Below are 135,502 nucleotides of genomic sequence, written 5' to 3' on the forward strand. Positions count from 1 at the left end.
GTGGCTGGAGGGTGTAGGACGGTCTAACCCCCACTGACACCCCCAAGCAGAGTTCCTGGGAGGTTCGCACCTCCGGGAGGGATGATTATCCTGTCAGGAGCATCTTCACAGCAACTTAACAGGATCATTTCAAACCCCTGAGTTGTTTTCACAGCCTTTATGGGAATGGTCATTCCAAATGGTCAGAGGGGAATGAAGCAATGCTACATGGGAAAGTGTATTTGAATAACAACAAGGTCTCTGAACTCTGACCTTTAGGTTCTATTCTGGCTCAAGCATCACTTCAGGATGAGTTAAGCTCAATCAAAAGCATTTGTAACATTTGTACTGATAATAAATGTTCCCTGAACAGCAAATCAGCATTAGAAAGATTTCTGAAGGATATACGACAAACAACTGGAGTAATGGCTGCTGAAATCTCAGGTTTGCCATCACAGGAATAAATTACACTTTAAAATATATGAAAACATTTTGAATTTTTCAATCTAAAACCATGCTAACAAATATTGTTGACTCTTGTGGTTATACTATTAAATAGTGCATCACTGTAACCCAAATTAAATATTTTAAGAAAAAGTGGAAAATATTCAAACTAATCTCCTTTGGTAATTAACAATGACAGATTTGCCATCATGTAAGGTTAACTTGTACTGAACCCATATATTCATTTTAAAAAAAGGGGGGAATTTGTGTTCTTAATCATTGCTGACAGTTGCTCTTAAAAGTGAAGGGAATGATTCACTGTGTAAATACAAAGCAGCATGAACACAAACAAATGGGTGGTTTCTCTTTCCTTTTCCCCAAACAGGTAAACTTGACTGACAACTCTTACACATGTCTATGCAACAGGCAGCGAGTTCCTATAAGGAACTTGCAGAATATTTAAATACAGAAGTGGCATGTAAAACACTTCCTCAGAATATGTAAAGGTTAGCAGAATCCTAAGTAAATATAAAACACATCAACAACAAAAGTTGTGTGTCGTTTGCAAGCGCTATAGTGTGATGGATGTTCACAACAGCTGTGCACCAGAAATACTGTGAAACTGATATTGCAGGAAAGCTTCACTTGCCTTCTGTTTTCTTACCTCTAGAAAGCATCTACTTGGTACAGACAACCACAGTATACATTTCCACTTCCCATTTATAAAATTTAAATGTAATTCAGAAATCAACAATAACAATTCAACTTCATTTTTAAAGAACATTCATCACTAAAGTAAATCAGAAGCTTTGTGATGCTGTGAATTCTGCAAGATGAGCTCAGTTAAACTTACAGTGAGTTCTGCTCGACAACCTGACAAAAGCGGGAACAATTAAACGCTGACCCACCAAATGTAAATGAGATGGATTTGCATAATCCCTCAAATGACCCACAACAATGGTGCCCAAAAAAAGAGAGAAAAAAAGACCTACTTTAAACTGAATGATGCACTGATTCTCCATACTTAAACTAATAATCTATGTATAGAGTAAATTAGTATTATAACAGTTGTTCATGTTTTCACTTTTATTTTTAAATAGGAAAAAAATTACTAACACTATGACTACTTAATGTCATACAATTAAAAGAGTATAACAGGAAACCATTAATATAAACTGATTTGGTTCCAGTTACCAAAAATTGGCACACATGTCCCTCTAGTGGCTAATAAAGGTCAGAATCAGAAGGAAAAACAATCAGCGCGCATATATATATATATATATTTCACTGCAATATTAATAAAAAAATATTTAAAACCTATACTACAAACTGTAAATAAAAATCAGGAGTGCACCTACTTTATATGAAAAATATTAAAAGCACTAACAAATATAAAATGTCTGATTATAATTTTTTTTCCCTTTTAAATAAAAAGTTAAGGACCCAGTAAGTTTGTGGATGGATGCAACATGTATCTAACAAACCACTACATGTAACAAAAAAAAGTAGCGATGGTGACAATACACTTATGGTTCATTCTTGGGATTTCCAAACTTTATCCTGTTTCAAAGAAAGACTCTGTAGAGTAAAATAAATAGAGCCATAAAATATTTATAGACACAGAAATATCAAATTACATAAAACATGTATGAAGCATAACATGAATCACTACCTCTTCGTTATCTGGACTGTGCAAGAATCTCTTGACAGCTCCTGTACACTTGAACCAAACAATTCAGCCGAGGCTTTGAACTCTGCCAGAAGAAATGTAACGTGTTAATATACAGACTGACATGACAAAGACTTCTATAATCTTGCTTTTGCAATACAACAACAGCTGCTTCATACCGGGAAAAGAGGGACAACACTGGTCACCGTCTCAGGATCTGCTGGGTCCTTTATCAGAATGCACAGATAGTATATAATGCTGTGCTGAGGTGGAAACATACAAGGGTGATTATTTTGGCTATTTCAAGATCACAATGTCAAACATGCACAAGTGACTGGAGAACACGGCATGTTTAACGTTACCATATAAACAGCCTCGTTGATCACAATGTCTTTCAGCTTGTTCATCTCAATGAATATCGTACTTTCTCGTCCAGATGCATAAGATGAAGAGAGCTGGACACCGAGGGAACCAATTACGAGAAGGGTCTCATTGTCCACCTTCACAAAGTGAATATGAATCATCATCCCAGCCAGAGTGAGGATGATGGCACTCGACAGGACAGTTGTGTTCTAGACATTTAAAAAAGGCATTAGCAGTCATTAATCTAATTTTAGTATTGGAACACGTTTACGAGTTCATATTCTTGCAGTATCAGATGTTCTTACCTCGGTGAAGAAAAATACAGCATAAGCAAATAACCAAACGAAGCAGGTGTAGATCATCACTTTGCGCAAGGACAGTTTCGGTGAGGTGACAGTAAACTCTCTGCAGAAAGCAGAGTGAGTTTGGCAGTCTAAAGAAATCGAGTTGCCATTTATGTCTGTGAACTCTTCCTCGCCCATGATGATCGCAGTCAGAACATTATATGAATAAGGATTTAGGATTAAGTAGCTTTGACAATCATTTGAAAACAAACAGTGGAATCTTCTTATGGGGTATGGCGTTGAAACTAATAGAAAAGTGTTTTCCCGCCACCTAGTGGACTGGGGTGTGAAAACTAAGAATTTGTTCTAGTGTACCTTTTCTTCAGGATAGAAAGGACTATTTAATTTTACGCGAATAAAAAGAGGGCCAGACAGTCAGTTCAGTGGGTTGTTGCTACTGTTGTGTACCTGGATATCGACCATTTATTTAAAATGCATGTTTAAAAAATAAATCAAAATGTGTTGTACAGGTTCTATATCATGTTGAATTTAAGACCGTATATTGTTTAGAATGGTCTAAACGTCTGTCCTTCAGATCTTTGCTGTCATTATTACATTAAATGTTGTCTGAATACAGTTCATACCATAATTTGTATTTACTAAGGATAAGTGACTTTAACAACATAATATTTGTGAAAATGAACACAAGGAACTTTAAACTTCAGGGTACTTTTTTTTAAAGAGTACTTGTTACAGAAATAATATTCTTTAAAATAATATAGCCTACTTTGACAAATAAGTGAACTAAGTTGTACAGGCTGCAATTTACAATGAAATGAAAGTCGAATAGCTTCAACTTTACATTTAATATTAAATGACAGTTAAAACTTTTAATCAAGTACTTCATGTTTATATATTAAATGTACTTTAAAGCACATCAAAACATTAAGTTAAATGTGCTTTCAAAATACTTTGACATTATAAAGTGCACTTTTTAAAAGTTTAAGTGTTAAAAAACATGAGCAATTTCATTATCTGCAGTTTAAAACAATTTTAAGATTAGATAAAGATAAAATTAAGCACATTTTTTCATACAGGAATGCCCAATGGGAAGTTATTCTTCTGCCCCCTCATATGTTCCCCTTGCACAATCTTGTTTTTGAAGTCATATAGCTGTTGACCTCTGCCCACCCCAACTTTCCTGCCACATCCTACCATAGAATGGACTCCGTTTCCCATCTGGCTTTGCGGCTGGTACCCTTCGACTTCCGCTCCAGTGAAAACAAGCCGATCAGCTGATCTGACCTGGCAACAACATTCACCCGAATCTACCGGGGAGGGGAATCATTTTACAAGCTGGTGGGGAAAAACAGTTATCTTGACAGCAACCGGCTTATTAATTTGTGTTTATCAAAGGGTCGTTGTCGTGTGCGATATTTCAGGGAAGACAGCAGCTTGTTTGATGTAAACTGCGGTGTGATTCTGGCTCGAAATCAGCTTGTTTTGTTCGGTCAAAGCTGGGTTGATCAATGTGTTGTTGGGTGAACATACTTTAAGGACAGTCTGTACGATACTAAACAATTATTAATTCTGCTGCATTAGTCATATTTCTAACCCCCTAGTATTTGTAGTCTTTGAATTTGGAGGTGTTTTTACAGACACGTATGCTAAGCTTGGCTAGCTTGAGTAACAAAGCCCAGGACGATAACACCACCCGAATGTAGCTGCTTTCTTAGTGTTTACATCTGCCAATAAATACATGTCGATTGTTGTTGCTTGTAGTTTGTAAGTTTAGACACTTTAGACTGCTTGATCATTTTAAAATCAACCAGAAAGCTAGACAAGTCTGACCTAGTGCCAGTGCTATACGGATGTCAACTATTTATAGTTCATATTGAATATTTGATTTTAAGCCAGTGTCATAATTTGACATCACATTTCGAATTCTAATTATATTCAAGGCAATCGAGTAAGATATTTTGTTTAATATCAGTATATTTGACGCATTGTATCTTATCGCTCTTGTTGATTGTACATTTAGGTTGGTCTCTGCTGTAGTTAGTGCAACTTTGAGGAATAGCTAAATCAAGATTTACTAAGGCATCTAATACTTTAAACTCGGTCGCTTCCGTTCGGTTCGCTACCTCGCCGTTATATTTAGACGTATAATGAGCAGTAAGGGCTCGTCGGTGGAGAAGGGGGTGAACGGCGTCCTGGTTTGTCAGGAGAGTTACGCCTGCGGTGGCTCCGACGAGGCCGCCTTTGAGTGTGACGAATGCGGCAGCCTGCAGTGCGTCCGCTGCGAGCTGGAGCTCCACCGTCAGGAGCGCATGAGGAACCACGACAGGATCCGAATCTCACCTGGACACGTACCCTACTGCGATTCATGTAAAGGGGATGGGGGCGTTCCGAACGGGGGTCGCCTGAGAGCAGTGGTCCGCTGTCAGGGTTGTAAAATCAACCTTTGTTTGGACTGTCAGAAACGGACTCACAGCGGGGTCAGTAAAAGAAAGCACCCTCTCACCGTCTACCCGCCCTCGAAACCTGCGGAGAAGAACTGCAGCACTGGAGATGAACAGCTGGATGCGTTGAAAGCTAAACTGGAGCAAGTCACCAGCTTTCTTCTAGTGGATGAAAAGGAAGATATGCAAGTAAGTCAGCTTGTGTAACTTTTGAACTTTACACCCGTTTTACATTTTATACAACAGGGGTGGAGAACGTTGATCCTGGAGGGCCACTGTCCTGCAGAATTTAGCTCCAACCCTGAAAAAACGTACCTGTATCCTGAAGACCTTGATTAGCTTGTTCAGGTGTGTTTGATTAGGGTTGGAGCTAAACTCTGCAGGGAAACCGGCCCTCCAGGATTAACCTTCCCCACTCCTGTTATACAAGTTAGTTCTGGTCCTCAAATTTGATTGGCTGAGTGACGATAAAAAGGTGCTCATAAGTTAATTGAATAAAGCTAGCTAGACCAGTGGTTTTGAATCCTGGTCCTGGGGACCCACTGCTCTGCACATTTTGTATGTCTCCCTTATCTGACACAATTCAGTTCATGGATCTCTTTCCTAACGAGCTGATGATCTGAATCGGGTGTGTTAAATAAGGGAGACATGCAAAATGTACAGAGCAGTGGGTCCCGAGGACCAGGATTGAAAACCACTGAGCTAGACCCTCCTTTTTTTCTTTTTCTTTTTTTTTTTGGATCTCGCAAATGGAAATGGATTTGTGCTTTTTGTCCCCCCTATATATCACATTTCCTATATTTTAATTTATGATCAAATATGAAATGCTAAAAATAAGTCGTTATAAATATATATTTAAAATATTGTATTTGAAAATAGATAATGACAGGATTGCTTTTTCAATTTTCCGAATTTGGAATTTTCTTAACTCTGTCAGGCGGAGTGGAATGTGAAAAACATAGAGTGGCTTTGGAGTGGAATGATCACAGAACGCCTTGAGCTGGAGGGGAACTTACTGTCGCTCCGCTTCACTCAATTATGTTGTTCCAGACCAGCTTTTAGCCTGTACATTGCATTGTGACAGGCAAAGCCGATATTTTTCTTACTTTAGAACTACTTACTGGAAGAAAATGGCAAATTATAATTTTTTTTCTCAAAATTAAGTTTTTGAGCTGAAAGTTTTGTGCAAATGTTTTATGCAAAATAAACAAACATAATAATAATAATAATAAAAACCTGTGATACAAGGAAAATGTCTGATATTGAGTGAGGTGAAATGTAACACATTATTAAGCAATATGTTCCATTTCCACAACCTGAACAGGTGAAGGATGAGGAGGAGTTTGTGAGGAAATTAGGCTGCAGGTCCGAGGAGCTCTTGAAGGTGGTGTCCATTTTCGGCAACACTGGAGAAGGCAAATCCCACACTCTCAATCACACTTTCTTTTTGGGTCGTGAAGTTTTCAAAACATCTCCAACCCAGGAATCCTGCACCGTTGGGGTGTGGGGAGCATTGGACCCTGTCCATAGGGTGGTGGTTGTTGACACAGAGGGACTCCTGGGGGCAGGAACTAACCAAGGACAGCGAACCCGCCTCCTCCTGAAGGTTCTTGCAGTCTCTGATCTGGTCATCTATCGGACACATGCTGACCGGCTACATGATGATCTTTTCAAGTTTCTTGGAGATGCATCAGATGCGTATCTAAAACATTTCACAAAGGAGCTGAAAGCCACAACTACACGCTGTGGTTTGGATGTGCCCCTTTCGACTTTGGGTCCTGCTGTTATAATCTTCCATGAGACAGTCCACACCAAATTATTGGGCTCAGGTCAGTTTTGGATGTTTTCTACTTTGCTGTCCTTCTTACCCAACAATAATAAGTTAGGAATGACACTGAAAGATAAGGCAAGCAAAATAATAAAAGCATAATACCTCTCTTTTGCACACACTGTAGACAAGCCATCAGAATCGGCCGAGCGGCTTCTTCAGGAACGTTTCAGAAAGCTTGGCCTCTTTCCGGAAGCATTCAGCTCTATTCAGTACCGGGGCACTCGAACCCACAACCCCCCGACTGACTTCAGCGGTCTGCTGCGCAGCGTGGAGCAGCAGTTAGACAACAACACTACACGATCTCCACGGTCTGCCGGTGTCATCTATAAAGCTTTGCAGGTAAAAAAAATTTTCGTTGATAATCTCAATAACACTTTTAGCTCATTAATAATGTGAAAGGGTGGAAGAGTTGGTTTGAAATGTTCTCTACAACTTTTCTCTAAAAACATTCCTTTTTTTTATCTACTGAAGTGGCCTGTTTTTGTCACATGACTATTTACAAATCTTAAGCTCTGGCCTTGACATATTCCAAAGGACATTTGTGCTATTTCTAGATATCAATTGTAATGTACAGTATTTTGTGTGGCTGATCAAGCTCTTGTTCTCCAGGCTTTGAGTGAGTGCTTCAGTGGAGAGATTCCTGATGAGAATCTGGCAAGCAACTCTTTTTTTCCAGATGAATACTTTACCTGCTCCAGCATCTGCCTCAGCTGTGGGTAAGTCTTCACATCTCAGGAATCTCTCCAGTACTGATTTCAAATCTGTTTCACATTTTTAAAGCAACACTCACTTAGAAGAACATACTCTCTGCTGTTCAAGAGTTCGGGGGCGGTTAATTATGAACTTAAAAAAAGTTTTTGTATGTAGCCTCTTAAATTCGCCAAAGCTGTTTTTATTTAATTAAAAATACAGTATAAACAGTAATATTGTGAAATATGATTACAATTTAAAATGACTGTTTTTTTATTATAGTTGTTACGGCCAGTAACCATTTTAAGGCTCGTTATTTCAACCAATTAAATAAAGGACACAGGCCGAACATATGAAAAGACTCCCAACACCTGATGTGAATTGCAAGACGCCTCTTATTTAATTCACTTAAAGATTCAACTCAAACCTCCAGAAAATAATACACAACAGTTCACAAAGAATATTTATAAACACGATCTAATGAATAATAACAAAGAAAAAAATAATCAGCCCACGGGTAGGAAAGCTAAGAAAACAGACTCCTAACTACACCTGTTCTCGAAACAAACTCTTACCTAACTCCCGAAAAAAAATAAGAATAGGTGAGTCTTCCGGACACCTGCTTCCCTCGCTCAGTTCTTACTAAATAAGCAAAACGTGAACTAATAATATAAATACTACCCGCAACTGATAAGTAAAAAGAATATCACATATCAAAACACAAATTTACAAGTTAAACCTAAGCATAACGAAAAGCAAAAATATAGCCTCAAAGAGGCGATGAAAGAGACGCTTGCGGGAACAATGGGAAGCAAAGCCACAGAAAGAGAGAGAGACCGCCATTTATCCGGAATCCTTGATGACGTCACACAACTCTTGCAGAAGGGAAATCCCGCACAACACCACCTATGGGCTTAGAATGTAAAAGTCACACAGATACACGTAACAGTATATTTTAAAATGCAATTTATTTCTGTGATGGCAAAGCTAAATCTTCATCAGCCATTACTCCAACTTATCCAAATTTAATGCATCCTTGCTGAATAAAAGTATTAATTTCTTTAAAAATATATCTTACTGACTCCGAACTTTAAATCGGTATGAACTATAGTAGTTTTGACTCTTGTAATGCAGGTGGAAAATTCCTTGCATTTACACCCTCCTAAAGCCTGTTCTGAATTACATTTTTAAACAATTGTAATTCTAATACTTTGTGGTGTTTTTTTTTTTTAGCTCAGGCTGTAAAAACAGCATGAATCACTTACGAGAGGGTGTGGCGCATGAGGCCAAACACCGCTGCCGCTATTCAGTCCACTATGATAATCGCATCTATACCTGCAAGGTAAGACATAAACAATGAAACACATGACATGACTGTGACAAATGCTCTGTGACTGCCCAGGTCTGATATTATGTGTGCAAATCTGCTATTCCAGGCTTGTTATGAGAGTGGCAAAGAGGTGATTGTGGTTCCAAAGACGACAGCATCCTCTGACTCACCATGGTTTGGCTTGGCCATATACGCCTGGTCTGGGTTAGTCATGTTATTGAATTATATTCGTAAAAGGTGCATTTAGTTCAGTTCATTTACAGTGCACAGCATAAATGAGTACACTCCCTCTGAATAAATATAAAATATGTATTTTCTTAATGATCACTAATATTCATGGAAAGATGGTAAAATTGAAATGTATTAAATATATACTTAATAAAAACAACAAAATAATATATGCCAATATTTTCTGTAAGATAAGTAAATTAGCCAATTTTGTTTAAATGAAAGATTGCAGAAATGAGTGCACCCTAGATTTAATTCAACAAATGTATAATATTCTAGTACTTAGTATGTCCTCCAGAACTTTAAGTATACTGCTCTGACCCTGGTAGTAAAGCTTTTATATACTGCTCTGAATGAGTGCTGAAGGTGTGACTCCCTCACACCTTCAGCACTCATTCATCCCTATATAAAAGCTTTACTACCACTAAACGTCACTGTGGGTACCAAGCACTTCTCACTGTACTCCTCCTCTAGCAACACCAGAACATTTTGGATGCTTTGGATCCAAAATGATTGACTTGGTCTCTTGAGACCAGAGTATGGATTCCCAGAAGTCTCTGTTTTGTAAATATGGGCCTTGGAAGAGGTTAAATGAGTTTATTTTGCTTTGGCTACAGTAGGTAATTCTAGTGGTGACAACAACCATGCATGTCACTTCTGCAGGCTGCGTCATACTCTGTGAGATAAAGTGTCACTTCTTTCATAACTTTTGCCGGCTCTGAGACAGTTGCATGTTATTTCTCCTGCTCTTTTTCTAGCAAAAATTCACTCATCACTAAATGAAAACTTAAAGTGAACACCTGATTATTTCAGGAGCCTTGTCACCAGTCCATTGTTCTTTGGTAATTGATCAAGCAGGCTTGTTGGAACATTATATCTCCAAAGAACCCTAACATGTCATCATGTAAAGAGTAATTGCTGAATTTAAGTTTTAGAGGGGGTGTATTCATTTTTGCTGTGCACTGTAGATGTAAAGGACTAAGTTGGGCTTTTTTCTTTGCAGATATGTGATCGAGTGTCCAAACTGTTCGGTGATCTATAGAAGCAGGCAATACTGGTATGGGAACCAGGACCCTGTTGATACAGTGGTTCGGACTGAGATCCAGCATGTCTGGCCAGGGGTGAGAGTAATCTGCTGTTTATCCCACATATCAATATTTAAATAGGAAAAAAGAACAAGCTTTGTTTACTTTCACGTTTATGTCCCAGTCCGACGGATTCCTGAAGGACAACAACAATGCTGCGCAGAGGCTGCTGGATGGTGTGAACTATATGGCTCAGTCTGTTTCAGAGCTAAGCGTCAAGCCTGCCAAAGCCGTCACTGCCTGGTTAACAGACCAGATTGCCCCTGCTTACTGGAAGCCCAATTCTCTCATCATGGTGAGTATTAATGCTAGGCCATTTTAATGTGGCTTTTTTAATGAAGAGAAGTCTTCACTAAAACACTTAAACCTTTTCTAGAGATGTAAAAACTGTGGAGTGGAATTCCAAGATAATGATACAAAGCACCACTGTCGGGCTTGTGGAGATGGTTTCTGTGATGGTTGCTCCTCTAAGACACGGCCAGTCCCTGAGAGAGGTTGGGGCCTGGCGCCTGTGCGAGTCTGTGACGCCTGCTTTCAAAACAGAGGAATCCCAGAAGGTATACCAGAATGTAGATATTCTGATATAGAGATATAGATAGATAGGTGGCCAAAATTGTGGCTAAAACTGACAGATCTGAAAATATTGACTTTTTTTGCCTCCAAAACATGATTTCATTTCATAATGTTCATGAAACATGCAGATGGTTGCTCTGAGCACAACAAATATCAGATGAAGTGAGTCGTACTGTTTTTATCCACGTAAATTTAATATTTGGTATGTCAACCTTTTGCAGCAATTATAGTAGCACATCTCTCTGGCATAGTGTCGATATATTTTCTGAGAACTTCAACACTAATGTTATCACATGCCTTCTGCAACTCAAGCCAAAGGCTTTCCTTTGAATGTACAATAGCTCTGTCCAGTTTATTTTCCAACTCGCCCCAAGTTTGTTGAGGGGCTAATCCATCATTTTCAGTGTTTCAGGAGATTCCCTCCTTCACAGGTAGTTCTGGCAAAAGTTCGTCTTATGGGTATTGTAACGGCCAATTCAACAAAAACAACTGAAGCCTCTTAAATATGTGAAGTGTTCTAAAACTTTTGGCCACCACTGTATATTTTTTATATATATATAAAAAGTTTGAAAGTACTACACACTTGGTGTCAGATACTGGTGCAACATGTTGTGACATAAACACACACTATTTCAATCCATAACATCATAATGCAATTGTTTTACTTAGAACTACTGGATGCAGCGCTGGAAGAGGAGCAAGGTGGCACTCTGATCGCCAGGAAGGTGGGAGAAGCTGTTCAGAACACATTAGGAGCGGTAGTCACTGCTATAGACATCCCTCTTGGTGAGTTCTTCACTCCTCTAAAAGCCTATAAAAAATTTAACATGACAGTATGTTACTACTAACAAATGCATCAATCTATTATAATGTTAACTAATAATAAACCTTTGGCTTGTTCAAGTAACCTCTTCTGTTATCTTTAGGATTAAGCATTTTAATTTCATAAGAGTTACATACTTGCGCAGGAATTTCTCAGCATATATAAATGATCAATTGCGTTTACCAGGTCTGGTAAAAGACGCTGCCCGTCCAGCATATTGGGTCCCTGACCAAGACATCCGTTGCTGCCACCAGTGCCAACGTGAGTTTAATGTCCGTCTCTCTATCCATCACTGCCGTGCATGTGGACAAGGAGTATGTAACGACTGCTCCCCTGATCGCCGGGCCGTGCCCTCCAGGGGTTGGGACCATCCTGTGCGGGTATGCATCACCTGCAACCAGAAATCTGGAGAGCTCTAGCAGAACCGAACATCACTCTGCATTATAAAACATCCCTGTATGTGGCTACAGCGCTTCAGGATGGGTTGGGAGGGAAAAAGCACTGCTCTCGAACCAACGAATGATTGTTTGAGAGGAACATCTCTGCTTTTTGTCCCAACACCTCATTCACGTCATGGTCTTCAGCTCTACATAAGCTGTTCACAGTTTAACATATGTAATGGCCTACATATTTTCTTCTTTTAAAGGTTAAATCCAGCAAGAAAATAAATCTGTCAAACCCTCGACAATCCTTTGTCTACCATGCAACACGTTACCTGTGGGCAGGCCCAGATGGAACGCTGGAATGAGCGTTTTTGGGAAAATCAGCAGAATGGGTTTAAGCATGGTAGAAAAAAAGAGTGTTAAACATGAAAAGTGCAAAATATTAATTAAGTGCGTTTCATTTCTGTGGCTGCAGATCCATATGGGCCTTCCTGTGGGTTAAGGCAGCTAACATATGGCCTCTACATGATACATAGACCGGTCCTGTTGTGTTGCTCGATTTTCATACCGTCCTGTTGTGTTGCTCAATGTTCAGTTTAAGGAAAGATTCAGTTGCTTTTACCTGTTTAAAACACAAGGTTGTCCATATTGTTTTGCATTCCTTTACCCTCCAAGAAACCCTGGTGTAGATTTTAGATTAATTCCTATTTGTCTCTATTATTTGCTGCCTGTTAAGAAACAGATCAGGCATGATCATGCAAAACTATCAGATGTTGTTCAGCATAATTTAAAGACTTCTTTATCGTTTATTTTAAATGTGTGTACTCGAGCAGGACGTTTTTGTTTGAGGTTTTTAAAAACGGACCTTGAATCACTAACACTGTTGCCGAATCAAACTGCATAGTGACTCTTAACACAAAGCCATGATGAAACCACACAAATGATGTGGCTCTGCATTATCTGTAAAAAGAGATGCCAATCCACATAAATCTCATGTTATCGTATGGCAGTTGCTCTTATTTAGCCCCAGGTCATTGAATGTTTTGTTGGCCAAACAAATAACTCATTACGTAGAATCAGGTTATCGTAGGCTCAGTGAGGCATGTGTGGATGACCGAATATGACTGACACAGACACAAGAAACATGAATATCATTTTATGTTATTTGCACCTTGTATGCCAATTAAATTAAACTTGAGTACCTCTAAGAGTGTGGCTTAAATATAAAATTGTGGAAATGCATATTTGTACTGAAAGGGACTGTTTTCTTATTTGTCCATAAAATGAAATTCCATGGGGTCCAGTGTTGTTTTTCATTTTATGGACTAAAACAGTTAAAACATTTGAACAAAGTTTGGATTTATTTTGAATTGAAGAATGGTTTTCCTTTGTTTTTTTACAAAAAGTTCCAGCACATTTCAAGTAAAATATTTCCAGAAAAACAACATAACATGAAATTGCACTTTTAGGAGGAATGTTTCAAGTGACCATAATTTAGACCTTATATTTAATAAGCTTTTCCAACAATTAATCTATTGATGACATAACGGACAAGAAGTATTCTGAATCCATCAGAGTCTAATCTAGAATATTATGGAAAAAGAAAAACTAAAGGCAAATGGTAAAATGTCAAGATTTTGGTCAGTAAGACACAGTAACAATGATGTATTTACCACACAGCAACCTGTGTTTTTAGATGGCAAATGTTAGCACTGACTCTCCAGTGTTAGACCGTCCTTATAGTCTTTGTTGTAAGAGTAGTAGTACAGATCATGTCGGACAGCCATAAGGAGTCCAGGAAGTCCTCTACTACCACCCAGCTGGGAGGAAAACACCACATTTGGGATCGAGTCTTTCCCTGCAGGGTGAGGTGAAGGGATGGTCCTGAGGAGATGGCTGTCATGGAGGCTCCAGAGGCGAGTGTAGCAGTCCTGACCCACTGCAAACGGCACACAATGAGATGCGTTACAAGCGTTGCGATTGAACTGAAACTATGGTTTCAATTAAAAAAATATATACCAGCAAGCAGCAATCCTTCTGGCTCATTGACATGAATGGGTAGGTAGGCATATTCATTGAAGTGTCCTTCATACTGTTTGACGGACCGCTTAACACGGATGTCCCACAGCTTTATCTGTTCAGCGACAATATAAAGGGAGAACAAAATTAATAATTCAATGCTCTAAATTGTTATTAATAGCATGATGGTCTGTGGTCATTTTAGTTGTTTATCAGACAGACCTTGCCCAGCATGTCAGCAGCGAGGAGGTAGTTCTCATCCTGTAGCAGTTGGACCGAGGTGATGGCTGACTCCTGGAAGAAGCGGCTGGTCTTCCAACCCTGACCGCGACCCCTGTCACGCTGACGCAGGTCAATGCTGAAGATCTCTCCTGAGCGACAACCGTTGAACAACACGGGAGCCTAATTTACGAGATGCATGGCACAAAGTGTCACACAGATATCTTTGCTCACATGCATAAAGTAAAAAAATGTGAGAAGATTGATAATATTTACAAAAGCTTATTATTAAGAGCGTCAGCAGCACCACATGCATACATTGTGCTACTCTTGTGAACAAGCTTTGAAGACTGTCATGGAAGAGAAGAAATTGTTGAATAAAGTCATTTTTATTTTATTTTCACACAAAAAGGTTTCGTAGCTTCATAAAATTAAAGGTCATTGCACACCGAGTCTGAAATTTTCGCATGCGTTTTTCCGTATTCCCCACCCTTTCCTATCAAAATGCACGCTACGGATGCAAAAACGCAGAAAATCGAACCTGATCCGAATTTTTTTTTTGACGGACGAAAGTTTCGGAGGCAGTGTGCAAACGTGATTGACAAACGTGAGGTCATATTTATTTTTTAATGTGTGAAAATTTCGGACTCAGTGTGCAGTGACCTTCAGGTTGAACCGCTGATTTCACATGGACTATTTTAACAATGTCCTTCCTACCTTTCTGGGCCTTGAACGTGGTAGTTGCGTTGCTGTCTATGCAGGGTCAGAGAGCTCTCGGATTTCATCAAAAATATCTTAATTTGTATATTCTTAGTAAAAAGTGCTGCTGGGGTGTAAAAAATCCATTAAGCAGTGCTCTTTGGATGCGGGATTCTTTCGTATCATCAAAAAAAAAAAAAAAAAACTCATAAATCCAAGGCACTCGAATAGTGTGAAAAAATTAAAAAGACTTTATTCACATGGCCTTTATTCAAATGACAACACATTTGTGCACCGACGCGTTGCGGCTAACTCACCTTCATCAGGGTGTCAATTTACAAACACACAGAGTTAATTTAAGCAATCAGTTCATCACATGACGTACTACATCATGTGATGAACTGATTGCTTAAATGAACTCTGTGTTTGTAAATTGACACCCTGATGAAGACAAGTTAGCCGCAACGCGTCGGTGCACAAATGTGTTGTTTTTAAATTCTAAAGCCATGTGAATAAAGGCTCTTAAATTTTTTCACACTACTTGAGTGCCTTGGATTTATGAGTTTTTTTGATATCTTAATTTGTGTTCCAAAGATGAACGAAGGTTTTACGGATTTGAAACGAAATGAGGGTGAGTAATTAATGACAGAATTTTCATTTTTGGGTGAACTATCCCTTTAATAAAGGATTTTTTTAAAATATAATTTTGCATGAACTTCGTATTTAAAATTGTTACGCATATCAAAGGTGCACTCTTTTTTTCGTGTGTTGTCGACTTGGATTTGTTCTCAAATTTAGTGGTATGGATGCAGCATTACACAATTACACAATCATTAATTAATTCTGTAAAATGCTTTAATGAGGTAAAAATGACTGAAAGCACTTTAAATTATAGTAATATTGAGAGGGACTGGAAAGGAGGCGGCGACAGAAAGAGACAGATATGATGCAGGTTAGACTCAAAACCACAAGCATGTGCACCACCATTGCGCCATGGCCACGACTTCATGGTTACTTGGGATGAAAAATCATTGTTTTTTTCTCACCCTCAGGGCAAACTGTTGAGCTAAAACATCACTGCCTGCGAGGTATGTCGCTCTGCGTCCAGTCACAGCATCCGTCACAATCACTTGTCGAGAAAGGCCTAGATATACAAAAGAAATCTAAATATATAAACAGTAAATTGTCATAATATTTTGCAATATTACTATTTTTACTGTATTATTAGCCACGGTGAGCATAATTTTCTTTCCAACAGCATATAGCAGAAACGCATACAAAAACTCACCAGTGCTGAAAGTTTTATCAGCCTGTGGGTTGAGGCACCATGCACATGACCAAGCTGTGGAGATCTTAAAACTGCACAGCATCCCTGGTTGATCTGATGAAAAAAGTCATTTCAGTTTAATAAAAGGAAAACAAATAACAAGTGTTTTTTCATTTAAAAATGTGGGAGACCCAAAAGGAAAAGATTTGTACCTGGATTGAAGTTGCTGAAAAGAGAAGCAGGTAATAAGCTTACACAGCCTGGGGTCTGAGAAATGCCCACCAAACACAACCTGAAAAGACTTGTCAAGAAACACTTCCTCATCGATTAGAGATGTTTGTGACTGCTTTATTTGATCAATTGTCATTAATAAAGTAAATATGCAGGTATGCTCCTATTGTAATGATATAGTTTACGCACTTTATTCAAACTAAGAGTTATTATTTGATCTACATTCATAAGTATTTTAGAATTAACAAAGTGAAATCTGAATGAAGAAAGACTAAGTTTTAAAACTAAGGATATTAACCAATGCCAATAATTGCATATCATAAGAATATAGTATGTAAAGTCCTTCTTGCACCTCCACATCTGTTTCGTGGTAATGTTAACAATTTGTTGACCATTTATTTTATTGGCCACTGATTGTGAACATTTCTAAAAACTGACTCCCCATTACAATTTCAAAATAAGCATAAAAATAATTGAAGATTTAGTTTTTAGTATCTAAAATGTTTGAAGGATACAGAACATGAGAGTCTGTATGTGTCACAGATGCCCAGCACACAGAGTTCACCTGAAACAAAATAAAAAGGAAATAGTTTTCAGTACTATCAAACTGTTATTTTTGGTGAAAGGAATTCATTTGAAATTCCCCTGGTTACCTTGCGGTTAGTGAAATAAAGGTTATCACACATCTCAACCGACAGAGAGCCTTTTCTGCAGCCGTGGAAATTCATAATGCCGTACTTGCAGCCTCCGTGTGACACATCATTTACTGTGAAGACTCGCTCACAAGCTGAATCTGCCTAATAAGATTCATCCAGAAAAAAAAAGGAAAACACAGTCAGTCTGCCAAAACTTAATCTTCCTTCTGCTAGTTTTTCAAAGAACAGACAACTGGAGGCCAAAACCTCCAGCAACACCTGCCAGCAATCCATTTCCATGAAAACAAAGAGTAACCCACAAATGGTTTGACTGTTCTCAAGTTGCCTGTCCTCAGCATAACAGGCTGTTTTTCCACTGAGAACACATTTAAATGGACAGAGTTGCCTCAGAAATCAAGTTTCAAGTTTTTCCATTAAATGAGAGGCTTACAACAATAAGATGGAAGTTATCTGTGTTCGGGCTGGTAGAGTTGGAGCTCTGCACCTCCAGCCTGTGACGTTGCATCCCGCTGACTTTCATTTCATGGATCAACCTGCAAAATGAGAACACCCTAGGAATCAAATTCATTTTGGGATCCATTTTTTTTCCTGGCCAAGTACTTTCTGAAAAACGTTGCATCCATAAGATATTTTATGTCATACCTAGAATAGGAGCTTGGGGGCAGCAGACCCAGATGTCTCTTCTGTAATAGCAATGCAGAATTCAGCCCAGTCCTGGGAGCTTTCTGAACATATAAGGGAAAAACGAGGAGAAAGTGATTCACTTGCACATCTCAATACAATGATTTATTACCAACAAAACCCATCCAGCTACTGCAGATATGCTTGTCCATAAAACACACATAGATTTTTCTCAAAGAACTTTACAGTTGGAATTCAGTTCAAAAATGTGATACAAGCATTGAGGAATGTCCATATAAACTACATATACATATAGCCAGAGGACATATTCAGTAATTCCCCAACTCACCTTCCTAGGACCATCATCCTCTGCCAGCAGCGCTGATCTCTTTTTCTCCTCTTCCTTTTTCTGAAGTCCTTCTTTTGTCAGAGGGTTACAGTTGTTGTGCCCAGGCAGCAAACGAAAGTAGCGGTTTTTCTCTGGGTCAAAGTAGAAACCTGGCAACTCTATAAATATTAATTGTTAATGGTTAAGTGAATCATTTTGGACTGACAGGAAAAAAGACGTAAAGGGAGATGAAGTAAGTAAAAGTTCACCTGGTGCAGATGAAGATGCTGAGGATGAACTTGCAGCACTGTCAGAACTAGAAAAAATTATAATGTTAATGGCTAATATAAAGTTAAATACAAGCCTAACTGAAAATAATCCAACTAAAATTTCACCGGAAGGAACTGACCTGCCAAAATCACTGACTCTAGGTCTCAATACTTCAGTATGATTGTTCACTAAAATAATGACTCACCTCACGTTGTTTCAAACCTGTATGAGTTTCTTTTGTGGAACATAAAAGCATGTTATGCAGAATGAAAGCATTCACTTTGACTGCATATTTTGTCCATCCAATAAAAGTGAATATTACTGAGGCATTCTTTCTGCTTGACATCACCTTTTGTGTTCCACAGAAGAACTTAAACAGGTTTGCAACAAAATGAGGGCAAGTAAATGACATCATTTTCATTTAAAGGTGTGTCTAGATGAAAAAATGATATACTGTCTGTGATATTTACCTGTATTCCTGCTCATCGTGGGCTGAACGGTGTCTGCCCCGCCACTGTGACTGATTATGGTGTTGGTGACGGTCCCTGCCACTCGATCGCCAGTTCCCCCGCTTCATTTCTACTTCTCAGGAGTCATGCCAGTAGCCTATATCTCAAAACAGATTAATACCTTATATATATATATATATATATATATATATATATATATATATATATATATATATATATATATATATAGGGAAAATTGTGTATTGCTTTTAGGTTTAGCACATATGAAGGAAAACCTAAACCTTTTGGAGTATTATTTAGAAACTGAGCAGTGATGAAAAACAGATTTGTTATGGAGCTGAACAAGGAGCTAACATGCTAAGACTACTATTATGAACACGCACGTAACTCGTGCGTTTATGTTAACGTTTAGTCTTGCAGAAGATAACTCACGTTCATATACTGATTAATCGCTGAAATAACTTGTAAACTTTATGCAAAAAGGAGAGTCACAATAAACTTACCTGATAAAGAAGCACTCGTGCTGACTTCCTGTTTGGAAATATGATTTCCTCATGACACCGAGAATTCCCGCCTCCTTACTGTTCATTGGTCGAACCCTGAGACTTTGCGATATTGAAGTAATGTGACTGGATAATGAGCTGTCAATCACGTTAGGAGCCGTCTCGGTGACATACAGAAACATACACGAAATTAAAGTAATTAATAAACATATAAATAGTTATAATCAGCACGATGTAACTGTGTTTTAATTATGATCGTTATATATGTATTTATATTTAAAAGAAAAACAGAAAAAACAATATAGGGAAACAAACATCTATACTGTTTATTTACGTTTACTTATATTATCATATATAATAGTGTTAATGAATTAAATTACATTTTTATATTTAAAATAGGCCCTATATAAATCTCCAAGCACAAACTGTGTAGTAATGTAGCAACTGCAATAATATAATTAAAATAAAAATCTAGTTAAAACTGACAGATGAATGTTATTTTTCTAAAAGCTACAGGAGGCTCTTATTCTGCTGCTGAATGTAAAACAACCCATGCAGTTTGCATACATAGCATTACTTTATCTCTCCAACTTCCAAACAAGTATTCTTAAGTAAAGATTTTGAAATATTTTTTTATAATTTTGACAGCTCTCGGAAGCCACGCCCAGATTCTGATTCCTAGCATTGTATTGGCCAGACTGCCGGACACTGAGGTCCGTATTGGCTGCTTTTCTTTCACAAGGTTCCCAAAGAACTCAGAGATTTGGAATATTGGGTTACAGTGTGGCAAAATGGCGACTGTCATTCAGAATCCGCTGAAAGCGTAAGTAATTATAAACATTATTTTCGCAAATGTGCTGGATTCCGCATGATTTAGAGTGTGGGTGCAAATCGAGTCTCGAATAGGACTGTATGGACCGTGCATTTTGTATTTCAAGGAATTCTGTCCCAAACGAATAACTGTTTAATCCATGTAGTTTGGCTTTGTGTGGGTGTGAAATGTATATATACATATGTAAATACACTAGAAGCGTTGTGTTCGGATATTCATTCTGCAAATATGCAATATATGTGTCTCAGCATTCAGCCTCTGATGGTCAGTGTTAGTGCAGCCTTATTTCGGATGCAATGCTTTGAGAGTGTAACGTTACAGACTCCGTTGACTTCTTTGCAGGACACCTAGATAAAGCCTCAGCCATATATGAAATCTGTCGGGATGAGCTGTCATATGACTACACGACCGCGCTGTATGCCACGCTAAACAACTTATAACGTAAAATAATCATTTAAAGATTTAGATGCAACGTGGTGAAGTAAATTGATTATATGTTTCGGTTGCATTATCGTTTTAAAAATGCCTATAAGAAGACATCGAATAATTACCCCGTTGTGGCCTATGGAGAACTGACAGACCCAGTCTAATTGGAAAGTGGCAAGTTGCAGAACGAGTAAAATATGAAATATGTGCATTTGCTTAAGAATTAATTAGATAAGTTTCTCTAACGCGCATACAGCTTTCAGCTGCATCAAGCTCTTTCGTTTTTGTGCACTCGCGCGATAGTAAACATTACATCGGATATTGTTTAATATACATTGATATTTGATGATATATTATAGTAATATAAACAACAGGCTAATAATCATGAAGTCAAGAGATAAGTGATGCATAACAATGGAAGTCCTGTCCTGTTCTCTGTTGTTTGTCTGTTGAAGTGCATGTGACAGAATTCCAGGTTCTATTACATTATATTTATTAGTGCGTTAAGAAGAGGTTGCCCTTATTACTGGGATTTGTCAATACCTTTTGGTGTAGACTGAGTAGTCCTGATGTGGAATATTGTTGGAATTGGTTTTAAATATTTGATTTCTAATAATCTGTCATCTTGACATTAATAAAGCAAATATATGTCACCCTTTCAATTTCACATATATATCTTACTCCTACATTGCATAGTGAGTGGAATATTTGTAGCTCTGCAGGCATTTAAAACAAAGAAAATACTCATGCTATATAATAAATGTTATTACATTTATGCAATATCTAGTCATGTTTTGTAACATATTCATTATACGTGTGTGTATTGCATGACTATAAGTATTTATTTTCTTTGGTCATGTCTTATCTTGCAAAGGAGTGAGCTAGGATTGCATCTGGTGCCTCCTCAAAAAAAGAAGAAGGTTGCATTACACCCTTGGATTCATACCCACCTAAATCATAGTTACTTTAGTGATTCATCTCCATTCAAACTCAAGCTGATTTGTCGATGTAAGTGTGTACACTGAGGGGGATGCACCATCTCTAAATGCTGTGGTGGAGCAGATTAGCAATATCCCAGGATCCCTCAGTACCCATCTGTTCTGATGACTAGCCGCAGAGATGTCAGTGGGCAAGAGACAGGAGCCCCATCTGCTCCAGATCAGGGACATAAAGCTCCCCTCCCATCCCACCAAAAAGACATCAGGGGGTCACCGGGAGCAGGAAAAGGAGCCATATACACCTGTCTGAGCACACTTTTATGTTTTTCTATTCTAATACTTTGCTATAAAAAAGTAAGCATTTTCCTTTATTGTGTTATGGAGGAATCTGTGAATGTTGAATTTGGTTAACAAAGACTGTTGCTGGTGTAATTTGACTGTTTTGGCTATGCTGTTTTTTCTTTCTCTGTAAATCTCATTATGTTGCCCAGGCAATTAATGTGTTTCTTGTCTGGTTGCTTGTTCGTTGTGAATGAGATTACTTCCCACCGCCGTTAAACACAAGTGTTGTTTTCTACCAAGGAGCAGTCATATATATACTGTGTTCAACAGCATTTAGTCTATTCATTTATTAGTGTCTGAGAGGGGTCAGGTGGTTTGCATTTGTTTCATCCCATATAAATTGAAGGGGCGTTGAGGGGGTGAATATGTGGGGTTTAGGTTAAGGCGCTTGCAGTAGCCTGCTCCCTTCCCCCCATCTTCGCTGTCTGGATGCATTTCGCTTTCGCATTACAACTGCACTACAAACACCGTTGAGCCCGAGGTCTTTGTGTGTCCAGGAACAGGGGTTTGTGCCGTGATAGACTCCACTACTCTAAACCCTTTTCCTGTTTAGCATTTGTTTCTTTTTGTATATGCCGTACATGTTTTTAGTCAGCTGAAATAATATGGCTTGAAAAAGAATGGAAAAAAATAAATAAACTGAAAGGAAAGCATATTTTACATGCCTCTCTTCATTCGATCCCATAATCCATTTGCAAACAGTCTAGACCTCTACATCACCTTTTTTCTTTTCTTTTTTGAAAATAAAGACTAAATATTTGCTAACAAGGCTGACAACTGCACACTTCAGGACTTCTTCAAGCTCTTCTGCCCTCTCTCTTGCTCAAGGCCCTTTCTTTATTCACCGCTGAGGGGTTTCTCTCAGAATGTGAGTGATATCATGAAAGCACAGCGGTCTGATGGGGCACCTATGTTTAGCTTCCTCACAGCCTAGATTTGCTTCAAACTCTTCCAGACTGACTAAAGAGGTTCACAGCAGAGCTGAATTAGGCATTGCATTTCCATTACAGTCATACATGATTTCACAAAAGATTCATAATAAATCGTAAAACTACAATTTCTGGGTACAACTTGCATGTGAATTGCCATCAGAAAAGGAATCTTCTAAATACTAGTAAAAGCTAAATAGAGTAAAAGCTTCAAGTTTGTTTAACTGTACATGATTTGCCTTTTGAATAGGGATAGGAGGACATTGAAAACTAATATAATACACTACCATAAGTTTGGGGTCAGTAAAATGAAGAAAAAGTAATAATAAATCAATTCAGTTGAGATGCATTGAACTGATCAAAAGTGGCAGTGATTTTTACACTGTTACAAAAAAAAATCGATGTCAAATAAATGCTGTTGTTTTTAACTTTTTATTCATCAAAGTATCATATTAAGCAGCACAACTGTTTTCAACATTGATTATAAGACAAGTTTCTTGAGTAAGAAATCAGTATGATTTCTGAAAGATCATGTGACACTGAAGACTGGAGTAATGACGGCTGAAAATTCAACTTTACAATCAATGGAATAAATTACAATTCAAATATATTAAAATAGAAAACCATTGCTATAAATTATAATAATATTTCACAACATTACTCTTCTGTATATTTTGAAGAGGCCTCATTCAAAAATATTACAAAATCTTACCGACCAAACTTTTGAACAGTATATATTTCCAATATTTAGTTAGTTCACCCAAAAATGAAAATTCTGTCATTAATTACTCACTCACATGTCGTTCCAAACTCGTAAGACCTGTGTCGGAGAAGAATTGTTGAATAAAGTTGTTATTTTTGTTTTTTTTGCACGCAAATTGTATTTTCGTAGCTACGGATGTCACATGGACTATTTTAACGATTTCCTTTTCTGGGCCTGCGAACATTTCAGTTATATTGCTGCCTATAGAGAGTGAGAAAGCTCTCAGATTTCACCAAAATACCTTAATTTGTGCTCCGAAGATGAACAAAGGTTTTATGGGTTTGGAACAACATGGTCCCGATATATCACGTAGTGCTAAAAATGACAGTAAAAATAGTCTAGGTATGGTTTATATGCCATTAAACAAAAATGAAACCTGCAATTAATGATTAAAATTAATTGAAGTTACATTGTTAAATGCCTAAATTCTATGCTTTTTGGTATGGTCACTTGGATTAACATGGTCATTTGGATTTGAATGTGGTGCACTTAGTGCCCTGGGTGTTCAGAGAGAGAGAGAGAGAGACTACAGCTTCTGTTTTCAGGCTCTTCATCTCCCCATAGACACACAGAAAGGAGCCTGACTGTGATGGATCACTCTCTTCTCACTATACACTGTGGAGGGCAAATCTCTATTCATATCAGCACCTTCCTATCCTCCGGTGCACTACAGACTCTTTTAAAATACCCATACAATCACTTAAAATGCTTATTCTGTTTGGAGAGAGAGTTTAATTTAAAGTGAGAGGTTTTAAGAGGTTTCGAGGTGATGTAGCAGATCAGATCATCACAGAAAGCCCCGCCCCCAAATTAGCACCATTGGTTGAGCCAAATGTTGCTGTGTTTAACATAAAAATTGTGCACTTCATCTGGAAATCTGGATTTATGATGAAGCATTTGTAGTGAGATTTCTGAATGAGTAGGTGATTTGAACAAGAAAGCCATATGAATAAAAAAAATTATGATACAGCATTTCAGTGAAAGCAGATCTTGTTTATTTGCACTGATGAAAAGCTTCCTTAAGAAGTGCTTCGAGACAAGACGTCTCTGTGCTCGTCTGTGCTAACTAATGAAAGCTTAATCACATTTGGAGAGACGGTTTACAAAGCACGTGTCTAATTGAAATGCAGTGCTGATTATCACGACGGTATGCATATGTATTTGAAAACGAACAACAATTCTCTGAGCAACGCCTACCTAAGCCAATGATTATTCATGGACACCTGTCCTTAGAGAGACCATTCGGATTAAATCAAACTAAAGGGGTCATTTGAATATGAAAGACATCTTCTACATCCTTAAGAAGTGTGGCTATGTTCTTTTGAGACACAAAGGAGACACCCCTGTTGTTCAAGTAATATGAATATAGACCCTGGCTGAGTAAAGGGGCCTTCAGCCTCTGAGTTACACACAAAACTGTGAATGAGCCGCAGCTCTGCTCTATTGAATAAAGAATAGGTATTAATTTCCTAAGAGCAGCCCAGGCACAAAGCACATGGCTCAGTGCAGAAGGTTCATTTACAGTTTTCATCGAGGCTGAAACAGGCTGATAGAAAAACGCTTGTTTACAAAGGCATTTGAATTGGATGTGTGAAGGCTGAATAAATGTTTAGTCTGCAGCTAATTTTCTTTGCTCTACCTCTCAATGAGAACATATTGTCTGCTGCTTTTCGGTCAGACTCAGCTGTGTATTTTCCCTATTTATTCCTATATATTCTTCAGAATTTTTTTAAGCCTTCTTGTAGCTCAAAGAATAAAGCTTCTGTAAAGGATAAAATCTTCTGCCAAATGCATGAATGTAAATATATTAATCTTCTAAATCAAATATTGGTTCTAACAATCAGTGCCACCATTTATTCTCAAGTAAGAAACATTATTATTAATAATTTATATCATATAATATATAGTAACAACAATCTTGATAAATCTCTAGTAATATGAAAATGTGAAAATAATAACATACATAACACAACCAGAAATACAATAATAGTTACCATTATTATTAATAAAAATAAGATAATGCTTTTATTGTTCAGTATAATTTTTTAAATGATTATTTTGTCAAAATGCAAAAACAAAGTAATAAAGTTCTTTTTAATAATAATAATAATGATCATTTATTTAATATTAAATATTTTATTGAGTATAAATATACAGAATTTAAATTATGCATAAATAAAAAGAACAAATGATTGAATCAAATTATAATTGTTATACTGGTAATTATAAAAATGAAGATAATCATATTTTCATTGTTGCTGTATGAGGATTATTCTTTGTTATTTTAGCAAAATGCAAAAATAAAAAGAGTTTCACATTTTGTGTATCGAACACTTAATATTTAGTAATATTTTAGAATGAATAATCAAGCAATTAAAGAAAATGAGTTTCGCTCTTTTCTTTCTTTCTTTCTTGAATTCAATAATATTTGTTTGGTGATTTCATTTATTTGAATGACTTCTTTAACAATTAACAACATAATCTGTGCAAAATTAAGGTCTGGGCTTTTTTTTTTTTCATTCATCATGCATTTAGATGTTTTGCACTGGTCTTTAAAACCTCTCAGCTTACAGAAGATTTGAAATCCATAATGCCTTGTTATGACACCTAGCTGAATGTTTACTCTTAAACATTCCAGTGTTGTACCAACCCACAATTTTGGTGAGCTCACAAAGACTGTGCGAAGCCCAGCTTTAACCTTTCACTTTCAAAGTCACATTTCTGTTTCCTGACCACACACTTGTAAAACATGCATCATCTGTAGTAGCTTCATGCTCTTAGGGTTGGGAAAATCAAATACTGTGACAGATTTAATAAACATCCCTTCTATTCTTCTCAGTCCATAACTAATCGACATTAAAAGAGTAAAGATCTCAACGACCTTCAAGAGGCTTTCTTCATCCATGCCTCCAGGGAGGTGGCAGAGAGAAAACGTGTCTTCCAACACACCCGTCTAACTGTTTACATAACTGCTCCACTCTGTTGACCAGAGTCCTTGCCTCGAGTGTAATACAGGAGGCCGTGAACACACGGTATGTTTATAGTAGAGGTTTTGTATGGGGGAGGCTGTATGAAGCGTGGTGTCTGTCCACACACAAGCTCTCTCCTTAAGATGGTGCTGATAGACACCGTCATCATCAGCCGCTCACTGGTAAGCACTTGTCATCTCTAGGGGCTGTTATGGTTTTGTTTAAGGTGCTGAAAAGTAGTTATACATCGGCTCTGAGAGGAAACTTGAGTTGAGAGCCATCAGGGCCGTTTAGTCCAGTGGAGCATGTTGATGATTATGGTGATAGCGGCTTTCCTACAGGTCGTGGGCGCTCTAATGCGGGCCTCTGTCACTGCAACTTACATAATGACTCCTGCAGTCTCCTGATGATAGCACAGGCATTTCGTTTCAGGGAAATAATGCTCACAGGAAGCCCAGGAAAAAGGGTGCAGTGGAATATAGTGAATGCTGGAGGAAGGAAGAAATGTAGATGTAATCTGGAGGTTTTCGAGATGAATGACGAAAAGAATCTAGAATTCAACAGCTGATTTGGGAGATGATACTGTTTTGGGTAGAGACTGGTAACATAAGAAATTTAATGATTCTGGTTTCAGTTTTGGTTGGTTGGCTTATTTTAGTCATTTGACATTCGCAATGAAATTCATATTTATTCCATGTAGCAATATCTCACCTAAACGCATACAGTACTATTCTGTCATCATTTACTCACCCGCATGTCATTTTAAACTTGTATGAATTACTATCTTTTGTGGAATACACACACGCACAAACATTTTGAAGAATGTTTGGACAAAAACAGCTGAAACAATGAAAGTCAATAGGGTCCAAAATAGGGGTGTTGCAATTTATCGGTATTGACTGTGATATTGTAAAAGTTAAATATCGATTTTGTGTTAATAATACTATGCATACAGTAATACTGTAAATAACTAACTTGGAAATTAGTATTTGAAATTTGGAAATGGGTTGACACGCCAACCAGTTTTCAAATTAGTTGGTGTTGGTTTTGTAACACACTGGTTACTAGGGCTGTGCGATATGGACATAAACCCCAATTTCTTTGATCAATTTTGCGATTTCGATTTTAATCACGATTTTTGATACACACAGACATGCTTTACAGTCATAAATGCATTCAGTGTGAATTTGAAATATATTTCCAAAAGAAAACCAATTAGAGTTTTATCAAAAAGCTGTAATGTCTCTAGAACAGACACATGGCAAAAAAAAAGGTCCAGGGATTTTATTAAATTTTTTGCCATGCATTGGTCAAATAAAAATACGCACCACATACACATACAATCGGCTTTCATGACGATTTCGATTAATCGCATGGTTCTGAATAAGAACTGGTTCTCAATTCTCTAAGCTACTTTTGGGAGAAGACTAAGCTATCAAATGTTAGTTGTCTCATTTGTCTTTCTCAGGCCTTTGCTTTTCATACCTGCCTGCTCTTTTTCTCTCCTGCTCCCTCCAAACACTGAGGCTCTTTGTGTCACTGTGCTGGGTTGGAATACTCCTCTTTGTCCAGCCCAGCATTCCTCACATATCTGTGTATCCTCTAGTCCAGAGAAGAGTGATCTAATCGAAACAGGAGGCAGTTATGGGGAGAGAAGCCATGCAGGCTGACTCAGGTCCAGTGTATCTCCTGTCTTTCTGTTTGGAAGTTAGTAGTCACATCTCTGTGCCTTTTGAGACCTAGAGAATGAAATGGAGAATACTGTGGGGAAGTGAATTGTGAAAAGAAAGCATGACCCAAAGGCTCAACAGCACAAAACACTTGAAGCTGTATTGATCCTTATCTTTTCCAAAGCAAGCTCTTTACAACTTAACATCTTCGTAATCTGGCTAATGTATTGAAGTTTAGCCTGCAATGAGATACTATTTGGGTACTATTAACTAATAGTTGAAGGTGGCACAGAATCACTTTTAAATGACCCACACTAGTATGGACTGGCATGGTTGATGCTAAAACCAGGTTTCCTCTCCAAATGTGTCTTCCACAGGCTTGGGGACCAGTTCTACAGGGAGGCCATTGAGCACTGTCGCAGCTACAATGCCCGCTTGTGTGCAGAGCGCAGCGTACGCATGCCCTTCCTGGACTCTCAGACGGGCGTAGCTCAGAACAACTGTTACATCTGGATGGAGAAGCGGCACCGGGGGCCAGGTAGGACGTTCTGCATTTACCTTTAAAATAACATTAACGTTGAGATTCAGAATGAAAAGTTGACCAAAAAAAGAAAATTCTTTTATTATTTACTTACCTCCATATTGTTATAAAACTGTATGCTGTTATTATTTTTATTATTATACATTTTATTTATTTATTTACTTATATTTTGTGGAAGAGAAAAATACATATTTGTTAATAGTCTTCACAAAAAAGGGATATTTTCCATACAGTGACTGTTCACAGTCTGTTAAAGGAGTCATATAACATTATTTTATTCTAATAACATTATTGTTACACGATGCTGATGTAGGAAGGCAGGAAGACGTGGGATTCTGAATAATCAGGTTCTTTAATGGAGTAAACGTATTCAACAACAGGATAAACAGCGTAAACATAACTTTAAGACACAACGGAGACGACTACTGAACTCAAGGCTTATAAAGAACACAAACTAATGAGGAAACAAGATGATTAATACAAGACAGTTGAATGGAATAAATGATGGTTAACTAATGACAGGAAACCGACCAAATAAGGACAAACAGGAACTAAACCGAAACCAAACCGTGACAGTTATTTGGTGTAATGCAATGTATTTACATGGTTTAAGGTTAAAAAAACACATTATTTTCCACATACCATACATTATTGTTGTTACTCTCTGCCTCGCCTTTCTGAAACGTCGTCGATTTTTACAAAGGTCATCGTTCTGAAAACCGAGGTGTGCTTTATATTATATTATATTATATTATATTAGAATTAATAGAATGTATAGCAAAACACACACAAGGCTTATGTACAAATTGAATAATATTATATAACAAAACACATACAAGGCTTATATACAAATATAATAATATTATAAGACATTTATTAAAAGCTAAATAAATAAGTGGTCCACCATACATACCACCATACTTTATGTGAGGAACTGACTGAAACTTGACAATTGTGTAAGTGAATGAATCTCTCTTTTCAACAAAGTGAATCTTTAACAAGACCGATTTGTTTATGAATTGAATGACTGATCTGGTCACAGTGTTTTTTTTTTAGTTAACAGCTCTGTGGACAGTAGGATTATCACTGAATAATGGGTTAAATTTCAGCCTGTTTTTGTTGAGAACTATTGAATGGTAAAATAGTATTTATTTATTTTTTTTGGTGTGATTTTTTTATGTTCTTGGTGCTTAACAACCAGTCAGTCATATGAGATTGGGATGACATGATAATGAGTAAAACATTTTTTGGGTGACCTCTCCTTTTAATGAAGAGGTGTGGTGTGCTAGCATATATCAGCAATATTTTACTTATATTGCATATGTGTTCATGTGCATTAAATGAACTATAAATGAAGGGGTTTGTAGGGTGCTGTCGTCTCGAGATGCAGTCATCTAACCAGATGTTTAAAATAACCTGCAGCATGTCCAGTCGTTGTACAGTTTTTCTTTTTTCTCACCACAGGCATTTGGAAAGTTGGACTTTGGCAGTGTACACTTCGATTTTAAAATCCACTTAAAATGCAGCTTGATTTAAGGATAAAGACTGATGAATTTCATTTTAAAGTACAGAGCGTGCAATTAAACTATGTGTTGGTGTGTGTTTATACAGCGTACTAGTGTTTAGGAAATTGTAAGTTTGTAACATGTTAAACAATGCATTGCACTATTCAATGAAACGGGAGCGAAGTATGTCTTTAGTCTTTCCACAGCATTCCTTCCCTTATTATCTAACCAAAACAGCCAATATCTAGACATACAGCTGCCAAAGGGAACAATATGCCTGCCGAGAACCGGACACAAATAGAGTCAGCGCCTCACAACTAAAAGCTCCATAGTCACACCCTACACTTTGTGGTAGACCAGTGTTTATTGGATGTTATTTTATTCTGGGTTTTTCTTGCTCTCGATTCCTCTATTTTACCATTAAGAGACTGGATAGATGAATAACTAAGACCATGTACCTCACAGATCTACATAACTGCACAGAATGTATGTTGGCCCTGTGAAAACCCCTGATGCCAGCGTTTTATTCACGTTCTTGTGTTTTCCAGAGTGTTGCCTGCAAGTGAAAGTTTACATTTACATACACTGTCCTTCAACAGTTTGGGATCAGTAAGATTTTTTTTTTTTAAGAAATCGATGATTTCATTCAGCAGAGGTGCATTAAATTGATCAGAAGTGACAGTGAAGACATTTATAATGTCACAAAACATTCCTATCTCAAATAAATGCTTTTCATTTGAACTTTCCATTCATCAAAGAATCTGAAAAAATATATTAAGCAGTTCAACTGTTTTTAACATTGATATAAATGTTTTTGTTATGTTATTTTTTTTTTTTTTGAAGGTTTTATTTAGTAATGACTACTAAAAATTAGGATTTGCCATCACCTAAATAAATCACATTTATAGAAAACAGTTATTATAAGTTGTAATATTATTTCACAATAATTCCTCTTTTACTATATTTGTATCAAAATTAAATGTTAATTTATGCAGTTTTTGATCATTTTCTTCAACCTAACAGCACTTGACATCTCATAACATCCACATCCACATAAAATTACACATATCCTCCTATATTAATTTCAGCCTAAACTTTGTCTACAAAAATAATCATCCAAATCAAAAATAACCATCCAAATGGTGCTTATTCAAACCGTGCTACTACTGTCTGATTACAGGGTTGGCAGCAGGTCAGATGTACACCTACCCGGCGCGTTGCTGGAGAAAGAAGAGGCGACTTCACCCGCCACTTGACCCCCAGCTTCGCCTTTGTGAACTCCGACTCGGTGAGATCATGATTGCGGCTAGTTGTGTGATTTCTCTCAAGCTTAGATTTTGGTTTTGAATTCTTTCTTGCTGCTCTTTTCTCTCTCCATCCTTGCTTCTTTGCTCTAAGGTCATTCAGAGGCTGTAGAACCGGCCCATCTGGGTCTCATTATCCTTCTCTGTATCTGTGTGTGCCCTGACCGGGCCCCTTTAATCATTTGGCCATGCAGCATTAGAATGCAAGTCTTGGGGACTGATGGGGGGCTACAGAAGGGCTAGAAGAACTCGATAAAGGCACATAAAGGCCTTTCTGTGTCAACAAGAAAGCCACTCTATTATTTTCTTAGCTGTCCCTGGATATACAATAGCAGTAAAGCAATATAAGAACCCCTGACTTTCACTTGGAGCTCAGCCAACATGAGTTCAGCAAAAAACAGTGAATAAAACTGATTCAGGCCTCAAGTAAAGTGTGATTGCTTTCCAATAATGCAGATATCAGAAGAAGGATTTGAATGACAAAACAACTCCTGCCAAGTGTCATGCAGTATCCACAACTAACCCCTCAAGTCACATGACTGCTCTCCTGAGCCATGCATTGTAGTTTACTCTTAGGGATAGTTCATGCACAAATGAAAGTTCTGTCATTATTTACTCACCCTCATTTCTATATGACTCTCTCTTCTGTGTCCTTCTGAAATTTAAATATTTGGGGTATGTCTTTGAAAGTCCCTTATGCTCACAGAGGCTGCATTTATTGGCTCAAATATATAGAAAAAATAGCCATATTGTGAAATATTTTTACATTTTACATTTTTTTTTTCTATTTTACTATAGTATAAAATGTAATTTATTTCTGTGATGGCAAAGCTAGATTTTCAGCAGTCATTACTCCAGTCTTCAGTATCACATGACCATTCAGAAATCATTCTAATGTGCTGATTTTTTTTATTATTTTCAATGTTGAAACCATGATATGTATTTTTCAGGATTTTTTCATGAGTAGAAAGTTAAAAAGAACAGCATTTATTTGAAATACAAAACCATTTGTAACATTAGAAATGTATTTACTGTTATATTTGATTATTTTAAAGCATCCTTTCTGAATAAAAGCATTGATTTCTTAAAAACAAAATCGGGACTGGAGCTTTCAAGCTTAAAAAAATATGTAAAAACAGCATAAAAGTAGTCTCTGCACTAAACTCCATGCTGCACAGAAGAAAGTCAGTCAAACTGCTTTGGAACAACATGAATATAAGTAAATAATCACATAATTTTCCTTTTTGAGTGAACTATCCCTTTAAGTTATGTGTTTTCCAGAGTCCTGGAATCGTAATATTTACACTATAGCGAGGCATAATTCTGCTCTGTTACAGCAGGACATCGTTCCTACGCTTCCTGTCTGAAATGTGTTTGTGTTGTACATTTCTGGGTGCTCAGCCACTGTAAACAGGTTTGGTGTCCAATATCCCATCCAAGGCTGGTTCATAACGACAAGCGAGCAAGTTCAATTCCAATGTAAATCTTCATATGCTGTCTTTTTCTCCACAGCAGATATGGCATGTAGAACAGCCTCTAATTCAATAAACTGATTCAGGCTATTTTGTCTGCTATATAATCACTCCACTATGACAACACCAAATAGCTGCATCTCAGTAAACTGATATATTCATTATGCTCTACATTTGCCATGTGAAACAGACTCCTCAGAGTGATCTTGCTAAATTCTTAATTAAAAGCAGTACATAGTCTTTCCAGTCAGCGCATGCCTTTTCGGTGCCAATGTCATGATTTAATGGCATGCATAAATACTGCAGTGCTGTATTATATTGCGATGATTAAGACCTTATGATTTTTGTCTGTAGACATCAACCTCTCTTAGCCTCTCGTTCATGATTGGCGGCTGGAAACGGGGGATGGGCGGCTGCAATCAGCCCCTGACTGGCAGTCTGCGCTATTTTCAGCTCCTCTCCCAGGGGAAGCTTGTGTCTCGGCTCAATCAGACACAAAGAGAATAAAGACAAGGACAGAGATTCATAAAAACATTCTCAATCATGTACACACATACTGAGTAGGAGCACCTTACAGCAAACACATGATATGGTCATCAGAAACCACAGCTTCTGGGAACACTTTAACTCCACTGAAGCAGATTATAGATCAGAAAACAATTCAAATGTTATGACAGACCTAAGGGTGTGTTTCAATCCACTCCTTAGTTTACCAATAAGTGCACTTCTCAGAGAGTCATCCATTTCTAAGGCTCTCCATTGTCAAAATGGTTCCACTGCACTGAAACGTTCACTCCCTACCCAGAATGCACGGTACCAACCAGTGAACATCAGATGTTCCTCATGTGCAGTAAAGGGGAAAAACCTAAGCCAGTAAAAGGTTTATACGCTAATTAGAGGTATTAAAAGAAGATAAAAATGTATAAAGAAATTAATATATTTATTAGGCCAGAAATATATACAGTTACAATGTTACAAAAAAAATATATTCCAAATAAGCATTGTTCTTTTGCACGCTCTGTTCATCAAAGAATCTTAAGAATATCACAGTTTCCTCAAACATATTAAGCAGAACAACTGTTTTCAATGATGATAATAAGAAGAAATTTTACTGAAGACTGATGTAATGGCTGCTAAAAATTCAACTTTGCCATCATAAGAATAAATTATTTTAAAATATATTGAAACAGAAAACTGTTATTTCAAATTGTAATAAAAATCCACATTATTACTGTATAATACTGTATAAATTGTATCATTAATAAAAAAAAAAAAAAAAAAAAGCTACCCTTTTAAATATTGTGAATTTGTTCAGAAAACAACTTACTGTCCCCAAAACAGTAGTATATGTATATTTTTTCCTAAGGTACTACTGATATTTATATTGTAAGTATTTTGTGTCTTGCTTTATTATATTTATGTATGAAAGTTAATATATGTACATAATCAGTTTTGCTTGATTAACAAAAATGCAAGACAAGCACATACTTCATAATGGCACTGTACATTTAAACAGCTAACAGCAAATGCATGATGCATATCCACTTTATTTCTCTTATTCATAAGAAAATAGCTTACTCCCATGTTGCAAAATAAGGTAGATATAGCAATGTTGAAAATATCAGATTCAGATATGTTTGGATGCATGATCTTGCTGGTAGGTCATATGTAAATGAGTCACAAATGTGCAAATGCTTAGTGGATCCAGGCCTTTGCTAGTGCTCGATAGTATTTTTATGATATACCAATTCACATCATAAAGATATAGGGAGGGAAATGAGACACAGCTTTCTCCCACCTTCCCCTCCAGACACACACATCCTCCATTTTATCTTCAGCACCTGGAGCTTTTCACCTTTAATGAGCCTTGAAAAGCTATCCACCCTATGAAAACATATTGATGACTGGTGTGTCCAAGAAACCTACCCAAACTGATGGTGAAACACACACACACACACACACACACACACACACACACTCTCTGTCTGCTGTGTGAAACCGATGCCTTCATGAAGTGACTTCAGAAAAGTGATTCAGTGCACTCAGTGTCTCTAGCTGGTTGTACCTTCTATTCAGTGTTGGGGAAAGTTACTTTTAAAAGTAATGCATTACAATATTGCGTTACTCCCTAAAAAAGTAACTAATTACATTACTTAGTTACTTTTTATGGAAAGTAATGCGTTGCGTTACTTTTGCGTTACTTTTTAAATATGAGCAGGGCTTGATTGTTTTTAATACAAGAAATTACATTAATACAAATATAAAAGCCCTGTATCTTGTGAAGGAAAAGTAAATTCACGTCTGTAAAGTAAAACTCAGGATAAGAAGGTTTAACACTCTTCGGCAATAAAAAAACAATGAAGTACAATTGTTAGTTTATCTAAAGTCATTTTTGCTTATTAGTATGGTTGAACTGGATCATCAAAGGTCAGCAGCAAAGACATTGGTTAATAAAATGGGATTAGATACATTTGTGTTGTTTAACATATTTAATTATTGCAGTTTGTGTCATATTCTGAGTTTGCATTTCACTGTTTTAATTCATTTTGATGAATACTAAATCTGTTTTTTGCGAGTGGGATGAATTCATGCACATTCACATTTAGATCTAAAGTAACAGCATGCTCACACAGCGCACTGTCAGTCAATAAATGGGGAAAAAGTAACGGAGTGTCTATTTACACTAAGTGCAAATAGCCCATCTTGTTGGCAAAGGCTATTTACAGTAAGTCCGCCCACTAACGTGTGATTGGGTTAGTCAACAATAAAAAAAGAAATTAGTTCAACATCAGTTTCAGTGGTGTAGAGGGTAAGGCGTATGCTTTTTGATGCTATCGACCTGAGTTCGAGCCCACCTTTTGCCAAACATTTTTTTCTCCCTTTTCAAATCTCATATCGCATCAGAAAGGCATTTATTTTCAATTTCAAAGTTGAAAATAAAGTATCGGGTAGGGTTAGGGTAGGTGTAGGGAGGGCTTTATTGTCCCAATAAGGTGGCATCCATTTAATAAATTTGAATTAAAATTATAATTTACACTCAGTACGTTATTATTGTGTATGTTTTATAATGTACTACAATACTGAGGTGCAGATAATTGCCACTATTTGCAATAAGTAGTATAAATAGCAGAAAATCTTGCTATTTTAACATAGTGTAAATAGAATCTATAGCTATTTGCACTTAGTGTAAATAGCATATCGTTAAAAAATATTGCTATTTTCACTTGGTGTAAATAGAATCCATCGCTATTTGCACTTAGTGTAAATAGCATCTGTCACTAAAAAAATATGCTATTTGCACTTGGTGTAAATAGCGTCTATAGTGCAAATAGCCGTTGCCAAAAAGTAACTGGCGTTACTTTTTTGAAAAAGTAACTCAGATATTTTCTTGTAAATTAAAAAGTAATGCGTTACTTTACTAGTTACTTGAAAAAAGTAATATTATTACGTAACTCGCGTTACTTGTAATGCGTTACCCCCAACACTGCTTCTATTTAGATATACAGTGGGGTCCAAAATCTGGGAAAAAACCTGGAATTTTAATCTGAGGTTTTATTTAAACCTGCAAATAATAAGAAACATATAAAACACAGAAATACTACATATAAAGTAATGTATTACAATTTTTAACACACCTTTTCACACAATATTATGCAAGTAATATAATTTGTCTCAGACATTTGGACCTCATTTTTATGGCCGAGAGGTTCAAAGAAGCTGCTTCTACTGGCTGTTTACCAGACATTCTCATTTTCTATTTTTAATTTTTTTATTTTTAGAGGCTGAGCTGATGACCAAGAGAGAAGCCCCAGCGACAGAAGCCACGGCCCTGGAGGCACTGTTACGTGGTGATGGGATCTTGGACAAGAGGAACAATAACTCCAAAGAGGAAGAGACACTACTGGAAATCCAGGTAACACATCCAGCTCCAGTTGGTCTGAAAGTGCACGATAATGTATAAAGACTTACAGAGTGGTTTTCAATTGCTGGGTCACAAACCAAAATTAGATTGTAGCTACAGCCAAATGTTTGTTGCTCAAACTTTCACCATGGCATTAGAACTGGTACACCTCTGTCACTTGCGAAATCAAAATGACGGCGCAGCGGGTGGAAACTTTACAGATTAAGGGGCGGTAATATTATGAGATCCCTTTGCCACGTCACCAAGGGAGCGAAATCAGACGCACTCGTTTTTTCAGAAGCTTGCAGAAAAAGGCTTACTAACACAGAGTTACTGGGTCAATCTTTTTCACATTTCCTTGGTTGGTAGATGCACTGGGGACCTGATTATAGCACTTAAAACCTGGAAAAGTCAGATCTTCATGATATGTACAGACAGCAAGGGGAAAAAACAATAATATACAAATAATAAAATGTAACTAACCATATAATCATGAATAATTAGGATATTTAAAGGTGCACTAAGCGATTTTTGCCAAACGATGTTGATATTTGAATGCACCAAAACAAACATGCCCATACCCCAACAGGACCTCGCCCCGTTTTGATATCTCCGCCCCACACGTACGTACACAACCCTGGCAACGACAATCACGGAAACAAGCAAAGATGACACACAAGCATATTCAAACAAAAGCTAACACAGATAAGTTGTGTGAAACAAAGCAAAATCAATGTTACTCACCTATCAGGAAGAAACAACCAATTGTTTTGTTCCTCCGATATTTTCCTCTTTTTTATCTTCCTTTTGTCTCTATCTATAATCGATCTGCTAATATCCGTCCTGTGCACTCAAACTGAGCTCTCTTCTCTCTGTCATAGCAAGGCAAGTGTGTTTTGGGAAACGGTCCGACACTGTGGTCAAAAGTGTTTTTCAAAAATTGCTTAGTGCATCTTTAAGGCAAAATAAATAGGCCTATCAACTTTTAAATGTGTAAATACCTCCTACTTCAGTGTTTTGGTGAAAATACATTTCATTCTTTTGGTTAAAATGGCTAATACTAATCAATAATTTGGCTCAATTTTTGTTTTTAATAGATTAAAATATGGTAAATAATAGTTCTGCTGTCATTCATACATTTACAATTTATCAATAATTTGTTAGTTTAAGTCATATATCTAATTTCCACTTTTAATTTTAAAGGGATAGTTCACCCAAAAAATTAAATTGTTATTAATTACATGTCGTTCTAAACCAGTAAGACTTTCGTTCATCTTCTGAACACAAATTAAGATATTTTTGATGAAATCCGAGAGCTTTCTAACCCTATATTTTGTGCACAAAGAAAACAAAAATAATGATTCAACGATTTCTTCTCTTCCGTGTCAGTCTTCCTGTCAGTCTCACGTTCATGAGAGCACCACGACGCATGCATGTAGTGTTGTCAAAACTATCGGCCGCGATACCATTCGGTACTGAAATTTTAAAAAGATTTTTAAGAAGATTTGAGCTCTGTTGAGCATATTCTTAATCATCGCTGATTGGTCATTGCGTTCATGTGCTCAACAGATATGTCTGTGATTGGCTTTGTTTGGAGTGCCACTTGACATCTAATGTAATATCATCAAAATTGCTTGGGGCAACCATTCCTCTCAAACTTCTAGCACCATAGAAAGCTTCTTTACTAGCTGCATTACTGTATGGTTCAAAAATACTACCAAACCCATGGATGCTTTGCAAAATTTTAAGGTGATGGCACAGAGCATTTTAAGATGCAGTGTACCATCAATCAGCGATATCCACCATTCACTGTCGCTGTAAAGCCCAATCCATCATCTGAGACCCCATCCACCCCAGCCGCAAGCTGTTTTGCTTCCTACCTTCTGGCAAACAATACCTCATTATTAGGGCAAGGACCACTAGAATCGACAAAACATAAACTGCAGCATGCTTTGTACACAATGCACTTCGCATTACTATATATTTTCACAATATCACACAAGCAAGAGAGACGGTGTAACCAAATATTATTCAAGAAAATGCACAACTGCAAGTATAATCTTGGTGTCATATAATAGTTAAATAGAAGTTAATGTTAAGTTAATTTACATTTTAAACTCAACTGTAGCGGTTACATTATCTGTTTATGCTTCCAAGCAAAGCCACAGGAGAAGCAACACACAGTAGGTGTTGTTTCATCTTTGAATGAATTGGTTGAATTAATAATTCAATGACCTGCTTATAAAAACAATTCACTTTTAGTGTTTCTTATGCTATGTTGCTATGAAATGCCAGCATTTTAAGGACCCCATTGACCACATATGGCAATACATTTTTCCACGTTCTCTATATGCAGACTATTGTCTTTTCTTGTGCAGTGCATTGATCTTAGTCATCTAATCGCTTACCCCAACTTTCTTCATTCTCTGCAGAGGGTGCTTGAGGCAGATGAAAATGGGGATGGTTTCCATGACGATGAAGATTTTGAAGTGGACACACCAAAGAGGAAGCATCGAAACAAAGGCAGGGTGAGTGATGAGCATGACTCATCAAAGTCTGTGGATGGTGTGAAGGAAAAAAGGCAAGTGAGAGCAAGAAAAAGAGACAGCCTGAGACAAGGCGGACTGACACTGGAGAGGGAAATAAAACATGAAAAAGGAAAACTTGTGTTGATCTCTCTGACGTATGGTGTGTGCAGAGACTAAGAAAAGATGACTGAGAAATGATCTAAACAAAAAGAAAGCGATTATATAATGTTATTTGTTGATCAGGGTCGAGGCTCTGGGCGCAGGCGAACAGAAGCAGTGGCCAATGACGATCAGGATAAACCCTACGTGTGTGACAGTAAGTGTCAATTTCATTGCTTTCATATGCAACATTTGTGCCTTAAAGTCTAAGCAACTTGAAATAGATATATCATTTTGTATACATTTGAACTGCAAGAGAAAAAATATTTGTAACCTAATTTGGCATTATGTATTTGAGTCCAAACGTCTGAGGCCACTTAAAAAATCCAGTATTTTCAAAATCTGATATTTTTTTAACTTGGGGGGAAAAAATAAAACTTTTTGAATTGACAGGAATTTTTAAAAAGAAAAAATGAATTAAAAATATTTACAATTAATCAAGTGAGCACTATCTTTTTTTCCACTCAAAGTAATTGTAATGCAGATCATGTCATTTGTATTTAATTATTTTTAATTGAATTATAAGAATGTGATCAAAGTAGACAGAGACATTAGAAGTCTCAGATTTTTGGACCCCACTGAATATTAGTATAAATTAGTAGATGTATAACAGTAGTATTTATTTTTCATTCCACACTGCTGTCAAATAAAATAAAGAATGTTTATTGTCTCTGATGTCTGTTTTAATCATGGGATGTGAACTATTTTGAATATACTGTTGTTGACTGTCCTACTTTGGGTCCTAAAAAACATCTTTCATTTTTTTCATATGGTACCTGCCTGTGTTTCTCATCTTGGCATGGTGGCCTGTTATAATATCAAAAGCATGTGACTACCCGAGGAGATACTAGAGCTACTTTGGGTTCCAGAGGCCTCTCTGAATGTAACTTACTTCCTGTTTTTTTTTTTTTTCTGTCTCCTCTTTTGCTTTGTGTCTCCTCTGTTTCAGACAGATACAAACAAAAGCATAACTCAAAAACCGCTGACTCAGGTATTCAGCCATCTTGCTCTTGCTCGGACATGTGGGCTATGCTAATGACAAGGCTAAACACTTAATGCTCATGTCGGGGAGGAATTATTAACATAAATCAGCTGGTTCAGTCTTTTCTCTGTAGCTGCTGCTAATATTTCACGCTGCTTGGCCAAAGCTATGACGCATGGCTAATAACACCGCTGCTAAAATAGCAAAGCTTGAACATGTAGCCTTTTCATTGCCGCATCTAGATTGCAGGTCCTGTTCTTGGTCAAATCTGCTGGAATGATTGACTCTGGATGTGTAGTTTGCTGAAATGAAATGCATGTAGTTGTTTCCCTTTTCCATACTATATGTTCTGCCTTAATAATTCCTGTGTCCATCTATATTATTCAGCAGTCTGTATAAAAATAACATCTGTTACATCAAATATATACTAGTAAAGCACAATACCATCATTTTAACTAATATGATTATAGTGATTTAGAATCACATTAGATGAAGACATATTACGGACCACTAAAATCTCACTACCCTTGTGAAAATGTAGTACATGCTAAAGTACATTTTTAGCATACTTTTTAAATAATATACTTTACTTGAGAAATGAATGTTAAGTGTAGGACATATGTAAATTGTATTTTAATTGCAATTAAATAAATGTGTATTATAGTTTCAGAATTTTATGTGCATTAGTATGTTCATCAAACTAAGTGTACTTTTTTAGAGCACGGCAAAAATGATAAAACGATTTAAAATGTACTTAATTAAATTTGAATTGAAAAATGCTCTTTTTAAGTGTGTTAAGAATCTGTCATGAAGGCGTGCTCTCGTTAAGTACACTTAAGTGGCCTTTTATTTTATTAATATTATATTATCTACAAGTACAGTTTTGACAAACTTTTAAGATTTGAAGTACACTTCAAGTAGACATTTAAAACAATTAAGCCCACTATGGTTGGAAACTTAGTGCTCCTTTAAGCATAAATGTAACAATGAAACTTAACGACGACACAAAAACAGCATTCAAAAGCATTTAGCTGTAGTATTATTTACTTTAGAGTAAAATAAAGGATTGGCAAGATCTTTACCTTATCTCACTGAAATTTGATTGGAAAGACTCACCCTTTTTCTTTAAAATGAAAATAAATTTGGTGCACATTATGGTAATGCATAAAATATTTTGAAAATTAATTAAAAACCATATGACATTAAATCAAATGCTCACATTTATGTAATACTGTACACATGCTTTCCTAGGTTTGTCCATCCTTTTTTATAGATTTGTAGTGAGAGAATTTATTACTGTGAAAATATTGTGCTTACCTTGCTGGTATTGCAGTCTGCAACCCACAGATGCTTGACATGTTTTACTGCATCTACCTGTAGAGAGAAACAAATCTTTTCTGTGCTGAGCTGAGCTTTACATAATATGACAATCTAAACCAACATGTTCAATAACAGCAATTCATTTGTATTCAGTATCCAACACTATGATATAGTTATGTGATATATCCCATGTCTGTAATCTAATAGGACAACTAGTATTAACATGTGTTTTCAGTGATCAGATCACAGTCGGATAGCATTTGACCACATTAAAAGCTACATAATTGCACCCAAGACATACAGTATCAGTGACGGATTCTGACTGCATTCAACAATATATATGTAATATTCATAGTTTTGCTCTGAGAAGTTCACGTTAACCATTACACTTTGTGAATTCCTACAATTTACAGGTGCAGTCAGTACAGAGCACTTGCTACGACGCCTAGCAGCACCTGTACGTGTTCCTGAAAACACACTGTGGGGTTGCAGTGCTAATACTGTGCCTTAAACACTGTTCTTACACCCCGCATGTCTCTCTCACTGGCTGAGAACATGCCACGTAGATTTTGTGATAGCGCTTTGACTCCACAGCTAGCTGCTTTGTGAATTCCTTAGATGTGTGTTAGCCTCCCAGCTTGATTATTAGAATAACTTATTTGAGACTAAATAAGAAGTTTTTGCCTGTAAAATGAATTTCATCATGACTAATGTTCTTTATCATAGTTTGCGGGAAGCGTTACAAAAACCGCCCTGGACTAAGCTACCATTACACCCATACTCATCTTGCTGAAGAGGAGGGTGAGGAAGAACGAGAAACTGAAATCCCCCAATCTCCTCCTGTCCACCACGAGAATCACAAGCGTGAGTTAATATGTTTTAATATCTAGGACTCAATATACCATGTAGATTTTAGACATTTTATGAATGACGTGTTTATTGTGGGTTACTTTTTGTGGTGTGCCTGTTTTCTAATTGCATATTAATAACATTATTGTGAACAATTCATCCATTCATATGTTTTATTTAAACAACTTTAGTATAGGAACCAATTCTCACTATTAAGAAGTTGCTTATTAGCATGCATATTATTAACATATTGGCTGTTTATTAGTACTCATAAAGCACATATTCTGCATGACCATAGTCTAACTTTTAACAAGCAGCAAATTAGAAGTTATTGAGGCAAAAGTCATAGTTAATGGTTTGTTAATCATGAGAATTGGACCTTAAAATAAAGCGTGACCAATATTGGTCATGCTTTATTTTAAGGTCCAATTCTCATGATTAACAAATGTATATATATAACATATATATACATATATATATATATATATATATATATATATATATATATATATATATATACACACACACACACACACACATATATATATATACCAGATATTGTTTAATCCGCTTAAACTCTGCCCCTTTTCAGATCTGCCTTCATTCAACAACTGATGGATTGAATTGTGTTCTTTTTTGATATAATAATAATTTTTTGGAAATAATCTGTCGCTATTTATGCCACATAGCAACTTTAGTTAGTTTGCTATAGTTAGTATCTATATCGTAACAATAGTTAGTAGCATTTGCTCTATTCCAAACATTATAAATATTCTAATTATATTCTAATTGATATGATTTAGTATTCAATAAGCAAATAAATACATAGCACACACAAATGTTTCTATTTATTCATACTACAGTGTGCATGTAACAATTTTAGGTTGTCTAAAATAATAAAAGTAATGCTTTTGTAGTTTGCTAGTGTTTGGAATAGGCCACTGTTCTTCTATGTTCTCTTCTCCTTTTTAATTTGTTCTATTTTTACAGCACAGAAAGGGCCTGATGGCACGATCATCCCTAATGACTACTGTGACTTCTGTCTGGGAGACTCAGGCTCTAACAGGAAGACAGGCCAGGCTGAGGAGCTGGTTTCCTGTTCAGACTGCGGCCGCTGTGGTGAGTCACTTCACACTGTGTTATCTAATACTCACAGTTACAGTATCTGCCCATGTTAGACCAAGAAGGGTAGTTTCACCTCCATCTTGTTTTAATTTCACTCTGAGGGAGATGTTTACTATTGCATAGCCAATAATAATCTGGTTGAAATTATAAAAAGAAAGATTTTTTAAAATGAATTGCCAGATGTAGTCTGTAAAATTATTCAGAGATTTCTTTCTCTCTCTCTCTCTCTCTCTCTCTCTCTCTCTCTCTCTCTCTCTCTTTCTCTCTCTCTCTCTCTCTCTGTAATCAATGTAAAAAACTGTGGTGCTCTAAAATGGGCCAGATTACAGTTTCTGTATTTCAAGTCAATAACAGATGTTAGTTTTATTAACGTAGTAGGTTAAAGACATGTTAGTTTTCTATTTAAAGAAGCAGAATTGAATGATTATACACACACATTATTCTTGCTTTTAAGAAAATTAAATGTGGAATAGTTTTCACACAACAGTAAAACACCACATATGATATACATTTACGTATCCTAGAAATGTTTTTTTTTTTATCTGAAAAAGCTTTAGTACATTTAATAAAGCCCATATTGGTATACATGTATTGGTATACATGTAGATTTAATGCTTTATCATGTCATGCATCAATAGCACATTTCATCAGCTTGTTCGTGCATTTCCCATCTTTTCGTGTTTTTTGCTAGAGCATGTTTGTTTGTTTATTTTATGGAGTTTCTTTAAGTTGTTGTGATTTGGGTTTGGCTTGGTATAATGGTGTCATATAGAAATGATTTCCCAGATACAGATGAATTCTACTAAAAAGGCGTTTTAATGGAGAGTTGCCATTAGCAGTGATTTAAACCCAGACTAGACTTAATCTGTGTCCTGGAAACCAGCACGGTAGTTTAGAGATGGGCAGATTACCACTGTTTCCATGCAGTTGTTTATCTGTTGCAGTCTTGGTGTTTAGTCATGAATTCTTGCAGTATTTACCAATATGCTGATTAAAAGCAACATGTGAGGAGAAATCACGCGGTCATTTTGAAAATGAATTCCAGTATAAATGACTTATTAATTACTGAAAATGTAATCAGTAATGTAACACAAATACCACAATATGAAAGTAACAGTCTGACTGCATTTGATAGCTTTTGGATTTACCCTGCACGTGCAATGAGAAATTAATAATTAATATATAGTTTTTTACTTAAATATCTTTTGTGCAACTATAATGCAAATAAAATTAATGAATAATATAAATATAAAAAATAGGAACTATATATTTTTTCTTTTTTGTTTAATTAATAATGGAAATGAAAATATATTTTTCATTAAAAACGTAATCTTTTTTGTTATTGTCTCTTTCTAATATAAAGAGTCGAGTTTTACTGCTAAGATTGTTTTGTTGCATACTAAAGACATAGGCCTAAGTAAAAATCATCTAGTTGATATTTATTTTCTGCTCTGACTGTTTTGACCAAGGCTAGATCACAGTTCATTCTAATTAGATTTGGAAGGGAAAGCAGGTGCAATTCTGTGAAAGTGCTATGGGAGTGTCATATTCGATCGAAACGGAAGAAACCGTTAAGTCATGCCGTTTTTCATGGCTGATGCAAGACTACAAGGTCCAGAAGCATCTTACATTTCATTTAGATTGCTTAGATTGATGCGAAATGTTTTCAAGGTGACAGACCTGAGAACATTTGCTCTTTGTAACTACCCAAGCAATCCACATTGGTCTTTAAAAAATATATTTTCTGATTAAAAAAAAAAGAAAAAAATCCCATGCTTGCATTTAGAATGTGTATTGTGTTTGTAAGTGTAGACATGTGAGCCAAATCCTGCAGCGTTGAGAATGAGCATTTATATGTGACATGGCCTTTTTGTTCATCTCTGAGTGCTTGTGTTTTGCGTATTTTTCTAGCAAATGATCCTGGAAGGGTCCCACATTTATTTTCTTAAAGTATTTTGAACTCCTAACATGCTCAAAATTCTTAACTGTTTAGGGCATTATCAGTTATCGCAGTTCATGTGCGCAAAATTTATTTTGCTCATATGCTTCCATTCTTTATGTTTTTCTTTCTTGGCTGTGTGATCCATTGCCTTCTCATAATCGAATAGTATAGCAAGAACAGGGAGAGACCAAATGATGTATTCTTCAGTAAAAAAAAAAAATTGTTTATAAGGATAGTTCACAACAAAAATGAAAATTCCTTCATTACTTATTCACCTCAAAACCTAAAAAGACTTTGTTTTCCATCAGTCAGTGAGTAAACAATGACATAATTTTAATTTAGGGTGATCTATCCCATTTCATGATTCACTTACAGCTATTAATGCGCTGCAACTTTAATCTACAACCAATGAGATAAGCACATGTTCAGGCAATCAGACATGCAAGCCGTAATCCCTTAATGTATGAGTAACAGCAAAGACTGCAAGTTGTCCAAAGCTCAGAGGAGTGTGAGTCCTAGCTGACTGCAGTGTTACTTGTGTGTGTTTCCACTGTGATGCTGATATGTCCGTCATGCATGTCAGCTGATCGCGTCGGTGGGACCAGGGCGAAGAGGAGGACGGGCGGACTTCTGGACATGTTCGGCGACACGTCAGAAAGCGAGGCGTCCACCTTTCACGGCTTTGAGGAGGACGACCTGGACGGGCTTCTGTCCGACGACAGCACAGGCTCACCTCAGTACAGATAGACAAAGGAGAAACCTCAAGAAAACCGCATCAGAGAAACTCTCGGCATGTGTCTGCTGCCTGTTTTTTTCTTTTTCCTTTTTTCCTGTTGTTTTGCAGCAGCATGCGTAACGGATTCACAACTCCAGACACAATGTTAACTTCAGGAAATGCTTTCAAAGGACAAGTTGCAGCCTTTTATAAATTAAGGAATGTTGTTTTTATTGCTTCACACTTCTGTATACTGAGAGGTGCTAGTTATTGGAGGAGCCATTACTTCTGGACTGTTTGTTTTCCGCCATGGAAAATTGCAGGGACGTTACCGATGTGTGGATTACACTTCGCCATGTAAGATAAAATGCTTACTGTGTGGAAATTTACTTTAGAAATAGAAATTAAAGAATTTCAAACCTCAAGGAGGAGAAAATACTCAACATGTGTCTGTAGGTCGGATAGCGAAGAGGGTTTTTTCTTTCTTCCTACATCTGGATAAATACAATATTTGCAAAGAAAGGGATCACGAGAAGGCAGAGAATGGGCTGAGGCCAGGCCCTGATTGGATCCAGAGGGAAGGGAGGACAGTTTGCAGAGAGGTAAGAGCCAGTTGGCATTTCAATGTCCATCTCTCCTCCTTTCTCAGGACAGCTACAAGAACAAGAACAAAAAAATGACAATGAAATTTGAAATACCATGTTTGCTGGAGGATACATGAAACTTGGCCTCTCCCTAGTTTTGTTGAGTAAGAAGAAGAAAAAGGACTCGTATTTTTGGAGTAACTTCCCTTACTATTCAGGAAACTCTCCTTAAATGACAGGTACAAGAAGGGGTACAATTGTAGCATATGTGCAATGATTCTCATGAAGGCTTTGTTTTGCAAATAAAATCTGGACCATTCACCTCTGTTAACAGATCCAGCTCTGAGGATTTGACTGTGTATGTGTAAATGCAAATAATAATAATAATAATAATAATACACTGGATTTCAAGCACATAAGCTTCCTACGTTCAATAGGAAAATGCAGTAAATGTGAACTAGAAAACAGAATACATGCAATAAAAGGCACAATACACATTAGCCACAGGGACGTCACCCAGTTAATATGGGGATATTTCATCCATTTTGTATGAACAAAATTAGCTATATTTGCTCTTTAAAGCTCTTCTATTTATTGTTATGGTGAACTCATGTGTCACTTTTGAATTGAAACTGTTGCGAAAAATGTTCCATATTAATGCTTTCGATCATGTCTCTATTTCAGGGCGTTAATTTTTTGAAAACGATAATATAATTTATTAAGATATTGTATAATGTATATAGGCCCACAAACTGTTGCAGGCTAAAGCCGTTGTTATATAACATCTCCTGATGATATTTCTCCCAGTGTTTTGATGTCTAAACTTTGAGAAAATGTTTCAATGTTTAACATTCAAACTTTAGTTCATTTAATACTAAGCCAAAGGGCAACATGGCTAGAGATGATGCTTGTAACTGCTTCTGTGTCATGAAGATCTGTGGCACAAACCACACAAACACACAGAACACACTTCGTGCAACCTGTCATCCATGCTGTGGCCGCTGCTGAGTCCTGTTACTCCAAATGTCAGCCTGCAAGTCTTTCACTGGATTTTGTTACTGAAAAACATTAAACATTTTACATTTTATGAATTACTCTTTGAGTTAATTTTGTTTCAAGGAAAGAAAACAGGGGACAAGTGACCTCGAATAGTATTTATACACTTAAGTCACACTTAAAAATGTCTGAATGACACCAAAATATCAAGCTAAGTCTGCAAATAAATGATGCTAACCATTATCTTAGAACAAACCACTTCTATGAGCTGTTTTTAACTGGTTCAAGGTCACTCTAGTGCATTTATGAAGTCTGCCCCCTCAAGTTCACATGAACATTGTTATAACTGTCTTAATTTTGAGTAATATGTTTTATAATTTGAAACTTAGAAAACGTATTATTGTGAAATGTATTGTGAAATAGAAAAAAGTGCCATATTTTCTTTACAATAAATAACACTTGGCTTTATATTTTCTTAATGCATTACATAAGACATTCATGCATGTTTAAGTATGGCTTGTGTCAAAATAGTTTTGGGGGCCATTGTCGTCTATAATTTCAATGCAACTAACAGAACTTTATCAAAATATTGCACGTAAAATATTATTTTAGATTTTTTCATATTTTATATGTATTGCATCAAGATCAAAATCTTAAAAGGGAAAGTTCACCCAAAAATGAAAATGACCTCATGATTTACTCACCCTCAAGCCGTCCTAGATTTGTCAATTGGAGTTACATTAAAAATGTCCTGGCTCTTCCAAGCTTTATAATGGCTGTGAATGGTGGTCAAGATTTTGAAGCAAAATAAAGTGCATCCATCTATTATAAAAAGTACTCCACACGGCTCCAGGGGGTTAATAAAGGCCTTCTGAAGCAAATCGATGTCCATATTTAAAACTTTATAAACCGTAATCCATATCTGATGACGTAGGCGTAGTGTAAGCTCCAGTGAGAAGTGACGAACGCTGAAGCGCAGAGGAGACAGCAAATCAAAACACTGGTCGCGAATTAGAAGTACAAAACGAGGATTTGTAAAGAAAATGTCTGAGGATTTCGATATAAGCCAAGAGGAGACTGGTTTTCCTTTGCTGTAAACAAAACTTGGTTCTTGTGAGACTAGCATATTCTCAGTGGAGCTTATGCTACACCTAGATCAAACATCATCCGCTTGAATGCCACTCTTATCGTGAACACGCATACGACAGTTAGCGGACGCTAGACATTATGGTTTATAAAGTTTTAAATATGGATATTTTTCTCACACAAATGCATCAATTCACTTCAGAAGGCCTTTATTAACCCCATGGAGCCACGTGGAGCACTTTTTATGATGAATGGACTCACTTTTATGGGCTTCAAAATCTCAACACCCATGCACTGCCATTAAAAAGCTTGAGAAAAGCCAGCACATTTTTTAATATAACTCCGATTGTATTCATCTGAAAGAAAAAAGCCTTAGACACTTAGCTTGAGGGTGAGTAAATTATGTGGTCATTTTAATTTTTGGTAAACTATACCTTTAAATCAGGCATGTTTACATACACTTGCAAGAAATAAAATCAAGACAAAAGATGTATGTCTAAATGTTGGCATAATGTGGCTTAATATATTCAACATAGTTCTGCATGTGAATACCAGGGACAGAGCCATGAAGAGGAATGAGGTAGCGACGCTTATGAACCTCCCTGTAGGGAAAGAGCTTCACATAACATCCGACTTCAAGCCAAGGCTCCACATGCTTTCCAAACTGGGAAGACTGCACATGCTTTACTGGGCATCCAAGCGAGAGGAGCCTGCTGTTCTCACAGTTTCATTGAGGAAATGAGCAGGCCGAGGATCTGACACCTCCCTAAGAGACAGAAAGACAGAGAGAGAGAGAAAGACAGACATGTGAGGTTACAGAACCATCTGGCATTTTCCAAACCTGTGCTTACCCTCTCTCTGTGTGTGGAGGGCAGAACAGAAGGTGGAGGTGTTTAGGGGAAACTTGTTTGCTCCTTCCACATAAATCGTGTGTAAAAAAAAAAATTTGTTCATGTTCCTGTCATTATTAATTTAAAGGGACAGTTCAACTGAAATTAAAAATCTGTCATCGTTTACTCACCCTCAAGCTTTTCCAAACCTCTATGAGATTCTTTCTTCTGCTGAGTACAAAAGAAGATATTTTGAAGAATGCTGGAAATCAGATGGTTGACGGTAACCATTGACTTCTGTAGAAATCAATTGCTACCCTCAACTGTTTGGTTTTCTTTTGTGCTCAGTAGAAGACACTTTTCATAAAAGTTTGGAACAACTTGAGGATGAGTAAATGATGACAAAATGTTCATTTATGGGTGAACTATTCCTTTAATGCTATCTATCTATCTATCTATCTATCTATCTATCTATCTATCTATCTATCTATCTATCTATCTATCTATCTATCTATCTATCTATCTGTCTATACCTCCATCCATCCACATATCGATCCACCTTAATGTACATAAATTACATTAAGAAACTTTCTAATGATTAGTCTTATGACATTTTATGTTGATTTATGTTTTTTTTAATTAAACTGATTATAGTAAAGTACATTGGAAAATAATCTAATACTCATGAGTTTAGCCTCTCTTCTTTCTGCCAGATTATTCTTTCATCTTTCTCTTTCACCAGGCCATCCTTCATGTCTGCAGTTCACAGACAACATGATGCAGGCTGTTCGGACGTACCAGTGGCAGTGCATCGAGTGTAAATCCTGCAGTCTGTGTGGCACCTCAGAGAACGATGTGAGTGTTAAATCCTAGGGGATGTATAAAAAGAGCATGTGAGAGTAGATAAATATCTGACATCTCAAACAAGATTTGTCAAAGCTCTCTTTTCTTGTTTGATATTATTGATGCAGCATGTTGCTAATATGCATGTTACAGCAAGCCTGCTCATATGGCTGAGTGTGTGTGAGTTAACAGCTCGGTGACGCCCTCTAATTTTGTAGGATCAGCTTCTGTTCTGTGATGACTGTGATCGGGGATACCACATGTACTGCCTGAAGCCTCCCATGACACAGCCACCCGAGGGTAAGATCACTTCACAGCAGTTAATAACATAATACATATTACAAATCATTACTAAATTGCATTGATTCAGTTCTTAAAACTGCCAGATTGGTGTGGATTGTTGCCTTTAATGCCTGGCCTATAATAACATGAATGCATTAATAATGATTAACATGCAATAATAAGGATATTATTTATACATATGAATAAACCATATTTTTACATTGCGGTACTTACACTGAAAATACAATAAAATTATAATTATTGATACTTTGAGTCATGCATTTTGATTTTACTAAATATATTTTAATGTGAAAGGAAAAATGTATCCTTTAGTTGAACCTTAATTTCTTAACTTTTAGGTTTGGTGGAACTTAAAGGAACACTCCACTTTTTTAAAAAACAGTTAAACAGTTGAGTTCTACCGTTTTTGAATCCATTCAACTGATCTCCGGGTCTGGCAGTAGCACTTTTAGCTTAGCTTAGTCGAACATTGACACAATAAACGTCAATGTTAAAACTGCGTAATTACACCGATTTCATACCATGTATCATGTCCTTCATTCTAATGTGTAACATGAGCCTATCTGAGCGACACGACTGTCAGCGCTGCCAGTGTTGCCAATCAGATTAATGAAGAGCACGCAGCTAATTCTTTTGCTAATTCTAATGCTCATTAATGTGATATGTTGTTTGTATAGTTTTCTCGCTGTTCTGTAATGAAATAAGGTGATCAGACTGTGAAGAACTGCATATACACATACAGTATGCCTCGCGCACTCCTGTTTAAGTCACGCAATACGCATCGGGATATCGTGGCAACAGTCTTTAATTTCATAATACTCAATTAATTAATTGTTTTAAACTAAGATTGGTGTCTTTAGACGACATAATATGTGTTGAATTCTAAATAAATAATCCACAACAATCCCATGCTATGGGCACAGCCATTGATAGAGGCTGCAGCGGAAGTTCTTTTACGTATCTATTTAAATCTTCTGCTTTTCGAACGCAGAAGTGTGATAAAGGCCTATAGGCTATTTTCTGTCCCGTTTTGACCCCTGCATCGGAACGCTCTGTTTGAATAGGCGTGACAGATTGTAGACACGGAAGTAAACACCCACTGCTATGATTTGCTAATAGTTGTGTATGTTTGACAGCCTACGTCCTACATTGATGAGCGCCGTGGAGTGACATCAGATCCAATATAGTCAGCACAGCTTCGTCTTTTAGTTTCAATCTTTCTGAAAATCCTGCATCGAATTGTGCCCTGTTTGTAAAAAAAAATCCATGGTAAAATGAAGTGAAAGGACCAAGTGCTTTCTGATGCAGTCTGGAAAAAATAAAGCTCATGAAATAAAGTTTATCGTTTGGTTTCTGCGTAGACCTGCGTTTGCCTCTCTTGACATTTACCTAGTACATGTGCAAATTGGTGGGCGGGGCTAAACAGGTAGTGATGTAGAAGCAGGTGTTGATCTTCTTTTCCAGAGTCGGTGTTTAGCCACACTATTATGTCATAAAGTAGCACATTCCACAAGCTGTCGTTTTGACAAATTTTAACTCCCCTAAAACAGATATTAACTGTTTTTAGACAAACGAGAAAGTTCTGAAACTTAGACTGTTTTTATAGCACAATGACCTCTTATATATCAAAAGATCAAGGAATTTTGATTTCTCAGTTCATGACCCCTTTAAAAAAAGTAATTGACTGACCCCATGAAATTCTAGACCCATTACTGAAGAACCCTGTACTACATAGTTCCAAAAAAAAAATATGACACTGATTTACAATACACCACATGGACAAGTAAACAGTCACACATTAAACAAATACACATGCTATACATGTGAGTCACGTTAGTATCGGTTTCATCCACAGGAAGTTGGAGTTGTCATCTGTGTCTTGATCTACTGAAGGATAAGGCATCTGGTTTCGGAGAGCCGTAAGCGTTGTGAGAAGGTTCTACACAGTTACACACACAGCAGACTCAGGATGAATGTTTGTCTTGGTTTTGCTCTGTAGTTCTCCTCCTGTTGTAGTGTGAAGTGGAGTCTTCCTCTACCTCTGTGTTACAAACATTTTTCTCAACCAAGTCTAGGCAATCGGTAGTCTACCTCACATCCTGCTCACTAACAAATCCAGTGGCAGGTTTGAGTCCAGATTGTCCAATTACCTAGAAACATGAGTCGTATTATATAAAAAGTACTTAGTTAAATAGCAACACCAGCACAATAACTATAATATTACAAATGAAGTGATAATCAACCTCTTATACACACATTCTAAGCTATTTTTAACAAATAGCAGATTTTTAAATCAAGTTGTGTCTTCTCTACGTGCAACATAAACATACTCAGATACACACACCGGTGGTATAAAGCAAAATCGTTTTCATTTAAGTCTGTTTCTATTCACTTTAATCATATTTTCAATGTGTCTATGATGTTTGTAAGCCCACATGATTTCTTGCAAAGACATTTTTAGCTCATAACAAGAAACCGTTTGATGTAAAAAGGATAAATGTGATTAGTAGCTCATCTTTCTTACTGGGATCATCATTCAGGTAGACATTTAGGGCATAGTATCTGAGAGTTATTGTGAAAGCAATCTTGAAACGAAATGGCAAAAAATTGTTTTTCTGTGTATATTGAAGCAGCACTTCGCTTTGACTTCAGGACCGGAAAAATAATGCTGTTGAGTGTTTTCATTTGTTCTTTTACATATATAATTTAGCAGACAATCGTGTGGTTGGTAAATTACATGATAGCCATCATATAAGGCTTTTCCTTGTGCTACGATAGTACTTGCATGCTATGTTTTGCCTTTTCAAGCCAGCTTTTTTTCTCTAGGTTACATTTTGTAATTATTAAATGTGAATGCATTAGACTGTTTAATCTTTCGTTACATTGTGTCGGACATATCTGGTTATGCTCCAGGAACATTCCAGTTTTGTGTGTCCTAGAACCTTCTATTGTTCCATCCGCCTGTTTGAAGCCCTTCATACCTCTCTGAGTGAAACATCTGTTCACTCCATTTTGTATTTCTTTGCTTGTGATATATTAGCATTTCTATTTCCATCTGGACATTCTCTCATGTCATTCCCACCTCCTTCACCTGTATAATACATTAGAGGCTCTATTTTCAGAGCCAATTCATCAACGCTCTCCAGATCTTGCGATCTGTTGAATATTTTAGCTATGCATTTTTATCTCTTTAAAGGTCATCTACATCACATTAACATTTGTTTTTCAGTTTAAAAAAATTATTAAAGGTTCCAAAATCAAACTAGTATGATGATGTTCATTCATTTAACCATAGTTAGGCCTTTGGAATAAGATTTTTGTTTAGAAAAAACAAAACGGACAGCTGATACATGACCTTTCATATGACCTTTGACACTTAAAATTTTTAACCCATTCTAAATATAAACCTTCAGGTATCTTTTTTCATGTTTTGTAATAGACTGTACATTTGTAAACCCTGGGTTAATGTTCTTTTATGGATATTTGCCTATATTGATTGGAGGAACACAGCATGTGCTTCATTTAAATATCACCTCATCTCGTTCCTCAGTGTACCATCAGAATAAATTGGTCTCTTCTGCAATGTTATGATTGCATTTTCCATTCATTTCTGTTTGATCTTTGTATTTTTCCCTCAAACGTTGACATGAAATACAATGCAAAAGTTTCTGTGACTGTACAAAGCTCATGAATATTTAATGAGCAGGTGCTATTCAGGGTGTTATTTGTTGCTAAACAACTACCAGTTATATAGAGTGCAGCAGTCAGAATAAAAATCCCAATCCATTTTCTCCATACGGGAACTGATTTTTAAAGTAGTTTTTTTTTTTTTATCTGAGATTGCTAATTGATGGTATAGTGTTATCCTAATATACCACCACATACCATATGTGACCCTGGGCCACAAAACCAGTCATAAGTGTCAATTTGTCAAAATTGAGATTTACACATCATCTGAATAAATAAGCTTTCCACTGATGTATGGTTTGTTAGGATATGACAATATTTGGCCGAGATACAGCTATTTGAAAATCTGGAATCCGAGGGTGCAAAAAAACTCTAAATATTGAAAATGAGAGAAAATTGTCTTTAAGTTGCCCAAATCAAGTTCTTAGCAATGCATACTACTAATAAAAAAAATAAGTTTTGATATATTTACAGTAGAAAATTTACAAAATATCCTCATGGAAAACAATCTTAATGTCCTAATGATTTTTGGCATGAAAGAAAAATCAATAATTTTGACCCATACAATGTATTTTTGGCTATTGCTACAAATATACCCCAGAGACTTAAGAAGGTTTTGTGGTCCAGGGTCACATATACCTTTGTCATTTATAAGTAGAATTTCTAGTGAAAAACTACACTATCCATGATTCTGCAATAACATTTCCTCCAGAGAATCACAAAAGCAAATTGCACCCTTATTTAGTTTTATATTTCTCCATTGTTTTGTAATTTGATTGACTCGTTCACAATGCTTCATGGGATTATAGTTTTTATCCTCATTAAAGCTGTCTGGTACCAGTCTTGTACCTTTGGCTTCAAATCAAAGTTTCTAATGTTCATATCTTATAATTCTTTAATGAGAACTACAAATCCTATGGTAAAATACTACCTGAATCAAGGGCACTTTAAAAAGTGGGCGGGCACTGTTGCACTCCTTGAAAGGGAATTTAACTCAAGCGTTTTTGCTTGCTTGATTTTTTTTTCTCCAGGCTTCATAACCCACTATTAAATACCCTTCTAAAGTAAAAGTGCAATACTTTTCATTAACCCGGGGTTAAGCTAGAAACAGCTCCATTATACCAACTTACACAATGAATTCATCTAGTCCAAAAGTAGAAAAATGCAGCCTGTTACAATGACATTTCTTGTATATAATCATCTGTATTCAAACACATTTTTAATCCTTTGCAATCATAAGAATAATTTTGTACTTAGTTTTTTTTTTTCTTGTCCTTTTCTTTTTATCCTTGTAATGTAAATTTTAATAAAAAATGCAAGTAAAACCAAGTCAATGCTGATTTCAAGATTCCTGCCATGCTTACCACTAGAGAGCAGCACATACAAATGAACAGATAAGCAGACACCTCCTTCCACTGTAATGTCATTCAGTGCTTATTTCAGATCAGTATGATTATGAAATCCTACCACACTGGCTTTATTGAAGTCAGATCTAGCTTATTGAAGCACAATTCTCTGATGTAGCTATATGTGTGCTAAGTTTAACTTTTAATAGATGTTTATTGGACTAACACAAACAGTTTGAGCTAAACATATGTGACATAAAATGCTGTCCATGCAGAGAAAAATGAAAAAGCAGAGCTTTTCAACTGAATGTTTATTGAATGTCTCAGGACTTCAGGTCCTACTTTCCATTATCTTGACCTACTGGATCCTCATCTTCGCCAATGAAAAAAAAAGCCTAAAAGCAATAAAACTCTTTAGAAATATCCCATGCATAGTTTTTGTGCTGAATATGGCACTTGTGCCTCTAAGTTATATTTCAAGTTCAGTATTCTACACAGCATCTCCCATATCCAGGATTGCTGCAAAGTCTATACATTCCATTTCAACCTAATGTACAGTTATGAGTCAACAAATCAACTACCTGAAAATGTGTAAAGGAAACGTGCTATATCAGCTGCACACATTTCTGTTCGGCCATTTGACTGTGTTTAAATATGCAGGCTAAAGACAACCGAGAGAATTCATGTGTTCCAGCAGCATAAGTCTATGTCTCTCTGGCAGTGATGCTGCTTCAGGAAACGATGCAAGCAAAAATACAGAAATGCGACTGGGTGTCCTGCAATGAAAAACACCTTTCTAATGGGTAGCAATCCCACAGTAACACTGTCTACTGTTGATATGTTGAAAGTGAAGGGCTGTGAGCCCCATATGTTTGTGTTCAGAGCAAATAATCATCATCATACTAATCACAACACCGACACAAAGCAACATTAAGCGCTTACATTCTACACTACAATACCATTCATTAAAGCAAGGACAAACATAGTTTATAAGGACCAATGCATTGGTTTCAAACATACAGTAATATCAGATGCTTATGGAACCCCATTTCTGCCACACGAGAAAAAAATAATTGCTTTGGTAAATCACAATTATGACACACTCAGTCATAAAAGTTGACAGTTTTGTAATAATTATGACTTAGTATCACATAATTTTGACCCAAGTCATAATTATAAACTAAACAGTCAAAATGAGATACTAAGTCATAACTATGAGATGAAATCAAAATGATTACATTTTTGTCATAATTATTATTTTTTGTCAATTGTATGATTTTTTTGTCAGTTTTCATAATTTTAACTTTTTGTTATAGATTTTGACATTTTTTAATCTAATAGTCTAATTGATGTTCGACTTTTTCCCTCAGAAATATGAAATCTCATAATTGAATCTCATAATTTCTATTTATGTCATAATTCGACCCTTCGCAAAGACCCACCCCCTTCATTACTGTTCTTCGACAAGCCATGGCGTTCTAACGCCACACATCATGTTCTCACGCAGTGAAAATACATCGCGGAGCAAAGAGGAAACTGACAACGCACTGACAGACAAGACAGAGCAGGTTAGGTTTGGTATGAAACAGTCTCAGCTTTAAAATGTTGTAATTTTTTAAGAAACTCAAAACAATAAATGCCGTTTTGTGGCCGTCGTGACAGATCGCTGTAGCTCATTAGTTCAAGCTGTATGTGAACAGACTAGTTATAGCATGAAATTAACAAATGAACATTAGAACTCAGAAAGTATCTTGTTTCAACTGCGGAAAGACGTCAATACACACCATTTTTCAAGTTCAAGTCCTCCGACGTTAATCTACTCTCCTGTCTGGTTTGTTTGTCGGACAAAAATGGCGGATTCGGCGTTATGATTAGTCAGATCGCCTGTCAATCAAACTCCTTGCGAAGGGTCAATTTAGATTTTTTATGTTACAAAATAGGCCTCCATATATGCTCCTAAATCATTTAATTTTGTTATTTGTTTGGACATTTGGCTGTAAAGCTGTTCAGGAAACACACTGACAAAGCAGAACTCGCATCTCCGGGATCCAGCGTTCCTCACTGGCGCCGTTTTTGTGCAAAAGCAATATTCTGTGCTCTGAATAATCCTGAAATACTACCACTTTTTATAATTTTTCCTCAATAAAACTGAGTCTAAAAGGTATCGCTCTTCATTACTTTCTCATCTCAGTTAGAAGTATCATGTGCTAATACAGTAGGTGAGTATAACACGGCCTGTAGACAGAATAAATAGTTCTAGTTTCTTCAAAATGGCAGGAGTAATAATGTGCTTTTCCAAACCCCTTCATTTCCACTTTCATTCTTCATATTCAGTGACTGTCCAACAAAAAATATATGATAAAAAGTTCTGTGCAAACCTTGACTGAGGGAAGTCACTGAAAGCCCTTGTCAAGTTCTTCACTCCTTTGGAATGCTCTGAAGATTTGAGACACATCCTCACTTCATCTAAATGCTTAGCGTTGACATTACAGCACACCTTGTTTTCGTATCTGACAATGAATGTTTTTTTAACAGTAATCCAGGGAGACAGTCCCGTCCTTGCTGCAGGTTGGTTGTAGATATCAAATAAACGTAAAATGGCTCTCTAGATGGTACTGATAAATCTGACATTCATGTATGCAGTCTTCGTAGTCACTGACTTAATAGACATAGCACTGTCTTCTTGTGGAGATTTTTTCTTTTTTTGGACTTATTGCATGCTGCCATCTAGAGTTGGTAGCTGTGCAGTGTTCGGGTGGGTTTTGGAGAGAGGGTGGTCCATACACGTCATGGCCACAATCCTTCCACCCCAACAAACTGCAAACTGCAGGACTGGTCAGGAGGACTGCATGAGGCCTGTCAGTCGTTTACTTGTCAGAGACTTGCCCTGAAACACAATTACAATGAATTAAATGTGGACTTAAAAATTGTGGTCTTGAATTTGACTAATAATATTCATCAGTAAATTCCAAATATAACAAATAGTATATTTATACATAAATATAGTTTTTATTCTGGTCTGACTGCCTTCCAGAAAGCCTGATTTTGAAATAAAGCTAGAAAAAGACTGGCGATGGTCGTTTTTTCTAGACAACAGGTGCCACTCACCACACTGCGAGTGAATTTCTCCAGGGATGTGCGTCGACCTTGCTCAGTCTCAGACTGTGGAGCCGAGGTTAATGAAGGGGAATGGGGAAGATTCAGTGCACAACACCACGTTAACGTGTTAGTAAATAAAAGTAAATGGATAACACAAAAAATATTCAAGAAAATTTATGTTAATCTGAAATAATCACAATGGGACCGAGACACAATCAAACTATAGAATGGCTCTGAAGTGAACTGAAGTGCTCATGATTAACCATTACAAGTTGGAAGTAGAGTAAGTAGGCCATTTGATGAGTAAATATTAAGTTGGCTTAGTATGTTTTAATAGGTTCAGAACACTGAACACTCGTTTGCAAGCAAAGAAAAGGAAATCATTCAATTCAGGACTGATGTTTTTAGTCAAAAGGAAACTAAGGCTTGAAATATCGTCTCTTACGAAAGAACTGACTTGGAAAAATGCGCTGAAAATGTACTCACCCTCAGGCCATTCAGGAAGTACAGTTTGTTTCTTCATTGGGATAGATTTAGCATTACTTGCTCACTAATGGATCTTCCACAGTGAATGGGTGCCGTCAATAATAAAAATGCTTCCTTCAGTGAAAAACTCTCATCAAAATTAATCTACAAATTTGTTTAGGGTTGTTTTCGACTGTTTCGTCAGTGTTTGATATGTGCCTATTTCTTTCCTGATTCTGACAAGACAAGTTCTTCACCGGAAAAAGCAATATTATGGATAGAGGACTTTAGCTGGAAGCAATGGTGTGAAGTAAAAAAAATAAAAAAATTACGTGTTAATGATTGATTAGTTTCTTACAATCACACCGATTTTCACTTTACAAGACATTAATTGTTGGACTGGAGTTGTATGGATTACTTGTGGTTTGTCGTCATGTTTTTATCTGCTGTTTGGACTCTGATGGCACCCATTCACTGCAAAGGATCCATTGGTGAGCAAGTGATGAACTGCTAAATTCCTCCAAATCTATTCCGATGAAGAAACAAACTCACCTACATCTTGGATGACATGAGGGTGAGTAAATGTTCATTTTCAATCTTAATTGTAGGATGAACTATTCCTTTAACGGAAAACGTCCTGTCAGAAAATTATCAGTATCTTTTCTGTTTTTCAAAAAAAAAATTCCCTTACAGTACTCTAGGAGCACACTGATTTTTGTTTTTATGGCTGAATGGTTTGTGAAAAAGAATTCTGAGCGATTCTGAAAACAAAAATGCAGAAAAATTATTCAGATTCATTACACACGGCAGAGAGAGATTGGAGATTGAGATGAACCTTCTTTCTGGCCAGCAGGAGGTCCTGGTAAGCATTGGAGCGCAGGAAACGAGGGTAGCTGTCACTCTTCATCAGCTTGTAGATGTGGTCCTGAAAGAGAAAAAACATTGGAGGCTGACAGTGAGTTTGCAGCCTGGACGAAAGGAAAGCGCCTCATTGCAAAGTAATGAGAAAGAGCCAAGAATCTTCACAAAAACTGCTTTCTGTCCACATGATCCGCTTCTATTTCATTTCAATCATGGCATCGCATATGCACACATGAATAAATATGTAGTAGGTTCTGCCAAGGGATAATATATATCTTGCAGCAGGATTAATTAGACTTCGCCGCTGCTTATGAAGGTGATGAAGGTGCATGTTCTTTTTCCTTACAGATTATTAAAAAAAAAAAGCATAATTCACTTGACAGCCTCCTAGCAAGTACCTTGACAGATTCTAAGCAGTGGATTCTGCAACACATTCTTCAGTTATTCTACATTGTCACTACAAGCTAACTGCTTTCAGAAAATTCAGTTTCTGGAATAAAATGGATTTCATATTTCCAGAGAGGCTTTTCACCCTGGTTCTGAACATTGCTATGCCTGTTATTCCATCTCTTTCATCAATCATGTAAATGTAGATAAATGAAGGAGACAGACACAAGGCAAACTCTTTTGAACAGAGCCACGAGGACAAGGAATAGATGATCCATCAGCATTATTGTACATCAATCTCCCCAAATAGCCCAAAGCCCTCAAGTTCCTATTTCATAATTTCAAAGAATGAAAAAGATTCTGCCTTGGGCACAACTTGTCCCTAAGTGCAGCTTTCACACTTCCTCAGTCTGTCAAAAAACCTAAAAGCCCTCAATCATCTGTGAAAATGTGTTTACAGAATGATTATTGGACATTAAAAAAAAATAACAACATACAATTGTTAGATATCTCCAGATTTCTTCCCATTTAGTTCATGATCTCCAAATGAAGGGGTGTGGAAATTGATAAAAGGAACAAAAGCCATCAGTGGTTGAGCTGTGCTTCCTGTGACAGTTACTCACCTGGGCATCTTCAAAGCTGTAGCGGCCCGGGTCTTTTAGATTCTGACTGGTGCGCTCGTAGCTGTGCGAGTCCAGATTGATGGCACTGGGAGCTCCCTCAGCAAGAAACTCTTGCCAGATCTCCTGAGCACGAGCTGCCACTTCCTGCAGGGGGCGGCACTTCAGATCCTGCACAGCCAACCAGAACCTAAAGTGAAGATAATAAATGTTAGCTGTACAGAGTATTGTCATGGGAGGATGGTGCAAATTAAATTAATTTTAACATATGTAGTTATTTAGTTAAAAAAAAAAAATCTAAATACACTACCATTCAAAATTTTAGTTTAGCTAGCTAGCTTAGTAGGATTTGTTTTTGTACTTTCATTCAACAACAATGCATTAAATCGACCAAACGTGACAACACAGACTGTCACTTTTAAAAAAATACTGTTCTTTTGAACTTTCCATTAATCAGAGAATCCTGAAACAATGATCATGGTTTCCACAAAAATATCAAGCAGCACAACTGATTTCAACATCGATAAAAATAAGAAATGTTTCTTGAGCAAATCAGCATATTAGAATGATTTCTGAAAGATCATGTGACACTGAAGACTGGAATAATTCAGCTGAATTTGTTTTCCATCATATAAATAAATAAATTATATAGTAATACATTTTTAAATATGTTAAAATAGAAAACAGTTTTGTGTAATAATATTCCACAATATTATTTTTTAAATCATATATTTGAATAAAAATGTAAACAGTTTGCCTAAACTTTTGAATGGTAGCGTATATATTTTTGTTCCTATGCCAACATTTGTAATGTTGGTCAATGGCATCATGATTTTGTTCTCATATTTTGTGTGTCCTATTTTCTCATATATGTGCCAATGCATAACGTAATGAAGAAAAAAAACCTTCAGGCATTTGTGTTAAATTTTATGGTAAACAAGTGAAGGCCAGACTATCTACAATCTGATTTCAGTCATGCATGTTGCTGTTCCACAGCCAAGTTCCCTCCCTTAAGCTAATTTTCACTCCCAATTAGCACTTGGCATGTGTTACTTTTGGCCCCCTCTTTACATCGCTGATGGCAATGGCATTCCCAAAATCCTCAGGAACAAATACCGGGTTAATTATGGAAGTCAGTACACGCACAGCACTCGCCACGACAGATAGAGGAAAGCAATCGGCCAGTAACTCCTTCTACTCTCATATCACACTTGCTCTGTAGCTCTATAGATCTCTGCAGTGTAGAAGTGGTTTAGACCCTAATGAGCCCAGGGGAGAGTCAGGCAGTCAAGAGGACACATCACTTTCACTCTCCTCACAGACTGGCAAACATAAGACAGCCCCCACAGAGGCTATTAGATGCCTAGCTGGGGGATACGCAGAGATACAAGAGGGATGAGAGATGCATGGAGACAAGCAGCATTTTATCTCTTCCCCAGTCACTTTACGGCTCCAGTGACCTGCGTTATCTCTGCAGCTCCCTTCGGGGCCTTGCTGTCCTGGTTGGGCGTCTCCTGGGGCCCGCTGCTGCCTAATTTGCCCCACGACGCCCGTGGTTTGCAGTAGCTTATCACAATGCATCAGTGATCAGGCTTTGGAGGTTTTAATGATCATGTACCATCAGATTTACTCACTGTTTTTCATCTGTGATATTAAAAGTCTGACCTTTTGCTTGTCCTGTTCTGCTACATTTTGTGCAAGTCATTAAAAGCAGAGTGGGAGGTTCAGAGAGAAATGTCACAGAAGTGCAAATGAAAGGAGGATGCAGGAATAAAGTGCTGGAAAACTTACTGCAGGTTCTCGGAGCTGAATTCGGACTCCAGGAATTTAAGAAACTGCTCACGGCCCACTGGGTCCTTTAAAGCCTCGTCCAATGAGAAGCCCCACTTCTTTACTCGCTGTTGATTCGGGTCCTTACTGAGAGAGAGAGACGGAAAGAGAAAGACAGTGTTTTATTTATTTAACTTGCATTGTTCTTTGCAATATCTACTGACAGCAGCTAGTGCTTTGACAACACAATGTACCATTGTTTGTCATATTAGCAAGACGAGGATGAAAACAAAGAAACAGAGAGACCGTGTGTGTACAAGAGATCACTTAATCACGTCTAATAATATCTTGTAAATTAGTGTTTGAATAAATTACAATAAGTAAACCACCACAAGAATGCTAATCATTTTGAAAGACCTAATTCCAACAACTGTTAATTAATTTGATAAGGTAAATTAGTCAACTTAATTTTTGCATAATTAAGTGACAAGAGTCACATTGTTGAACAATGTGAACAGACACAGAAAGAAACCCAGAAATGAAACATTGGGATGAGGGGGTGTGTGGGAGGTACTTCTTAAATCCTGTCAGGGCATCTTTGAGGAGCTGTGAGAACGGCTCAGGCAAGCGGAGATGAAGGAACCTGCAGTGTTTTATATAATTCAAAACAACATAAGGACTTCAGCAGACTTAAAAGTACTTATGATCGTCAGAACGAGGTGCGACATTAGTCACAATCTTAAAGAGAGCTCCACCAATCAGAGTAGTCACTGTTACTATGAAGACATGACTCTCGCTCTGCGATTAATGTCATTAAATCATTCCCCTCACACTCTCAAATTTGCCATCCTAGAGTTTCTCTTGGGTGACCATACGTCCTTTTTTTCGGGATTGCTCAATTGTCTAAAATGTCCATGTTTAGTTTTTTTCCCTACTGATGTGCTCTACAGTCCTCATACATTATATTTGCATTGCTTTGACAGTTCTCTGTAGATTCCTCATTATGCCTGCATGCTATTATATTACTACTTTTCAGTCATTGCCTTCAGCAAGCAAAATGCTGGATTCAAATTTCTCAAATTCAATCCTATTAACAGATTACAGCTTTCACAATGGGAGCATGGGCTGTGTGGTGTTGATCCCAGAATTTATTCATCATTCGATGAATTCGACCATTCATCAAAATGAAAACACCTCGCTAACGCAGTATGTATGAAACGTGCACAAAAATTTGGGATCACATTAGCCTTAAAAGAATGTTGGTAAGCTGAATTAACTAAATGAAACACTTTACAATAAGGCTATGCATTGGGAATCACAATGAACATTACAGGACATGTATTTTATAAATGAATAAATAATTGTCTGCAGACCTCCATGTTATTTTAAAATTGACCCCAATTTGAGAAGAAATCAAGAAACAAAAGCACAACATAATAGTGAGACAAGACATTCGAAATAAGACCAAAAAGAAGCATAACCACAAAACAGATAATAAAGTTTTGACAAATGTGACCCTAAAAATGTTCAACGTAATCCATTTCCTCAGCAGCAGTTAAGGATCTCAAAATTTAAGACAAAGACTCTCAATTAAGATAAGTGAAATTAAGAAATTCAGACATTCCGATCCCTCTCCCTTTCATCTAATGAAAACTAGAATAGAGAAGAGAGGAATCTATAAAGAGAGATAGTGTTTAGGTTTTTTCATACCTGGCCTCTAGCTCCCAGAAAGTGACATCATCACTGATCCAGGGGTTAGCTGGATCTGGTACTGTCACAAAGGGGTCATAGTCAAGATACTGCTCTGTGTAGCTCATCAATCTGCAAAAATGGGTTGAAATAATGTTACTATTTCATGTCATTGTATACAGGTACATCTAAAAAAAAAATAATAATAATATCATGCAAAAGGAATATCTATATTTTTTGTCACTCATTTCAGAAAGTGAAACCCATATATTATATAGATTCATTACACATAGAGTGAAATATTTCAAGCCTTTATTTCTTGAAATTTTGATGATTATGGCTTACAGATAAGAGATTCTCATAGACACATAGATTCTCTATGGGGTTCAGGTCAGGCGAGTTTGCTGGCCAATCAAGCACAGTAACACCATGGTCATTGAACCAGCATTTGGTACCTTTGGCAGTGTGAGTCCTGCTGGAAAATGAAATCAGCATCTCCATAAAGCTTGTCAACAGAAGAAAGCATGAAGTGCTCTAAAATTTCCTGGTAGATGGCTGCGTTGACTGTGGACTTCAGAAAACACAGTGGACCAACACCAGCAGGTGACATGGCAGCCCAAATCATCACTGACTGTGAAAACTTCACACTGGACCTCAAGCAACATGAATTCTATGCCTCTCCACTCTTCCTCCAGACTCTGGGACCTTGATTTCCAAATGAAATGCAAAATTTACTTTCATCTGAAAAGAGGACTTTGGACCACTGAGCAACAGTCCAGTTCTTTTTCTCCACAACCCAGGTAAGATGCTTCTGACGTTGTCTCAGGTTCATAAGTGGCTTGGTAGCCCTTTTCCTGAAGACGTCTGAGCGTGATGACTCTTGATGCACTGACTGCAGCTTCAGTCCACTCCTTGTGAAGCTCTCCCAAGTGTTTGAATCAGCTTTGCTTGACAGTATTCTCAAGCTTGCAGTCATCCCTGTTGCTTGTACACCTTTTCCTACCCATATTCTTCCGTCCAGTCAACTTTGCATTTAATATGCTTTGATACAGCACTCTGTAAACAGCCACACCTTTCAGTAATGATCCTCTGTGACTTACCCTCTTTGTGGAGGGCGTCAATGTTCATCTTCTGGATCATTGCCAAGTCAGCAGTCTTCTCCATTATTGTGGTTTCAAAGAACAAGAGATACCCAGAATTTATACTTTATGGATGGTTATTAATTGAAACTTAAATGTAAATATTCTATTATTTTGAGATACTGATTTTTTACTTTCATGAGCTGTAAGCTCTAATCATCAAAATTAAAACAAAAAAACTTTTGAAATGTTTTACTTTACATGTAATAAATCAAAAATATATGAAAGTTTCACTTTTTGAAATAAGTTACAAGAAAATATTTACTTTTTCATGATATTCAAATTTTTTTAGATGTACCTGTAAAAGTATTTTTGTCTGTTTTTTTTATTTTTGGAACCAAATGAACTGTTTTCACACATGTATTCCTCCGCAAACGTGGATGGTACACTGTACTGAAATACACTTACAGATTTTCCCACACAACCACAACCCCGCCACTGAATTTATAGCATTAAACTTAATGTGATTCGATTCCTGAATCAACAGTTCTTATGAGCCTGATACAGCACAACCACTGTAGTCTGATTCCCAAATAAATAGCTTGAATAAGCCACTTCTTTTAAATGAATCAAACACATACAGCTTATGATTTAACTCTTTGTTGTAAAGTGAAATTCATACTCTTTGGTATCTTGTTATTAAAGATACACATGAGATTTGGCTCAAGTTTTTTATAATAACTAATAAAATATGTTGACAGTTGTAGTTTTCATATTGTTGTTTAATCTGTATGGTTACTACCAATTCGTCGAATGCAATAAATGTTGTCTCTAAAACAATTCTGATGAAAATGTTTACAATAGACGTTTCAGTCTTTTTAAAGAGTCTCATCATTTGGGAATGGAATTGCATTTCTTTTTTTCTCTAAAGTACTAAAAGAAACATTAATAAAACCAAAAGAGAAATCTGAACTGGAACCAATAAATTCTTTATGATTCCCATCTTTAATAAGCATAATGTTTTTTAATTAACCCATTTTTCATGGCGAGTATTAATATTTGCTGAGAAAAGTTTGAGTTTCATGGACAGATCAAGAAAGAGGACTTACGTATCAGCGACTTTGGACATTTTCATACAGTGTCGATCCAACTGAGTGTTCAAGAATAGAATCTGAAAGAGACAGAATACCGTTGCTCACTGCTTCTACATTTGAGCAAGTGAGTGATCGTGCTAAATATTAATAGCCGCTGCGAGGCTGTCAAGAATCAAATTCACACCGTCGCTCGCACACACCTCTTTCTCTACGTCCTCTCTGGTGTCCTTGCTGATCAGCTGGGAGGGTGTGTGTACAGGACTCTGAGTCTGTGTGTCATCCACTACCCCATACACTGACTGCAAGACAGAGACAGAGACAAGAGACAGAGACGGGTCACAATACAATCAGACACACCCTCTGTCTCATACAGCACACAAACAAATAATAAGAGCATAAGCACCTTTTTCACCCTTTGAGGATTCTTCAGGCGACGGCACTTCCTGATGTCCATCTCTGTGGTGTTGACACACCCAGGCTGTCATTAACAATCACATGTAAATCAGCCATATAAAAATTGAATATACGCACATTTTCATTACACACAAATTGTCAAATCCAATAATTATACATATTGTTTCATTTTCTTTCCTTAAAAAGAAACTGAATGTGTTAACAGCTGTTCTAACTATGAAAAATTTAGATTAATCACACTTAAATATCTAGTAACACGTTACAATGGGGTTCTATTCATTATTATAAGCTATCGGAACAGCTCAAATGAAAAAGAGATGAAGGGATAGTTCACCCAGTAATTTTAATTCTGTCATCATGTTCTCACCCTCATGTCGTTCCACACTTGTATGACTTACTTTCGTCTGTGAAACATGAGAGAAGATACTTTGAGTAATGTTAGTTACCAAACTGTTTTTCGTTATCATTGACTTCAATTGTCTGGACAAAAAACTGAGACATTTCTCAAAACGTTTCTTGTGGGACACTTGTGAATGCACTGCGTTATTAAAATAAAGTTATTTTTGTTTTCTTTGTGCACACAAAGTATTCTCATAGTATTCTCAGAACCACTGATGTCACATAGACTATTTTAACAATGTCCTTACGATCTTTCTGGGCCTTGAACGTGTCAGTTCGGTTGCTTTCTATGCAGGGTCATAAAGCTCTTAGCTTTCTTATCTTACTTTGCGTTCCGAAGGTCTTACAGGTTTGGAACGACATGAGGGTGAGTAATTAATGACAGAATTTTCCTTTTGGGCTGAACTATCCCTTTAAGTATCCTGTAGGAACTCTGGTATGCATTTTAAATGTGACCAAAAGAGTTTAATTTTAGTTACTGAAGGAACCTTCCCAAGTCTTTAGAGTTTGAAGGAACTTCTGGGTTCCAATTAGCAAGAACCTTGAGGTTTTGCCAAATCTGAGGAACCCCAATGGTGTTTTAAGTATTTAATTTTTTACAGTGTGCCTATTTGATCTATTAAATTCAAACAAGATGCAAACACAGAATCGCGTCCCACACTGGATCCACCCCTCACACACCACAGGACGGTGAACATCCCAGAAGGCTCTCTCTTGACTATCCAGAATCTTTCTCTCCGTTTTGTCTTTTTTCCTGTCGATCCTACAAAATCAAAGAAAACACAAAGCTTCAAGACATTAATATTAAACAAAGAGCAGGAAACCTTCCGAATCCACACACTCACACATTAAAACAGACAACGAGCGAAGCCCTTGTGCTCATCAAAGTTGCAACCTGCCTGTGAGCAGAGCTAATTCATTTCCATTCCTGCCACTTCGCTCTTACGTAACTGACATTTGCTGCATCACTCTCTCTATCTCTCACTGATCCTGGTTTTGAGCCCTGAGACTCTTTCATCCATCTCTCTTTCTCTTCTGTTCTTGCTCTCCCCAAAATTGGGGTTTTCGTCATGAAAAGGGTACTGCGGACAGTGTGATGATAGAGACAGACTGATGATCAAAAATCGGAGCAGGGTTGACTTGTGTTTGCAGCCCTCGGCCATCAGATGAGGCTCTTCAGCCGGTGTTTGAAGAGCGAGAGACTGCTTCAATCAATGAGGACCACTCCAAATCAAACATACATGCTAATACGTCTCGCCACTAACAACTGCACTTCAGCAATATTATGATGTTTCATCATAATGAGGGCTTGTGTATATACAGTATGTCTTTGTGTGAATGTGTGTGGGCTGAAAACAAAGGGTAGATGTGTATTCAACACAGAAGAGAGCAGGTATGAGTGAGAGCAAGTGTTTGCGTAGTTGTCCTGACAACAGCACTTACTTGACCTGTGCCTCAGCCTGCATGAAGATGAACTCCCACTTCCTTGCAAAAGCCCTCTGTAGTCTCGCTAGATTCTCCTGAGTGAGATAAATGAGCAAGTAAAAGAAAGAAAGAACAGAACAAAAAATATTTTGACAAATGTAGTAAGTCATCTAAATATTCAGGGCTGAATTTGGAAAAGCATTAGCATACTACAACTCCATTACTATTAGTGTTTCTGCCGTATATACGAGAAGAAATGGTACAAACAGTATTTTTAGTGTTTTTTAAAGAAACTACTACAAATAATTAATAAGAAATTATATTTTATTTTATATATTTATATATTATATTTTAAGCAAGGATGCATTAATTGATAAAAAGTGATAGTAAAATATTATAATTTTTTATCATAATGTTTCAAATCTATTTATTTATAATAAATGCTGTTCATTTGAACTTGTCATTCCTTAAATAATCCTTAAAAACATTTATCTAAGTTTCCACAAAATTATTAAGCAGCACAACTGTTTTTAACATTGATAATAGACTACTAAATCAGTCAATCAAATATCAGAATGATTTCTAAAGAATCATAATAGTAGCTGAAAATTCAGCTTTGCCATTACAGGAATAAATTACATTTTAAAATATATTAAAAACAGGAAACAGTTCTTTTACATTGTAATGATATTTCATAATATTATGATTTTTAACTGTAATTTTAATCAAATAATTGCAGCCTCGATGAGCAAAAAAGACCTCAAAACATTTCAAAATCTAACCAACTTAAAAGTTTATATAGAATTGTGCATAAAAATGTATATATTTTTATATTTCTTATTTGTTTTCTTTCTTGTATATAAATATACATTATAAATAGTATATCATCTTTTTTTTCTTTATAGTACAACTGTGACAAATATTTTTGAAAAGCATAAAGCATGCTGACTTTGGCATCACAGCTCGGGATAGTCACTTCAGTGTGTGTCACTTCGGTCAATCTGCGTGTCATAATGCCATTTCAATAACAACAACAACAACAAAAAGTTCAGAAATGAGCATCCATTAGCAAAGACTGAATCAGCCATTACAGAGGTCCTTGTTCAGGCCACTTAAAAAAAATTTAATAAAAAATTCAAAAACAATGTCAAAAGCGCCACAGAGGCACAGAGTTTACACTCTTTGAGGGAATCAATCAACAAATGACCTACTTATCGTTACCTCTGCACATTAAGCAAGGACAGGAGAAAGTATCACCGAAATAAATTACACACTTCACCTTTAATTCTCAATGACAAGGGCTCATATTTGGTATTTTCAGGTATAAAATAACATCTGTCAAACGCTTCCATTTTCTCTGTCGGTTGTCATCGCAGTGGGTCACTTACTGCCTCATAGTCCGCCAGCTCCAGCCGGGTCTTGTTCTGCATGGTCCGTTTGCACAGATAGATGGCTGTGACAGGCAACAGACAGAAACAGACAAAAAGAGAGAGACAGAGAAGAGAGAAACAGACAAGAGGCCATAAGAGACTTGGCCTTATCAACCGTCATGTATAATCCCACCCCTACACACGCACACACATCCAGTGTAAGCCCTTGATTGGATTTAGTATTTTCCTCTGCATCTATCATCTCTGCTTAAAAAAAAACATCTACGGTAAAGTTCTGTGTGCTCTTACGTCACAGTGACCATGCCCAGGAGGGTCCTTCTCTTACCGTAGTCTGTGTTCTCTGGCTCCCAGCAATTAGAGGGCCAAAAGTATGGAGCCTGGGTGGGAAAGAGAGAAATGATTACTCTTTTGTAGATTTGCAAAATTGTAAAATTGAGTAGGCAGACTTTGGAGAGTGAACATAAACTTGTTCTAGCCAAAATACATTCAATTGCGCTGCTCATTTCTCATATTTTTACATTTAGATTTCCTTTGCTGTCATCTAACACTGACTTTAAATAATCTGTAAAAACACAAAGATTTAAGAACACTGTTAAATCTAATCTGTAATCTCACAATGAAATTCCTTTTTTTATACTATAAAAATTATGCCTGAATTTACTTGTTTTTTTTTTTGTTTTTGTTTTTTTTATTTAGACAAAGTCTATATTAAATTAACACGAAAATACTTAAAATACTTATTGACTCATTGCTTTGGCTAGAATTTTAATATTGGTGCAAATTAATAATAATAATAATAATATACGTAATATATATAATTGCCCTGAATCTATTCTGGAATCCCAAAATGAATAATGGTTCATTAATTTAATATACAGTTTCAACATTCCCAGTTTGTGTTAATACATTTTTTTGGCAACACTTTATTTTAAGGCGTCCTTGTTACATGTACTTTTTGTTATAAAAAAAAAAAATATGCATAATTATATGCAAGTAAACCTAAGCCAAACCCTAATCCTAACCCTAATCATATAGTAAGAACATGTTGTTAATTAATATTACTCCGTACTTAAATGTATAATTCCACTGCAACAAGGACACCTTAAAATAAAGTGTAACCAAATATTTGAAAGTATGCAACGTTGACACTAAAAGCAGAGGTCACACATAATATTAGGTGTACTTAGATTAAAAAATAAGTACAATGTACTTATGTTCTTATTTATTACAAAACACGTTTGCTTCTATTGAGGTGGGATATGGGTAAGGTTAGGGACAGGTTTGGTGGTATGGGTAGGTTTAAGGGTAGGTTAAGGTGTAAGGGATGGGTCAACAGTGTAACTATAAATGTAATTACAGAAATTAATTACAGATGTAATTACAAGCATTTATTTAAAAAAATATATAAGAACAATGTAAAAACATGTATGTACACAGTAAGTGTATTGTATTAAAAGATGTATTAAAAGATCATAGTAGTTAAGGCCACCTAATATAAAGTGGGACCATAGCAGAAATACCAGAGGCCAATATGGGGGTCCTTTGAATACTGTGTTGGACAGCGGGGGGCCTTTGAGTCAAAATGGTTGAGAACTGCTAATCTAGACAATATCTGCTTCTGGATTGTCAGTAACTACTCTGTTTAAAATCAAGTGTGAGTCTGAAAGAACTAAGAATGTCTGCCATGTGTTTACTAGCCAAATCTGATGTTGAAATTGTGATTCTTTTTCCATGCAGTTAATATATGAAGATATTCATGTTATGAAAGCTGTTAACAACATCTGAACTAACTCCCTCGCCTTTGTGGAGCCAGTCTAAAAGACTACAAGCAGCACAAAGCAAATGATGGTGCATTGAGATCATTATCATCAGGCAATGAGCTGATGAGCCATACTCCAGAGAAACAGAAACACTAATTCTGAGTAATTAATGAACGTACAAAAGAAACTCAGATTCATTCATTGGCTTATTGATACTGTATCAAGCTTATTGGAAAGATAGCCTAATGCCATTATCTGAGAATTCAGCTAAAACTCTGAAAAAAATACAGCTGTTTTGTTGTTTGATATTGAGAATATATTAATTTAACAAGATACTTCAGTACTGTAATTGAGTATTGATGCTTAATCATTACACCTGCACCAACATTTCATTGTATTTTAGTAAATGTTTGCATGTGACTGATTTTTTTGGGGCTCTTTAAAGACAAATTCCAGACTGACATGGTAAATATGGTGGATCAGTGTAATTGAGTGCCTATGAGTTAATATGTCAGATTTCGAATCAAGCTGTCAAGCTCCAGCTGAGCGACTGGCATTGAGATGAATGGGAATGCAAATAGATAGCTTTCTCCAGGTATTATAGAAATCTATGGCTGAAGAGAATCTGTTCAATGTTGCAATCATTTCCAAATGAAATGACAGAGCCTTTCACAGCTTTACCCAGCAGTGTTTCTCCTGTGAAACATAAAAGTTACATGAGCTAAAGAGGCTCAAAGGAAGACATGCCCTTGGCCATCTCCTCACTTATCATCTAAATCACTTAAAAATTAAGGATCAGCCTTTATCAAATAAATATTCCCCTTTTTCTGGAGGAGGTACTTATTAACACCTCAGATTTTAAAAGAACAGCAATAGACAAACATACCACACTACTGTTCAAAAGGTTTTAAATGTTTTTAAAAGTCTCACCATGGTTGCATTTATTTGTTCAAAAATACAATATATAAATGTATAAATGGTGATACATTTTTAATTTTTAAGATTAAAAGAACAGAATTTTTAAATAAAAAAATTGGACACTATACTGTCACTTTTGATCCATTTAATGCACAACGCATCCTTGCTGAATAAAAGTACTAATTTCTTTCAGGTTGTGTATATATAGTATGTTAAATAAATCTCAGTAATGTACTGCCTATATAGAGAAGTGCTTAATAAAGGCAGCTGCACTGATCAAACACAGTCCTATTTGTTCAGTAGGTGTAAAGGTCAGTGGAGCTTCTTCATACTGTGTATTAGATGTGATTTGCACAGTAGATTCAGAATCTTGGCAGTGCTGAAGTGAAACAAGATCACATCCTGGAAACCACAGCTGCCAGGATACAATCCACGTAATGGTAGATGGATAAGCACACCTGAAAGCGGTATAACGTCCCATCATCCTTGAGGGTGAGAACATGATCAGAGATAGGGAATATGTAGCCTTGGGCGGCGATCAGGCTGCCGATGTGTATGGCCTCCGCTGTAAATACAGAAAATAATGCATTTGCTTTCACAAACGATCAGCAGTCATCAATAAGGTGTGTATCTTTCTTCATATCATCACCTACCAGGATCATCTATGTTGAGGTTCTTCATCATCCACTGAACAATGTCAGAACCTGACGTTTAAAACAGGGAAACATATCACCTTATTTTCACATACAAATTTATGCATAAATTCTCAAAGATGGTTTAAAATTAATTGTGTGTCAGATCATTCAAGCTAAATCTACATTAACACCACCTTAATCATGTGCAACATCAATGCTTTAGTTCCAAATCAGCTATTAGTTTTCCGGATGTGGGCCTGCGGGCATCTATTTAGAGCTGCTCACTATAGTAATTGTGTTTAGTGATGTGTGCAAATCAAGCCATATCTTCAAGTTTATTCTCTTTGAGGGTTTATAAGGACAAATAACTGTTCTTCCAGCATTCATAGGATCGGTGGAGACCACAGAGGCGTATGGCTCCTGATGTGTCACCAATTTTGTTTTTTAATTCCTCCCTCTGATCTATGAAATGCCCTGGCAACTAAGCACAACCCCCTGTACATATTTTATCAGCACTGACAGTGATATTATTTTTTAAGAACATATTTTTGAAAGCATCATTAACTTAATAAGAAAACTGCTGTTTGAAGGGTGCACTCAGTAACATTTTCCTCATCAAAAATGTTTTATACCAACTGTATTGATTAATACTTTTGAAATATATATTTATTAAAATCAGATGAAGACTATAGTGAACCTATTATGAAACACTTTTGCTTACAGATAAATGAATCATGTCTGACTGCTAATAATAATTCTGATAAGAGAAAAACGTTAATCTAAAAAAATAAATAAACCAAAGCCAAATATTACTAGCCAATAGAATAAATAACTTGAATTTCATAAACAAATACATAAGCAATCAAACAAACAAATGATGCAGTGTTCATCTTGTTGCTATACTGATGATTTTCTAATTTAAGCAAGTAAGCAAATTAAATTATTTTAAATCAATATTTGATGTGAATGTATTTGTTTATTTACATTAGCTGACTGTACATTAGCCCTTATATATCGATTATGTTACTGAATGTATAGAAAACACTGCTTAGAAATTGTTTAAAAAATGTATACAGCTCAACTGCTACAATTAAACTGTACTGTGTTTTTGCACACACACTGTATGATAGCAATGGCCAATGCCCCCCCGCCCCCCAAACTTTCCCACTCCTGCCAGTATACCTGTAACAACGCTGGGAATCTTGGACAGGAAGCTCTTGACCGTTCTGACAGGTACACCTTCAGTTTCATCTTGGAGGTGTGTGATGATGTCCTCAATCTACAGGAAGAGAGAAGAAAGAGTATGTCTAGTTAGTTTGACTTCATGCTGACTCACATCTCATACTGTATCTACAGTCTAGGCCTGTTTCACTTTTATTTCAGGACCCATATTGACAGGATACAGAATTAACACAGCCCACAAAAGCAGCGGAGCTGCAAGTGGAGTTGACACGGAGTTACATTTTTGCTGTATGCCGTGCGCAGAAAATGCAAATATAATTCTTTGTGCATCTATCACCAATTGTACATTTATCAATCAGACTATTTTTGTAATACCAATTTAGTTTTCTCAATAGCTCGCTCCTGATAATCACTGTATATGCTACCAGTCAAAATGTTTTTAAAAGACATCTTTTATGTTCAACAAGGTTGCATTTATTTGATCAAAATACAGTAAAACAGAAATACTGTAAAATATTACAATTTAAAATAACTTTTGCATTTTAAATTTCACTTCATTCTTTTAATGGCAAAACTGAATTTTCAGCAGCCATTAGTCCAGAAATGTATGAAAATATAACCTCTTATACTATTTTACCATTTTTGATCAAATAAATGCGGCATAAATAAGACTTCCTTTCACAACAATCTTAACACTCAATGTAGTAAACCAGAAATGAGCTCTGTTTCACACTGTCAGTATGAAAGCACGATGCTTATTTTTATTTACACCATTCATTTACACTATTAGACTAGATCTGGTTATTTTACAGCTTTCTCCATGTGTTGTGTAGTATCACATTCTAACCAAACCGTCAATCATGACAGGTGTAAACACACCTACGTCTCCTGCTGCACACATTACTAAGTACCTAATGCACACAAAGCATTGGCCAAATTTATTTATTCCATTTCTATTTATATTCCCAAAATCTTTAACAGCCACAGAAATTTAACAGCCACAGGAACATCTGTTCTTGTTCCTCTCTGGTTACGTGGGCGTCTAAGCATCGGTGGAGGCCTTTGGAATATACAAGCTCGCACCTACAGTCTATAAATAATCCCGACACTGATGAAAACAGCTCGTGGTTTTGCAGGAGAGAGGGAGCGTAATGAGATTAGGAAGCTTTCTCTGCTTTGGAGATTGCATATTGTCGTTGCTGCTCTGTGGCACTCAACGCTCTTTTTGTGCACGTGTCGTGTAGGAGGCGAGATCTCAGTTGCTTTGGAGACAATTAATGCATACAGTAGCTATATATAAACAATCAAAGCCAGCCCCCGACCCTTGTGAGCCCATGACAACATGACGCAGCTAAAATAAAGCAAAGCCACTTCAATTCGAGTATAAAGAGAAGGCACATGTTGAACAAACATACAGCTGTGCTACATGAGGACCCGCCCTCATTATCCCAAAAAACACTCTAGTCATCCAATCCATTACCACGTGAGACTAATTTCCCCTCTCTACCCATGAAAGCACTTCACTTCGTTTAATGCTCTCTATCTAGTGGCTAAAATGCGAGTCTATGGCGCAAACTATTCTAAATGGGTCAATGAGTGTTGGCCTGAGTCCCAAGAGAGATCCTGGCTGTAGACAGACAGCACTGCCAGACAGGAAGTCCACCTCTAAAGCCAGCAGCGACAGGGGAAGCCAAAGCAGAGCATCTGCTTAATACTCAAATCAATACAGATAAAATGCTACATAGTGTTTAGAGGACAAAAAAATGACATCTATCCAACAGCCACACATCAGTGCCTCCCCAACAAAATTCTCAAGTTTCAATAAGGAATCATGGGAAAAGTAGGCCTGGATTATGGCCCCATATACAGTGCGACTTGACCACTAGGGCCCAAGCGACTATGTTTAGGGGCCATTCACGCAGAAAGCATTTGTGCATTTAAGACACAAAAAATACAAATGTATTAATTAAGCAGCACAACAGTTTCTAACTTTGATAAGCACCATTTCAGCATATTAAAATGATTTCTGAAGGACCATGTGATACTGAAAACTGGAGTAATGGCTGATGAAAATTCAGTGCAACACAAAAACACATTCTTTAGTCTAATGATCCATCTAATTGATATCTAATACTCTAATCTAATATTTAACCTAACAAAACATGCATTTTCTAAGTTTGTCAAATCATCCTTTTCGCTTAAAGTAGGATAAATGGTCTGTTACGAAAGCCAGCAGGACCATCCCAGACTAAAAGGACTTAATTTTGAGCAAATGTGCACTCGTCATCACAATGAAGCCATGTATCTATCTTTAATGAGAGTGAATGCCATTAAATGAAGTTAACGGATGTCATGCATTATCTTGTTGAGAGACGATCTTCACTCGGCTTCATGCTGGTTTGTCATTCTATTTCAGTACAATCAGCAGCACTCACTAGAGAGCTCTTTTTAAGATGGGCCCTTGTGTTGGCACCAACCCAAAGAGCACTTACATATGTTATATTCTGTCAAAACACTGTGCCGAGTTCTTATTAGGTTATCACAGTACCGTCCCCCTCAGAGGCCACCGCAGTCTGTGCTAAATGTAGCAATTAGTGCTCTTGCTTCTTCAAGGAAAGCTGGTGAACCAGCCTCCAGTTCGGGAAGTGTCTGTAATCGTTTTCCAAAGACGAAAGACAAGCCCTGGCACATTATTTCACATGTGAAAGAAAATAACAGTTTGGAAGGTATTTGAAATATATTTTAGTTGAAAAAGCTTTGAAAAAAAAGCATCACAAAGTGCCTCACAAATTGAAAAAAAAAGAGAAAGTTCTTTTTAATATCAGCATGTGTCTTTTTTTGTTAAAGTGCTTGTGGTCTCTATTTAATTCAGCAAAGTATTTTAGTCAAGTAGTCCTGTTATAATGTCTTTGTGACACAACTGCACTGCAGATTATCAATGGGGACATTTAAAAGAGAAGCATTGATTGGATTCCTGACAGTAACTATCAAGTGAGGATCAAGCAACACTCACTTGTCACTTTCCTAATAGAAAAATGGGTACCAAAAAGGCAAATGTCTTTGATCGGAGAACGCTCACTCTGTGTTGCCTTGAGCTTGCTGCAAATGTCAAACACGCTGCTGTTTACAGCCTTTTTATTAGGCTTGCTTGAGTAATAAATAAACACTGCATACTGAGACAAACACTACAAAAATTACAATAACGAAATACATTTTATGCAATACATAATATATCGTTTTTGTCTTCATGCAAACATGTTGATGACGGCATTATCTCGCAGTCTCTGAGGGATCTGAATGAGAGGCAGCCGCAGATGTGGGTGGCTACATATCAGATTCACCCATAAGAGCCCCTTCTCAATCAAGCCCATGTTTCAAACTTGATTACAGCAAGTCTCAGTAGCCTGTGAATGGCACTCTTACAGAGAAGAAGAGAGAAAACAACGACAGATTTCCACCTCTGCTGAAGCCGCTTAAGATGCAGGTCATTTCTGAAGCGAAATAGATGGTGGAAAAGCACCTTATTATGCACTAGCTTGTCTTGCTTGCCAGGTAAATCCATGAAATTAAAACATGCCATTTCGGAGATGCATCAAGGTCGGGCTGTGTAGCAAAGCAGCGTGAGTTAGTTCATGAGACAGGTTAGTGTCGCCATAGATAACAGCATGGGAAGCGCTCCTGATGATAATACCTTTGCAGCATCCTGTGGCTCATCTGCTCAGTCCCTGCAGGAGATATGTGAACAATCGATGCTGTTGATTTTCCACAGCCAGGTCCTGATGAATGACACTCAACCATGTCTACCCGAGGCGCATACTGACGTGACAAGCATTTGTTATACTGAGAGGCGGCATTATGACAGCTTCAAACCCCACAGTGGGATAATAATGTTTTATGAAATGTGGTCAAAGGATGCCCATAAAGAAGTTAATTGGAAAACGTTTTATGCAGCAAGAAAAGTGAACATAACTTGCCGATTAACATCTAATATTGTGAATTCTGTCTCATATTTACACTGACTGAGTCTAAAAATACGAAAAGAACATAATCAGATGAGATGGAAATAAACATTTAACATGCCATATCATACTTGGTCACATAGGAGCCCGTATTTGACACTGAATAAAATAGTTTTAAAAAAGGTAATTGCAACTTTTTATCTCACAATTCTTTTTTTGTTTGTTTTTTTGTTAGGGTCTGCAAAGATGCAATAAATTGATCAAAAGTGACAGTAAAGACTTTAATAATATTACAGAAGACTTTTATTTCAAATAAATACTGTTCTTTTTAACTTCAACGTTCGTCTTCAACGTCGATAATAATAAGAATTATTATTATTAAATTAATGATTTATGCAACATTAAAGAACAACCATACATTTTGACCCATATTTGATAGCATCTGATAGCTATTCACTGTCATACAGGTTTGGAATAACATTAGGGTGAGTAAATGACAGAATGTTTTTTTTTTTTTAAAGGGACATCAACCTCCTGATCACATCAACCTATATGCATTCTCTCTTGACTTAAAAATGACACCCACCTTCAAACTTCTGGCTTTCTCTGAGTGACCTCCATGACTTTAAGAGGCTCTTCTGTTTTAAACACCTGGCCATACAGCTGGGAGATGAAAAAGCAGGTATGCAGGTGAAAGCTGGTCTCTGCTGATCTCATCTCTCATCAAAAAGCACTTCTGTTCTCTGTACGTCAGAAGCAGATGTCTAAATGCAAACTCTCCACCTGGGCGTTCAAGGTTTGCAGGATTCAAAGTCCTGCATAGAGCAGGCTGAAAGAACTCAATAGTCAATCGAAGTCCTTGAGGTAGAGGCTCAGTCCAAAACTTTACCTTATGGATTGCTCTCTTTAAAAACTCATAAAACTCTGTACGCTTTTGAGGTCATTTCTGGCCTCAGATGATCATTTATGCATGTACTCTGAGATTAATTTTTGTTCATGCAAAGGGTTAGTGAGAGACTGCATTAATTCATCAATTCACAATAGGAACAGATTTCACAAATTTGAGACTGAAAATGCATCTTATTTGCTGTGCTTTTAATTAAACCACTATTTGAGATACTAATCAAAGAATCTGCACACATATGACAATAATTGAGTTAAACTATGATAAATAGGCAGTATCATTTCAAACAATTTGTTAAATGCATTTTTTTGTTATTATATGCTACATAGTCTTAGTATAGCTTACAGCATCAAAAACAGAGCTTTTGCCATTTCTACACTACATTTTGCTCTTTGCACTGTACGTGGCTGCTTCACCAATTCATTTGAGCTACGTCACGCTCTTTCACAGAGAAATGAGATTATATTCATTTAGCCGTCTAGATGATGGTTATAGCACCAGAACTCATTCACACTCTCATAAATGTGTAAAATAACATGCAAAATTAGCATATAAACTGCAATAATATCAACTCACAAAAACGTGCATGCCAAAATGTATTCTTTTATGCTAATTAATGTTAAACCCCTTATGAGATAATGCTCTATAATTTAGCTCGATGTTGAATTTCTGAATAATTTAAGGCTTGAGTCTTTTATTTTGCTTCATGATTAAAAAGTAACAACACAGAAGGGGGTCTTTGGCGGCATTGAAAGAACTTCCAGGTAGACTGGACCAAATACGCTGATCTTTTGTAGGTACTGCAGAAATCAATGAATGAAAACAATCATGCTTGGTAAGTCAGTGATGTAATAGTGTAGTACCGTGCATGTGAACCGCAGCTCTGTTTCAGGCTTCCATGATTTGCAATCAAATGGGTCTTGGTTAAGCTGAAAAGATTTGCACACAGGCCCTGCAAAACACCACAGGATAATCCACAACCCTGAGGTCACCTCTTAAAAAAATCATTATAATCACAACAAAGCCTGTGAGTTAATCGCCAGGCGAATGGATTGCTGATCGCTGCAGGTTTCTCCAGTAATTCATGATTAAAGTTAAAAAAGCTCCAGTGTACGACTGCTTTTGGATCACATGAAGACCAAGAGCAGAGTCTGAGCTTTGCAGAGAGCCCAAGTGTGCACGGCTGATGCTTTTGACAGCAGCTGTGAGATGTGTTTCCTAATGGAAATATGATGACAGGGTCGTCAGGCTTTGAAAAAAGCAACCTGGATCCCGTCCTTTATGGAAATGTACACCCCCTTGATGTGGGGGCTCTTAAAGAAATATTCCTGGTTCAACAGAAGTTAAGCTCAACTAACAGCACTTGTGGTATAATGTGGCATACTTGTGATATACCTCAAAATATTTATTTTGATTTGTCCCTCCTTTTCTTTTAAAAAGCACAAATCTGGGTTACAGCGAGGCACTTGCAATGGAAGCTAATGGAGCCAATTTGTAAACATTTCAGCAACATAGACATGAGACAAATAATGCAAATTTACATGATTTTAGTGTAAAGAAATTGTTGCTGTTACAGAGATAGTTCACCCAAAATTACAAATTTTCTCAATTTATTCACCATCAGTAGGTTCCAAACCAGTATGAATTTCTTCTTTTGAACACAAAAGAAGATAAATTGCAAGCTGGTAGCTATTGACTTTCATAGTATGGAAAAAAAACTGCAACTTTATGGTTACCAACACTCTTCAAAATATCTTCTTTTGTACTCAACAGAAGAAAGAAAAGTTTTGGAACAACTTGAGGGTGAGTAAATGATGACAGAATTTTCATTTTGGCATGAAATAGACCATTCATTGCACTTACCTTGTATTAAACCCTGGATTTCATTCACTATGTTTCAATTACTCATTTGTTCATTCATTCATTCTTTATGCTAGTGGCAATTCCAGCTGTGTTTTTGTCTTCTGTTGGTATCTACTGTAAAGTGAAGAAAGAACGAACTAAAGTTTTCACCAGTCACACTGTTGACTGATTCAGAGACATGAGCATTTCCTTAAAACAATTCACTGCTCTCTAATCTCAGTGATTCTCATGACACGGCCCACTGGAGCTGAACAGCAGTGGCATCTACACAGACCCTGAAGCAATCCAGCCAACAATGTCAGAACATAGCACACATGAATTAGATACAATAGCAAGACTACAGCAAAGGAATCAATGCCAAAGCTGACAGAAGCTCAGCGAGCACCAATTTAAGACAACAAGAAATTACAACTGACCCTGTTGACTTTACTAATAAAATGCAATAGCAAGAGAGAAAAAAACTTTCTCTGCCTCTAAACAACTTTTATAGACATTACCATTCCCATTTATCTCAATATAAGAATAAACAGCAATATAAAAGCCCATTTTACTCTCCAATCATTTCCTGATGGATAGAACGGGTCTCTCTTTATTTGACACTGTATATTCTGTTTCCAAGTCATCCAGGACACCAAATCAGAAATTGCAGTAGCTTCAGCTCAATGCACTTTTGCATTTGTTCCTCACAGCACTTTCAGGCCCATATAATTTGCACACACTATGTAAACATCCTGAAATACAGCATGAAAAAATGTTTTATCATTTACATGATCTCATTGTGAGAGTGCAGCATGTTGAACCTGGAGAAACCAGAGCCTCTGAGATCCAGTGTTGTCTCAGAGATCAAGCTACACCTGCTTTAGCAATATAGATAATTAAAAATAATACGAGATTGCTTATTTGAGTGATTTTTACTAAGTTACAGGTGTGATTAGCTTAATTTACATTAATTATGTCATAGCAGGGAAATTTTAGGAAGAAAAACAAACAGACAACAACCTCCTTGATGGTAAGACAGTACAAGTCATATCACCACCGACACAAGCTACAAACATTTTCTATCTTTGCTTACAAAATAAATATGACTGAATATGAAGGTAGTAATGGGGAGGATAGCATGTTAACTGCTGATATGTAGCCATGGCAACATAAGGTCCAAATTTTTCGAAAGATAGAATTATTCGAAATTCCTATTTATTAAATGTAGTATAACTCTTATTCTATATAACTCTTAATTGCATTTCATTCTAGACTCCCAAAAGTAATAGACATCAGTCAAGCTTGATTTTAGTCTCCATAACAAGCCCGTTTCTGTAAATAAAGATCTATGCCTATGCCATACACGGCTGACCATCTTTTCCCTTGAACAGCAGGATGACAATTTTTCCACGCAACATTAATATTTACAGTGCAGTGCCATCAGCCAACTGGCTTTAAAACAATCACAGGTGGCTGGGTTCATTACATTCTTGTCTATAATTAGATGACTAGTGATGACAGATGGACAGAGAGTAAATACTTTAAAAACATCATGACACACCACATTTGTTTCTGTGGCATGTGTTTTAATGCCATTATTTTTTTATTTTGGTCACATTTTAATGGCAGACACAAGTAGAGGGGGAACAGGAAATCATCAGACGCCAAACCTTCCAACCAATAATTTTCCATGGTTTTCCATGACTAAGTGTCTTTTTTAGAGACTATAATTATCAAGAGCAATATCTGAAGAAACATTTTAAAACTGAGCATAACTAGAAAAAAAGTGCACTACTGTTCAAAGGTTTGAGGTCAGTGAGATTTTTTGAAAAGTCTTTTTTTTTGTTCACATCTGCACTGACTTGATTAAAAATACATTAAATATGGTAATATTTTCAACAACTGTTTTCAATTTTAATATATCTTAAAATGTAATTTATTCCTGAGATGGCAAAGCAAAATTTTCAGCCAATAATCCAGTCTTCAGTGTCACATGATCATACAGAAATCATTCTAATATGCTGATCTGAAGTTCAAGAAATATGTTTTTTATTATAATCCGTGTTGAAAACAGTTGTGCTCCTTCATATTTTTATGGAAACCATTATACACTTTTTTTCAGGATTCTTTGATGAATAGAATCAACTTAATGTAGTAAATATTGATTTCTTTCAAAAAATAAAAAAGTAGTTAATGAAATTATAGAAATGTACATAATTGTTTTTAAACTTGAATTTCCCGCATGAGAACTATGAATCCAGATGTGGCCAATGTGTCTGGAGCCCTGAGGCCACAGATCTAATGTAATAGTGGTCCCTCCAAAACCCTGTCTAGAAATACAGTGATTGATTACAGTTTCAAATGTGAAGTACAGTATAATAAACCTACACTGAACCTTAACGGAGCATGTTGTGAAGCTCATAAGAACACAGATATAAACCACAATACTGGCACATTAAAACATTAATCACTAAAACAGAGTGTGACAATACTTCTGCAGATATTAATCATCGCATTTCGTTTTGCCGATATCAATCACTGTATTTCACTGACATTATTAAGCGTTGCATTTCATTTTACTGTTATTGACATTATTATAAATATGCCAATATCAATCACTGTTTTAATTTCACCAAATTACTCTACCGACATTAAGGCTAAATGTGTCAAACCTTCAGAAGCTCATATGAGAGAGGTCTGGGTGACTGAGCGAAATGAATGGAGCAGACTAGGATAAAACAGACAATGTGGTAGTCGTGAGTGGGTAGAACTCAGCCGGAAAAGCCTTGGCAAGGACTGGAATTGAATTTGTCTCTGCGTATCGGCACATTTTTGATTCTCTGCAACTTTCATTTCAGGAGAGAGAACATAGGATGTGTGGTCTCTATCAGATCAGACTGAAGGAAAGGGAAAAACAGAAAGGGGGCACTGTGGAAAGCAGAGCAAAACGTTTGATATTGACCTATTCTTGTTTTTTTCTGCGAGATGAAATGAGACAGCTGGTGTACGCTGTGCTTGCTGTCAGTTGGACAGCTTTCTTCTCCACCCCATTTGCTTTGGACAGTGTTCAAATCAGTAGCATCTGATTCCACATTCTCATTGATCAGCCACCACCAGACATAAAAGTGGGATACAAAGGGAAGGATGCTTGGCAGCATCCCACTCAGCCGGAGCTCGGAGCCATTTAGCGGACTGCAAATCAGACAAGGTGAAGCTGGACCGTGGCCCCTGAGATCAGGCCCTAATCACCGAAAGCAAATGGGTGATGTGTGATACTGAAATATAAAAAAACAGATAGGGCTGATTTAGACCAATAGACGTGGAGAGCTTAGCCAGAGCAAAGAGAAAATTCTTAAAAAGGCATGAAAAAGTACAGCCTCTGCATATTTCACATAATTGTTAAACATTTATACAAGCACACATTATTATGACACTCAAACAGCATGTTATAATCGCAACGGTCCAGTGAACAGAATGCTTTGGCGTGAATGTAAAAAGAGGCCTGGCAAACAATAGGGACCCTTTCATCTATTATTTCCAAAAGAGACGTATCTGATTATCTGCCTGCGTAAACATAAACAACATCCACATCCCACAAATCCACATTTCCTGTGCTTGTTATACATCTGTGGCCATTTTGAAGCGATGTCAAAGCTTTGCCTTTGAAGACTCGTTGTAAAGAAAAACAGAAAAAGAATTGGAATTTCTTTGGTAAACAAGCAATAAAGCTTGAGCTCAGCCAGTTTAAGGGAATTAGTGTTGAATAGTCTTTACCAAATCAGATTTACATAACAGAAAATATTACAACTTATGCACACACACAAAATGGAAAAGCACAAGTGAACTTCAGCAAGTCAGAATGTGTAAGTCACATTGTGAATATGCACTACAAGGAATGAATAACTCATGCATAAAAATTCACAATATTGTATTACAATAGAGTACTACTTATTTTAATGTTATTTCAGCTCAAGTTTGAGAACAAGGACAGATTTAGTTAAATATTCAAATGTTTAAGATAATATTTGTACTTTCTCATTTAAATATGACTAGCACAGTAACGTTCATATGTTTGGGATCAGTAATGTTTTTGTTTGACTTCTTTTTAATACTTTTATTCAACATGGATGCATACATTTATAATGATATAAGTGATTTCTGTTTCAAATAAATGCTGCTCTTTTGAACTTTCCATTCATCAAAGAATCCAGGAAACAAAATGGATCCCGGTTTCCACAAAAAAATTAAGCAGCACAACTGTTTTCACGATTGATAATTATAAATTTTATTGAGGGCCAAATCAGCATATTAGAATAGTTTCTGGACTGGAGTAATGATGCTGAAAAATCAGCTTGGCTTTCAACCGAAACAAATTACATTTTAAAATATATAAATGTAATGCAGCCTTGGTGAGCATAAGTCTTCTTTCAGAAACAAACTATTTTACTGACCCCCAAAACTTTGAGCAGTAGTGTAAACTAAAATAAAAAAAACAAACGTTATTAAATTAGCGAATAAATGAAAATGATATGAGAAAATATTATACTAGAGTATTAGACCTATTCTACATTTTCAGTATATTTCAGTATATACGACTGGAAAATAAAAATAAAAAGAGTGTAAAAATGATCACTGGTCAGCCCAATACACACCAAGCCGACGGTCGGCCATCGACCAGTTTTTGAACGAAGTTTTCTCAGTGTGTTCCGCACCGTCGGCTGAAGTTGGTCCTCGTCGGTTTGTTTTCAGCCGATTCAACATGTCAGTCAGTCGGGCCATCTGATCATTCTAATTGGCTGTTCAGCTGGCGAACCAGTGCGCGAGAAAAAAACCCTACTTGACTGTCGGGTGTCGAGCGTCGGCTTGGTGTGGTAGGGTAACTTTGGACCAAGACGCTGCCGACCCCGCAGTCTGCTTTCGTCGCCGTCGACTTGGTGTGTACCGGGCTGTCTGGGTTGTTCACCTGGAGACTCTCACTCACAAGGGTTGGAAGGTCATGCTTGTGATTCTGATCTTTCCTTCAGTTTGAACCTCTTATTTTTACAAGATCCCTCAGAGACCCAATTATAGAATGCACTCTCCTCACCTATTTGGCTATTGAACGGACCATGCAAACTAAAGCCTATTGATTGCCAAGTAGTTTTGCTTTTGTTGGCCTTATAACATCATTGGAGACATTAGAGGAAGCAGTTAAACCGTCTCCGAAAACCTCGACTAATTAAGTCCCTTGTTATTGTCCTGCATCTACACAGGTACACCATGCTCTATAGTCCAGCTTCAGATGCTTTGTGCAAAAAGGGCCAAACAGAATAACCAGAGCCAAAGGCTACAGCTTCGGCAGTAGATAAATTGGAGAGGAAGGGAATTATTGATGTGCAACTCTACTGAAATGCTGCTGGCTCAGCAAAGCTCAAGCATTTCATTCATTTTGGTGATGAGGGAATGTGTTGTAGCAGCAGATTACGCCAGTTGTGTTTGACAAATGCATTAGGCTGGATGGATCAGCAAACAAAATATGATCCCTGCAGTCCTTTTAAAAAGCCTCTAGCTCATTTATTGCCATTACCCTGGAGGTAAATGGTACAGAAAATGAGTATTTTCAGAAAGGAAACCATTAAAGGAAAAGTGAAAGCTTCCTTTACAGGATATACATATGCATATGCAATCTCAAGTGACCCATTGACAATCAATAAAAGACTGATAACAGCCTCCTGTTGTTTGATTTTGGAAACACATCTCAGCATTGAGCAAATTCATTCATTTCACGCCTCATTTTGATTCATATTCCTATTTTTAAGAGAAATACAAAAAATCTATTACAGTATGTCCTATTTAAGTTCATGTTACCACAAAAAAAAAAAAATTCATCAGTGCCTTTTGCAGATCTATGAACAGGACCCTGTCAGAAAATACACATGCACCACAATAGCAATATTTCGAAAGATTAAATGTTAATATACACATTAATTTAGCATATCCTAACATAATACACTTTCGTTCAAAAGTATGGGGTCAGTAAGACTTTTTGTTTATGAAATAAGTCTCTTTGCTCACCAAGGCCACATTTTATTACATCAAAAATACAGTAACAGGAGCAATATTGTGAAATATTACAATTTTTGAATATCATTTTAAAATTTAATTTATTCTTGTGATGGTAAAGCTAGATTTTTCACATCTCTCATTTTCACAGAAGAATGTGGGGCTGTATAGTATCTTAGACATAAAAATATATTAACAATATAAATGGAAATAACACATGAAAAAATACAATATTTTATATCTAGGGCATATCTTGGTTCACTCCGCATTTCGCTGGTGACGTACATTATCTACAGCGTCTGAACAAGACACAGTTCCCTTTTCATCAAATAACTAATTTTGTTTGTCTTGGTTAGTCATAATTTTAGTCCTTTGTGACCTGTCACCATTGGTAAGCCATGAAACCTTGAAAAATGAAAATAAATGGAATGATCAGGGACATTAAACAACAATTTCAACCTACTGCACACTGTTAACAAATCATATGATATACGAGGAAGAAAACACTGCAGCAGGAAGGAGCCCTGGCTTCTCCCTGCCTGACATCCAGTAGTATTTAGAGGAGCTGAGCCGTGATGGCTCCATGTCTCATCCTCACGATCTCCATCGACCCATCTGTTCAGATAAATTGATGGAGCTCAGAAAGCATCTTCTCCTCTATGAAGTCTCTCCATGAGCTAGCAATTAATTTGCTCCCAGACCTTGAGTTACTCCCAGTGCTTGGCAAAAAACAGGCACACGGATTTGCTGGCCTGATCTGCCACAGAGAGCAGTTCTGCTCATGTTTACACAGGGTTAACAAACACATCTCTATTGGCTTGGACAGGCTTTGCGAATAAAATAAAAAGGAAAAAAAAAAACAAAAAAAACCAGACCTATTATGCAGAGATATTTTGCTTTAAGCAGAGATTGTTTTAAACATTCAGAGTGTGGTGTTAAATACAAACCTCCCTGGGTGATTACCTTCTCTGGATCAAAAAAGAAAAGTGAAAAAAATTTAAAATAAAAATGGCGTCCACTAAAAACTGCACCAAGAATTATGAACAAATTCCAGTCTTGAATCAAAAGGAGACAAAGTTATTTTTTCCAGTTGAGATTTAATAATTCATGCAACAGACAGTTAATGTGTCGGGCTGCTTGGCCATCAGTGGGAAAAAATGTAAAAGCCTCTTTGGAATATTGACATTGCCTATACAATAAAACAAAAAAGTTCCTTCCTGATTCAGTCTCTTTATGACCACCACGGCACAGAGGATGTCACTACAGGAGCCTGCCAGACATATGAAGCTATTGTTCAAGGTATGAAAGTATTGTTGATTGTAATGGTGAATGGCTTCATACGTGTATCCCACTTCTCTATTGTTCCCTGTGCCATACTTACCTCCCACTGCCCGCTTTTATATCTTCTGCTACCTGTCAGTAAAGGTTTATATGCTATATATACACACTCCTTCAGGATGTGAACACAGGACATCTGCCTTCAGCTTGGTTTTGTTTCTATTGTACTATATGCATTATCATTTATTTTTGTTTTTATTTGTTAACTCATTATTGCATTGCATCTTATTACCCCCACCTATTTATGCCAAGCAGTGGTTCAGTTGCACAGCAAAGGCCAGCCTCAAGGTCAGATAGATGGGTAAAACCTAACTTGTGAAGTTCTGAAAAGAGTCATGGAAGACATTCATTAAAAAGGAATTAAGATGAATAGCCATTGTAAGGCACTGCCATCAGAAAGTAATTTCTTTTCAGCACAGTACGACCAGAGATAGCGGCAGGCCATTACAAGTTTAGTGCCTGGCGCTGATGTCCTACGGGAGGACACAGAACAAAAGAGACAGAGGCAAAAAGTAATGTAAGAGAAGAAGAAAGGCGAAGGCAGTCAAGAGTAGTAAACAGAGTATTAGGAAGAGCCTAACAGGGAAACGAGTGAATATTCTCAAGACCTGGTGATGGATGGCTTTGTCAGCCACGGTTATTTTTGGTCCTCTGTTGATCGCTTCATTATTAAGGTTTGGATGCACAAGCATGAAGTTACATTTTCGGCCCATTAGCCTCTTTGAGAAGACCATTAACCCTGACCACTTTGATGTAATCTAAGGAAAACTGATCTTGCAAAAAAGGAAAAAGGAGAGCGAGAGAGACCTGTGGTGATCCTGAATGGTATGCCGGGATTCATGATTCATTTTGCATCTCTTATGGTGTAGTAAATTATTACAGTCACTCAGGAACCATGGCTGACTATTGATCTGAGTATAGGATTTGCATAGAGCCAGACCCTTATCTATCCGTTCTCTAAAAGAAATAAAGAAAACACAGATGAGGGAAAGAATAAGTCCATTAACATCATGCAGAGCAAAGAAATGAGTCAAGTAAAAGTTTAATTTAAAAACAGCATCATCCAATTAGCACAAAAAAACACTCATTTTATTATCAGTGCGTGTTGTTTGCAACCTTCCACGGTCTAGAAATGGTTATACACACACACTAAAAAAATATATATATTTTTAAGAAATCTCTTAAGGCTGCATGAAGCCTCAAAGGCTGCAGTTATTCAAATAACAATACAGTAAATACTGTAATTTTTACAATTTAAAATAACTGTCTATTTTAATATATTTTAACATGTAATTTATTCCTGCCATGGCAAAGCTGAATATTCAGCAGTCATTAATCCAGTCTTCTGTGTCACATTTCTTATTATCATCAATGCCATTCAGTAGCCACGTCTGAAATCACTCCCTATTCCTTATATAGTGCACTACAGTTTTGTGCATTAAGCTACCCAAACTATAGTTTAGGATATTAGGCCTTATTCTTCATTGCCATGTATCCCTATAATCTCCAAATCAGAGTACTTTCCAGCTCATTAGCCCCTAAGAGCATTAGTGAAGCTTTGATTGGTGTTCAAAACTAATTGAATTTACATGTTTTACATAAATTTGACTTGCGCTCCCCCATCAACTTTTTTCCAAACCTGATGATCCACTCAAAGAGCTCTCACTGTCCACAGCATGACATACACATATCATTCCACTATGATTATTATCACACTGACGACAAGGATGATGCCAGTTGGTTATGAAATCGTATCATCTAACGTTTGAACCAATTAGAGACATCCTGGTGTGAATCAGTGACAAATAGGTGACGTGATGTGTGTCCTAGAGGAACAAAGTAATCACTCTGCAGCCAGTCTTCCCCGTGGGTCCCGGTACTGCTGCAGGAAAGGCTCAGTGAATCTATTTGCCTGGATTAACATGCTCCGATAAGGCTTGAGTTGACAGGAAAGCCAATTAAAGCTTTACCATCCCTTATGAAAATCTGAATCTACGTACTCAGTGGTTCAATGAGTTGTGAAAAACAAAGTCAATATTATCCCATGAAACTACTGCAAGTTAAAGCTAGTGGTCAGAGCTGCATTTATTCAGCACAGAAGGTACAGAAGGTCATTATTTGTATAAACAGTAATGATATTTAGGATAGTTGAAATAAAAATGAAAATTAAATATATTTTATATTCATATATATTTTAACATTCATTTTTCAGTATATTTATTTTTATACAGTATAAGCATATTAGAATGACTTCTGAAATCTATCATGTGACACTTATGACTGAAGTAATGGCTGCTGAAAATTCAGCTTAAATATATAATTAGTATTATAATACATAAATTTATTAAAATAGAAAATACTTATTTTAAAACAAAAAAATATTTAACAATATAGCTGTTTTTACTATATTTATGGTCAAATAAATGCAGCCTTGTTGAGCATAACATACTTCTTTGAAAAACCTTTATTAAACCTTATTCTTAATTATTCCAAACTTCTGACACATTCTCTCTCTCTCTCTCTCTCTCTCTCTCACTCACACACAATTACTAACTATATATATATATGTGTGTGTAATATAATAATGATAATTCTTATTATTTTTCAAAACAAGAAACATTGTTCACCAGAATTTAAAGTCCACAAAAATACTGCATAAATTACTTTTGTACAAAATTACATATTTTGTGTCCTATCTTGTGTCCGGGGAAGTCGTGGCCTAATGGTTAGAGAGTCGGACTCGTAATCCAAAGGTTGCGGGTTCGAGTCTCGGGCCGGCAGGGATTGTAGGTGGGGGGAGTGAATGTTCAGCGCTCTCTCCACCCTCAATACCACGAATGAGGTGCCCTTGAGCAAGGCACCGAACCCCCAACTGCTCTCCGGGCGCTGCAGCATAAATGGCTGCCCACTGCTCCGGGTGTGTGTTCACGGTGTGTGTGCGTGCACGATGGATGGGTTAAATGCAGAGCACGAATTCCGAGTATGGGTCACCATACTTGGCAGTATGTCACTTCACTTTCACTAAGATTGCAGTTGGATTCAAAGTCTGTTATTATGTTTAACGGAAAGGCTAAGGTAAGCAAAGACAAACATAATAACAGTGGAGGATGACTCATTTAAATCAGTTCATTTAAATCAACAAATACACATTTTTTGGTGCCCTAAAACATTACATCATGTTATTATAACTTAATTTTACAAATTGCATATTCAGAAGCTCTCTTCACTCCTCCACAGTTTGGCTGGCTCTACGCTGTAATTCATTCAAACAAAAATGAGCATTTAATATGACACAGCAATAACATATTTACCCCAGAGGTACTGCGACCAACATATTCTCCCAGCCTGCTGGAAGAAAATACATTCAAATTTTGATACTGCCTAATGCAATACTGCTCATTTACAGATTGATTGTGTTTCACTGTATAAACAACTAAATTTTCTAGACATTTCTTCACCATTATTCTAGTATTTGGTACAACTGATCATTTAGAATATTTTTTCAGTATGGTATACAGGCAGTTACAAATCCTTGGGCATCTGCAGGGACCGAATATCTCTCCTAATGTATCAAAACAGACCAAACGTGGCCAAATAAAACATACTGATATTTGGGACATTTGAATCAAAAATATAAATTATTCTATATAATGTATCAATAGATTTATATATAGTTCATATTCATATTGATACAAACTCATTTATATTTATATGTGTGTGTGTGTGAGTGTGAGTGTGTGTGTATTTCTTGTAATAAAAAGTGATTACCTTGCTAAATTACTATATACAGTAATATATAGAGAAAATATGCAAAATTCTCTTTTAATACACATAAAAATGTATAATTCATGTATACATTCTTGCATCCACCACATTAAATCACATACTTAAACAAATATTCACACTCCCTGCATTTGAACGACCAACAGGTCTAGGTCCCTTTTAAAAATGGAACATTTAATTTTCCAGTTGCCAGTACCAATTCCAGTTGCAGGATATTGGATCATAAGGAACCGAAAAAAGTGTTCAATAATGCAAGACTTCCTCCCATGAACGACAAAACCAAATTCATCCAGTGGTGAAGCTGTGAATGGATAGAGGATCTGCTTAACTACAATGTGGACACTAATGTGATTTATTCTTAAGGTATTGAAACATTACTCTGTGGCAGCTCTTAATGCACCAAAAACTGAACCTAAAAGTCACACAGACAAAGAAAAAGGAGAGTGTGGGGGTGGTGTACAGTACATTGCATGCAGTACGAGTTATGTGTCTCATATAAAACAGCATATGTTAAGAAGATCTAAATTCTGTCCATGACCCAAGCCAGCTGGGCGTTGAGTCCCTCTCAGAGCACGTTGACTGCACAACAGGTAAAGAGAACAGAACAGCCGGAGGCTGAGCAGAGGTCAGTCTTATTTTTTTTAAAGATAACCTGCTATGAGACTCTGTTTCAGAGGCACACATCTTCTCCCAGTTCTCGCCTTTAAAGCAACCGTGAATGTTTCCTGACCTCACACTTCTAATTATTTAGACCAACATACTTGACAACATAATTACCAACATATGTTGTTACATATACCTATATATATATATATATATATATATATACACATACACACACACATATATATATATATATATTAAAAGCAGGGAATGAGTCATATCAGTTATATCCATTACTTCTGTATTCTGAATCTTGCATTCGATGATGACACACACAGACCAGGATGAAGATGAGGGAGCTGACTTTGAGAGAAAAGCAAGCAATTTGGATGCTAAAAGAAATGAGGAAGTCAATTAGAGCTCTAGCAAAAACAAAGGGCATGGAGAAATCAAGAGTTTGGAAACCACCAGCGACACCAGCAACCAACAACTACTTGATCGGCTGAGAAAACAACAGTAGTTGATGACAGACAAATCATAAAAACTGTGAAAATGAACCCTAAAGATATGTCTGTAAAATCACCAACAACTTTCAGAAAGCTGGGGTGATGCTCTGATAATTTACTGTCTTTGACTTTGACACAGAATTACAGATGTTACACAGCAAGATGCAAACCTCTGACCAGCACCAAAAATAGAAAGGCAAAATTAGAGTTTGCAAAAAAGCACAAAGGTGAGCAAAAAGAGTTTTTGAACTGTGTTTATGGACCGATGAGACAAAGATGAACCTTTATCTAAGTGATGGGAAAGCAAAAATGTGGAGGAAAAAAAGGGAACTGCAATGATCCCAAGCATGCAGCCTCATCTGTAAAGCATGGTGGAGGTGGTGTCATGGCATGGGCATGCATGACTGTCTCTGGAACAGGCCCTCTCAACTTTACTGATGACTTAATGTATGATGTCAGTAGCAGAATGAATTTGGAAGGGTACAAAACCATCTTGCCTACCAGTATTCAAGAAAATTACACCAGATTCATTGGGAAGTGCTTCATATTGCATCAGGACAATGATCCAAAACACCCTGCCAGTTCAGTCAAGGAATTTATAAGGGCATAGAAATGGAAAGTCTTAGATTGCCCAAGCCAATCTCCAGATTCAAATCCGATTGAACATGAACATGAAGAGGAGAGTAAAGGGGGTGGTGATGGCGCAGTGGATAAGACACATGCCTTTGGTGTGAGAGACCCGGGTTTGAATCCACTGTGAGACACCAATGTGTCCCTGAGCAAGACACTTAACCCCTAGTTGCTCCAGAGGCGTGCGACCTCTGACATATATAGCAATTGTAAGTCGCTTTGGATAAAAGCGTCAGCTAAATGAATAAATGTAAATGTAATGTAAAGGCAGAAACTCCCCAAAACAAGCAACAATTGGAATTGGCTGCATTAAAGGCTGGGAAAAGTATTTCAAAGGATGAGACCAAGAGTCTGGTGATGTCTATGGGTCACAGACTCACTGCTGTGATTGTGCGCAAGGGATCTGCAACTAAATAATAGCTTTTAATCTTTTATATCTGCCTTATGTTCAACTGTCCCAATACTTATGCTCACATCAATGAGTGGGATGAACTCTAAAAGTGCTGTTCTTTTTATTTGGTAAAACATGTATATGTTGAAACGGCTAATAATAAAATGTGACATTCTGTAGTTTTGTCTCATATTCATCTTTTAATCATATTTGCAAATGTCTTGACTCCACAGCCAACAGAGCAATTTTGTCTTTACTGTTCCAATACTTATGGAGGGCACTGTATATATAATATAATATAATATAATATAATATAATATAATATATACACACTCACTGGCCACTTTATTAGGTACACCTTGCTAGTACCGGGTTGGACCCCCTTTTGCCTTCAGAACTGCCTTAATTCTTCGTGGCATAGATTAAACAAGGTGTTGGAAACATTCCTCAGAGATTTTGGTCCATATTGACATGATAGCATCACGCAGTTAGTGGAGTTTTGTCGGCTGCACATTCATGATGCGAATCTCCCGTTCCACCACATCCCAAAGGTGCTCTATTGGATTGAGATCTGGTGACTGTTGAGGCCATTTGAGTAAAGTGAACTCATTTTCATGTTCAAGAAACCAGTCTGAGATGATTTGGGCTTTGTGACATGCTGCATTATCCTGCTGGAAGTAGCCATCAGAAGATGGGTACACTGTAGTCATAAAGGGATGGACATGGTCAGCAACAATACTCAGGAAGGCTGTGGTGTTTAAATGATGCTCAATTGATACTAAGGGGCCCAAAGTGTGCCAAGAAAAATATCCCCCTCACCATTACACCACCACCACCAGCCTGAACTGTTGAGACAAAGCTGGATGTTCTTTATGCCAAATTCTGACCCTACCATCTGAATGTCGCAGCAGAAATTGAGTGTCAGAAACCAGCTTCTTTACACCTGTTTCTTACATTCTTCAGCTCGAGCCAGGCTGATTTTTTTTATCGTCTGGCCTGTGTGCTTTGCACACCTGTATGGAGTTTTATAAGCAAGAATTTAATCACAGTCACAAATGCGGCTGTGACATTTCTCAGTATTCATAGCACATTCCCCGATCTTCTGAATTCACTCCAAAGATGTTCTTTCTACTCATTCCTTTATAAACACGACAAAAGAATGCACCAAAACAGGGAATTACCATATTTGCATATTGCATTACACACCAAGTTAACCCTTAAAATGGCAAGACCATAAAGAGACATCAGAAAATTTATGTATTGCTATTTTCCCTCTTGTTAGGACTCAAATAATACAATTCCATTATTACATTTTTTTCAAAACTTGACTCCTATTTTTGATTTTAATGTTTGTATCCCCCAGGATATGTCGCTACTTTGGGGGTATAAATTCACTGAACTTAGAGCACTTGTTTATCAGTGCTTGTTACAACATGGTTGTAATTCCTAAACGCTTTGGAATACACACCTAAATTTGGTCTTTTTAAAATTATGACAGACAGCAGATTATTGCTGAAGTGAAAGCATTTTTTTTTTTAAACTATAAAAAAAAGTTATAAAAGTTTAAGTTTACAGTAAAAGTAATGTAATATACTATATTTTTTATATAAAATAAATATTTTATAATATGTTGCACTCTAAAATTTTTATAAAATCAAAGCCAAATTTCAAAAATCAAATCACCAAACACTAATGATTTGTACATACACTATTTGGACAAAAGTGTTGGGACACCCCCTTCTTTAGTACAGAAGAAGGCACATTTCCAAAACTGAGGCAACAAAGATGGAAGCATAATTCATGCATTTAAAAACTGTATTTCCATCTCTGTTGCAACAGTTTTGAAAGTGTCTAAAATGACTGTACCCATATACAAGTCATTGGTGTTTGGTGATGAGTTTTTGGCTCAAGGTCTGCATTTAAAGTCACATCAGAGGTGTTCAGCTGGGTTCAAGTTCTTCCACACTGACTGAATCAATCATTTCTTTTTGAACCTTGCCTTATACACAGAGGCACTGTCATGTTAGAATAGAAAAGGGTCCTGTCCAAACTGTTGCTATAAAATTAAAAACACAATTCCCTAGAATATCTTTATATGCTTAAACATTAAGATTTGTACTCATGGAAATTACTGAAGTAGTCAAACCTGTTCATTATAACAGGTAATAACATTATAACTTGTGTTTTAGAAAATCTAATCTTTTTGTAATCTTGACAAAACAAATATCGTTGGAAAGGTCAGACAGATTACAAAAATTTTTAACATTTAATTCATACAATTTCAATGTAAACCTATAGGCTAATGCTGAACAACAGTTTTTTAAACAGGTAAGTCCCCTCCAACATGTGTAAATAACTAAATCAGCTTTTATTGGAGGGCAAGTAGATTTCCCACTACAGGTGGCCATACAGTTTTAAATGCTGCCCGGGAGCTAAATAAGGAATATATGAAGTCAACATATATAAATATTCACAACAAACACCCTTTCAACATGAAACCAAGAAATGAGACCTACACTTTCCCTGCCTCTCCCCACAGCCTCTCATATGTTTGTATCCCCCAAGATACGATGCCAGTTAAAGGGTTAAAATAAGACAACTGGCTATTTTATTCAGCAAACCAGCTAACATATCACTATCTGCATTAAAAAAAAAACAAAAAAAAGTTTGTCAGATGTACCCTGCTAAATTAAAGTGGATATTTGTTAATAAACTAGTGTTTGGCTCTGTTTTAATCAATGCAGTCTCAAATAAACAGCTAACCCTGCTATTGCATGATGCGTTGAGACATTGTGATGGTCTCACCCAGCTTGAGGAAAAATCTCTTGAGGTGAAACGAAGTGTTCTCCACTCAGTCATTCAATTAAATGGCTCTCTATGGGGTGGAGACTGCTAAAATCCCTGCCCTTCTGTTCTGGGTTCAGACAGACTCAGGCTCCATAGGTCTCATTGATTTTACTCATTAAATCTGTAATTATCTGCAAAAAGTGGTGTTAAGGTGAACTTAACCCTTTCATGCACTGTGATCAGTTATTTACAGGTCATGTTGTTACGTTTAAATGGCACAGTTGCATTATGAGGTAGACTTTATAACATAATAAGCACATTTAATGTAGCAATCCTTATAATTTTTTTTTAAAAATGATCTTATCAGGTAAAAATGATGGTTAGATGGATAGATAGATATAATTAGACAAAAAAAATATTTTGATTTTAATGCATTTAATAGTACATATGATGTCAACGTTTTTGATGTATAAATTGTTATACTGTTTTTACATTAAAGTATTTATGGAAGTAACCATGAGGAAGACAATGTCATTGTTCATAATGAGACTGAATTAACACAAATGAAAGCTGACAATGCAAAGGTGATTTCAAAACATCAGCAGTTTACCTGCAGAGAAAGCACAGTCTGAACGTGCTTTGTTTGATTACGGCCCTTTGTGTATAGTACGCTATTATTTTTCCTTCAGATTTATGATAAAACCCCCCCAGCACTTCTAACATCACATCATCTAAGGGTGACAGGCGCAAGATAAAATGTTCTAATTATTAATGCACTATGGCAACTTAATCGCCCTTTAAAACGCATTCAAAATGTTATCGACAAATAAGTTACCCCTTTTGATGAGCACAGACTACAGTAAGAAAAAAAAATGACACAAGAAGCTCCGATTTGACAAGCACAACATTACCATAAGCCATTTCGCTGTGGTTATTAGAAACAGAGCAGAATTTCACAATGTCAGCAGGCCTTATCAAAGCAATTAATCACAGCCTTGAGTGAGTTACATGAAAAAGCATTCTTCTCACTCATCACATCAGACTCACAAAACACTGTAATGTGATAGTGGAAACTCTCATCACCTCTAATAACAACCAGCTGACAATAAACCCCCAGTCAACGATGTAATCATCAGAACCAGTGGTTCAGGCCGGTTCCTCCACCTGTAAATACTGGACCAGCGCTTAAGATGAGCACTTGTGGACGTGGTTTTAAACAAGGTGAGGTGCATTTGCTGCAGTCCTGTTTTGTGCTTCGGCTGGTGAAATGGTACAAGCACCCTCATTAGGGATGACACACCGGCATCCTCCGAGGGTGCCCGGGAAAATTGATAGGCTCATTACCGCAAGTCTCCTTGAGTGTCGAAGTTTTGTTTAAGGAGAGATGACAGTTCTATTTACCCAGAGCGCCTCCGCTTTACCTCCACTCGCAGACACAGAGGAAAACACTGCTGATATGGGGATTTAGTGTTTGAAGGTAGGCATTGCACTAAGCTGCTGTTAATATGGACCACTAAAATTGTGACATAAGCCTTTTGGATTGTTTGTCAATCATCTAGGCGCATGCTAATTGACTCGCATGCAGGGAGGCATGCTGTGGACCCTCTTTCATCCATTGTATTCAAACCCTCATGAATCTGACACTGAATGCTTTCATCTCTTTAAAGAACTCATCCAGTGTGGCTGGAATGCTTTGCCCTTGATAAGTGAGCGAACTAATGTTCAAGAGAATCATTGTGATTGTTAGCAGTCTGCAATTCACATGAGAGAATGAAAGCTCTACAGACATCCCCTTCCGACTGAGAAAAAGCAAGCATCTGTTTAAATGATTTCAATGAAAGCTCGCTGGAATATGAACCACCTCTGGGTTAATCAGGCTCTGCATTCCCAGACGAGTTTCTATAAGTCAGCTGGTAGTTTCCAACCAGAGATACACATATCCCAAGAGGTACTTGAGCAGGTTCTAAGGGTTATTTGATAAGTAAATAAATAAATAAATACATACATACATACAAACATACATAAATACATAAATATGGCAGAAAGAGTAAAAGTATGCATGTTATTGTGAATTCACTCAACCAGCTAGCATTAATCATTTGCTGACTGTAATGAAACAAGACTATATTGTTTGATTTTGGTTTATTAAATCTATAAAACAGAAAACATGCCTTCACTATCACAGCCAGAAAAATAAAAATAAATGAATTTATATGGCTAACACTCCTGGCAGAATGTCGGAAATATTTCAAATTGCTACAAAACACATGGAAAAAGTAAATAAATGCTGAATGCAAATTTGCAATTGTTTCCCCACAATTTATGGCTTTGTATATGTAACAGTTTCTGCCCCCCGTTGCAGAAATACTTTGATGATGTTCTCATTAGCATTAAGTAAAATAGGTGAAGTACATGGTGATAGCATGCATATAAAATTATGTCAAATGAATATATGTAAATGTAAAATATATTTCCTCTCAAGGTTAAGTGGATCATTAATGATTAATTTAAAAACAGAAGGCTGGATGATTATGGCCTCCATCATCCTGTACAAACTAACAATCAGAGGCTTACTTCAACATTACAGAACACTCACATCTGACAGCAGAGAAAGAAAGCCGAGTCAGATCCGTAGGGGGATTTTGCATTCTGTTGCTAAAGGCATTAGGATCATTATTCTTCAACCGAGAGGAGACGCACTTAAAAGACATTAGATGCATACAAAAATAAGGGGAAAAATGTGTATATAGTGTTTTTGCAACGATGAATTAATTGATTTTTTGATGCTCAATTTAGAATGCAGCAGGCATGGCAAATGTGCATTTAACAGATGTTATTGCAATTTATAGTCTCATCAAATTTAATTTGCTGAGTTAATTTCGGCTTAGAGCCAGGTAACATATGTAAGTGACTTAATATGAGAAAGATTAGGAAAGGGTCACTTGTCCTATTGATGTTGCAATTAGATTGTGGTATTTGATTGCATTTCATTTTGGTAAACGAATAGATCCTGTCTAATTGATGCATGGAAATGCAATTTGCTCTTTTATTGCATTTAAGGTAAATGCAATGAACATGAGGCTGTATAACATTTCTCTGGCAAAGGCTAGTACTGTAGGTCTGTGGATTTTGCATTCATTTTAGCTTGAGGAGTGTTTGGCGAATTGCAGAGTGCGAGGAGGTTCAAACAGCCAGTGAGTCATAAGGAGACTCAGTTCATTATTAGTGGAACAGTTGATTCTTAAGGCAGAAGATGCAGTATAGAAGGAGCATTTTTGTGAAAAAAGTAAAAAAGAGGGACAACAAGCAAGCTGTAGAGAATAGAGGTGTAAACTTACAATGATGTGGATGAGGACAACTGTAAAGGTCACCAATGAAGGAAAACTCTTCCAGCATGACAAGCTAATAGTTAATGGATAGAGCTAGGAAACCATATTTTCACAGTTATGGGGAGTCCCTTTAAAAGAATAGTTCAACTCAAAAATTAAAATTCTGTCATCATTTACAAATCCGTATGAGTTTCTTTCTTATGTTGAACATAAAAGAGGATATTTAGAAGAATGCTGGTAATTAAACAGTTGATGGTCCCCATTGACTCTCCTATTATAAAACTCAATAGGGTCCAACAACTGCTTCTCCAGAATTCTTCAAAATATCTTCTTTTGTGTTCAACATAAGAAAGAAAATTATACAGGGTTGGAACGACATGAGGGTGAGTAAATGGCAAGTCAGGTGAACTAGGCAAGTCAGTTCACTTGGTGGCCTTTTTGGTAATGCCTTTAGGCAGCTATTGTAAATACATATATCAGTGAAATGCATGCACATTCTAGATCAGCAGTTCTTAATCTTTTTAATTGGAAGACCTTCCATTGTTCACACAATATTCAAAAAGACCCCCATATTGGCGTATATAACAAAGTGTTAACTAATTAACATGAACTGGGAATGTTGATTTATTAAATTAAATAAGCATGATTTATTTTGTGATTCCAGAATTTTCAATATTCTAATTATTTGTTTTTCAATGAAAACAGTTATTGAGGGTAAAAGAAAAAAACATGAACCTCATTAATACTTGATTTCTTTGTTTTGTTGTTAACATTTTAATTTTGCGTTTATTTATTTTTATTAAACAAAATATCAAAAAGGCAATTGTAGATGCCATTTTAAGCATTACAATTTATTCTTATACAAGTAGCTTCTCTCCATACAGTTCTAGTGAATATCTAACTAAGATTAGTGAAACAAACTAACCTTTTCAGTAGCTTATTTTATTTATTCAGTGTAAATTTATTGGTTGAAATTACAGATTAGTTTATTCATTCAAGAACTCTTGCTGTTCTTGTGCCAGAAAAATAGATCTGCATTTAAATGATAAAATCATCATTAGTTATGTTTAAAAATGTAATGACTCCAAGAAGGGGCATCATGATGGGATAGATTGTACCTTGGGAAAGTTTTCCCCCAACACTGACATATACATTAGCAATTATCTTTAGTTTAGATTTGAGACTGTGTCTAAAGATTGTTCCCTATGCAGCAAAAAAAAATAAAAAAATAAAAAAATAAATTATACTCCCAGAAGAGATAAGCACCACAGCAGCAGCAACCATGTGTAAAGCATAAAGCTGTGTGCGAGTTTGGCCATTTTGCTTGCTTGCGTGCGTGCGAGCGTGAGTGCGAGCGTGAGAGAGAGCGAGTGAGAGAGAGAGAGAGAGAGAGAGAGAGAGAGAGAGAGAGAGAGAGAGAGAGAGTGAGAGTGAGAGTGAGTGAGAGAGTGAGTGTGTGAGTGTGAGAGAGAGAGAGAGAGAGAGAGAGAGAGAGAGTGAGTGAGTGAGTGAGAGAGTGAGTGAGAGAGTGAGAGAGAGGTTGTGGAGTGTAGGAGAGCGACACCAAGACAAGTGAAGGAGAAAGACAGAAAAAGAATGTTTGTGCATCAGTGTGACCAAAATTTAGAGCAATGGAAGGAGAGAGAATATGTGAACGCCTGTGCGTAGGAGAAAATAAAGAGACAGAAGAGAGGAATAGAGGAAGATTGAGTGGACAGCTGAAATTTTGCAGAAAGAGTGAAAATGTGAAAAGGCTTGTCATTTATTTCAGTATGATGGGCTAATGAACAGTGGCTGTCATTCAAGACGGATTGTACCATGTCCAGGTCTTAATAGAGCCCACAGACGGAGAAGAGGGTGAGATCTATAAAATCTATACTTATCTCTTGTGGGCAGAGCATCTGCTCAATCTTGCTTTGGTGTTTTTTTTTTTTTTTTTAAAAAGGCACATGGGCATATGCCTTGCATTCACACTGAAAACGGGAAGCATATGGACGTGGTGCAGACAGACCTCATGTGATTTGATGTCCCCAGTCCAGAACAGAAGCTCAGCCTGGGCTTGCCCCACTTTGTTGACATGTAACTAAAGCAATAAAAAGGTGTCAAGCACACAAATATGCTCAAATTTTATATATTACAGATTATATTTTTATTAGGCCTGGCGAGGATTAAAGTGTGCAATAAAAGTAAGCAATATGATTAACACAATTAACTTATTTGTAAATGCTGTTATGGACACATGTATGACTTATTTTCTTCTGTCAAACACAAAAAATATTTTGAAAAATGTTTTTAACCAATCAATTAACTTCCATTGTGAGGACAAAAGCACTCAGGCATTTCTTAAAATATCTGTTGTTCTGCAGAATGAAAAAGTTTGGAATGACATGGGATTAAATTATGACTATTTTAATTTCGGGATAGACTATCATTTTAAACACATTTAAAGGGGTGGTTAACAGTTTTTTTTTCTAGGCTTGATTGTGTTTTTGGGGTGCAGTCTAACATGTGTTAATGCTTCGTTTAAAAAAAAAAAGCATAATTTTTCACATAATTTACCTTTATTCCACACCACTTTGTCCCTTCTCCTATAAACGCGCTGATCATTTCCTGCTTGCATGAAACAAGCCCCTCCCTCAGAAATACGCAATGGGCTCTGATTGGTTATCTAGTCCAGTGTGTTGTGATTGGCTAAACCGTCTCTAGTGTGCGTCTAAATTTCCTGCCCCTCAAGGTGTCATCTATATTGCTTATCAATTTGAGCCCAATTGAGACTCAGAGAATATTAGTGAAGAGGATCGTACAGAACCTGTGCAAGCACGGCTCTCAATGGTATTTTTTTTTTTTTTTTTGCTGTTGTCTCACACTTTTAGATACGCTGTTATTTGTAAATACTACTGCTTCTGTTAGCTTTTAATATAAGTTTTTGTCCTGATTAAAACTTTAATACAGCACGGCAACCGCACACGCACCCATGTATAACAATTCTGAGCTGATCATCTGAATCAGAGATTGTGAGAGAAAGATTGAGAGACAGAGAGAGAGAGAGAGAGAGAGAGATGCAGAGCGTGTGCAGAGCAGGGTGATGCGAGGAACAGGACTGAGAACTGCTGCTTTAGAACATTGATTTTGAAACTTGTGAATCCATTGGAATCGTTAGAAGACAGAATCGCGATTCATCTATGAATAGATTTTTACATGCACCCCTAGTTTTCTTCCTCTTCTCTAAAGCAGTGCAGCATGGCCTCGCCCCCTGTGATATCACAAACCCGGGAAGTAACTCGTTGTAGTCCCTACGAGCCGTTTTTGTAGACATTAAACTGACAGAATTTTAAAAGGCGATATCTTAATTTGCATTGAACTCTCAGCGTCGCAACTTTGCAGATATTGTTTATACTCAAACAGCAACATTACACATTAACTAACGTTAAAAAAGTGAAATCACAATCAACCACCCCTTTAAATTTGACAAATTTCATTCTGTTCTTTGCAATTTCTGAAAACTGAATGGCACGATGAGTCTTATTTCTGTGCCTCGCATTTGCAAAGTCATTTACATTTATTAATTTACCGGACACTTTTACCTCATGTCTTTCCAAACCTGTATGACTTTTGTTATTCTCTGGAACAATCCCCATACAATGTATGTCCAGAGTGAATGGGGTACAGTGCTATTTTGGACCCCACTGACTTTCATTATTCTACAAAAACAGTTGCAACGTTCTTAATAAAAAATATTCTTCTTTTGTACTCCACAAAACAAAAGAAAGTCATACAGGTTTGGAAAAACAAATGTGAATAAATGATGACAGATTTTTTGTTGGGTGAACTATTAATGCCAATACCTGCAAATTACATTATCAGTGGCAAATGTGTCCTAACAATTTATTTTTTCAGACAACTTAAAAAAAAAAAAAACATTCACTGCATACGTTCTAATGACAGGCCAGTACTTTCATGTCACAAAACAAATGAACACACAGAAATCTGAAGGCGTTTCTCAATCCTGTACATTTTCCTCTGTCCCCCTGAGGCTTTCTTCACAATGGACAATGAACTCTGCAAAAGCATCTTAATGAGCTCTTAAACTGTCCACAGCTGTCTTCATCATCCATTCATGCACACACGCGCTCAAATTTACAGAGCTGCGCCCTTCAATGCCAGTCTCTAATCCTGCCATCCCACACTTCAATTATTTATCCATCACCCAGCCCAGCTTTCTGGCACTTTCTCTGTGATTACGGCACTTGTCTCTGCGGCGTGACTATGTGAGACAGTGCAGTACAGCGGTGTTCTGCCCGTGTTGAACCAACCTGAATTAAATGCACCATTACACTGGGAGCTCAAATAGGCTTGATTTCAGAAGCCACCTCGGAAGCATACATGAGAATAAAACTAATGTAATCTGAGGTTACTGCATTTTCCTGTATTAAACAGGAAGGTCGCAGGTGAAGGTAGGCAGCTGGCGTACAGAATGCCAACGAGGTGCAGGCTATGACTTAGTGTGGACTGTTAAAATGCCAAGGGAAAGGGTTTCATTACTGCTATGCTAATCCTTCAATGCTATATTGAGCTAAATGCTGTTCAGATAGCCTAGCCTTTAGTAAACACACATCAAATGTCACTATCAGTGCTCTTCACCTAAATCCCCCTTTCTGCTCCCTATCTCACCTTTTCTTCCATATTTGAAAGAAACAGCAGCCCACTGGGACTCGATTACAGCTCACCAATTCAAACAGCAACCGGCCTTATCGGTGTCTGCCAGTTGAAACACTTAAAAGGGAGTGTGATGACAGGAGAGACATTCATAATCAAGGGTACTGCATTCTGGATCACTGAGGCTTTGAGTCTCTGTTAGATAAGATGAACATTTCGCTCGCGGCCAATACATTGACTGCAGCACATCATCAATCCATCTACATGACTTACGAGAACAAAGATTCTCTGCGTCAACCAGCCACAACAAAAAAAGACCTAACATTCCTCACTGAGGTTACAGGACGGAAAATCACAGGCCTAAATTTAGAGTTGTTCCCTAAAGCATCATCCACAAGAACTTAGAACAGAGGTCATCGAACTTATGACATCGAGTGCCATTTAAAAAAGCTGCGCCATATCATCCCCTGAAAAAAAAAAAAAAAATGCTGGATGTTGTATTTCCCAGCATGCATCCCGATATGAATAAATAATGTAAATTACTGCTTCATTGTTTACTGTTCTCTGCATTATTTGCACTGGTAACTTGGAGTGAATCTTAATGATGAATTGCTCACCGTAGCATCTCCTCATTTATACAATGTATTTTTCTAAGAGCAAACAGAAAAATACAATAGGCTGAACTACATCATCATCATGAGGGACCCACTGGTTTACTTGCACGGCAGTTTATTATGCAGTGGGTTTATCAGAAGTGTGGCCTCCATACTGCTCATAAAGCTATGTGAGAATCAGGATGGATTACTGTAGTATTTTGGCATACAAATGTGAGGTAATCTGGCATTGCTAAAATAAACTGATTTAATATTAATCTTTCGCACTCTTAAGCCAATAGCATTACCCCATATGTGTCTAAGGATGATGATGCCTGACCTACTGAGAACAGAGAGGAAAGGATTGAGGTACTTATACTTATGCATAAAACTCCTCCAAACAAGACCATATGGGAAGGTTGAGCAGAGAAAGAACTAGAGCTAGTGAAAGAAAAAAAGAGAGAGAAGCAGTGTAATCTATAGAGAAAGGTTTTGCAGTGTCCGTTACTGGAGCTCAATCCCTTAGGACAGTGGCTTCCTGCTGGTGTCTTTGAGGAGCAGCAGTGCTTGTCTGGGTAAAGTTCACATTTATTAATCATGGTCTCATGAATGGCACCTGCTGGGTCTTTTGACCTGACTTGACCCGAGCAACCCCTTCAGCCTCATGAAGGTACTCAATTACAACAATCAATAACAAGGAATCCTCTTTATTTGACAATTACACAGTTTAGTCATGTGACAGTTATTTCTATGAAAATAAGCATAAGGACAGTTCTAGAAGAGTTATGTCTTGCACCAAACACTTTTTATACTACATCACACATTTGACCTCTGTACAACAAGTTTTAGGATGTTCTCCATAAACACAGTGAGACATTAAAAAACTTGTATATATTCACATTAAAGGGCTCATGAACTGAGAAATGAACATTCCCTTGATCTTTTGATAATATAAAAGGTCATTGTGCTGTAAAGACATTCTGTAAGTTTCAGAACTCAGAATTTTCCCATTAGTCTAATCTAACAACCTGCCTTAAGCTTATGTTTAAGGCAGGTTGTTAGAATGTGGCACTCTATGATGTAATAGTGTGGCTAAACGCCGCCTCTGCAGAAGAAGATCAATGCCTGCTTATACATCACTGCCTGTTTAGCCCAACCCACCGATTCACACAATGTAAATAAAGAGAGAGGCAGGTCTACCAAGAAACCAAACAATAAACTTTATTTGATGAACTTTGACACCAATGTGCTGACTACATTGGATCTGATGTCGCTGCGCAGAAGTGTGAGTAACCTTTCGTTACGTGATCACTATTGCTTTGTCTGTTATTACAGATCATTTGAGATGTACTCAGTATTATGCGTTTTTAACTTAAATCACAGCAGCATCCATCCATGAAGGATCTAGGCAGATAAACATACACAACTATTAGCCAATCATAGCAGTGGGCGTTTACGTAAAAATAGCCTATTATTTCTAAATTTGATGTTTTTTTATTTCAAAATCTTGATAACATTATAAGTGGACCTCTTAGAACAGTACAAAATAAAAAAAAACAAAGGCAGTTCATGACCCCTTTAAAGTGGGACTCAACAAGATACATTTAAGTCTTTGGGGTGTCCCCCTTTTTTTTACTTGGGGCTCTAAGCATGTGCCCAGCAGCCACTCTGAACAACTTGGCAACCACCTAGCAACACTCTAACAACTAATAAGAATAACTTTTTTGAACAGTTTATGTTACTGTGCATTTTTAAAAATGACTCAGTACATACAATCTCTACTCAAATATCTGCTGTGATGTGCTGTTTGGAGAGATTGATTGTGTAACCTTTGAGAAAATGTGTGCGTGGTCTAGCGTTTTAGACAATAAACAATTAGGTACATGACGAACCAGGTGCTCTTTTGAGAAGGTGCATTGTAAATACAGGTGTATTTTTCTATTGTTCCGAAGAGCCTTCTATAAAAATCTTTACACCTAATGCGTGAGGCCTGGCTCATAACAGATTCACAAGAAGTGGTCTGTGCACACCCATAGTATGAATAGGTCTACATGCCATTTTCATAGAATGGCTGCCTTTGAAATGGCCGCCTTCATTATGCTCGTGAAATAACACCTTGAAAAGTAGGGCTCTGGGTCTTTTTAACTGCAAATGATGTGATTGTTTCAGCATACAATAACCTGCATACAGCCATATGCTAATGTGGCCCAATAGCGGATTGTCCAGAAAAAAAAAACTGCATACTGCAACAATATTAACATCTGTTCTTCTTATTCTGAGCCTAAACACAACAACAACTGAGGTTGCTGATACAAATCTCATTGTGATTTTAAAGGGATAATCAAAAATTCTGTCATTGTTTACTCACCCTTATGCCTTTCCAAACTTGTATGCATTTCTTTCTTCTCCAGAAACACACAAAAAAAAGTGTTTTGAAGAATGTTGGTAGATAAATGGTATTTGGTAATGGTATAAATGTATTTTTGTCAAAATAATGGAAGTCTATGGAACCGAAACTCTTTGGTTGCCAACATTCTTCCAAATATTTTAAATTTCACAGAACAAAGCAAATACAGACTTGGAATGACATGAGGGTGAGTAAATAATGACAGAATTTTCAGTTTTGGGTAAACTATCACTTTTATTTTTAGTAGCTATTAGGTCAAAAAGGTCATTGTCTTTCAGATTTACTATGAATATTCATATGAGAAATTAAAAAGTAATGCAGCTTGTCTATACCAGCCGATCTGCATAAATTGAAAAACAGAGATTTAGGATGCCTGCACCCCCCCCCCTCCTCCCTCCTCCTGAATGTCCTTCATATTGGAGCGTTCCGCCGGGATACATCATGTTGTGACAGCACTTCAAGGTCCCAGCAGACCAATAAGTAAATGACTCTTTTTGTGTGCAAACAAATAATCAAAGGGTGAGAAAAACATTGCCAGAGCTGCAATGACCCTGATATATAGCCATCATGGGGATGGAGGCAGGAGCTAACATGCCCAAAAGAATACGGATGAAACATGAGGCCTTCCTCTGACATCAAATGAAACTGTATAATTGCTTACTCAAGAGTTTAATCCAGTTCAGCGACCCCCTTGAATGCTCCTCAAATAGTACAGGTGAACGGATCCAAATCCCTGCCACATTCCCAAAGCCCTAACTAGGGTTGCAAAAAAGTTGGAAAATTTCTGGGATTTTTTTTTTTTTATCTTCCTAGGATTTTTGGAAAGTTTCCAGAAATTTACCGGGCATTTTCCAACCCTTTGCAACCCCAGCCCTAACAACAAATTCTGTACAAATTCAGCATTTGCTGAAGTTCCAAAAGCCAGGTAGGAGCCTTTAGCTGGAGGCAGCATCTGAGGATAAAGAGGGAAACATGAATTGATTGTGTAAAGCACCAAACAAAATGTGCAGATTTGGCATTTTATATTACGTGCAGAGGCGAAATGCTGTACATTTGAAGGATGGTGAACTCCGTTATCTGTCATAAAACTAATTGGTTAAATGTAGAAAATAACACAAATAAGAAATCCGCCCAAAGAAATACTTGCCCGAATAAGTTCAACAGAGCTTGAAAGAAATAATTAACCGAGTTGTCAGAATTCACACAAACACTCAAGGATAAAGCTGCTCACACACACAAGCAAGAGCACAAGAACAAAGCAATAATGGGGCACCAGTCCTTTCTGTCTGCTTGTGTGAAGTGGTAATGAGGAGCACATCAAGCTACTGTACTGCTGTTTTATAATAAGCCGTCTCACTTCATCTGTCTATCTAGCACCAGAGCGCTCTTCTTCAGCATCTCCCCATCCTCTGTTTTATCATTACCCTCACTTCATTTCCATGCCAAATAAAATATGGAGAGAGACATTTTTCACTACGGTTCTTTCTCTTCGAGGGGCCCTGAGCCAAAAATGGCCACTGTAGCACAGACTACAGATGACAGTAATTAATTACAGCTGAATATGGTATGATAATAGGCTCCACTGATATAATTAGCTTCAAGAGCCTCCAAAGTATATTTCTTCCCACCTGGTTCATCCTTTATACCTGTAATTAAAAAAAGATGATTTGGGAAAGATTTGCTTTGTTGCCTCTTGATTAGATCTAGCAACGTTCAGCATGTTTTTGTCATGGTCTCTCAACAGGACACAGTCGCAGAAAACCACATGCAAATTTGAAATGGTGGTCGTCTAATTTGCTGACACAAAGGTTGCAGGTTTAATCCAAAAGAGGTCTGACCCAGAAAATTGAGTTGCTGAAATGCCAACACTGTTCTGTGACCACTGGTCTCTAAAACAGGACACTAAACTCCAGATTGCTCCAGGGATGGTCTCTTGTACAACGCAATTACCATCACTCTAAATAATAAAAGCTGCTAAATGGAAAATAATTTCCTTTTATTCACAAATAACATAAGTCATATTCATCATAATACGTCTGACTATTGTCTTTTAAATTGTAAAATTGGCCTATTACTGCTCCTTTTGCTTGTACAATATAATGTAATATAGCCATCATATTTTAAGTTAGGGCTAGTTAAGCTATAAGTGAACAGTGGTATCTGATAGTGACATGCAATGTGTCAAAATGCACTGTGATATTCCCTCAGTTCAGACAGTCACAGGTCAAATCTGTGGCTACCTGCAAATCATCGGCTCAGTTCCCTTAAAACAAAATGAGCAAAGCTTTAGCGGTTCCCTAGTCAGCTATGTTTTCCTGAGATTGGCCAGGAAAATTGCCTGAGCCTTTCTTAGCTGTAAACATGAAAGTGAGACATAAATCTTGTGTAAAATATTTGTCAGTTATCTTCTGCTAGAAAACTCCACTTGATACAAATTGCCCAGCATGCCAGACACCAGTACTCTCTGGCTAATTTATCCATTCGCTGTTGGTTATGTGTTCTGGTTCTGATATAGTGAGCCTATGGCTTGAGTAAGAAATCTCTACTGTCGGCAGCTAGCTGGAATCAACAAACCATTGAATAGATAAGCCTGTTTCAAAATTACAAAATGGTTGTAAAACCAGCGAGAAAAGAAAGGTTAAAAGGTGCATGACCTGTTCAATCATAAAATGACAATGAGAAGAGAATCAAGGTGGACACACACTGAAGTGAGACTGACAGTGATTTAAAGGGCATCTGAGGTCAGCACAGAGCTGGTGACACTTCAGATGTGACAGGAGAAATAAACGTCCCTCTTAATCCATCCCTCTGCCTGATTAATTCAGCTGGCCATATTCCATTCCACTGTACAGAACTGCTAAAAGGATCTCCGTCTTCCTCATTTAATATAAATCACATCCAACCTTACCCAGCTTTATTCGATGAAAATTATTTGATCCAAAATACAGTCAATTTTGTGAAATACAGTTTAAAGTAACTGTTTTCTATTTCATTATAATTGCTCCAAGTTGAATTTTCTGTCATTACTCCAGTCTTCAGCGTCACACAATTCTTCCGAAATTATTCTAATACGATGATTTGCTGATTATTTGATGCATAAAGTTCAAACGTACAGTATTTATTACGTTTTTTGTAACATAGCAAATGGATTTACTATCTTTTACTATCTTACTACTTTTGATCAATTGAATGCATCCTAGCTTAATAAAAGCACTAATTTCTTTCAAAGCTTTTGCTGATCCCAAACCTCTGAACAGCAGTATTTATCTTTCTTTTTATAAATTAGATATATATTTGAGTATCTTAGCAACATATCTCACAGGAACTTTAAATGTGCTGACAGTTCAGCTTGCACATTCCAGAGATGTTGATGACTTTCACCTGGGCTTATGTTGGAAAAACAGCTTCCCATTCTAATTGCTGTTTTGGGGAAAATTGGCAGATAGGTTTCTGCAGAGGCAGACAAACAAATCCACATATCTCGCTAGATAAAACTGCACAGGGAACTTTCATGAGAAACAAGATCCAAAAGGATATTACGTTTATATAATACAATAAAGCCTTGAAGGTTGCCAGGGAATGCACAGAACCACTCTAAAAATACTCCGTTGCCCCAACAGAATTGTTGATAAGCGTGTCAGATTCTCACTTAGTTCTGTACATATTTGAAAGGGTCAGTAGAAGTCAGCGAAACAGACTTACCTCGAGGCATTTTGTCTCATTATATTTCCTCAGAAACAAATAATAGCCTTCATACAGTCAATAAGGTTGATTTCAAACCATTTCCTCTGCCAAGAATCAGAATAAAAGTAGTACAAGACAACCTACTGGCTGTGACCATGCATCTATTATTCCCCATGCAGGGGGAAGAATGTCTTTTTCAAGCCGTAAGAACACAGCATGTGTTCGCGCACCATAACAGAACACACCAAGCTTGCTGTCAGCTGGAGAAAAGCTGACTGAGTTGCATATGGGGAAGAAAAAGGTCTCCACAAGCCATTGAATACTCTCTTCCATAGTCTCACCCTCGTTCTCTGCATCTCTCGCACATGGTAATGATGTTCGCCCCGTGGGGCTTTGCATGCTCTGTTAATGGGTAAATTCATCAAAGTCAGTCCTGTTTCACTGCGCATCCAGGTTAATTGTGTCTGTTTACACATGCACATGATATCCCTTCTTGTTTCTCCTCCTAAAGTAGAGCAAAACTGAGATGAAATGTGTACCAAGACACAACATCCACTGCAACGGTGTGCAATAGAGCAGTGAGCCATCGCTGAGCACTCTTAAAATTAAAATGATTTTTTTAAAGCAATGCCATAGAAGTACCAATATGGGTTCCACAAAGAACCTTTAAGTGCATGCACACACAGTTCTTAAAAGACCCATTTTGGAGAACATTTTAATAATCTAAAGAACTTTTTCTGAAATTAAAAGGTTCCAATGATGTTAAAGGTTCTTTGTGGAACCACAGATGCCAATAAAGAACCTTTATTGTTAAGAGTGTAAGTCACCGCGAGAAAGAGAGAGACAGTCCAGGGCTGGTAAAATTTCTAAATCCCTGGTAGCCCTTCAGGTACTCTTCAGATTTTGGTAGCCCGAAAATTAATTTAACTAGCCCAAATAAAATAAAGACCATAAATGTCAATCAAAAACATTTTCAATACACAAATATCAACGAATATCAAGGAAAGAGTTTTATTTTACTATTTACAAGGTATTTGCAGAATTCTTAAAAATCTATTTAAGGCAATTTGAAAAATCATTTCTTAGACCGTTTTAAATACGTTAAATGGTATAAGGCCTTAAGAACTCTTCAGTTTAGTTGCATCAAATTTAAGGACCCGTGGGAGCAATGTTCCCTCTCATTTTTTTTCTTGCTGAGCAAAACTTTTCTCTATTGGGCGGACATTTCGGGCACCTGAGCAAAAGCATTCTTTATACCAGACCTGTACAGCATGCACACAAAAAAGTGTGTAACTTTGAACTTTAATGTGCTATTTATATTTGATTTGATCCTTGATGTAACTTAATGATGTGCATTTTAGGTTTTACTGTACAATACACTGCAGTTCAAACGTTTGGATCAATAAAGTTTTTTTAAAGAAGTTTCTTATGCTCATCAAGGCTGTATCTAACTGATAACAAATACTGAATTTAATTTCACAAAATAATATTGTGAAATATTATTGCAATTTAAAATAAATATTTTCTATTTTAATATACTTTAAAATGTAATTAATTCCTGTGAAGCAAAGCAGTATTTTCAGAGTCACACGATCCTTTAGAAATCATTCTAATATGCTGATTTTTAATCAATGTTGGAAACAGTTGTACTACTTTTTTATTTTATTTTATTTTTTATACTGTATTTTTTGGGACCTGTGATATTTAAAAAAAAAAAGTTAAAAAGAACAGTGTTTAGTCAAAATAGAGATTTTGTGTTACAATATAAACTATTCAAAAGTTTGGGGTCAGAATTTTTTTTCTTTCTTTTTTAAAGATACTTTTAAAAAGTTTAAAGAAAGTTAAATAAACTTTATTCAGCAAGGATGTGTTAAATGGATAAAATTGATAGTAAAGACTTCTATTGTTAGAAAATATTTCTATTTTGAATAAATGCTGTTCTTTTAATTTTTTTATTAATCAAAGAATCAAAGAAAAAAGAAACAGGTTCCAACGAAATATGAAGCAGCAGAACAGTTTCAACACTGATAATAAATCATATTAGAATGATTTCTGAAGGATCATGGGACACTGAAGACTGGAGTAATGATGCTGAAAATTCAGCTTTGATCACAGGAATAAATACTATTTTAAAGTATAGGTATTAAAATAGGAAACCAATATTAGAAATTGCACTAATATTTCACTATATAACAGTTTTTTCTGTATTTTTTTAAATGAATACAGCCTTGATGAGCAAGAGACTCAAAGTCAAAGACTCAAAAACAAGGTCAATTATTTATCAGGTTTATAATATAGCCTAACATAATATATTATCAAAACAAACTATTTAAACTGATAGAATAGAATTGAATAGAATAGAAACTGAAGCTAAACTTAAGCTGAGATCTGTAAATTTAATATAAAAAAAACATGAATATATGAATTCTTCTATAGCGGTCTAAACATCGTTATGAAGTACAGTTTGTACAATACTCTTGTGTGACTGTACATGTTTCAGAGTTTTGTTACTGTTCTTTGCCCATCCTCCGCTATTTCCAGTACTTAATCAAGCCACTCTTCTTTAATACATGAGGATGTTTTATGTCACGTCATTGCGTTTGCGTTGTCTCTCGTGTTGAGCGCACCGCAACCATTGAAGTATTCAGTTTCTACAGCGACTCATTTGGTGCATATCGTTTTCTTTCTATGAAACCTGTAAACCGCATTCACTGGTTCTAACTCTGTCGTGACATCAGCTCTATAGCGGTTTGCCCGAGCATTGCTATTCTTTCCCTTTTACTGCGGCATTTAATCAAATGGCTTCCCAACTCATTTTTGTGTGCGCGAGGGACATTATTTCTTCTGTGTGGCCGCGGTGGAAGAAGAGCGTGCTCAGCTTAGAGGGAACACTGCGTGGGAGCCCTGTATTTAAGATAGCCCGTCGGGCAGGGCAGTGATATTTTTTAGTAGCCCGACTGGAAAACACAATAGCCCCGGGACGTCGGGCTAGCGATTTTGCGAGCCCTGCAGTCTGTGGACTCATTTTCCAGGAGAGACTTCCATGCCATCACTCTTGACTGGGTATTCTGTTTCTACACAGAAGAATGGCACTCGCTGTGAACTCGTGCCCTAGGAACACTGGGCATTTCTTCCATGTGCCTAGAGCATATTGTGAGCCATCTGGTGCCCATCTCATATCCCTGTGAGGTAGCAAGCGACTAAAGAAACAGCAAGCTATCAATCAAAGAGCCAGTGACATCCTATCATTGCAGGTCAGTGTTCTCCATCCTCCATCCATCAAGTTCCACACAATCCTAAAATGACTGACAGCTGTATTCGATGGACTTTCTCTTCATATCTTCTCTCTCAGTGCAAAGAGGTTTTCCTGTATGTCTAAAATATTCTGTTTAATACATGTCTTGACTCTTGCAAAGGTACTAAGATTAGGAACGTACTGTACAATATGTGTTATTCATGATCTCACCACAAGACTTCACCGTTCAAAACTAGACATTTTTCTTTTGTGTCAACCACACCCACATCTTAAGAGCCCCAAATGTCATAACAGGAAGTACTAAGATCCACTGATGTACATTAAAGCACTGTACAGCATGACATTTTTTTAAGCTGTTGACACTTGCGTTTTTATTAACAAAAACATCCAAAATTGGTCTAATAATATTCATCAACATAATAACTGTAATGTTTTATGAAATATTTACAGAAAACTGCAAAAATTGTCTTTTTACCAAGTTTTTTGTGACAGTATAAATATCCAAAATACAACAAATTTAGAAGCAACACTGCATGAGATATTAAGACGTTCATAGATTGCATCTTGAAGTTAAGTGTACATTTTCTTTTCACTTGTGCAATTTCTTTTCACTTGTGCGCTTTCACTTGTTTTTAACTTGTTTATACTTAAAACAAGTGTAATAAGAAAAATACACTCATATTGAAGATGCATTCTCTGAAAACAAGACTTAATATCTTATGCCAGCTGCTCTTTCAAAAGTAAATCTACTTTGTTTCACACAATTTTATATATTTTAATTGGAAAACAAATCTCATTAAGAAAAGGATTGTAGTAATATCAGTGGTGTACTTCTTATTGGCATGGATTTTTTACAATTAACATTTATCAAGATACTAAGCAAAGGGTCCCCAAAGAGTGATTAGTATAAAATTGTTTGCGTCTTATTGGCTTAATCTAAAGGTGCGCTCTCCACCACAATGCTTCTCTAGCAATTTGGCAATTGACTCCAATCTTGCTGCAGTTGGGCTCAAAATCTTTGCTCCAGCTTGAGCTGATTATCTCCACTCAGACAGAAGCAAATCATTTGGCATCAAATATGCTTCACTTGGTTTTCCATAAAAGACTTGCTTGTCGGTGGTCCATAGCTAACTGTTCAAGCAAAAAAGATGACACAAAGCAAATAAGTACAGTTTCTACACAAAAACTCAAGTGAAAAGAGAAAATTGGTTGTTATCAGGCTAGTATGGGTTTGTGATACAATTGAGATGTTGAAGAATGCTAACATTATGAAATTAATCACTACCTGACAGCTGTTTTCTCATCATAGATCAGAATTCATCTTAAACACACAAATGATCGATTACAGCAAGCTGACATGGCGAATGTATGCGACTTTCTCTTGAAAAACAAACAAAAACATTTTAGACCTTTAAATGTAGGAACAGAGGTTTACCACTGGAGCCACGGATGGTATACGAAATGCACAGCCATAAATTCTTTGTTCTATTAAGTAACACTTCATGGTTTACTATATGCTTATAAGCAGACACTTTTACATATTTAGGCAACTTCTCTTTACTCACAGAGACCATGAAGGTCAGGGAAGAAAATAAATATTCTATACACAAAGAAGTTCAATAAATATCAAGGGATGACAATGCACTAGCAAACAGCGAAATAAAGTCATTCAGATTCAAATCCAGTACTGAGCAATATTCATGACTCTGTGTGTTTGCCCTACCCTCAATGTATATATTTGCTGACAAAAGTCCTTTCGCTTTCAAGCATTAACGTGCTGACAAGACTTTAAAGACTGCAAATCTAAAGCATATAAAATTTAAAGGCAATGCAGTACCTTTCTGTAAGCAATCATGTTGGGTGAATCCTCATCTGGGTTAGCTATGCCCACTGCACATTGGTCCTGAGAGGCCTGGGCCATGCTTGGTCTTTTGTTCTCTCTTTCTGTCTCTGCGGGGAAAGGACAGAACAGAAAAGAGATCAGTCAAACAGAAGAGATGCCAGGGTGTCGCCCAGACAATGAATTAAATATGTACAGTTGTTTGTGAGAAAGTGTGAATGAGATTTGAGAAAACACAGGAGTATTTTCAGTAAAGCATTTCTTAAATTTCACTGTTTCTCAAGACTTGGGGAAAAAGCAAACAACATTCGGGACTAATTTATGATGCTTTTGATTCCTTCAATAGCTCATATTCACTGTCATAGTATGGAAATGTCTGGACCTTTGTAAGAACTAATAAAAAAAAGATTTAAAAAAAAGAAGTTTTTATTTAGTTCCACTGAGGAAAGAAAGTCCTGCAGTAGGGGTTTTCAAAGTGTGGGGCCATTGTAAGAGCAGCATGGAAAACTGCCCTAGTTCTCAAATCTTTTACAGTTTCACACATTCAGTTTGAACACGTTGATGATATATATGGGAACCAGAATGAATTTCTTGTTCTGCAGCACCTATGGAGTACAGTATATATCAGATATAAATGGGTGGAGGGGAATATTTTCAAAGAACAATGACTTAAATTTCAGGCTATATTCAGTTAATGCATGCTTTATGTGACTCAGAATATACAGTACTATCAGATAATTCTTGTGAACCATTTTATAGAATATTGAATTTCACAATCATAAGGTGCGTCATTTTATAGTGTTTAGTGTGAGCAGTAGCGGACTGGCCATCTGGAGGTGGGCAGCTGTACAATGTGGGCCGGCTCTTTGCGTAATATATATTAGGGCTGTCGCGATTCGTCGCGACTAGTCGTCGACTTCATTTTGCTCGCGTCGACTAACCGCAAAATACCGGAAGTGGCGCATTTCATGGACGAGAATCCATAAAACACATTATTAGACTATTTTCCAAGGCTGCATGATATATTAAACCCATTTACAAAACAATAATAGTAATTAATAATAATTAAACCCATTCAATAATTAAGCATAATTGTGAATTCACAAACGCTATGATTTAATTAAATAATTATATGCGATAGGGCTGTGTCCAAATTCAGGGTCTGCATCCTCCTTAGGATCCTTCCTACCCGGTTGAAGGAGGAGGGATCCTCCGACGTCCGCAAAACCCGGAAGTCGGTGTTTGTGAATTTGGACAGCCTACCCTTCTTTCAGTTCCCTCCCTTACCCGTTGCTCATATCCTGTCGCCTAGCAACCGTGACAGCGCCAAGCAAGAAGCGGGAAAATGGACAAACAAAGAGTTATTCTCCTCATTTTAATTCTTTTGGAAGAAATAAAGCAATTAAATAAATTAAATACTTTCTTTGCTCGTTGTCGGAGAGTTTTTTATATCAGACTACAAGACAGTCACATCCAGGTAAGCCATTATAGCCTATTTTTATTTGTTTTTAAGTATTCTACTAATTTCTCCTACAAATTCATTGAGCCGAAGCATAAACTTTAGCTTGTTTTGTCAGAGAAACTCCTCTCCCACTCCGCTACCGCTCGCTTCGTCCGCCATTACGCTCTGCCGAAAAGAATTATGGGATAGGTAGGACGGGAAAGGATCCACCACACCCATCCTTCCAATTCGGGGAAAAGGAGGACGTATTTGTGGGCCGCATTTGAAGGATCCTATGAATTTGGACAGCCTTCGTCGCGGCGCTGTGACTTAACATCCTTCAAATGAGTACTCCGAAGGATGCAGACCCTGAATTTGGACACACGTAGTTCACACAGTATGCGCTTTAATTATTTCCATGCCATTTCCAAGCACGTGCGTCTCACAGCGGCTCTGTTCACAGTAGCTCCACAGAAACTTATCATTTACATGTGGAGCATCTCATACTCCATCTCTGCATGATGTTGTGAGTTTGTGTTTATTATGACCTTCATCTGGGAACGCAACACGCGCCATTTCATCAGATTTGTGAGGTAAATATTTTATAAATCTACACAAACACAGGAGAATACATCGCGATTTCAAAATAAAAGCTCAAACCCTCACTCTGAGTTTACACGGTTTGATGTCCACATATTCATTTAATTACAGTGGCTGTAGCATTTCTGACCTAAAGAAATGGACAAATATTAAAGATTAAGTGTACGTTTGAATTAAATGGTGCTTGGTCAATATTAAACAGTAATGTGTAAAAACAGTCATCAGGCCGTCCGCGCCTCCTGCAGGCCTTTGTTGTTATGCGTAATCTACATTAGCTCTATTGTTTAGAATACATTATGTATTTTAACAGTTTTGTTCAATAAAACCATATGATTTCTTGCTTTTGATTCTTTATTTGAACTAATTATTATTGCATCATTGCTATTATATATGTAATTTAAGTCATTTTAAAAGCTATTGTTCACTTTTACCACAAAAAATATATATGATTATAGGGCCCTATGAAATACGTTTTATTTCCAAAGTCAGTTTTGATAAATTTTATTAATCAAAAAGCCTGTCTAATTAATTGAGTTTTACAGTTTTATCTTTACCAAATTCTGTTTTTCATTATTTTCTGGATTCCATTTTAATTGTTCCATTAAATGTTAATAATAAAAAGCATATCCAATTAATTGATTTTATATTTAAAAAAAAAAAAAGTATTTTTCATAAATACTGCACCTAAATACATTCTGGTAAATAATATTTCTGGTAAATACTTCTTTAAAAAGTGTTTTTTGATTATAATTGTATTATTATTAGACTAGAACACAAGGATATGTTGTCATTCTCACACTATAATACTGAACTTTGATTTCAGTGATTTGGACACTTGCTTCTTGCACTCTATGTTGCACTTCACTTTTGCTTTAAAACAGGATTTCATAGAAATTTGTATTTCATTTGGTTTAATAAAATATTTTTAAGTAAAATTGTTGATTTATTTGCGGGAAATTAGTCGTTTAGATTAATCGATTAATCGAAAAACTAGTGGTTAGATTAATCAAAATAAAAATAGTGTTAGCGGCAGCCCTAATAGCCTATATATAAAACATTGATTATTAGTAAATGTACATATATCTTCCATCGGCCCAGACGAATGACCCGCATGGTCCACTTCATTCAAAAAATGGAATTAAAATCCGGCTCGCGCTGGTCAGTGTCAAAATGTTTGAAACAGCCAATCAGAGTGCAGAAGTTGTGATTTAGGCTACTGTTCACAGACGCCGAGCTGCGCGCGACTTGAATGCCAGCTGAGGTAAGATGTAAGCAGCTAAACATGACGAGACAATTCAGCAATATTTGCCAACAGTTTAGTTAAATGACAGACATTAATTTTCAGGAATGCAAACTACTACTGGCCTTTTCACATTTCTCAGATTTTAATGCCGTTATTCGAATCGTCATAATGTAGGCTACATGCAGTTTTCAGCAGAAATGAGATAAGAGTTTAGTGTAAATCTGCTTTCTTCCGTGATTCATGTGTTAAAAATCTCTCAATCGAACTATGTAAATCTGAAGACTTTTGCTTTCGAGTGCTGTGCAGAGGAAAGTGATTTATATTATATGCCTAATAAAAATATAGTTTGCTTATTAATTCACATGCATTATCCTGTTTTATATACACACTGGTGGTTAAAAGTTTGAAATAAAGGCTTTTTATTTATTTATTTATTTGAAAGATGATTGCATTTTTTTGAGCAGCAAATCCGCATATCAGAATATTTTCTGAAGGATCATGTGACACTAAAGACTGGAGAAATTATGGTGAAAATACAACTTTGATCACAGCAATCAATAATATTTCACTATATATTAACATAGAAGACACCTATTTTAAATTGTAACATTATATACCTATTTCACAGTACTGTTTACTGTATTTTTCATAATCAAAATAATTTGTACACTCTTTTCCACAATTGGAGCTTTATTCCTTAAAAAGATAGATGTCGAGCTCCTGCAAAAGGACAAATACTGTATATGATGACCAATAGAAAGGACCCATAAAAACAGTCCACATTCTGCACTATTCCAGTCTTCTAGACAATACCGGAGCATCGTGTCATGGACTGATAATATTGGTATTTAACTTTATTGATATTAAACTGTCTCTCGTAAAAAAATATTTAAAATTATTTACTATGCAGTCATATACACCAGAAAAGACAAATTATACTGTCAAGAATACGCCACTCATTTACATTTATGCATTTAGCAGACGCTTTGACTTACATTGCATTGCATTCAAGTTACAGTTTTTACATTTTATCAGCTCTTTCTTTCCCGGGGAATCAAACCCATGACCTTGGCGTTGCTAGCGCCATGCTCTACTATTTGAGCTACAGAAAAGCTGTAGCATTTATGGTGGACCGGGTTTGGTGGGCCGCTCTCTGCCAAAAAGGCCAGGGCCACTTTTTGGCCCCAGTCCACCCCTGAGTGCGAGTAATGTGTACATGCTAATTTTTCTTTATGTAGCCAAAGGGGAGAAATTTATTTATTGGATATTTTAAAAGCTTGGACTTTCTATAACGAAAATGTTTATTTGCAAACAAAAGGTGCAAAAAAAGAGAAAAAAAAATAGGTCTAGAAAGAAAAAATTCCTTCAGTGTGATTTTCCTCAGTTTGTTTAATGTTTGAAGAAAGCGTGGGTGAGATCGTCTGTGCATGCACAAAAACTATCTCGCGATTCGCGCCCTTTTTAACGGACAGCAGCTATCAGAAATCAATATCATATTAACTTAAATTACAGAAACACGTTGGTGCCGGAATAACGAAATTATACATAGAAAATAAATTTGGTTATGTCAACCTATAATTAGGCTAACGTTACATTAAATCTTTACTTGTCATGTTATGAACACAGATGGATTCAGCGTCCACGCGTCTAATAGGTTGCTCAGAAAGCGATTTATCGACCACTCATAATTGGAGTCAGCAGAGAAAACAATAGATCAGTTTTCAGTTTAACATAATGGAGAAGGTATGTTGACACACATCATTCTATATTGCCAATATAGGCTACTGTATGTGTAGCTTTTTAGTGGAACATATGTTTGGCTACATTACAGCAGTTGTAGCGTCTTAACTGAAAAAAACAGAGGTTTTTGAGTCTTAAACATTATTGTAAAATTATTGTTTAGCCTACTTTACATAGCTAATCAAATACAACAAATTACAAACATGCTTGCACACATAAACCGAAACCGCTCATTTTAAAACTCGCTCATTTTAAATTTGTCTAGCCTTTGCATCTTACAAACAGCGGGAAAATGTCTGTTACTAGAAAAAGAAAGAAAGACTCCATGCATTTGGTCTTCAGCACAGGCTGCACTTCACTACACAGTAGGCTATACTGTGTGTGTCACCTGCACGAGAGCGCTAGAAAAGACTGAAGACACTCAATATCTTCTAGAACCATTTGTGGACTTATTTTCAGTAACCCTCAATCGGTTATACTCTTCCACGCTGGCCACATGAGGAGTGCGCGCTCACAACAGCTGTTTTGTGATCAACACCAGCGAACCCAAAGGTAGAAATGTTATTAATTTGCGCGTGGGCATGATTTCCCAGCGCCGCATTGCACTACAAACATGTGCAGCTATTTAAAAAAAAAAAGACAACAGCTGCTTTCAGAGCGCAATCCCCACAGGAACACCGGTCCCAATTCACTCAGCACTCCACAGAGCGATGCCGAAAATAGGAGACAGAAAAACCCTGTCACTGAAAGACACGCGCCAGCCGCAATACAAGCAATCGCGCGCGAGGCGACAGGATGATTCACTTCAAACTCACCAGTACTTCGGGAGCCACTTGAATCCAGCGCTGGACATGGCAATTGATCATTCAGCGCCAGCGAACATGGGTACAAGTTTACAGTGACACACAGTCACACACAAACAACTGATGACTGGGAGAGCGCGTTACCTTAGTAAGTACCGCCTCGTCCACTCCTTTGAGCTCGATTTTCCCTCCTTAGCAACCAGAAAAGAGCAGGCTCATGATCTAACTGGCTTGAAGAGACTGATGATGATGATGGGGTGTTGGTGGAGGGAAGATGATGAAGAGACTCCAAGGAGCTGTGCAGCTGTGGAAAGCAGTGGGTTCCTTCCACTCTGTCCCTCTCTTGCGCGCACTGGATCCCAGCGTGGGTGGTCGCTGCGTGGAGTGGAGTGCTCAGGTACAGTGTGAGGATCCTGGCATGTGTGCAACTGAGTGTGTTTGTGTCAGAGGCAGGGAGGGAGGATAAAAGAGGGTGGGGATTTGGGGGTGGAGTGTCTCCCTCTGTAGTTTCTGATAAGCAATTTTGAAACATGTATTTATTTATTAAGAGAAAACGCTTTTGCAGGCATAGCAGTTTGACTTTCTGTCATGTGATTACAAACATTCAGTGGAGTAATCACATCTAATCTCTGTTTTTCTCTCATTAGGACTTCTTGCTACATTAAAATTAATTAGACAAACTGTGGGGCTCCAGGATTAGGGTTTAAGAAAAAATAATAAACTGCTGGATACAGTCACAAGGAACTGTAACACATTTTTTTTTTTTTATATTTTAAGTTGACTAAGTAAATGTTTCATTTTATTAGTTTTTTACTAAAAATGCTTTTCTATCAGAATACAATGCTGAATGGCCATCAATGGAAGATGATGTTTTTCACAGGATCTGGAATCAAAGGGAAGAAAAGAGGCCGTTTACTTTGCCAATCATTCTTAATCAGTGAGTTTGACAGACCTGACTGAGGGTGGCAAGATTTCAACAAAAACAGTTGTCAGGTGAGAAATGCTTGACTACAACTGAGCTGTTTCAAGATGGCTATAGTGGGACGCCATCTTATGTCACTTTAATCAAGCTGAAAAGTCTATATAAAAGCTTTTTTGACTGGGACTAGAAAGTAGAGTAGAACATTCTAAAAGTTAGAGTTTTTATAGGACATCAAGCGCTTTTGTCTGAAAAGATCAAGGGAAATCAGATTCCTCAAATATGATCCCTTTAAAACAAAAAAAAGAATACATCACACATCTGAGAGATATGGGGAGCCGGAAAAAGCGTTTAATATACACTAAAAAATACAACCCAGCACTGGGTAATTGGACGGAACACATGCTGGAGTTTTCAACCAACAGTTGGGTTAAATGTTAAACCCAACCTTCTGGGCAGTAACAAACAACCCAATCACTGGGTTCGTCCATATTTTGCCCAGCATTTTTTAGAGTGTATATGTTGCACATTGCAAAATGGGTATTTCATACCACTGCATTGATGAGAAGTGGATCAGATGGATTCAAAAATGGAAGGAAACGGTCATTAAATGCATTGCAAGTACACACTGTTAATTCATCCACATCAGAATGTCTCACATCTGGAATTTGGACCACAGAGACCTCACAGAGAACACAGTGTCTTTTGTCTTCTGCAGGTCCACTCATGCAATCTGCTACTTCATTTGTCTGCAACATCCACTCTTCCATCCCATACATATGCACACATCCTCTCACACCAAATCCCCCCTTCTCTTTTTTTTCCCCCACTGGCTCTTAATTGGCCTTCTGGCACAACTGAGATGAAACATACCCAGAGGGAATCCTGATGGAGTTCTGGGAGTTGCTCTTTACTTTGTTACATTTTCTTCAACTTCTGATAAAAAAAAAAAAAAAAAGATGCAATAAGGAGTGATTTATAGAAAGAAAAAGTGCACCTTGCAACTTCACAGTGTAAGTTGCCAGTAAAATAAATAAATAATATATATATATAAAGAGAAAGTGTTGCTCAAGACCATTGCATTTATAGTTTAGCAAAGGCCTTTGTTATCAACCCTTGACCAAATAGCAAGTACTCTGCAGAGAACAGCCAGGAAAGGGCCATTTATTAGTGCCAGGAAGTGTTTTTAATCGCATACTCTAACCAGCCCCTTCCTGAGCCCTAGGTGTTAAAACAGCTCTTACACTATTTTTGGGGCTCTCTGTCCTGTATTGTTTTAGTCTGGATGTATAAAAGTGGCACCCCTGAGCACAACTGTATTTACACAAGTATATACTTTGAGGCTGAACAATTGGTTGTTTTAAGCTATAATATGATAAACTTTCCCCATGCTGAGATTCAAAATATGGATGCTCCAAACAGGCATTAGTACATGCTCAAATGCTTGCTTCTCCGAAATCAATACTGTCAAAAGCCATTAGGGAGGAGTAATTGTTCATCATGTCGGAATCACAAATGTATTCAGCCAACCACTCACTCAAAGAGGCATGTGTACACACATATAGTCATAATGGACATTGGTGCATGGCAGCATCAGCACAAATTGTCAGTATCAGAAACCCACCCACTCCAGGCTAGATTAATTATTTAGACTAGTGAGAGATGCAAGAAATGCACAGAGGTGTTTCCCTATCTCCAGTAGTTTAATTGCATTGCACACACACACAATCATCTCACTAAATTAGCTGTTTTCCATTTCATACGGACAAGAAATGATCTTCCATTGAGCTGCAGGATGAATATCTGCATCAAATGCAAGTGTTTCCTCCTTGCTTGCACTGAACTAGATATATTTCCATCTTGAAAGTTATGTTCCAATGTACATTAGGTAACATGTCGCAAGAGTGTTACATTTGCAGTGCATTTATGTTGTTTCCTATCAAAGAGACCTGCAGGAAAGGGCACGTTGCGTAAGTGCCACTTACTAGAACAGGTAGCTTAGAAAACAAGTCAAGTGTTAAAGTCTGACTGTGCCTAAAGCAATAAAGAGGTGTCTAGTATTAAGCTAAAATGAAACCTCGTGCACAATGTTAATACCAGCAACAAAATTTGTGACCAAAATGATAATCAAAGAAGGTTGTCAACAGCAAGATATTAGTAAACAAAAATGGTTTCATATATCAACTCAGTCAAAAATGCTATTGGGTTCTTCACCTAAACATATACTATTCATATGAGATTAATAACGTGAATGTTTTTAATAGTCAGAATGTCTAAAAATAGACAATAAATAACTAAATAAAGGTTTCACAACTTTTAACGCACCCAATGGCTTAAATAAACAAAATGTAACATTTTTACCAAGATAAAAAAAACTGACACTACTAGTGCAGAGCAAATGCACATTGGTACTGCATAATTAGTAGGTTAAGGTACAGTAAGAATTGTAAGAATTACAGGAGTGAGGGTGTATTTTTATGACATTGATTTTTTTATCTAATTTCTCTCCTGGTTCTTTTCTGTGATTAGAGCAAATTGTGGAGAGCTCAGTCTGACAGCCACACAGAATTCTGACAGCATCTACAACAGCCAGCACTCTTGGGAAGAGCTCTAAGCCCTTCGCTCCCACTACTTGCTCTAAAACACATTTATTTCAAGTGCACTAAAAATTCCCCATTGCATTGTTCAACCTAAGTTCCCGAGCAGAGGATACTCCACTTCAGTCTGGGTCTGAGCACTCAAGTCTTCTACATGTCCATTTCCAATAGTCTGAGGCAGATAATAACACCATTCACATTTGCTCGCTGATATATCAGAAATGTCTTCTACCATATGCATGAAAATCCAGCAAGGTTATTTGACTTTCCTTGCTCGGGCAGTAAATGCTGCACAGACTTCTGGCCAGAATCAGCCGCTGCAGGTAAGAGATGCCCTTTCCGTTCTTTTCCATTTTAGGTTAATATTAACATTTCCACAAAGAGAAGCAGCTTAATTCTGCAAATTCAGCTATATCACTGCCACAATGACATTAGACGGGATTCAGGGGCACGCGGCCACAGTCACGGGAGGGTTAACGTCACAATCAGACGCAGATTAGCAGGAGGACGTGAGGAGCCCTTGGCAATCCAGCCCTGCTCTTCAACAGGCTTTGCTGATTACTTACTGCAAGGTGCAATTATCCTCGCCGTTACCGTGGCAAAAATCAGCCTCTCCCACAAAAGCACAACACTGATGAAGAGAAAGACAAAAACATGAAACAAGGGCACAGATTGAAGCAATAATAATGAACACGAGGAGACGTGGAATGACATTCAACTATGGCATTTAAATAAATTTATTGGCTCAGAAAGCAATGGCAGATTACACCTCATAGAGCAGGCGGCAAGCACGAGCCATTTGTTTTGACTAGTTCATGAATAATTACAGCACCTCAAATCAAGTTTTTTTTATTATTATTTATTTATGAAACCGTAATACTGTAATCACTGGAAAGTCTCTTTTTAAACCTCTACATTTTACAAAGAAGATGAACAGTATATGTAAACAGTACTTTTTGTTTGTAATCGTAATGCTCCTTTTTAAAATGTGCACATAATTAAAAACACAATTCATTAAATTTTAGATGAGAGAATATATGGAGTAACGTCTAACGACACAATAAAAGAGATCTAGGAAGGGAACACCATCCCAGCCTCGTCTCTCTCAAAAGTGACCTTATACGTAAGAACTAGAAACAACATCAAAAGCCATGTTTTTCGTCATGTCCATAAACCAATAGCGATAGATTTCTACAAAACAAAACAAAAACAGTGCAAAGAAATTCAACTCAGGAAGCTAAGAACAAAAATAGAAGAGATTAGAGAGAATGAATTAAAAAAAAAAATTCACATTCCCACAGTAATTTAATATTTACCTTTAAAATAATCATTTAGGTATTTAGAAATGATAGAGGATTGAGAATGCTGGAAAAATGAATACCAAACCAGAGGGGAGCGATAAATAGCAGTCATGTTTTCTGCGGTCAGGGAGTTTGATGCTCTTGTTTCACCCTCCTGACTGAGGCAGCGAAACCTGGAAATGAAACTAATAATTTCCCGTCGTTCTTCACGTTGTGCAGGTCATCCCTGTTTACAGGGAGTTTCGGCCGAGGCAAAATGTTTGGCATTCTTGGTGTGTCGTTCTCTGCTGGTATCGGGAGGCACTTTCTGAGACACTTCGAGTGATTCCTAGAACAGAATCGATTATGGCTGCTCACTGTTCGCAAACTCAAATCAAAGTAACCTCCGGATCCTTTGTGCACATCAAGTTTCCAGAAATTGACTCCATTTTCATTACACTGAGAAACCAGCTAGTGTTTCCTGCACAGTATAAACAGGCCCTTCAAACCAGAAAATGGAGAGCTATACAATATACATTACTTGGGTCAGTGATAAAAGTAGGGAAGGATGTTTGGTCTTTGATGACTGAACTTTTTGATCTGGGAATGCCACTATGTTCAACCAAGGACTGATGAACTGACAACAAGAGCAAAGTGCTATAACCTGGTGTGAGATTACAGGGCAGTTGTTCAATATTATTGATCCTAGACAATGAACCAAGCTCTTAACTAAGCCCGTCCCTCTGGTTCCACACTCGTTGCGTGATGATGGCCACGGCGGCACCAGAGAAATGACTCCGTGTGAGTGCATTCTTTCTGAAGCTAGTTCCTGTGAGCAGCCCCTTACATTTTTCATGAGAACTCATGACTCCGGTTATGCCTCTGAAAAGGCTCCTAGTTTTTTTTCCTCCTTCCTTTTTTCTCCTTTTCTCCGAAAGGAACCTCCTCTCATCCCTGATATTGAATCCAATACCCGTGTGTCTGCTTTTTATAGCATTATCTCTCGTTTGAATGGAAGGTTTCCATCACTATGGTGTGTATAGGCAACGTGGAAACAAACTAAAATAGATTAGAGCTGAAGTCAAGTGAGACGATCACTTATAACCACTAGATGGCACTAAAGCAACACAATAGCAGACTAGGGCACCACAACTCCACAACAACAAAAAAATACTGCAGTTCAGGCAGAACTCTACTAGAAATAAAAATAATACCAAAAATAAAAACAGAGTCCAAATGAAGTGACATCCCCTTTTGAAATAAACACTATTCACATATGTCCGTTATACTGCACGCATAGAGAATCAATAATTGATTACTCAAAACATAAACAGAATAAATAACTGAACTGTTCCCAAAATAAGACTTGTCCTTAAATTCCAGACTTGTAGGATCTTCAGTGTTCGTACCACAGACTTGAGATGTATTTTGAGGCAGGATATCGCCAAAGTCATTATGTATGCACAAGTCCGGTCTTTAGGACAAGGGTTTAGACTCCCTGCTATTGCTTCAATTGATGTTGATGAAACATCACAACACAACACAAGTTTTGACTTCATCATGAGCAAATCACTTCATGCCGCCTCAAAAATAAAAAAAGGTGTTCCTTCTTTTGAAACAAATGATGGAACATGAAGTTTGTAGATTGGTTTCGCCAGAACATGCGTACAGGCTTCCTACAGTTTGGGAAAAAAAGCACAAACTCCAAAACCACAATGACGCCACAAAATGTTCGACTGGATGCTGAGATATGGTCGTGTAGCAGAGGAGTCTTCTACTCTGGCTCTGAGGCAGGGGGTCTTCATGGGTCAGGACTGTAGCACTGTCCAAACGACTGGAACCAAATGTCAGGTCGTAAGTAGGGCACAGGAGGGACAAGAGTGGAAGAGCCTGGAAGGCAGAGGCTAGCATCACGGCCAGTAACTAGTTACTCCTGTGGGCACTTCTAATGATGTCCCGGGGGATCTAGAGAAGAGAACTCATCACAGGAAAGGGCTGAAGATTTGTATTTTTACTTTGAGCCATGTCAGAGTTGGTCATTATCACCACAGTCTGTAGAGGAATGCTAATGTGAACATCAAATTATGCTGAATTGTGAATGGACAGTTCTCAATCCGGTCTCACATGGGAGTAAAAGTCTCTCCCACATCTGTCTGGTCCTTGAGAAGTCTACTGATTTTGCCTGTCTTCAGCAGATGGCTCAGTTCAGATCAATGGTGTTAAAGACCCACTCCGTGAACTTCTTGAGCTTGGCAGCGGAGCTTTGAGACTCTTCTTGCAGCCTCTGATTGTCCTCCCAAAGCCTCTTGACTTGTGCCTGCAGTTTCAATTTCTCTTCCCTTTCCTGAAGAACAAACAGGAAAAACAGAGTGAGAGAATGATAAATATGAGGTTGAATACACTAACTGAGCTTAGGGTCACACTAGGGTTGTATAACTCAAAGAGGAACTCCTCACTTTCTTCAAGTCCTCCTGCAACATCTTCACCAAAGCTTCCAGCTGAGAAACCTTCCCACTGTAGCTTGAAGGCCCCTCACTAACAGAAGAACCAGAGTTAGGACAAAATGGATGATGTGCTAAAAACTACAACATAACTAAGAAACCACAAACAAATTACACATTGGATGGTGGATGTACCTGGGGGAGAGTCTAGTGTGTGGCACTGGCTGCAGCTCTAGATGCTGAGGACTCAGTGAAGTCTCTCCTCTCTGACTGATGTCTTGAGAACTTAACATAAACCCTCTCTGCACTGAGAGGGGAATGGAAGAACAGTGTGATGGAGTTGAGAGAAAGATGATGATGATGTGATGACAAGCAGAGCATTAATTTAACTGTGAAGGCAGCATTAGGCAAATGATAAAGCAGCACCTCGAGCTGAACACAGACGCACATTCCAAGACATAATTTCACATCTGTCCATCAGTGCAAGTCCTCAGGGGACATTGCCATTAATATTACAGCAGTTCACTCATCATTCTAAATCCTTAAGTTTCAGCAAATCATGATATGACCAAATAGATTAATCCTTAACCTCATAAGCCTAAATAACTGTAAAGTTTAAGACACATCAAGTTCTTGATCAGTAATGGGTGTTTCTTTAACTATGGACACTTTTGGCTATGTGATCCGTTATTAAACTCCTTTAAAACACTTTTCACACTCACATTAGGTTGTTTAATTTTACAGTCCCAGGAAAAAAATTTTTTTTATGAACATTCCCATCAGAAGCACATTCCCTCTAAAAGTTAACTTATGGGTGGCGTTTAATAATATTTTGTGGTGGTAATGACAGTGATGGCAACTTTTACATCTTTGGAATAAAATGGTCCGTAAGTTACATATTGTAACTTTAAAGGGATAGCCATTAATTACTCACCCTCATGTCGTTCCAAATGCATAAGACCTTCATTCATCTTCAGAACACAACTTAAGATATTTTTGATGAAATCTGAGAGCTTTCTGACCCTGTTTAGACAGCAACGCAACTACCACGTTCAAAGCCCAGAAAGATCATCTTAAGGACATCTTTAAAATCAGTCAGTCTCTGCCACCATTTACAAGAGTTTACAAGCAGAGGAATGCACACGCGTACAATCTGGTACTTGGTGGTGGAGACTGACCCGGAAGAGAAGAAATCTTTAAATAAAGTTATTTTTGTTTTCTTTGTGCAAAAATTCTTGTAGCTTCATAGCATTACGGTTGGACCACTGATGACACATGGACTGTTTTAAGAATGTCCTTACTATCTTTCTGGGCTTTGAACGTGTCAGTTGTGTTGCTGGAGGGTGAGAAAGCTCTCGGATTTCATCAAATATATCTTAATTTGTGTTCCGAAGATGAAAAATGGTCTTACGGGTCGGAACGACATGAGGGTGAGCAATTAATGACAGAATTTTCATTTTTGTGTGAACTATCCCTTTAACAATCAAACTCTGGCATATAAAAGTGCTCATAGTTAAAGAAACACAGTTTTAATTGAACAAAAACAACTCTCCCTCCTATGAAAGATGGACAGGTGGATTGTGCAAAGCTGTGACATAGCTGAGGAGGAGAGATAAAGAGAAGAGAAAGGGACTCACTGCGCTGTGGTTTTCTTTCACCCTCGAAAGCATTGGCAACATCTACGAGGTGGGTCCAGTCCAGGCCGCTGTCTGTGTCTGTGTCCGGGAGGGGCATGAGACCCAGTTCAGGAGGAGGTGGCCTCTGTCGCTCGTGCAGGTCTGCTAGAGAGGTGTCAGACGCTGAGAGGTCACCTAACACATAGCCAATGAGAAAACATGAGGTGGTGTGTGTGTATATGTGTGATTATTATGCGCTTTTGCCCAGTTAGAGCTTGTGGAGTGTGGAACTTACACAACACAAAGGGCAAATATAGGGAAGCACTAACTTTAATTAATGGAACTACATTGCAATGTACTTTTTTTCACAAGAGTTTGTTCGAGATCAAACAATAATTGGTGGAGCTCCTGGAGTCATGTCTCAGACCCCCTGTTGATGACTCCAGGCTTAATAGATTTGTTCAGGGTTCCCACTCCCACTCTAAGCCAAATGTCAAATTCCCTGACTTTTCCCTGACTAAAAAGCTGAATTTCCATGACCTATAATGAACAGAAAAACAGGCCGCTGTTGTGCTGAGCACTTTTTTTGATTTTACCCGTTACCTAGCCTAACTAGCATAAAGTTCAAACAAATTGCAAGTAATAGCAAAATTAAATATATAGCACAAAGATAGAAATGAAATTCAAGGTAGGTACAGAAATAGTAAAAGTAAAAACAGAATGGTGTGACTTTAGCTTTGTGAAATTATGCTACGTGAATGAAACAAACAGCGGACTGAATGAGACGCAATTTCACTCTGATACCTTTATGGAACAGTGATACAGCGTTTCCTTGGTTACTGATGTAAACCAGCAGCGCTGTGCGTATGAACACTCATTTAATGTGAGGTAAGATGAAAAGAAAACGCCATGTAAACTTTTCTGAAAACAGCCAGTTCTCCTCAGAAACACATTAATATAAAATGCAATAGGATTCCTATATTTTGCGCATCGTGAACAGTGTCTCTGGCCTCTGTTAAAGGCCGTTTACAGACTAATTATAATAATAACTGAATATTTACATACAAATGGCATTTGGGAAAATGATTGCAGTGCTGTTTGCACGGAACAGAAGATGCTCCAATAATAAAAAAAAAAAAATTGCCGGTCGAACGGATGCATGTACTCCACTGTAAAAATTAAATATAGATTAATCATTGTTAAAGCTACAAAGTTACTTGCCAAGATGGGTATTTTTATACTTTTGTATGCATTTGCCCATTCAGGCACAAGAAAGACGCAGAGAGAGATGTTGTGCGTGTCAGAGGCTGTTTGTGCGCGCTGTTTACACAGAACACAGCGCGTGAGTAGCCTACTGAATGGAGTCGACAAACAAAAATCCCTGATATTCCATGACTTGGACAAAAAAAATATAAAATTCCCTGACTTTCAATGTTTGGAATAAACCTTTTAAAATTCCATGATATTCCAGAAATTCCATGACCCGTGGGAACCCTGTTTGTTCTATGATATTTTGCATTTTCAGGACATCTCTATAGATTGTGCTAGACTGTAACAGCACTCTGACCCAATCATGACTGGTTTTCTCACCATGCATCTTGATGCCCATTTTGTAGGAAGGTCTGCGCAGTGGGGCACCACGGGTGGTGGGAGATCGTGGAAGGGTAGAGCAGCTGAAAAGCACATCGCTGGCCAGAGCCTGCTCCAGAATCGAATCTCCCAGAGACGGCAGCCGCTGACCCCGGTATATGCTCTCATCTGACAGGGTGCGATGCAGAGAATGCCGCCCTGAGCTCGCTGGACCTGAGGAGGACTGCAGGGAAGAGTAGAGAAGGGATATATGATTGATGTCACTGACCCTCCACTACCATTCACACCAAGAACAATAACTATAATGATAACTATGTTAGCATCCATACTGATGTACATAACATTCGGTTATCTTCCTTGGTGTGAACAGGCCTTAATCCTTATTTTTGATCATTTAATTTTTCTAATAAAATGTACAGTTAAAATGTGATTTAAAAAAAATTTGTTTGTAGACTGTAAATTTAGCCAAAATTGTAAATAGATCTATAAGACTATAAAACAGTAAGAAGAATCAAAATAGAAATAACAACGATAATCACCATCATTACGGTTTATTTCACAGTAAATTTTTTTTTATAAACGCTTAAATACTGTAAACTCAAAGCAGTCCTTTCAATTTATTAATTTATTAAGTTATATCATGACTTTAATTTTATTTTGATGAATCGTTCATCCCTAATACCAGGTGTAAACATGATGTGATTGGCCAACCTTACTCAAAAATGGAGCACACTGGCATAGTACTAGAGTTCTTTTAGTTGACGTACCTTGTTCTTGTGGTGCTTCGATGGTGGACTTTCTGGCGTAACAAGTTTCTTCAGATCTTCTTCCACTGTAGACTTGCACATGGCTTGAGGAGAGTGCACATCCCTAAGAGAGGGCCTGGACTGAGAGGACCCGGGGTCTGCTCCCTCACCCTGTGGTCTTCTGAATTAAAATATTAAATCTGTTCATTTTAAGCCAATAATTTCCATATTTACAGGATGAATATTGCAGAGATTTCATTTCACTGTTATTACTCTTCTTCTCCAGAAGGGGGCAGTCAAGTATTTGGTAAAAAAACAAAAATACAAGAGCCACTAAGGAACACAAAAGCTAAAATCATTTTTTTACGAAAAGATAACACATTTATTGCTGCTGAAAAGGAAAGTCAGAGAGAGCAAAAACAACTAGATCAAAC

General features: G+C 37.0%; 6 protein-coding genes across 11 annotated transcripts in view; 2 read left to right on the forward strand and 4 right to left on the reverse strand.

Moving 5' to 3' along the window:
• Positions 1-1,127: 1,127 nt before the first annotated feature.
• On the reverse strand, positions 1,128-3,057 carry LOC306843908 (phosphatidylinositol N-acetylglucosaminyltransferase subunit H-like). Of its 2 annotated transcripts, XM_079375618.1 has the most exons (5): positions 2,761-3,057; positions 2,455-2,664; positions 2,272-2,355; positions 2,096-2,177; positions 1,128-2,001 (listed from the first exon to the last, which is right to left on the reverse strand). In XM_079375618.1, exons 1-4 carry the CDS (start codon positions 2,935-2,937, stop codon positions 2,103-2,105), a joined length of 546 nt encoding a protein of 181 aa, XP_079231744.1. In that variant the 5' UTR covers positions 2,938-3,057; the 3' UTR covers positions 1,128-2,001; positions 2,096-2,102. The 2 variants fall into 2 exon arrangements, with proteins under 2 accessions (XP_079231744.1, XP_079231745.1); XM_079375619.1 differs by lacking the exon at positions 1,128-2,001 and having other exon boundaries at positions 2,016-2,177; positions 2,761-3,051.
• Positions 3,058-4,009: 952 nt separating this feature from the next.
• Positions 4,010-13,443, forward strand: LOC306844186 (zinc finger FYVE domain-containing protein 1-like). The gene is made up of 11 exons (XM_079376133.1): positions 4,010-5,390; positions 6,526-7,030; positions 7,157-7,371; positions 7,642-7,748; positions 8,956-9,064; positions 9,159-9,256; positions 10,284-10,401; positions 10,490-10,660; positions 10,742-10,922; positions 11,608-11,724; positions 11,948-13,443. Exons 1-11 carry the CDS (start codon positions 4,908-4,910, stop codon positions 12,178-12,180), a joined length of 2,337 nt encoding a protein of 778 aa, XP_079232259.1. The 5' UTR covers positions 4,010-4,907; the 3' UTR covers positions 12,181-13,443.
• Positions 13,286-20,150, reverse strand: LOC306844187 (DDB1- and CUL4-associated factor 4-like). Of its 2 annotated transcripts, none has more exons than XM_079376134.1 (14): positions 19,428-20,150; positions 18,925-19,060; positions 18,454-18,500; positions 18,206-18,363; positions 17,878-17,960; positions 17,666-17,768; positions 17,233-17,376; positions 17,095-17,144; positions 16,561-16,640; positions 16,370-16,462; positions 16,128-16,225; positions 14,386-14,565; positions 14,164-14,278; positions 13,286-14,083 (listed from the first exon to the last, which is right to left on the reverse strand). In XM_079376134.1, exons 2-14 carry the CDS (start codon positions 19,029-19,031, stop codon positions 13,851-13,853), a joined length of 1,491 nt encoding a protein of 496 aa, XP_079232260.1. In that variant the 5' UTR covers positions 19,032-19,060; positions 19,428-20,150; the 3' UTR covers positions 13,286-13,850. The 2 variants fall into 2 exon arrangements, with proteins under 2 accessions (XP_079232260.1, XP_079232261.1); XM_079376135.1 differs by having other exon boundaries at positions 18,925-19,066; positions 19,428-19,483.
• On the forward strand, positions 20,129-56,289 carry LOC306844188 (zinc finger protein DPF3). 4 transcript variants are annotated; one of them, XM_079376136.1, is made up of 12 exons: positions 20,129-20,250; positions 28,674-28,834; positions 31,523-31,630; positions 36,898-37,031; positions 39,452-39,547; positions 39,791-39,863; positions 40,656-40,697; positions 42,735-42,872; positions 43,848-43,976; positions 50,878-50,990; positions 51,197-51,278; positions 53,137-56,289. In XM_079376136.1, the coding sequence occupies exons 1-12, from the start codon at positions 20,219-20,221 to the stop codon at positions 53,202-53,204; spliced, it is 1,176 nt and encodes a 391-aa protein (XP_079232262.1). In that variant the 5' UTR covers positions 20,129-20,218; the 3' UTR covers positions 53,205-56,289. The 4 variants fall into 4 exon arrangements, with proteins under 4 accessions (XP_079232262.1, XP_079232263.1, XP_079232264.1 ...); XM_079376137.1 differs by lacking the exon at positions 40,656-40,697 and having other exon boundaries at positions 53,137-54,868; XM_079376138.1 differs by lacking the exons at positions 50,878-50,990; positions 51,197-51,278; positions 53,137-56,289 and adding an exon at positions 46,508-48,312.
• Positions 56,290-56,614: 325 nt separating this feature from the next.
• LOC306844190 (regulator of G-protein signaling 6-like) lies at positions 56,615-71,177 on the reverse strand. Its single transcript, XM_079376141.1, has 12 exons — positions 71,005-71,177; positions 69,635-69,711; positions 68,873-68,954; positions 67,782-67,856; positions 67,579-67,677; positions 67,394-67,455; positions 65,227-65,337; positions 63,538-63,663; positions 61,750-61,936; positions 60,714-60,803; positions 59,423-59,476; positions 56,615-59,201 (listed from the first exon to the last, which is right to left on the reverse strand). The coding sequence occupies exons 1-12, from the start codon at positions 71,044-71,046 to the stop codon at positions 59,151-59,153; spliced, it is 1,056 nt and encodes a 351-aa protein (XP_079232267.1). The 5' UTR covers positions 71,047-71,177; the 3' UTR covers positions 56,615-59,150.
• A 56,927-nt stretch (positions 71,178-128,104) lies between these two features.
• Positions 128,105-135,502, reverse strand: part of LOC306844365 (signal-induced proliferation-associated 1-like protein 1) — a 100,225-nt gene continuing 92,827 nt past the window's right edge. The window contains exons 16-21 of the mRNA XM_079376448.1: positions 135,090-135,249; positions 134,323-134,545; positions 132,754-132,927; positions 131,312-131,423; positions 131,132-131,210; positions 128,105-131,019 (exon numbers count right to left, since the gene is read on the reverse strand). Of these exons, the coding sequence (XP_079232574.1) occupies positions 130,876-131,019; positions 131,132-131,210; positions 131,312-131,423; positions 132,754-132,927; positions 134,323-134,545; positions 135,090-135,249 (892 nt within the window). The 3' untranslated portion in view covers positions 128,105-130,875. The remainder of the gene's footprint in view (positions 131,020-131,131; positions 131,211-131,311; positions 131,424-132,753; positions 132,928-134,322; positions 134,546-135,089; positions 135,250-135,502) is intronic.

Source organism: Barbus barbus (genome assembly GCF_936440315.1).
Source record: "Barbus barbus genome assembly, chromosome: 24".
In the NCBI taxonomy this organism is placed as follows: Eukaryota; Metazoa; Chordata; class Actinopteri; order Cypriniformes; family Cyprinidae; genus Barbus; species Barbus barbus.

Coding starts and splice junctions, on each gene's coding strand:
- LOC306844187 (XM_079376134.1), bottom strand. CDS start 19,031: ATGAAGCGGGGGAACTGGCGATCGAGTGGCAGGGACCGTCACCAACAC. Junction 17,377..17,665: donor ATAACTTCCATCTTATTGTT/GTAAGCCTCTCA, acceptor GAATCTTATTAG/GCAGATTCAGCTTGTGAGCG. Junction 14,084..14,163: donor AGAAGGATTGCTGCTTGCTG/GTATATATTTTT, acceptor TGCCGTTTGCAG/TGGGTCAGGACTGCTACACT.
- LOC306844188 (XM_079376136.1), top strand. CDS start 20,219: ATGGCGACTGTCATTCAGAATCCGCTGAAAGC. Junction 40,698..42,734: donor CTCAAAAACCGCTGACTCAG/GTATTCAGCCAT, acceptor TCTTTATCATAG/TTTGCGGGAAGCGTTACAAA. Junction 42,873..43,847: donor CCACCACGAGAATCACAAGC/GTGAGTTAATAT, acceptor CTATTTTTACAG/CACAGAAAGGGCCTGATGGC.
- LOC306844190 (XM_079376141.1), bottom strand. CDS start 71,046: ATGCAGAACAAGACCCGGCTGGAGCTGGCGGACTATGAGGCA. Junction 69,712..71,004: donor AGCTGGCGGACTATGAGGCA/GTAAGTGACCCA, acceptor TATCTCACTCAG/GAGAATCTAGCGAGACTACA. Junction 60,804..61,749: donor ACAGCTTTGAAGATGCCCAG/GTGAGTAACTGT, acceptor TTTCTCTTTCAG/GACCACATCTACAAGCTGAT.
- LOC306844186 (XM_079376133.1), top strand. CDS start 4,908: ATGAGCAGTAAGGGCTCGTCGGTGGAGAAGGGGGTGAACGGCGTCCTG. Junction 7,031..7,156: donor CACCAAATTATTGGGCTCAG/GTCAGTTTTGGA, acceptor CACACACTGTAG/ACAAGCCATCAGAATCGGCC. Junction 10,923..11,607: donor AAACAGAGGAATCCCAGAAG/GTATACCAGAAT, acceptor TGTTTTACTTAG/AACTACTGGATGCAGCGCTG.
- LOC306843908 (XM_079375618.1), bottom strand. CDS start 2,937: ATGGGCGAGGAAGAGTTCACAGACATAAATGGCAACTCGATTTCTTTA. Junction 2,665..2,760: donor CTGTATTTTTCTTCACCGAG/GTAAGAACATCT, acceptor TTAAATGTCTAG/AACACAACTGTCCTGTCGAG. Junction 2,356..2,454: donor TCAACGAGGCTGTTTATATG/GTAACGTTAAAC, acceptor TTTCCACCTCAG/CACAGCATTATATACTATCT.